Source organism: Solanum verrucosum, unplaced genomic scaffold (genome assembly GCF_900185275.1).
Source record: "Solanum verrucosum unplaced genomic scaffold, falcon-dt-bn FXZP01000176.1, whole genome shotgun sequence".
In the NCBI taxonomy this organism is placed as follows: domain Eukaryota; kingdom Viridiplantae; phylum Streptophyta; class Magnoliopsida; order Solanales; family Solanaceae; genus Solanum; species Solanum verrucosum.
Window position 1 is genome coordinate 2784400 of NW_026020412.1, and position 144179 is coordinate 2928578.

A 144179-nucleotide genomic window follows, 5' to 3' on the forward strand; every position below is an offset into this window, starting at 1 on the left:
GTGGCATTAATTGATAGATTTGTTGGAGTCGAGAGATTTATTTTGTTAATTATTGTAATTTATAATTTGTTTTTCGTCAATTTCGTCGACTATTTTTTTTATTAATTATTGTAATTTATTGTTTCTTTTTCGTCAATTTCAAACAATATATGTTTATCATATAATCCATTTTATGTGGTACCAATAGAATTTAGAGAGTCAATTAAATTTTTTATATAAGTTTTAAATAATTAAGCTGTTAATTATTGTAATGTATAGTATTACTTATATTATTTTTAAATATATTTAAATATTATATGTTAGGTTTTTTATCCTAATTTATATGGCTTTGATAGAATTAAAGTGTCAAATAATTGTTAATTATTGTAATAGATAATATGGAGTATTTAAGTCATTTATAGTATAGTAATTAATATATAATATGTAGTATTTAAGTGTTATATTATGGAATTTGAGAAGTTATTGAAATTTTTATATGATTTTAAAAATATTTTAAATTTTTTGCTATTGTGATTTGTAGTACTTTTTTTTAACATACTTTTGAAAATAATATTTATTACTCTATTTGTTCTAATTTATGTGGTAGATGCAGAATTTCAAATATTAACCCTTTTTTATATGTCTCTTTAATATATTAAGTTGTTAATTATTGTATTTTATAGTACATTTTGAACCTAATTTTTTAATAATATATGTTATTTGCCGTGTCCCAATTTATGTGGCATTAATTGATAGATTTGTTGGAGTCGAGAGATTTATTTTGTTAATTATTGTAATTTATAGTTTCTTTTTCATCAATTTCAAACAATATATGTTGTTAATTGATAGAATACTTTTAATGTAATTGTTTTTAAAAAATATGTGTGACTGTCCATGTCCCAATTTATGTGGCACATGTAAAGTTTTGACAATTAACCAAATTTTTAATGCATTTAAAAAATAAATTAAGTCGTTAAATTTTCAGTAATTTAAATTGTTGTATTATTTATTACAATTTATAATGCTTTTAAAGAAGTTTAAATATTGTACTATTTATTATGATTTATAACACTTTTTTTTAATTTATGTCATATTATGGAATTTGAGAAGTTATTGAAATTTGTATATGATTTTAAAAATATTTTAAATTGTTACCTATTGTGATTTGTAGTACTTTTTTTAACATAATTTTGAAAATAATATTTATTACTCTCTTTGTTCTAATTTATGTGGCAGATGCAGAATTTCAAATATTAACCCTTTTTTATATTTCTCTTTAATATATTAAGTTGTTAATTATTGTATTTTTTAGTACATTTTGAACCTAATTTTTAATAATATATGTTATTTGCCATATCCCAATTTATGTGGCATTAATTGATAGATTTGTTGGAGTCGAGAGATTTATTTTGTTAATTATTGTAATTTATAGTTTCTTTTTCGTCAATTTCAAACAATATATGTTGTTAATTGATAGATTTTTTGGAGTGGACTATTTTTTTTTATTAATTATTGTAATTTATTGTTTCTTTTTCGTCAATTTCAAACAATATATGTTTATTATATAATCCATTTTATGTGGTACCAATAGAATTTAAAGAGTCAATTGAATTTTTTATATAAGTTTTAAATAATTAAGCTGTTAATTATTGTAATGTATAGTATTACTTATATTATTTTTAAATATATTTAAATATTATAGGTTAGGTTTTTTATCCTAATTTATATGGCATTGATAGAATTTAAAGTGTCAAATAATTGTTAATTATTTTAATAGATAATATGGAGTATTTAAGTCATTTATAGTATAGTAATTAATATATAATATGTAGTATTTAAGTGGAAGGTGGTGGAGCCCACTTATATAGTTTGATAAATATATTGGATATTAGTTGTGATTTATAGTATAGTAATTAATAATATATAATATGTAGTATTTAAGTGGAAGGTGGTGGGACCCACTTATATATTTTATAAATATATTGGACATTAGTAGTGATCTTATTGGACCATTGGTAGTCATTCCTAGACTCTTCTATAATATAGTAAAATTCTTCATTTGTGTTTGTAGGAATTGAGAAGAAAGTTGAGGAAGATAGAATAGTAGATAAAATTATGACTTGAAGAAGAAGAAGATGTAGAGTCTTATAATAAAACTAGACATAGGACCTTGTGCCAGCACGGGGCCCAATATATATATTTTTTTATTTTAATTTATGTCATATTATGGAATTTGAGAAGTTATTGAAATTTTTATATGATTTTAAAAATATTTTAAATTTTTAGCTATTGTGATTTGTAGTACTTTTTTTTAACATAATTTTGAAGAAAATATTTATTACTCTGTTTGTTCTAATTTATGTGGCACACGCAGAATTTTAAATATTAAGCATTTTTTATATGTCTCTTTAATATATTAAGTTGTTAATTATTGTATTTTATTGTACATTTTGGACCTAATTTTTTAATAATATATGTTATTTGCCATGTCCCAATTTATGTGACATTAATTAATAGATTTGTTGGAGTCGAGAGATTTATTTTGTTAATTATTGTAATTTATAGTTTTTTTTTCCGTCAATTTCAAACAATATATGTTGTTAATTGATAGAATACTTTTAATGTAATTTTTTTATAAATATATGTGTGACTCTCCATGTCCCAATTTATGTGGCACATGTAAAGTTTTGACAATTAACCAAAATTTTAATACATTTAAAAAAATATTTTTAAGTCGTTAAATTTTAAGTAATAAGTAATTTAAATTGTTGTATTATTTATTACAATTTATAATACTTTTAAAGTAGTTAAAATATTGTACAATTTATTATGATTTATAACACTTTTTAAAAATATTTATGTCATATTATGGAATTTGAGAAGTTATTGAAATTTTTATATGATTTTAAAAATATTTTAAATTGTTAGCTATTGTGATTTGTAGTACTTTTTTTAACATAATTTTGAAAATAATATTTATTAATCTATTTGTTCTAATTTATGTGGTAGATGCAGAATTTCAAATATTAACCATTTTTTATATGTCTCTTTAATATATTAAGTTGTTAATTATTGTATTTTATAGTACATTTTGAACCTAATTTTTTAATAATATATGTTATTTGTCATGTCCCAATTTATGTGGCATTAATTGATAGATTTGTTGGAGTCGAGAGATTTATTTTGTTAATTATTGTAATTTATAATTTGTTTTTCGTCAATTTCGTCGACTATTTTTTTTATTAATTATTGTAATTTATTTTTTCTTTTTCGTCAATTTCAAACAATATATGTTTATCATATAATCCATTTTATGTGGTACCAATAGAATTTAGAGAGTCAACTAAATTTTGTATATAAGTTTTAAATAATCAAGCTGTTAATTATTGTAATGTATAGTATTACTTATAGTATTTTTAAATATATTTAAATATTATATGTTAGGTTTTTTATCCTAATTTATATGGCATTGATAGAATTTAAAGTGTCAAATAATTGTTAATTATTGTAATAGATAATATGGAGTATTTAAGTCATTTATAGTATAGTATAATTAATATATAATATGTAGTATTTAAGTGTTATATTATGGAATTTGAGAAGTTATTGAAATTTGTATATGATTTTAAAAATATTTTAAATTGTTAGCTATTGTGATTTGTAGTACTTCTTTTTTACATAATTTTTATAATAATATTTATTACTCTATTTGTTCTAATTTATGTGGCACATGCAGAATTTCAAATATTAACCATTTTTTATATGTCTCTTTAATATATTAAGTTGTTAATTATTTTATTTTATAGTACATTTTGAACCTAATTTTTTAATAATATCTGATATTTGCCATGTCCCAATTTATGTGGCATTAATTGATAGATTTGTTGGAGTCGAGAGATTTATTTTGTTAATTATTGTAATTTATAGTTTCTTTTTCGTCAATTTCAAACAATATATGTTGTTAATTGATAGAATACTTTTAGTTTATTTTTTTAAAAAAATATGTGTGACTGTCCATGTCCCAATTTATGTGGCACATGTAAAGTTTTGACAATTAACCAAAATTTTAATACATTTTAAAAAAATTTAAGTCGTTAAATTTTAAGTAATTTAAATTCTTGTATTATTTATTACAATTTATAATGCTTTTAAAGTAGTTTAAATATTGTACTATTTATTATGATTTATAACACTTTTTTTTAAAATTTATGTCATATTATGGAATTTGAGAAGTTATTGAAATTTTTATATGATTTTAAAAATATTTTAAATTGGTAGCTATTGTGATTTGTAGTACTTTTTTTTAACATAATTTTGAAAGTAATATTTATTACTCTATTTGTTCTAATTTATGTGGCACATGCAGAATTTTAAATATTAATCCTTTTTTATGTCTCTTTAATATATTAAGTTGTTAATTATTGTATTTTTTAGTACATTTTGAATCTAATTTTTTAATACTATATGTTATTTGCCATGTCCCAATTTATGTGGCATTAATTGATAGATTTGTTGGAGTCGAGAGATTTATTTTGTTAATTATTGTAATTTATAGTTTCTTTTTCGTCAATTTCAAACAATATATGTTGTTAATTGATAGATTTTTTGGAGTGGACTATTTTTTTATTAATTATTGTAATTTATTGTTTCTTTTTCGTCAATTTTAAACAATATATGTTTATTATATAATCTATTTTATGTGGTACCAATAGAATTTAGAGACTCAATTTAATTTTTTATATAAGTTTTAAATAATTAAGCTGTTAATTATTGTAATGTATAGTATTACTTATATTATTTTTAAATATATTTAAATATTATATGTTAGGTTTTTTATCCTAATTTATATGGCATTTATAGAATTTAAAGTGTCAAATAATTGTTAATTATTGTAATAGATAATATGGAGTATTTAAGTCATTTATAGTATAGTAATTAATATATAATATGTAGTATTTAAGTGTTATATTATGGAATTTGAGAAGTCATTGAAATTTTTATATGATTTTAAAAATATTTTAAATTCATAACTATATATTTCAATGTACAAGATTTTGATAAAATAAAATCTTTAAAGTTAAATTATAATGTTTTTGAAATTTAAATTATTAAAACATATATAATGATTTTATAGAAAAAAATAATATCATATAAAATTAAATGAAAAGGATAATAAATTCAACTTTTACCATGATAAGGTTGAAAAATATTATTTAAGTGGAAGGAGGTGGGGCCCACTTATATATTTTATATAGTAAGTATTGGACATTTGTAATGATTTAATTGGAACAATGGTAGTAAATCCTAGACTCTTCTAATATATATATATATATATATATATATATATAGTAATTATTATTATTGTAATTTTATCTCTTTAATTTTTTCTTCCACTACTCTATTTTTATTTATGTACTCTGTTGAAAACTTAAAATATATTTTTAATTTTTTTTAATTATACCTCCTTACTTTCTCTTTTTTTTTCTTAAAATTATATTTTAGTATCGACTTTGATTATATATGTCTATTTCCATAATAGAGCAATAATGCTATAATTGAAAGTAAGATTTAAGAGATTATTGTTTTTAGAGAAAATGGTCTAAAACCCCCCCAACCTATATCCTAAATCCCAACTTCACGGGTGTCCTATTACCCACTTGAGCTTTATATTTCACTATTTTCTACACACCTAAGTGTTGACTTGTCATAGGAGGTGTTCTCACCTCCTCTAGGCGCATCAGAAGGTGCATTTTGACGAAAATTTCCTCTTTCGCCAACGATCATCTTCCCCACCCTTAAATAAACCATTGTTTCTTCTTCCCCACCATTAACCCTTGTTCCTTTTATAAAAAGAAACTCACTATTTTCTCTCAAAAATAACTAGGGTTTAGTTGTTTATGTTCACTTCTACTTCAAATATTGAATTTAGGGTTTGTAATCTGCTCTAATTTCTTATTTAGGTCTCTAATTTGAATTTTAAATTTTCTCGAAATTCATCAAAAATGGCAAATAGTATGGATGAATCAGATCCAATGTTCAATGTTGTAGTGAGATGCAAACATGGAATTTTGCTGAATTTGCAAAATTCTTGGTCGAAATTAAATCTGGGAAGAAGATATTGGTCTTGCCCATGCTATGGTGTATGTGTTTTTCCTTGTATTCTTGCTACACTTTATATTGAGCGATGCTAATGTACTATTTTTGGATCATTTTCAGTCTAAAAAATGCAATTTTTTTCGATGGAGGGACAAAGAAGAAGTGGATCCAAGATCAAGTTTTATCCTTCCAAGATTGGTGAACAAAATCAATGAGTTGGAGCAAGAATTATGTATTAGACAGGTTCATATTGACAACTTGAGGAACTCTAATTTGTTACTGGAGAGGAGACTCAATAGAAGGTGGAAATGGTGTAGGTTCAATAGGAAGATCTTTTGTGTATTTTGATTTGTGTTGTTGCTATGTTCATCAACAACCAATCTATTCAAGGGTAGTATTTGATTTGGATTTCTCTTTGATTTGTATTGTTGTTATGTTTAGTTAGAATTGCCAATGTATGTGAAATTTTTTGTATCTATGATGTCAATTGAATCTTGTATTAAAATGCAACACTTCATCAACAACCAACAACCTAGTTATCCATTCACACTTCAACATAGACAACACAACACCTTTTGTAAAACATATAACCAACACAACATTATTTCTATAGACATACGTAAACACACCTGAATAGAAAATACAATTCTATAGACAACTCAAACCAACACAACACCATATGTAAACACACCTGAATAGCTAATACAATTTGATAGACAACAGAACATCACCATTCATTCATAAGGCCTCACATAAGGAAAAATTTACCAAAATAAAGTCATATTCATAAGGCCTCACATAAGGCAGAATTTACCAACAAACAAAATCCAAAATAGTAGGCCCTTAATGCAGCATGTCTCGACTAACTTAAAAGTGCTTAAATACATCAGCATCACTACAATTTCCATGGCATCTTAGACTGTGAAGAAGTGTCATTTTGACTTGGATTATTTGAACTACTTCCCATTGTCTTATTTCTTTGCTTCTCTCTAAGCTCATGAAGTTTGCTTGTTGAGATTGCTGCTTTACCATTCCATTTCAGCTTAGTTGTATTACTTGGTGTATAACAAATGTCACCAGTTACATCAAATGATCTTGTCATTTTTGCTTGTCCAGTAGAGTAGATCTTACTACTTGGCATTCCAGGCTATAGTAAAATTAGGATTATATCAACACCTTTTCTTTGAGGACACCCTATCTTGTTATGGCCTCTAACATGACATACATTGCATGTCATTGCAAGTCCAGTACTAGGAAGCTTCCCAGATTTCTTAGTTTCTCCAGCTTCTTTCCTTCTAGCCTTAGGTGGCTTACTAGGCATGTTTGTGATTTCTAGTGGCTCAATAGTGGGGTTTGTAGAAACTGGCCACATCTCCATGTTTGTGAGTGGTTCAATAACATTGGCATAAGTCCTCAAGTAAGTTTCCTTACTGTAGCAGTTGTCTATATAGTCATAAAGAGAAGACTTCTTAAAGTATAATGCAGCCACAACATGTGCACATAGTATGCCCCTTAACTGCCACACCCTATAACTACAAGTTCTCCTAGCAATATACATTTTGTGTTGACAAAGCCCTTCTTTCACTTCAAATCCAACAACTCCATTAAACTCAATGGTACAGTCCATAGACCTACTAATGTTCTCCTATAAAACCAAAGCCATTGGAGAGAAATTACACTTCCAAGTACTTGAGAACTCCCTTAAATTGGCTATTTTTGTCATCATATTCACTTTTATTTGTAACACCTCGAAAATCATGCCTAGAAAAAAATTGCAGAATTTACCTGAAGCAGTGAACCACGGCAGGGTTCACCAATTGTGATAGGGTCCACGGTCCATAAACTTGCCCGTGGTCCAGACTTGGACTTCACCAGGCCCAGGCGTCAGACCACGAGACCCTTCACGGGTCGTGGTCATAATGACGGGCCGTGGTGGCGTCTGTAGTGTCAGACCAGTAAACCCCCCCCCCCCCAGCTTGCCCTAGAACCCCTCAGGTATAAATGAAGACCACAAACACTTTTATGGTCTATGGTCCTTCACAAGGTCCGTGGGAGCTTCCGTGGAATTTAAACAGTAGACTCCCAACATGAAGCCTCTAGACCTCAGCCCAAGTGAGGACCACGGGGACCTTTACGGTCTATGATCCTCCACACGGGCCGTGTAGTGGCCGTAGTCCAGACCCCCTAAATTTTCAGAACCAAGTCCAAATCACGACCGACTTCACGGTCCATGGTCCCTTTCACGGTCCGTGAAGATGGTCGTGGTCAACCTGTTTACAACATTAAGTCAGGGTTATTTCGGTCTTTTCCTATTTCGTTGGACCTCTAAACTATGTTGTTTTAACCCTAAACTATGTGGTTTTGATTAGTTTTAGCCTAGAAACATAACTAGAACTTACCTAAGTCAGATCTTGCATCAAAACTCATAAATTTAGAAGCGTAAGAAGAGAAAGAGGTGACCAACCCTAGTTCAAGGACGCACAGGTTTCTTCAGTTCCAGCCCAGAAATCAAAGGATTTCTCCGTGAAATTCGTCACCAGGTATGTGGGATTTCACTAGTGAGTTCCTTTCACCCATTAGGTCCCTAGTTTTCAGTCAGTTTCTTGATTCCCTTATTATGACTAGACCTAGGGTTTCTTGAATGTTAGAATTGTTGGATTCTTAGCCGTTAGAATGATCCAAATCAGATTAGTACGTTAATATTCAGTTTATTGCATAAATTCCAGAACCCTAGCTATGTATTACTTTAGTCCTTGAATTACACATGCTAGGTCAGATATTTCAGTTATTCAGTTATACATGCCTCAGTTATTAATGTATCAACATCAGTTTAATTGTTGTATTCTCAATTTACATGTTCAGTTTGAGCTATCCAGTATCTTACAGAAATTTAGTCATAATGTGTTAATCACTCAATCCATTGGGAGTAGCATAATACCTAATTGGACTAGGGTTTAGCGTACCCAAATAGTCTTAGAACTACGAGCCACGTAGGTTGTAAGTCCCCTATGTGGGCATCATTTTAGTGATCACGCCAGCATACTTCTATACCTCTTGCATGGTATATTGGGTCCTCTCGATGGGGTGTATACATCGAACTCCACATTTAGCTCATGTGGTTTTATTATTGGTTATTAGTAGCTCCCACAGTTTAGCTAGATTCTATTGCATTGACCATTTACCAGTATATTCAGTATTTTAGTCTCAACATGCTATAAATTGATCATTGCATTTAGTTAGCTCAGTATTCAGTATCTATGTCATGTTCAGATTATGCTCTTACTTTATTGCTTGTTCAGTTATATGTTTATTTCAGCTTTACTCTATCCTACATGCTCAGTACCTTTCAAGTACTGACGCATACTCTGCGTTACATTTTCTTGTGATGTAGGTTCAGATTCTCAGCATCCAGATCACACTTAGATCGGTTCTCAGTGGTGAGTTCTCATTCTTCGAGGGCAACAGTCATGTTATCTTTTCATTATTTCAGTCTATTAGTTTCAGTTTTGCTAGACTTAGTTGGGCCATGTCCCAGCACTTCAAGTCAATTAGAGGCTATTTTCAGACATAGTTAGATTCAACTTAGTAATTGAGTTTGATATTTCTTTTGTATTAAACTCTCAGATTGGATATATTCAGTTTTAGTATATGAGTATTCCCCATCATTTCAGATTGACTTATGATTAGCTTCCGCATCAGTGATTATTATTCTTAGTATGCTCGTGTCATGCCAGTAGGGTTAGCGTGGGGTAACTTGTGATCCTAAGTCCCATGTCCGCGTCTAGGGGGTAGCCTCGAGGCGTGACAAACTTGGTATCAGAGCCCTAGGTTTAAGAGTCCCAGGATATCTGAAAAGGCACACTAAGTAGAGTCTTTTTCATGGGTGTGAAGTGAACCACATCTAATGAGAGGGAGGCTACAAAGTGTTATAGGAAAAATCTTCATTTTCTTGATACTCTTATCATACGTAGGGTATGATCTAATGCCATTCTAACTTGACGTTCTACGTTTCAGTGATCATGCCTCCTCGTAGAGCTAATGCCAGGAACGTAAACGTAGCTCCTCCAGTCCCAGATCAAGAAGTTTCGAATGTAGAATTCTGGAACGCCATTCATATGTTAGCTCAGAGTGTTGCCAACCAGAGCAATCAGCGGGCACCAGCTTCGGCAAATACTAATGTTGGGTCGACTGTAGCCAGAGTGTGAGATTTTGTTAGGATGAATCCGCCAGAGTTCTTAGGGTCGCAGATTGGTGAGGATCCCCAAAACTTCATTGATGAGGTCAAAAAGATCTTTGACGTGATGCAGGTAACTGAGAATGATCAGGTTGAGTTAGCATCTTACCAACTTAAGGATGTGGCTCATATCTGGTATACTCAGTGGAAGGAGAATATGGGTAAAGATGCAGCTCCTATCACTTGGGATTGCTTTAGTGAGACCTTCCTGGACAGGTTTTTCCCAAGAGAGCTAAGGGAGGCGAAAGCTCAAGAATTTATGAACTTAAGGCAAGGTAGGATGACAGTCCAAGAGTATGGGCTCAACTTTACCCAACTCTCCAGGTATGCTCCTCACATAGTTGCTGATTCCAGGGCTTAGATGAATAAGTTTCTATATAGAGTGTCAGACTTGGTGAAGATAGAGTGTAGAAATGCTATGTTGCTGGAAAATATGAGCATCTCTAGGCTCATGACTCATGTTCAACAGGTTTGGGTGATAAGCTTAGAGAACATGCTAAGCAGAGCAAGAAGGCTAGGACCGGAAACTATGACTACTCTCAACAGAAATCAGGTGGTGGGAATCGCTCGCAGGTCAGCAGAAATTTTCAACTCCAGCACCTTCATCAGTTAGTGTTCCATCCTCTAAGTTCAAACAAGATCAGAAAGGTAGGGCATCGGGCTTTAAGTCTCAGGGAAGTGTTTCAGGAACCAAAACCTACCCACCTTGCCCTAAGTGTGGTAAGAACCATCCGGGTGAGTGCCTTGCAGGAAAGGAATGATGTTTTGGGTATGGTTAGTCTGGTCACAGGTTGAGGGAGTAGCACCAGCAAGTCTCCCGACTCAGCAGGGTAACTCTTTTGGTACATGTGGTAGACAACACTAGAATATGCTCTATGCTCTTCAGGCTCGCCAGGATCAGGAAGATTCTCCTGATGTAGTCACTTGTACGTTACGAGTCTTTGATCTCGATGTTTATGCTTTGTTAAATCCAGGGGCTACTATTTCCTTTGTAACTCCTTATATAGTAGTTAAATTTGGTGTTAGTCCAGAAACTCTCTCAGAACCTTTCTCAGTCTCTACTCCAGTCGGTGACCCAGTTATAGCTAGACAGGTATACATAAATTGCCTTGTTACAGTCTCTCAAAAAGTCACCTCAGCAGATCTTGTAGAGTTAGAAATGGTACACTTCAATGTCATTCTAGGCATGGATTGATTACATTCTTGTTATGCCTCAGTCGATTGTAGAACTAGGATTGTTCGTTTTCAGTTTCCAGATGAACCAATCTTAGAATGGAAGGATAGTAGCTTAGCACCTATAGGTCGATTCATTTCTTACCTTAAGGCCAGAAAAATGATTTCTAAGGGTTATATCTATCATCTAGTTTAGGTTAAGGATTCGAGCTTCGAAACCCCAACTCTTGAGTCACTTCCAGTGGTTAGTGAGTTCCCAGAAGTGTTTCCAAAAGATCTTCTCGGAGTTCCCCCGATAGGGAAATCGACTTTGCATTTGATCTCATTCCAGATACCCAGCCTATCTCTATTCCTCCTTACAGAATCGACTTCACGGTCTATGGTCCCTTTCACGGTCCGTGAAGATGGTCGTGGTCAGCCTGTTTACAACATTAAGTCAGGGTTATTTCAGTCTTTTCCTATTTCGTTGGACCTCTAAACTATGTTGTTTTAACCCTAAACTATGTGGTTTTGATTAGTTTTAGCCTAGAAACATAACTAGAACTTACCTAAGTCAGATCTTGCATCAAAACTCATAAATTTAGAAGCGTAAGAAGAGAAAGAGGTGACCAACCCTAGTTCAAGGACGCAACAAGTTTCTTCAGTTCCAGCCCAGAAATCAAAGGATTTCTCTGTGAAATTCGTCACCAGGTATGTGGAATTTCACTAGTGGGTTCCTTTCACCCATTAGGTTCCTAGTTTTCAGTCAGTTTCTTGATTCCCTTATTATGACTAGACTTAGGGTTTCTTAAATGTTAGAATTGTTAGGTTCTTAGCTGCTAGAATGATCCAAATCAGATTTGTAAGTTAATATTCAGTTTATTGCATAAATTCCAGAACCCTAGCTATGCATTTCTTTAGTCCTTAAATTACACATGCTAGGTCAGATATTTCAGTTATTCAGTTATACATGCCTCAGTTATTAATATATCAATATCAGTTTGATTGTTGCATTCTCAGTTTGCATGTTCAGTTTGAGCTATCCAGTATCTTACAGAAATTTAGTCATAATGTGTTAATCACTCAATCCATTGGGAGTAGCATAATACCTAGTTGGACTAGGGTTCAGTGTACCCAAATAGCCCTAGAACTACGAGCCACGTAGGTTGTAAGTCCCTTCTGTGGACATCATTTTAGTGATAACACCAACATGCCTCTATACCTCTAGCAGCGTATATTGGATCCTCTCGATGGGGCGTATACATTGGACTCTATATTTATCTCATGTGGTTTTATTATTGGTTATTAGTAGCTCCCACAGTTCAACCAGATTCTATTGCATTGACCATTTACCAGTATATTCAGTATTTCAGTTTCAACATGCTATAAATTGGTCATTGCGTTCAGTTAGCTCAGTATTCAGTATCTAAGTCATGTTCAAATTATGCTATTACTTTATTGCTTGTTCAGTTATATGCTTGTTTCAGCCTTACTCTATCCTACATGCTTAGTACCTTTCAAGTACTGACGCATACTCTGCGCTGCATCTTCTTGTGATATAGGTTTAGATTCTCAGCATCCAGATCACGCTTATATTGGTTCCTGATCTCCATTTTAGCAGCATCAGTGGTGAGTCCTCATTCTTCGAGGGCAACAATCATGTTATCTTTTGCTAGACTTAGCTGAGGTATGTCCCAACACTTCTAGTCAGTTAGAGGCTATTTTCAGACATAGTTAGATTCAGCTTAGTATTTGAGTTTGATATTTCTTTTGTATTAAACTCTCAGATTGGATATATTCAGTTTTAGTATATGGGTATTCCCAATCATTTCAGATTTACTTATGATTAGCTTCCGCATCAGTGATTATTATTCTTAGTATGCTCATGTCATGCCAGCAGGGTTAGCTTGGGGTCACTTGAGATCCTAGGTCCCGTGTCTGCGTCTAGGGGTTAGCCTCGGGGCGTGACATTATTTCTTCAAGCATAGTAATTATGATCTTGTGTCTAGCAGCCAAGATCCATGTATTAAAACACTCAGACATGTTGTTGTCTATAGAGTCACACTTTACTTCAGCATTGAAGTAAACTTTGCACCAAAAATTAATGTTGTAGTACATTAAGTTATCCATCATTTTTTATGGACCAAACAACTTCATCTTCTCTATATTTTTCCTTAATTGAGACTCAAATGTACTCTTAGCTATCTTCCAAAATTGTTGTATTCTTTGAAGACCCCTCTAATTCTTAGCCCAATTAGCTAATATGTGCCTAGCACACATTCTATGTTCACACTTAGGTAATACATCTATAATTGCTACAGATATTCCCTACAATAGATGATAATTTGGTCACAATTACACATATAAATTGAAAATTACAAAATAAGTTCACATACCTTTTGCATATCTGTAATCAAGGCGAGACCTTCACCATCTCCAAGTCCCAGATCATCCCTTATGCACTTGAAAAACATGGTCCAAGTGTTTTTGTTCTCCTTTTCAATTATTGCCCAAGCAAGTGGCATCATCTAATTGTTACCATCCTTGGCCACAACAACTAACAATTGACCTTTACAAACATTTTTAAGGAAACAACCATCTAAGCCTAAGCACTTCCTACAATGTATCCATGCCTTCCTTAAAGCATCAAAACATATGTAAAAACTCTGAAATATTGATTTGCCTTCTACATCAGGTTCACCAACTTTTACAACACAACTGGTCCCTGGATTGGTCCTTAACAATTCATCCTTGTAGTCAAGTATTCTTCCAAATTCCACAACATGATCACCCATTATATCTTTCAACATTTTAGCTCTTGCTCTTCTCATAGTAGTCTTGCCAACATAAAGTTTAATTTTTTTCAAATCATCTCCTGCAACTTGAAGACTCTTATGTTTGGTTGCTCAGTTATTCTTTCTCTGAAGGCTTCAGATAAAAACTTTACATTGCACAAGTAATTTCTAGTTGTCTTATTGCAAGTATGCTTTGGATTGTAAGTTTTTATCATGAAATTATTTGTTGTCTTGTCAAGACATCCATACAAAAGCCATGGACAACCATCTTTGCATCCAACTTTAATTTTTTTTGGTTCATTCACCCACTTCTCCACATGAACCCTCCTTCTAACTGCATATTTAGTTATTGCTTGCCTAAATTATTTCACATCTTTAAACACCATGCCCAACTGTCACACAAATTTCTTTGTAGTAGGATCATGAATGATTTTTTTGAGTTTTTAAACTCCTTTTTCTTGACAACTTTACCCTTCTTGATCAACTAGATTCATGTTCATCATCATCATCACAACACTCATCTTCATCTAACTCAAAACTATCCTCATCAGAACTTGCAAAGTAAGGCTCATCACCTCCTAGCCTTCCTTCATGACTTACTTTACCTGTTCCAGTTTCATCAAAACCTAAATCTGGTCCAGCTTCACCTATTGTTACCTTTTCATTGTCAGTTGGTACTCTTTCCCTTCTTTTCCTCCTTTGAAAACTTCTCTTTTCAGCCCTCAACTCCCTAACCTCATCATGTACATCACTACCATACTCTTCCTCATTATCATCTCCAACTAATTCAACTTCAGACTCAACACTATCCTCAGTTGAATAATCAGAACCCTCTACTTCTTTTTTTGAGAAATCAGATCCAGCAGGACCAACATCTATATCATCATCTCCTACAACATCTGCAGTAGCACCATCTGTAGTAGCAGTATTGACAGGAGGTGTGGTAGTGAAAAGAGGTGAGGTTGAAAAAGTAGCAACGGGGTCCTCACTGTTTAAATGGTCTTCACCTACTCCAAAGTTAAAGTTTTCACTCTCACTAGGCCTTGTATTAAAAGCTGAACCATATTCTCTCATATCCATATGACTACCATTTTCTATTAACATGGGGCCCCATAATTGCCTCATCAACCAAATGCCTAACAAATACCTCCACTACATCCCCATCTTCCAAGGAACACATCATGTCTAAAATATCCTTATCATTGTCAACATCTACCAAAATGCCACTGTTAGGTGCTTTAATACTAAAGGTGCAAGTTGTACTATACCCCAATTCTCTAATATAGTCTTTCAACTCAAAATATGACCTTTTATCTACATCAACATCTAAAAATTATATAACTTTTTCACCATTATATATTGGTTCCCCACTACTTAAATCTAACACCCCACCATGGTATCACCTTAGAGTAATCAAAGTAAACCCATACATCTCTTTCCTGAAGGCAATAAAAAAACAGAATAGTAATTATAGACATACTCTAACCTGAGGGCAATCCAAAAAATAGAATAATACTTAAAAACGTAGTATCATTGTAGCAATATGAATATAATACTAAGACGAACATAAATACAATATACTAGCATTAGACTCTCTAAAAACATAATACTAAGGCGAACATAAATACAACATAGTAACTTCTTCTCTATGAACATAATACTAACAAGAACATAAATACAACACTCCATGAACATAATACTAAGACGAACAGAAATACATAATTACGAGACTTAGACGAGAAATGGAAAAACCTAATTTCATGAAAAATGTGGTATAATATGGTGTAAATGAACACCTAACACTATAATCGTAAGCCACACATAAGATTTCACACAATGTTGCTCTTAATTTCACAAATCAACAAAAACCCTAGAGGATAAAGCACAAACTCAAAATAAGGGATAAAGAACTTAGCTTTTATTAAATCAGTTGATAAACTACGAAATAAAGTTGAAAATACACAGCAAAATCGTTCGATGATCACCAGAAATGTATTGCAAATGGAGAAGGAGATGAAAATGAGAAGGATGATTTTTTTGGTCTTTTACATTTTAGGAGGGAAATAGGGAAAAAACAAGAATTGGGAGTTAAAGAGGCGGGGAACCCATCGCGTGGAATCATGTTGGTCTAATTATTTGGTTTATGTGTTGAGGTCAACACTTAGGTGTGTAGAAAATAGAGAAATATAAAGTTCAGGTGGGTAATAGGACACCCGTGAATTTGAAGTATGTAGTTGGGATTTCGGGTATAGGTTGGGGGGGGGAGGTGTTTAGACCATTTTCTCTTGTTTTTATATATGAACTAATTTGAATAGGTTTGAGAGAAAACAACAGCAAAAGAAGTTGAATATTTTGTTCCAATCACTTTAGAATGTTCTTTGAATTTTAAGGAGGTTGATAGCGATTAAAGATCGAAATACACATTGATTTGAGAGGGTAAGGAGGTGTTGAGGAGTGTTTTAATCGTCCACAAACTGATTCAAAACGACAAAGCAAACTTGTAAACATTATTGCTAGTTTTCAAAGTCAATGTCAAACTTTTGTATTAAGCTCCAAAGAATTCTTCATAATTTAAAATATCAACCTCTTTAATTGCATCTTACAATAATAACTTGACAAATATAAGTGTCATTAGCTCATGTTAACAGACAAAAAATCTAATTAGAGATTTTTGTATTGATTTAAACGAGTTGTTCATGATTAACATTTTTTTTTATAGAAGTTCACATTTAACAGTTGTCCAATTAAAAAAGAGATTACTAAAAATTAATTTTTTAACATCAATATTTAACCTTTTATTACCGTGCGAAGCATTGAATATGAGTATACTAGTGGCCTTAATATATTTAAAATCACAATAATTAATCTAAATTTTTCTAGAAAAATATAATTTTGAAACACCTTAGAGGCAAACTTTACTTTTTGTCAACTCAAATTAGCCCCTCACATTAACGGTTTGAAAATTAAAAGTATAAGAACACTTTACGTATTAGTTAGAAAATCTAATTCCATAATCAAATTTTGATTTGGATATCATTTGTAAAGTTGAATCATTGTTTTTGAATTCTAATTTATATTTTAATTTTTTAATTCTAGTCTCTTAAATCACTTGTTTGGGGTGATCGAATTCAATGAATTTAGCACATAATCAATATATCCATTTAAGAAATAATTATCTTAAGTTTGAGGTTGGTTCTCCACATTTTTAAATTTTGTAGTCGAGAGCTCCTTATTCAGAAATTCACAAAATAGATATTGTAATTTGTCTTTGCTATTAAAATGCTACAACTACTTCATTGTGATATCTCATTGTCAATATTGATTTTGTTTCTGATTTGCACCCTCTTAGAAATTTAGGTGGTTCCTCAAATTTGGATTATAAGTAACTCTAAAATTTTAGTGTTTTGTACCTCAACTTGCATTGCCTATGAAATGTATGAACTCTTGATTAGATACGAACATATCAATTGTATGGGTTCCTCCACAGATTCTGCAGAATAATTGAGCTTATTGGATTGAATGAACTTGAGCTTGCACTTGACCCATCAAAAAACTGTTTAGCTCGCTAAAGTTGTTGTTCATAGTTGTGATATGTGCCTATATACTAGTTATCCTATTAATCTATAGAATTTTTATTGCCTATTTCATTGTACCTCTATTGAATCAACTTGTCTACTCATGAGTATTAATTGACAACCTATTGAAAAGTAGCACCAACTCATCATATGTTTTCTCTAGTGCTTGTCCATCGGCAACTTAACCAAAAAATAACTTTGAATATCTAAACTTTCAATAAATATATATGCTAGAACTTTTTGGGTTGGTGATGATTGAACAATCTCGTGCCCCCATCGAAACATCTTGCACATTCCAAGTGTGGGTTGGTGCAGCACCCTATGTTCATCGTGTTCGCACACCTAGCATCATGTTCGCAGAGGACAATGATTTTGGTCTACGCAATCACGATCCTGGTGTTGTATTCGCAAATACACGATGTCTTGGTTACTGTGTTTGTAGGATAAGGTCTGTGTTTGCATAGGCTTAGGTTCCTAACCCTCCGCATTCACGAGATAAGCTCCGCAATCGTAGGAAAGGGTCTGAGTTAACCCGAGTCAGTTGACTACCACGATCGCGGGCATGGGCTTGCATTCACGGAGATCATTTAACTTACCTGTTATATTGTGATTAGCTCGAATTTCAACTCACAATATTATTTTTCAAAACTTGATATGTTGAGCTTGGGAGCTTTGTTTGAGGTGATTTTCGTTGCGATGTAACACCTCAAAAAAAGAAAAGATGGATTGTAGATAGATGGTCCAAGTCTACGAGTTCTATTTACAGATTGTAGAAGGTTCTATGGTCCGTATAAGGGAGCCATAGAAAAGGGCCTTGAGGATCTTATGGTTTGGGTTTCTGAACTTTCCTACGGACCACCAGGATGGTCCGGCGAAAGTTCTAAGGCTTGTAGGAACGGTATTGTAGAAGGTGTTTTCGACTTAGTTAAAATTATGACTTTTAGGCCTACGGAAGGTTGTACGGGTTGTGGAAGTTTTCATGATTCATAGACCTATCTCGTGGAACTTGACTTCAAACTTGGAAGGATTTTGGTTCATAGGTTCCACAGTTGGGTCTACAGTCCATGGAACTTTAGGCGGACTATAAAATAGACTCATGAAAACTATTCAAAATTTTAAGTCTAGTATCAAGTTTTATGGACAACAAGTACGGTCTGTAGAAAGTTATACGGACCGTAGGTAAGTCCGTAGGACTCCATCGGTAGTTTTAAGTTCAGGGTATTTGTCTCTTTTTCTATGTATTTAATACCTATATTATGCCGTTTTACCCTTAAACCTAAGCCTATAACTACCCTTCACCCTTAGAAATTTTCTCTACTCTTTCATTCCCTCAAATTCCAGAATTCTCTCCAAGGTTCTCTCCAAAAAATTTCTATAGATAAAGGAAGAAAAAACTAATTCTCAAGATCAAGTCTCCTTTACTCATCATTGCCTAGGGCTTCAATCGTCGAGAGATCATCAATGGGTTTCATTCATCCATTGAGTCCCCAAAATTTCTTCAATTCTCCAATTTAATTTCCCAAAATTGATTAGGTTTTCATTCAATTTCTTGTGGGTTCCATTTGTATGGATTCAATTGATTGATTATGATCTTATTTTGATGATTTGGACTCAATTACATGATTTTCAACTAATTCCATGTGAACCCATGCATGATCTATGATTTTGATTATGAGCCCTAATTTGCATGAATTTGAAGAAAAACTATGAATCTATGAATGATGTTTTCATGAACTTATGCATGATTTATGATAAATGATTGATTATTATCTAGGTTGCTTAAGATAAACATTGATTAATTGTGAAAGGATTTTCTCACATACTTAAGAAATCATGAACTGTGAAAGTTTTCTCACATCATTGTTTAAGGAGCTACTCTATGATATTTCTAGCTTGATTTAATAACTTGATTGTAATTTTCCATGGATGATGATGATTTTATGTTTATGACTATTCCATTGGGATTTCTACTTAGCACCTAGAGGACATTGAGATTGAGGCTCTCCCATTAATAGAGGTCGAGTCTCTAGTAGCAACTCATTGTCCCTAATTATGTGACCTCTTAGGATGTATTAGCTAGTGGATCCACGTAAGCTAGAAGTTCATAGTCCTTACGTTGGCAAGTTGGACATCTCTTTTTTGATGTGGGATCAATACACCGTATTCCATGTTATAGCTCACATGGTCCATGTCGGTTAAAAATAGATATCCCACAAAATGAACTAAGTTACATTTAAAATGTTTTATAAAGCTTTCTTTATGATTTCAAGATGCATTGATCATGTTTATAATTATGATTCTATTTAAAGGTTTTTACTATGCTGCTTGGTCATGCATATCATGTTTTCGATTATGTCCCCTAGTGATCATATCTCATGTTTTATTGCATTCCTCTCATAATTTCACTAATTTAGGGTGTGACGATTCCTCTCCTACCATTCGTGGCTAGTTGATCATCATAAAGATTGAAGACTTGGTGAGTCCTCATAATTCGAGGACAATGTTACTTTTATTGCTTTCCATATGTGTTAGTTTCAGACTTTGTATATGGTGTAAATGTTACATTCCGACCACTCCTTTTGATGTAATAGATGACTTGTCAAGACTTTGATGTACTTTTGCTTATATGTCAATTTTTTTCACTTCTTATGAGATTTCTTGCTTTCCTCAATTATGTTGTGTATATGTATGTCAAGTGTCTTTTCTCAATATTATATCATTGACTATATATATATACTGATTTATTATCAATTAAGCGAAATTACGAGCCTTAATGATACAAATACAATATATGATACTTATTTAATATAAGTTAAGCGAAATTAATTAGGGGTATCTAATGTAATTATTTAGTGGAGTATGAATGTAAAAGGGTATATATTTGTAATTATTTTGCTTTTATGGGGTATTTGCTTTGTTTCCCCTAAATTTTTTTTGGGAACTTTCGCATATATCCGCTCAGAAATAGCTTAATTATGCTCCATAACTATAGTTTGCTAATTACAATTCGTATCTACATGTTATAGGGAGGAGAGTGGCAAGCGAGATTGGGAGAGGGAGGAGAGAGGCGAGCGAGAGAGGGCAGAGAGTGAGAGATAAGTGAATTGTATATGTATATCAGTTAAATAATTGTATATTATACAAATGTATTTTTATATCTGGCGACGAGATTGGGAGAGGGAGGAGAGAGGCGAATGAGAGAGGGCAGTAATTTGTATAATTCACATCTTGTTTGTCTAATTTCCAGGTACGTTTGTATAATTCATGTGTTTTTGTATAATTGAGTAATATAAAGTCTGGAACTATACAAATATGATAAAACTCGAAATAACGAATTGATACAAACTTAAACATATGAACTTTAAACAGTTATACAAATCATATTATACAAATTACATTATATAAATTATACTATACAAAATTCGAAAACTACACATTTATATAAACTTTAAAAAGTTATACACAAAAAGATTGACTGCATATGGTGACAAAATTGAAAAACCAAAGGAAATCATCATCATATACAAATACGAATCAAACGAAGAATTGTTAGTTGCTAATTATACAAATGTGACGAATTATACAAATGTGACTAATTATACAAACTTGAAGTCAGCCCACGTAATTAATGGTTAATGTTAATTGCAAGTGGTAATTATAACAATGACAAATTACTTAACTACACTCATTTACTTATCTTAATATCCATTTATCCCTACTTATTTCAAAAATTTCAAAAATCCCTTATTTACCTATGTATCCCATGCACAACGCTATGTATCCCGCTATGTGGAATGTATCAAACGCTATGTATCCTGTGCACAACGCTATGTATCCCGCATGTATCTCGTGCACAACATTATGTATCCCGCTATGTGGAATGTATCAAACCTAATGTATCCCGTGCACAACGCTATGTATCCCGCAAACATTATTTTTAAGGGATTTTTGGTAAATAGAAAACTAGAAGGGATAAGATGTTATTTAGTACTTATAATATGTGATTCCTGTAATTTATACTTATAACAAACTATAACTATGATGACTAATTAAGTAATATAAATTTGTTTAACCGCGTAATTTTTTCTAATTTTTACATGTTATATGCCCGGGTGATTTCCCCACTTACAAACTTGGGCCAATTTGAGGGAAGTGTTGTTGGGCTGTAGGGAGTTCCAATTCTAAGGCCCAAAATCCTTGTAGCCGGTGTCTTGGCATCCGAACGCCATCTCTTCTTTCTCCGGCGAAAATTTCTTAGTTCTCCGTCTACTTCTCAAAATTAACGTCTGTTTTTCTTTCCTCATTTCATAGAAACCCTAATCAGTCAGTGGATTGGTATGCAGTGCGTGGGGAACTCAAAATCATTCGTTTTGCTCTACGATGTTTGAAGGCCTCGTTAGACAACTGATATTGGGTTATCTAGGCCAATATATTAAGGATATTCAAAAGGAGAAGCTGAAGATCACCTTATGGAATGGTAACTCAACTGAACCCCAATCTATCATCTTGTTTTATGCTAATATGAACTGTCTGTAATGGAGAAAGAAAATTCAAGAGATTATACAGGTGATCATGGAATTCAGTGACATACCAAATATAGCTGTAGTGCTAGTCAGGTGGTAATAGGATTGTCGACACAATTCTGGGTTTACTCTGAGGTTATTTAATGGGTTTAACACTTTGTCTATATTATAGATGTTTGTATAAAAACGCTAACAACTGAAAGTTGTATCCGGAAGAGTTTGACAAAAACCAAAACATTATAGCAGTAGGTGAATCACTTACAGGGTGGAAATTGAGTGATTGATAGTCCTATCTTTGCGATTAATGTCCTGGGTATTTTAAGAGATACTCATAACTTTGATACAGTTTTGGTAAATTAAATGGCCCTTTGAGGGTTAAAATGGAAAAATATGAAAACAGAAAGGAGGGTAATGACTTTGGTCAGAGTAAAGAGCGTGACAGATGAAATGAAGTAGTAGAATAGGACTGCCTTTTTGTTCCGATGCTGAGCAGTCATTGAAGTTTAAGAGAGAAGGGATGTGCCACTGTTGGCCAAAAAGGGAGAGAAGGCTCTTTAACCAATGTCTTACTCAGCCAATTAGAGACAAATATTATAATCCCTTTGGAAGTATATACGCTACAGCATTTGGTTTTTGGGATAGATGAAAATGCTGTTTGCGGGCCTTTTCTTTTCATCCTTGTATCTTGTATAGAAAAAGATGAATTTGTATGTTTTACACGTCTTCATAGTCAAAGGATGACCATTCGTCCAGTATATGCGTCTTATACCAATTTCTTTTTTTGCCTCTTTTATTCTTCAATTCTCATGTCTGTAGTAGATTTGAATAAGTATCAAAAAGTGAATTCTGATCTCTGTAATGCAGAAGAAGTATTATTAGAAGATGTGGAGCTTATACTCGAGGCTTTTGATTATCTCCAATTGCCATTTGCTTTGAAGCAAGGTAAAAGTTTTGAACCTAGTAATCCTGCTACTGCAAAGGTCCAAGATGTTTTTCGTCTATCGGGGTTATGGAAATCATTGATAAAGAAACGATTTAATTCATTTATTTGTTGTCCATGTTGTACACACATTCACTCAAGTATCATTTCCAATATAATCCCCCTGCATTTGCAAAAGTTGTGTCTGGCTGGAATGAGTGGATATATTTAATATCTCTCCTGGGGTCTTTGACATCGCTGTCCTTTGTCTATGCACAAAATTTTCTAATAATGTGATTCATGAGAGATTGTTCCCTGCACTTGCATTATCAAATATGTGCCAGAATTTCCGGTTCATCTTTTGCTCTTTCGAATTTGAGTAATGATTCTGATTCACAGATAAGTAAATTTGTATTTACAAATAAAATGAAGATTCCTTGCGAAACCCTGAAAGTAAAAAATCCAATATAGGAACTACAACTAAGAAAGAATAAATATAAGAAGAATTACTTAAGTAAGGTAGTCACCATATATTTTTTTCAAAAAAAAGGTAGTCGCCATAGGGGCTTTTCTTTTTTTTGGGTATGCCGCTTGAAGAGCCGTACGTCAAAGGCCCTGGTTAATCTGAAAATAGAAACTGATGTCAAACGCCAGTGCAAAACTTAGAAATCCTTTACCGTACTAATCTTTCTCAACTGTTGGGATGTATTTTGTACTAAAAATTTTATGAAAATAACAAAGTTAACTGAAGTAGGAGAAGGAATATCTTGCATTCAGAAATCCTACAATTTCTCTCCATCCAGATCTCAATCTATGTGTTGGTTTGTCACTTCCCCTTTACATTCAGCTGTACGGAATTGTTGGACATTGATAGGCATTATATGATCCCCACCATTCAAAATGAGTTTTGTATGTTTTGTGAACACTTTGCATTGAGTAAGTGACTGTCAACCTCTTGTCTCGTTACACTAAAGCACCAGCTCTCTGAATCTTACATTCAACATGACATTGCTAACCCTTTTAACCCACTTTGCATTGAAAAATGTGGGTACATCCTTCCATCTCTTTACACAAATACAGCAAATTAATGTTACTTTTACTTTCACTTGTACACCTTATCCTGTCTTCATCCTATCACCTTTATTCTTTCGACTGTTTATCCATGCCAAGTGCTTAGACTTCACTATTGTAGCCTGCTCATTTACTATAATTGTCCATTCTTAATTTAGCTCTCATTAAGGTTCTCAGTTGCCTGCCTCACCAATTTTTGGACGTTGGTTGGTATTACTTGGTTATATTTAGTCTTGAGAAGTAATGTAGAAAACATTAGGAAATACTTAATTTTTGCTGATACTGGTAATGTGCTGACATTATTTTAATTTTGTTTGTTCCGACAATGGAAGAGAAATTTGATTGAGTTAAATTTTGAAATCAGGAATTCTTGTCATCAGAATCCTATTCCACTAAATGCATGCATGTTAGTTTCCGTTGAATAAATGGGATGTCAGTAAAATTTTAAAATAGTTCGAAGTTGATTGTTTCTTTGCCTTTGGTCATCTTTGTGCACTCCCATGGAGTTTGATGCTTCTTGATGAACTTCGTAACACTTAGACCATTTTTGTCTCTTATAAAAAATCTATAGGCTGTTTTCTCAGACATTGTATATCTAAGTTTTCTCTTCTTGATGAGATCATATGTGTTTGCTTTTTTAGGTCGTGTTGGCAAGTTGAGTATTAAAATTCCATGGAAAAAGCTTGGCTGGGATCCTGTCATAATCAGTTTAGAGGATGTATTAATATGTGCATCTCAGCGAGATGACAAAGAGGTATTACACCATGATTTATTTTTAAGGTGGAGAACTGAACCAATAATTCTCATCTTCAATCAAATCACTGTATGTGACCCAGGATTCTATTTTCTCATCAATCCAATCCCAATTCACGTTTTTTCGTTTACTTATCAATGAATAGATCTCTTTACTTGTATGGCTTAGATATCTTTTATTTCTTGAAAAAATTGTTTGATTGATGGGATTTCAATTAAGGAATATTCTTTAAAAAGTTTGTTTAATTGTTTAGTCGACAATATCTTAATAATTTTCTTATAAATCTAAAACAAAAAAGGGAACTTTTTTTTGAAACGGGTAACTTTGTCTATATATGTTAGAATTCGAATCTTACAAGAGTTGTAGCAGCCCCATATTTACAAAGTACTACCTACATCTATGATTCTATGATCCTATGTCTATAATGAGTCTAAAACATCAATGATAGAGACAGGATCATTTAGAAGTAACTGATTACACCAAAAACACAGTAGCAAGATGCAATTAAGCTTAATCTGTTGCATACTGTTCTCTATGCTCTCAAAACACCTAGAATTCCTCTCCTTCCATATTGTCCACCACCAAATGCTTGCTGGGACTATCCTCCACCTGCCTCTATTCTTGGCCAACAACCCAGCTTGTTCTGTAATTTTCCCAGGCATGCTCCATGCTATTCCTCTGAGGTTCAAAAACTATCTCCATAGTTGTCCTGTGATTCTACAATGTAGGAATAGATGATTCACAGTTTCTGCCTGCTCCCCACACAAGAAGCACCTAGGGCTTAAAATTATCCCTCTTTTCATTAGGTTCTCTTGGGTAAGCACAACCTCCTTTGCCAAAAGCCACACAAAGCGTGCCACTTTATATGGTATTTTGGTTTTCCAAATGTTCTTCCATGGCCAATTGTTTGGCTATTGGTTGTGGTTCATTTTCCTGTATGCTTTGCTCACTTTGTATGTGCCTTTCTCATCTCCCTTCCACCATAGTTCATCTTCATCTGTTCCCAACCCATTGAATTGCTCAATCTTGTTGATGAAATCTGCCATTCGTGGTATTTCCCAATCATTGAATTGCCTTCTGAAGTTGAATCTCCATCCCTCTTGTTAGAATATGAATAGGTTTATACAATCCGATTAGAATAGGAATATGTTTATACAATCCTATAAGAATAGGAATAGGTTTATACAATCCTATAAGAATAGGAATAGGTTTATACAATCCTATTAGAATAGGAATAGGAATAGAAATAGAAATAGGAATACTAAATAGTATCCTACTTGGTAAAGGATTGTATTCTAGGGTCTATAAATAGGGTCTCAATGTAATAATGTAGACACAACAACAATTCAATAATATTCTTTTCCTATATTTCTCACATGGTATTAGAGCCTCTACGAACTTGGTAGAGAATTAAAGAGCTTCCGCTGCCGGCGGGTGGCACCCATATATGCTGCCCGTCTGGCCAATGATTATGTTAGCAAAAGTTGGGTCACCGTGTATCTATCTGGTGACTATTTTCTCACATCTAATTTGTGTAGCACCGTGCCATCATTCCGGTGACTACTTTCTTATATCTACTTTTTTGTGTAGCACTGTGCCATCATTCCAGTGACTACTTTTTCATATATAATTTGTGTAGCACCGTGACATCCTTCCGGTGACTACCTTTTTTTTTGCATATCTGATTTGCGTAGCACCGTGCATCTCTCCGGACTACTTTTCATATTTAATTTGTGTAGTACTGTGGATTTTTCCGAACTATTTTGTCATATCTGAGTTGCATAGCATCATGTGTCTTTTCAGTGACTTCTCAGATTTGATTTGCATAGTTCCATTCGTCTTTCCGGTGACTCCTCAAATCTGATTTGCGTAGGGTTGTGCCATCATTCCAACCCTACCCATATTATTTCTCTTTTTCAATAGGGTCGTTCCATCAATTCGAACTATCCTATATTATTTCTATTTTCTAGTTGGGTTGTGACATCATTCCGACCCTACCCATATAATTTTATTTCTTAGATTGTGACCACTTTTAGCCATCAAATCTAATACTCCGGCATATGAGCATGTTCTGGCCAGTTTTTTCGGTGACTTGTTTAATATCGACTGTCTATTGATTCCAACATGAACCATGTACTTTATACTAGATTTTGAGCACTTACAATGTTCGCTGCATTGTGAAGAAATCTATATGGAGCAACCACCTAATGTTGTTGCTCAGGGGGAGTTTAGTAGACTTGTATGTTGATTACGTAAGTCACTCTATGCTCTGAAACAGTCTTTGCAAGCTTGGTTTGGGAAGTTCCAACACTGTAATTTTATCACTCTGTATTTTATCGGCATTATGCATCAAATTCAGTATTTCATGAGAAGACCAAGCACATTGAGATTGATTGTCAATTTTGTGAAGTCGAGTGATCAACTTGCATCTCACCAAGCCCCTCATCGGTCCGCGTGTTAATTACATTTGTAACAAGCTAGGTACATGAATTGTATGCACTAGCTTGAGGGGGAGTGTTAGAATATGAATAGGTTTATACAATCCGATTAGAATAGGAATATGTTTATACAATCCTATAAGAATAGGAATAGGTTTATACAATCCTATAAGAATAGGAATAGGTTTATACAATCCTATTAGAATAGGAATAAGAATAGAAATAGAAATAGGAATACTAAATAGTATCCTACTTGGTAAAGGATTGTATTCTAGGGTCTATAAATAGGGTCTCAATGTAATAATGTAGACACAACAACAATTCAATAATATTCTTTTCCTATATTTCTCACACCTCTGTTGTCCATAATTCTGGCATCGTACTTTGTTGGTGTAGTTTGATTAGCTTGATATTATTTGATTGGTCGAATCTGAGATGGTTCAGACATGTAAAAAAGAGAGGCATGATGGCCCTAGTGTGGAGATGCGAGAGGTTGTCCATGGATGACTTTAGGATAGGTAGAGGTAGGCCAAAAAAGTATTGGGAGTGGTGATTAGACATGACATGATATAGTTGCACCTTACCTTGGACATGACCTTATAAGAGGTTGTGGAGGACACAAATTAGGTAGAAGGTTAGTAGGTAATAGAGCATTGTCTCGCTTATCCTTCTATACGAGTAGTTGTAGTATTTTTTCTGTAGTTTCTTGTCCTTCGATTTCTGTTACCATCTATTGTCTCTTGTATTTTGATTATCACACTATTTTATTGTGGTTATTGTTTTGCTTTCAAAATGCTTTGCCATACTTTTTATAGTATATTGCCATGGTTTTCACTTCTGATTATTTCTTTTTTGATTTGTTTTGATTTGCTTTTCCTTGAGTGTTGAGGATCTATTGGAAACAGCCTCTCTACCTACCATGGTAGGGGTATGGTTTGCATATACTCTACCTTACCTAGACCCCATTTGTGGGATTACATTGGGTATGTTGTTATTTGATTGGTCTAGTAAAGTGATAGTTATTCTATTTATTGTAATTGGCCAACACTAAAGTAATCAGTGGATGATTTCTTGCATGTGTTTTTTTTTTAAACATCTTGCTGAAATGACCTGACATATACATAATACATATTTATATATATAGATTTCACATAAATTTAGTCAAATTAAGCCAAATATTTGGGGTGTGTACAGAGGGATATGAAAGAGAATTCTTCTCATTAATAAGTAGAATGGGGCAAAATACCATAGGGGAGGAACAAAGCAACAGAGACAATAATAGCAACACAACCAACCAATCAGTGCCTAAAGAGTTGAGGAATCTCATTTTTAATATGAAATTCAAAGAGGGGGAGCCTAGGAGTAGAGGGAGGAGATTATCAATTGTGGAACAATGATGGTAAAAATAATCTCTTGGAATGTAAGGGGGTTAAACGACGAAGGGAAGAGGGATTTAGTCAGAAACCTGATTAATCAATGGGGGGCAGATGTCTATATCCTTTTGGAGACTAAACTAAAGGACAGTATTAGTAGTTTAATTCACAGCATTTGGAACAACAGATGGTTGAGTGAACTTCATGTAGAGGCACAAGGGTCTAGTGGAGGTATTTTAATTATGTGGGATAAAAGAATATGGGAGGGGGCTCTAGTGGAAGCAGGATCACAATGCATTTCTTGTAAATTTTCAAACCAGAATCAAGAATTTTCCTGGTTTCTGACTGCAGTTTATGCTAAGTGCAAGAAAATAGAGAGGAGAGAACTGTGGGGTGAGTTGGGTGCTATGAGAAGTCTGTGTGAAGGTCCTTGGGTAGTGGGGGGGGGGGGCTTCAATGTTAGTAGAAACCCGGCAGAAAGATCCAATTGCTCTAGGATTAATGGTGCTATGACTGAATTTTCTGAATGCATTGAGGAATTGGAACTAGTAGACCCTCCTTTATTTGGAGGGTCTTACACTTGGAGAAGAGGGGAAGGGCACCAAACAACTTCCAGAATTGATAGATTTCTCTATAGCTCACAATGGGAGGAGCAGTTCACTTTTATCAAGCAATCCACAATGCCAAAGTTGGGATCTGACCACAACCCAATTCTACTGACATGTGGGAATCTGAATTTCAAGAAGTCCTACTTCAAATTCGAAAATTGGTGGATGAGAGTGGAAGGATTCAAGGAAGAGGTAAAATTATGGTGGCAATCTTTTGTAATAACTGGAACTCCAGGTTTTGTTTTGGCAGAAAAGCTGAAACTTTTGAAAGGAAAGATGAAGGAATGGAGTAAGAATAATAGAAAAAATTGTAAAGCACAAAAGGAGGAGATTATGGAGGAGATGGCCAAATGGGAAGCTGTACAGGAACAAAGAGTGCTCATAGAGGAGGAGATCCAACAAAAAACAAATTTGGCTATCACTTATGAGCAAGTAGCTAAGAATGAAGAAATAACATGGAGGCAAAGATCAAGAATCCAGTGGCTAAAGCAAGGGGATAAAAATACTATGTTTTTTCACAGAGTAGCTACTTCTCATAAGAGGTATAATTCCATTGAGTCTCTACTGGTGGATGGATGCAATATTAATGACCCTCTGTCATTAAAGAGACCATCAAAAGCTTCTACCAAAATTTGTACACAGAACCAGAGGAGTGGAGGCCTGAGCTACAATTACAAGGGATCACAACCATTAGTGTGGAGGAGCAGATAGAACTAGAGGGTCCTTTTGAGGAGGAAGAGATCTTAGGCTGCTTAAAGCTTTGTGCTATGGAGAAAGCACCTGGACCTGATGGTTTCCCCATGTCCTTTTACTTGTCTTTTTGGGAGATCCTAAAAGAGAATATTATAAAGGCTATACAAGAATTCCATGCTAGACAGATTACTGAGAAGAGCTTTAATGCTACTTTTGTAGCACTCATCCCTAAGAAAGCCAGTGCTGTTGAACTTAAAGACTTCAGACCGATAAGTCTGATTACTGGAGTTTACAAGGTGATAGCAAAACTACTGGCAGAAAGGCTGAAAAGAGTGATTGATAAGCTTGTCAACAAAAACCAAATGGCATTCATTAAAGGAAGACAAATAATGGATGCAACACTCATTGCAAGTGAGTGTGTGGACTCCAGATTGAAAGGAAACATTCCAAGGGTAATGTGCAAGCTGGACATTGAAAAAGCATACGATCATGTAAATTGGGGTTTCCTACTAAACACCTTGAGACAAATGGGTTTTGGAGAAAGATGGGTGGCATGGATAAAATTTTGCATAAGCACTGTGAGATTCTCCATTCTTGTAAATGGAGAACCGGTGGGTTTTTTCTCTTCGGGTAGGGGAATCAGACAAGGTGATCCTCTTTCACCCTTTTTATTAATCCTGGTAATGGAGGGATTTGATAGCTTGATAAGGATTGCTACTCAAAACAAGTGGATCAGAGGTTTCCAGATTAGTCGAAACAATGGTGATATTAAAGAGATTTGCCATCTACTTTATGCAGATGACACCGTGATTTTCTGTGAGCCACAGGAGGAGCAATTTAGATTCATCAAACTAATTTTGTTGTTTTTTGAAGCTTGTACAGGTTTGAAAGTTAATTGGGGAAAGAGCAGTTTATATCCTATTAAGGATGTGACAAACATCCAAAGTCTAGCTGACATTTTGGGTTGCGGAGTGGGGAAATGGCCCACAACTTATTTGGGTATGCCTTTAGGTAATACACACAAAGATTTGAAGATATGGGACAACATAGTCGAGAAGACCGAAAAGAGACTAGCCAGATGGAAGGATCAATACATTTCTTTTGTTGGCAGACACATTCTTATCAACTCTGTTCTAGACTCTCTCCCAACATATGTTATGTCTCTTTTCACTATACCGGCAAAAGTGGTTAAGAAATTGGACAAACTTAGGAGAGATTTCCTTTGGCATGGTTGCAAAGAGAATAAAGGATACAATTTGGTCAAGTGGGCGACAATTTTGCATAGAAAAGATAAAGGTGGCTTGGGCATCAGAGATTTGAGGAAGCATAACAACAATCTTTTGATGAAATGGTTGTGGAGATACACTGAGGAGAGGCAAGCTTTGTGGAAAGATTTGATTAAATGTAAATACGGGGAGGATGGATTCTGGTGTAGTAACATAAGCACGGATGCTTATGGAGCGAGAGTTTGGAGAGCTATTAGAAACTTATGGCCCAAGTTAGAAGCAAATTTACATATCAAGGTGGGGATGGAAGGAGAACTAGATTCTGGTGGGATGTATGGATCAAACAAACCCCCCTAAAAGACCTGTTTCCTGATCTATTTATTTTGTGCGCCAATTTTGAGGCAATGATCAGTGATTGCTGGACAGTACAAGGTTGGAATCTCTATTTCAGAAGACTTCTAAATGATTGGGAAATAGAGATAGTAGCCAAATTGTTGGAGGAAGTGGGGGATTTTGCAGGCACTAATACTGACAATGATGTTGTTAGATGGTCACACAGTAAGGATGAGATCTTCACAGTTGGCAGGGCATATAAAAAGGAGTGCAACTCGCAAAGTAGCAGATACCAGAGTTCATGGAAAAATATCTGGGGGACTGCAGCACTAACAAAAGTTAAATGTTTTACTTGGCTGGTCATTAGAAAGGCATGCTTGACACATGAAGTCTTGAGGAAGAAAAGAAAGATCATACTTTCGTGGTGCTCTTTATGTGGAAAGACGGGGGAAACTAATAGTCACCTATTCTTACATTGTACTTTCACAGCACAAATATGGTCCATGTTTCTCAACTTTTTAGAAGTGAAATGGACTATGCCCGAACATACAACTGATTTACTTAGTTGTTGGATCAGGAGAGGAGGTAGCAAGAGACAGAAGACCTGGTGGAATTTGATTCCACATTGCATTTGGTTTACAGTGTGGAAGGAGAGGAATAGTAGGAATTTTGAAGATATATCCAATTCCATTCACAAGGTTAAATGTAATTGCATTGTATCTCTATATTTTTGGTGTAAAGAGATAGGATTAGAGGATTCAGATCAACTTTTTGATCAACTTTTAGAATTCTTAGGATCCTTGTAAGTATTATGCGTTTTGCTCTGATTTTTTAAAGGTCCCCAGCATATTCTCAATGCTGAAGAATACAATGTTTACCAAATCTCAATATATATGTGTGTGTGTGTGTGTATGTGCGCGCACGCGTGTGCATGTGTTTGTGTATCTATAAAATATGTAATATATATTGTATGAGTACATCAACTTTAATTCCCTCCCTTCCTTCTCTTTTTTGCTTTCTGAATGTGTTGGTGCAATTTTCTGCTCATGCTTGTGACAGTGGAGGATGGATGAAGTTGAGAGAAGAGAATTTGCTGGGAAAAAGGCCAAACTTGCTGCTGCAGAACTTGCAAAATTATCAAGACGTGTATGTGGTGAGTGCTTTAAAATCTTATATTTGAAGGACAATGAAGCTCTGATTATATTTGTTGACAATTTTATTGAAGCAAAAAGATATAAGAGTCTTTTACACTCAATTATTCTTAGATATTGATTGTACCGAAAATATATAAACATAAAAGAGAAGAGGTTTCGACTAACATGTTGAAAGTTATTCACAAGGCTGAATTTCAATAGCTACTACACATTCAAGCATGGGTAGCTTGGACCCTCATACAATATGCTCAATAAATGTGTATAAGCATACTAACCATACTGAGTTATGGCACCAAAAACTGATTTAGATAGAATCAAAGCTTAAATAAACAATAAAATGAGAACTCACAGATAGAGGGATATGTGCGTTTTGAAGGTCCAATAGCTACAATACATATCCAAGAATGGGTAGCTTGAACCCCTCATTCTAATAAACTGTCACGACCTAAAGTACACCCTAGGTGTGACATGACATATAAGACCCTGAGAGGCCCTACACAAGCCACTTGACATTCATACAGCACAATATAATAAAAATTACGAGAAATTAAGCAGTCGGTCTCATATCATAAAAGAGTTTGACATAAAAGTGGTAGTCTAATCATAGTCTTGACAAGCCACTCTAATACATCGAAAGAGTGGTTGGGACGTAACTCATACATCACGCGCCTGAAAACCAAAGACATAAGAAAGCATAGTAAAGGTGACTTGGTCCTCAGAACATGAGGACTCACCAAGTCTTCAATAATCAATCAATCAACTAGCCATGAGCGGGAGGAGAAGAAGCGTCAGTCCTTACATTATTAAACAATGTAGGCACAAGTATGCATTTAGTACATTCCATGTACTAAGTATGAGGGACATGCATAAAAACGTGAAACAATAACATCTGAACATTGTATTCACTATTCAGTTTGCTGCACCGAAATAATCACGAGCTCTGTAAGTCCACTCAGAACTAGGTCCATTTAGAAGTTTTTGTGGGTTACTATACTGTTAGATGATTGATGTCAAAACATAAAGGTACTTTCTGTTTCCTATTTTTATCGCACTACTGAATGTCTACTGTGTTTTAACTTAATGTAGCTATTTTTGGCTTACAGTTTCATGTTAAGCTTGTGTCCTGAACACTGTAACCTAGTCTGCTTTCTCTTAGTAGATATCAATACTTTGATGTTTGTATGTTTAATTTTCTATGTTCTTTTGTATACTTCTTAAAAATTCTTTTGGGTTTTGCAGATAGTCAGGCTGGAAACTCATTTACTTCATACATCACTGCAAAGGTTGTATATTTTATTTGTCGAAGGCACTGACTGAACCTGCTGGGATCTTTTTTCCTTACAAATTTCTTTGGCTTGGTTGTGCTATTTAGTTGTATATATACACAGAGATTTTCATTCTTCCTCTAATACTTTGTTCCTGATTTCCTTCTTCAGATCCTTGACAGCATTCAGTTGTCCATCAGAAATGTTCATGTTCTTTACCGTGACATGCTGACATCTTCGGTATTGTCTTACCTAATTGTCTTTGAGAATCTTTATATTTCCTTGTGTAGTCGATTTGCTTTCCATTTGAATTCTTGAGCTTGTTGGGCTATTCTCTTGGTCCTTAGCTTTCAGATTTTTGGCAATCCTTCATTGCTAGGTTTTCTCTGGGCTTCTCTCTCATCTCATTGTGCTACCTGTCCCTTTTTGGTCAACTAATATCTTGGATGAAGTAGAGAATTTTGGCCTTTATCAGGTGCCTCATTCACTTGGCCCAGGGCGGGGGGTTCTTCTAGATTGAGACTAGACAAATTCCTAGTGTCTACATCTTGGGAGGAATTGACACCCAATGTGATCCAGTTTTCTCTCCAGCGATTGCTATCCTACCATTCACCATCATGTTGGATGGAAGCAGAGGAAGACAGATGAGATCTCCTTTCAGATCTGAAAACATGTGGCTAAGTGTGTCGGATTTTGGGGATAGAGTGCCTGGTTGGTGGAGGAGTTATGCACTGGAAGGGAGGTCTTCTTATAGGCATGCCAAGAAATTGAAATTGGTTAAAAAAGACACAAGTGTGTGGAATTAAGAGGTATATGGGAGGGTAAAAGTGAAAATGAGGGAGGTTATGAATGAAATAGGGGAGTTAGAGAGGATAGAAACAGGGAGCGAGTTAGAGGGGAGCGAGAAAGAAGGGTTGAAAAGGAAGCTAGCTGAGTTGGCTTTGGCTTAAGAGGTTAGCTAGAGGCAAATGTCGAGGGTATTGTGGTTGGAGGAAGGGAATTCAAATACTAATTTTTTTCATAGGGTAGCAGTCTAAAATAAGAGAGAATTTCATAGAGTTGGTGGAGGTAAATAGGGTTGTGCATTTGGGAAAGAGGAAGCAGAAGGGGTAGTAGATTTTTACGAACATTTTGTTCAAAGACGAAGCGACTTGGAGGCCTAATTTGGGAGGTTTAGACTTCGATCACATCAGTGGGGAGGAGTGTGTGTGGTTTGAGAGGGAAATCGAGAAGGAAGTGAAAAAGGCGGTCGAGTGTTGCGTGGGTGACAAATCTAGGGGGCTTGATGGTTTCTTGTTGGCATTTTTCAACATTGTTGGATTACAGTCAAAATAAAGGTGATTTTGAATTTTTTTTGAATGCTTCATTTATTGTCATCATCCCTAAATGGGATGGAGCCTCCAACATGAAGGATTATAAACCTATTAGTCTAGTTGGAAACTTCTATAAGATCATCTCTAAGGTGCTTTCCATTAGACTTAAGAAGGTGATGAACGAGACTATATCTATTTCCCAGAATGCTTTTGTGGAGAGTGGACGAATTTCAGATGCAATCTTTATGGCGAATGAAGTGGTGGATTCAAGGAGAAAGCAAGGAGTGCTATGTGTATTTGCCAGCTAGATCGTGAAAAGGCCTATGATCATGTGAACTAGAGTTTCCTAGATGTTGTTATGCTGCTAATGGGTTCTGGGGATAAATGGAGAAAATGGATCAATTTTTGCATCTCTTCAATGAGATATTCTGCTTTGGTGAATGACAATCCTTGCGGTTTTTTTGGGAGCTCGAGGGGTTTAAGACAAGGGAATCCTATTTCTCCAATGTTGTTTGTCATAGTAATGGAAGCGTTGAGCAAGATGATGGATCTAGCCGTCACGGGATGATTCATTAAGGGTTTCAATTTTGTTGTTGGGTGTTGGAACTCTTTCGATTTCTTACTTATTGTTTGCGGATGATACTCGGGTTTTTTTTTTGATGCAACTAGGACCAAATTAAATTATTTAGGCCAAGTCCTCACTTGGTTTCAAGTGGTGTCAGGCTTTATATTAATTAATTTAAGGAAGTGCGAGATTATTCCCATAGGTGAGGTGGGTGGCATTGAATCTCGCTCAGGTTTTGAATTGCGGGGTTGGGGCCCTCCTGACTACCTATATTGGTTTACCATTAGGTGCTTCAAACAAGAATCATACAGTGTGAAATTTGGTTCTTCAGAGGATTGAGAAGATATTAGCATATTGGTCGAAAAGCTATCTATCCAAAGATGAAAAAGAAGCGCTCATTAAGAGTACTCTTTTGAGCATTCCTACTTATTACATGTCTTTGTTTCATGCTTCAGCTTCGGTCTCAGGACAGATGGAAAAGATCCAAAGAAATTTTCTTTGGGATGTGATTGATGGGAAGGGCTTGACATTAAAGAGTTAAAGGTGTTTAGCAAAGCTTTGTTAGGCAAATGGCTTTAGAGGTTTGGGGTGTACGTTAATTCTTTCTAGAGAGGGATGATAATTGATAACTACGGAGCTATGGAAGGGGAATAGGGAACTAGAGATGTGACTATGCCTTCTGGGTGCTATTTGTGGAGGAATATCTTGAAGGGATGAGATGAATTAAGAATAAACATCTCATTCAAGGTTGGAAATGGAAGGAGCGTAAGATTTTTTGGAACATAGGTTGTTTGGAGACAATTTATTGAAAGATGAGTTCTGGAACCTATACAGAATTTCTTGCCAAAGAGACGTGACAATTCAACATATTAGGGGGACACAATGTGGAAAGACTTTTTGGGACTTTAGATTTAGGAGGGATTTCCATGACGGGGAGATGATTGAGTTTCAAATATTGTTGGCTTTGCCCAATATACAAGTCACAAAGGTAGATAATCCTAATGCTTTGTGGTGGAATACGGGGAATAATGGTATGTTCTCGGTCAAGTCTTTTTTTATAAAAAATCCTTTTGGTTAGGGAGGAGGATGTTTTCCCTTGTAACATAGTTTGGATACCAAAAGGTGTTTTTTTTTTCACTTGGTTAGCTATTAGAGGGGTGATCTTGATGGTGGAAAATCTTAGAAAGCAAAAAGTAGTTTGTGTCAGCTGGTGTTATATATGCAAGGAAGCAGGCGAGGATGTGGATCATCTTCTTCATTGTGATTTTACCATGAGGTTATGGCGGGATATATTTAGGTGGTTTGGTACTTTAAGGGCAATGCCAAGAACTACGAAAGAGTTGATATTTAATTGGCAGAGCGGGAGAAAGAGGAGAAGACGCAGGGCATGAAACACGGTTTCACTCGCGTTGATGTGGGTGGTATGGAGAAAAATATGAGAGCTTGTGATGGCGTAGAGTCTTGTTTTTCTCAATTGAGTAGCCGCTGGTCCTTTATTTTCTTTTGGTGCACCTATAGAATTCCAAGTTGTATAGGAGATTGGGTGGAGTTTGCGAGAATCATTTATTATTGTAGATTCTTTACCTTTTGGCATACCCCTTGTATATGGCCAGCTTTTTGGCCATGTTTATGAATGGAAATACGTTTACCTGATCAAAAAACAAATTTGGCCATAAAAGATGTTACTAGTAATAAAAGAAATGTAAGACACATTTATGGGTTTCTTAAGGAAGAAGCCATTTATTTGCATGTTAATGTTTCTTGATCCCTTTTATGTGTTCTTAACATTGCTAAAATCCATGGCAGAAAGTTACATATCTTGTCTTTGCATGTCATTCTGCCTACTAGTTCTCTCATTTCTACGGCTCTTACCATGAACAAATGTGCTCTTCCACCAATACTTTCTATCAATGTTTTTTATGACAAATGGTGAGATTTCTGGCTACAATCGTTCTCTATATGCTATTTTAGATCTTTAAAGTAGCTCGAGAGCTCTAGGTGCAGAATATTATCTGTATTTTGATCATTTACAGTTGAACTTTACCTTTTTCTCACACAAAGAATCTATAAGACAGATGTAGTATTACTCATTCTTTTTGAATAAATTTTCTTCTGTATAAACAAAATATTACCAATGAACCTGCCTCCGTCTTCTGTAACATCTTTTTTGTGATGAGTATTTCTTTAGCCATTTCTTTGCCGGAGTAGGGGGTTTAACTGTAACTTTTTTGGTTCAGGTTACTTGTAAGAATTAAGTGAAGTGTTGTTTATTTCATTTAGTGTCTATATTATTCTAAAATGTTCTGTTATATTAGTCATCATTCCAAGCAATTGTTTCCTTCTCCGTCAGGCAGTAACCGTGTTTGGTCTGAAGCTGTCAAGTTTGACAATTATGAGGCAACTAATTAGGTACAACTCTGTCCTGTATTTTTTTAATAGGTGTTGTATCTTTTTAACGTTCTTTGATGCAGTCACTTACGTTGATGAATTTGCGATGCTTAAAAAATGTACTGTTCTTTCTGTAAGTCATATTTCTTATGCATGAGATAGTCTATTTGTTGCGGATAATCTTGTGTTCTTCCTTGGAATTGGGATCCTTTAATACTTAAAAGGTGGGCCGTGATAATAACCAGCAAGTATTAGGTTGATTTGTCTGTCAATTTGCACATATCTATATGCTGTTTGGCCAAGCTTTTGGGAGGCTAAAAATGCTTATTTTTAAAATAGTGAGGTGTTTGACCAAGCTTTTGGGAGAAAATAAGTGCTTCTGAAGTTGTTTTTCCGAAGCTAAAAAAGGTCAACTTTTCCCTAAAAGCACTTTTCAGCAAAATACACTTAGAAGCACTTTTAGAAAGCTTGGCCAAACACAAATTATTGCTTAAAAGTGATTTTTAAATTTATTGGCCAAACAAAAATTGTTTCTATTACTATTTTGGAAAGCACTTGTCAAAATAAGTTGATTTTTGAAGCTTGGTCAAAGATGCTACTAGAGTCAAGACTTCAATGAGCTAGAGTAGTTGCTTTGGTTTAAATTTTCTTCCAGATTGCGATGTTGGAGAGGTATTCAGTATGGTCCTGTATTTGACATATACAGAAAGGAGATTTATTTGTCATTGTCTATACTAGTCAATCTTATTAGAAACTTAAGGTTATTAATACTTTGAAATTGCGGGGATAACTTTTTTCTTTTCCAAAAACAATTTTTTATCTGTCTAACAAATATGTACATGTGTTTCTCATTCAATAAAAAACAGAATATGTGCTTCATTTGGGCAAGGGTTATTTCGTCTGCTAATACTTCTGCAAAGCATTTTTTTGGTTTATAAGAATCAAAACCTTCACCATTTGTGTTTGTTTAACTGTGTGACCATCTCATCCAAAAGCTTAAGTTGTTAGAGCGAGCGTAGTTTTATTAACTTAGTTATTTTCTTCAAAACACCCCCTCACGTGTGGACCTAATTCTTTTTCATGGTCCATTTTCGGCTGCCGTGAGACTTGAACCCAGAACTGTGCCTGCTTTGAATACCATATTGAAGCGTGTGACCATCTCATCTAAAAGCTTAAGATGTTAGAGCGAACACATTTTTGTTTACTTAATTAGTGTCTTCAACAATGTCATTTATCCGAGTCTTTTGATATATTGGATGCTTTGACCCTTGTCCTTTGTCCATCTTCTAGTGGGAAAGTTAGAGATGGGAGTGTCAACAAACTTGGTGAAGTTAAAGGATTGGAACTCTATTGTAATACCTTACAAAGTAGTCATGAGGTGATGAGACACAATGCAGTGGATTCTAACAGTCAGGCTAGAGAATCAGAAGCAAAGAATGACAGATGCATGTTGGTCCCGCTAGATGTAACTTTGTCTCTTTCGGTATGTGAATTTGATACTTAATCTTTCTTCTTCTGTTATTTATTTGTTTATTTCTTTTGTGTTTTGAATTAAAAACAAAAAGAGAAGTCATACTTGAGTCTTTAATAATCTCCATTATCTAAAATGGCTTACTTTATTGCTTTCTATATTATATAGGTTAAAATTAACTGGACCACTTGTGTGCTTCCCAATAATTGAAATATAAGACATCTCAAAAGTGGTTCCATACCTTTCTTTCCATGCAATACATCCTCCATAAATTACTTCCTCAAGAGCACTTTTTATCCAACATTACTTAACCATCATTCAACTAAACCTCAATTCCAAGTTAGTTCAAACGAGCTATACGAGTCATCTGTATCTATTCTGCTCTATTAAAGGTGCATTTCATTACTTAACAACTCCCTAAAATGGCAGTTTTGCATCTCGAAAAATGAAAATATGATGTAAGGATGCTTCTATTATGATGGACATCCAACTTCTCATCTTGCATTTGAATATTAAATTTGAGTGGTAGAATCCCATGAAGCTTTATTCTTAATGTGCTATCTCTAAATCGTTCAACAAAAGATGCACTGATGGAAAAACCAAATTCTTATCTCGCATCTCATTTCCATCTGAATTCAAGCTTTACTATTTTTGATATGCAGATGAAATATGTTTAGCAGAGTTACCCAGTACATGTACTGGTGTGAGGTAGTAGACAGTGGTGGAGTAATCAAGGTGCACGGAAGTTGGCCTGGACTCCACCTCTATCAAAATATGTCACTGAGGAAAACTAGTTGTCATCAGGCTAGAAGAGATAAATTGTGTTCTGAAGATTTGTCGAGTGAAATAAGAGGCCTATAGCCTTACACCACATAAAGGACAAGTACCACTCAATCCCATGTACTGCGTTTTAAGAGAAAGTGATCTTGAAAAGCTCCAAGAATATACCACACCGCAGCCAGCATTTTCCCTTTCTCTAGAAGCTTTCCATTGTGGTTACGAATATCACACCAACTCTTAATGCTTAAAACTCACCAATTAAACCTCTACTACAGGTTTTCTTTTGTACTAATAAGTAAAAACTATGAACATGACTTTATGCTCTAAATAGCTATTTAAACATTTTCATATATAGTTTTAGTTTTCTTTTCCACATGGGAAATTTACCTGACTTAAATCTGTATTAGATTTTGATGAGTTGACTAATTTTTAAATAGGCTCATGTGCACTTGTTTTGTATTACACGGTGAAATTAACATGTTTTTTTGTTTGTAAACTTCCTGCCTTTTCATTTGTTTTCTAATGAGCTGTTATCCATTCCTGTATAGGTGAACCGTTTAGGAAGGCTTGAGAAAGATGTTCCTCAATATTTCATAAGTGTAGAGTTGAATAATGTGGTTAGTACAGGATATTTCCTACTATGTCAAAGAATTTCATTCGCCGTTCATTAACATAGTTGCTGATTTCTTTTCTCATTGCATATTAGGTTGTTTCACTGGATGAGATTCAAATACAACAGATCTTGAGCATTTGTGATTATTTGCTGACATGTCAATTGAGAGAGAAGTAAGATGTTGTCACCTTTTGCCTTGAATTTTTTTAATCATATCCAATAGTTTTTCATTTGTATCAGCTTTCTTGTAGAAACCTTTTCTTTGAGGATCACAATAGTTTTACCTTGAACTATTTTGTGTTCACTCAGACATTGAGAGATTTTCTTGGACTTTTTTCCTGTTTCCCCTTCCCATCTTTTATAACGAAGGATATTTTCTTGATGAAAGAAAGATTGAGAACTAGATGTTCTCAACCTAGAAACAGTTACCAAGTTCCATCGCATTGCTGTTTGTCTCTCAACCGAATTTTTGATTCCAACAACTTAAAAGGAGTCTGAGTACTGTTTAAGCTGTGCTGGTCGATATATTTTCATGATTAGCTGAGCTGCTAAAATCTTATTTATGGTGTAACGACCAAAAAATGGATGTGATGACACTCGTCTTAATATAACGATAAGTGCGGAAGTAAAATAAGAATGATATGTTTAACAACAAATAATAATGCGGATAACAAATCAACTTAATTAAATCCCCAAAACCTAGTTGTCACGTGTACAAACCTCTAATGTATTACAATAGATTTGAAAGAAAATGCAAGTCTCAAATGATGTTATCTCTAAAGTAGAACAAGATCATAAATGTGAGTAAGAGGGTCCGCTGAGATGACAAACAACTACCTCACAAATCTCCACAGGAAGCCTCGGACAAGAAGAAAGAGTATCACGAAGATCTGGGCTTATAACCTACACAATTGTAGAAGCAAGGGGTGAGTACCAAACAACACGGTACTCAACAAGCAAACTCCTAAACACAAAGCTAAGGGTATAGAATACGGGTACTCTTACCACCCCAACCGAACCTCCACAACTATAACCTGCATAAAACTAGCCCAACCTAACAATTCACAATTTCAATAGCACATAGTTCAACAACATCACTTCAACAGTTATCGATCAGCCACACACAAGATCAAGTTCACCAATCACAAGTTCCACAGAAAAGTAATCGCAAGTTCACAGATGAAAAGATGCGCAATGCAATTTCAAGTATAGTAATGCATGTATGACCTAACGATACACACCCGATGCTCTCAATTCGAGACCCATGGGTGATATATATTTCCATGGCTTTGTTGCGGCATGCGACACGACCCTTGATAATAGAATTTGTCGCGGCGTGCGACATGTCCCTCAAATCATAATATGCGTCGCGGCGTGCGACATGTCCCTTGAATCATAATATCCGTCGCGACATGCGACACTCCCCTCAAATAATAATATCTGTCGCGGCGTGCGACACGTCTTTTGAAATGGTACATCCTCTTTAATTGTTTATTCTTCCTCAATTCATGTAACACTTGTCACAACCATGTCTCAGAACCAATGCAAATGACATGTTCACACAATTAATGAGAAGATGACCATTTCCATAACAATGCACAATTCACAACAACACAATTGTGATACAATATCAACAATGAATCAATAAACCTTTCAAACCATTCTCAACACATCACACATCAATATAAAATTAAGTTGCCTTTTATTACCCCTTTTTCCTCATTAGGATCATTCAATATGAACAAGTCAACCCATCACCAAATTCCATTACTCCCCAACACATACCACAAAGAAATACACGATTCTATACACTTAACAAGGGTTGAATCAACAATTCACTCTGGGACTCGAGCCTTCCCCTTTCGTTGGGCTTCCAAATCAATGCAATCTATTCAAATAAATAATCACAATAAGATTTTGAAACTAACAACACCCATATTAATATTTATCTAGACTAGACCCAAAACTCACCCAAATCTACAATCAAGTTCCTAATCTTGATGCCAATTAACATGTCAACTCTCGTATTTCTCAAATTTTAAGCCCAGGGTTAAGTCTCAATTCCTTCAAATAACATAACTCTAATGGAATCCATATAATACAATACATCTAATATTTAATTACTTATCTCAATATATGAAAACTTAAATCATAATATGATTACCACAAAGTAATTCTTAATTTAATACATAACCCGTGACTTCTAACAACGAACCAGTACTATTCAAGTTTACTAGGAAATATTCAGAACATTAACCAATTCCTGTAAAAATATCATTTTCCAATGATTACCTCATCATGTCTCTCATTTCCTATTCAATTTTGTCATCATTACGTAGTTATTGGTTAAAATTTAACTGCCCACTACTTTTGGCCTAAGGATTTTCACAACAGTACTAATTCAATTGACTTTGTTCCTTTTCCTTAACAACTATTATATTAATATACTAATGTAGACGCAATACAATTTTCTATACACATTGAAGGAGTAAGGGCGTTGGTATGCTTTTACCTGGAAAAAGATGTTACCGTCTTGTGTTACGCTGCCTTCACCTATTTGAGCATAGCTCATTAAATGCTAAAATCCTATTTAATTATTCTAATACTAATACCTAAGTTAAGTGAAATAGGGTAATTAAATTATGGACTTGGCCCATTAACCACTAATTAAATTAATTATTTAACAACTATGTGTCAACTAATTAACTATAGTGAAATGAATAGTTCCAAAATTCTCAAACCAACTTCACCGACTTATCAGAAATGACTCGGGGAAACTATCGGGAGGGATAAAATGGTAATTTTATATTAATGACCTTTTGGGTCATTACATATGGTGAATGAAAGAATCTCTATGCAAATAGAATTATGTGTTAAGTTGCTGTTTTACATTTTTAACAGCTTATGGGGAAAGCCTGCATTGTCTGTTGATTTTCTCATCTCCATAACAACAAATGAATTTTGCAATAACAGAAAAGTGATAAATCCCCAATACATGTAACTTATTTATGTTAGAACTGAGCTATACTGAAATATTACTCTCCAGAAAGCTCAGCAATGCTTGGATGGTATAAATTTTGTGCTCCACAAAAAAATTGAAAATGTTAAAAATGTTGTGATGCTTGGAACAGTATCCCTCTCTATTAGAATTGAACACTGCGTCTGTATTTCATGGACTGAAAAAAGGGAGTGTGATGTGCTATCATTTGAAAGTTACGCCAAAATTTATTGGGTAAAGCATGCAGCTGCATACATGTAGCCTGCTTATTTCAGGTTTTAATGACGTCTCCACATGTTTTTTATGTCAAAAAAAAAAAATGACGTCTCCACATGTTTTTTCCCTCTATTTTTTCAGTTCGTACAGAGACAAGTATCTTGATTAAGCTTTACTTCCTTTGATTTATGTGCAAGATATAGAATGTGATGCTCATTAGAAGTACTACTTAGCTTAACACACTCCTAAATGTTCCTTATATTGCATGGCTTCGTATTGGGATATCAACACATGATTCTCCACTAATCACATTTAATCATCAATAAAATCCGAAACTACTTGTATACAGTAGTTTTCCTCCCTATATCAATGAATATGTTAATTTATCGATTAAAGGTTTTGAATATCTGCTCCGAACATTTCTGTGTTTCGTTCTATATTTAGTTTAAGACATGCTTTTCCTGTTTTTATCCTATTCTTTTTTTTTTTTTTTTTTGTTGCTTAAACATCCTATTCTTTCTTACTTCTTGGGTAAACATCCATCAGATGCATCAGAAAAGATTATCCTTTCTAAATTGTTGATGTTCTTGTAAGTGGTTCTGTTGTCTGTCCATTGTAGGTATGGACGGTTTCGTCCTTGGTGGAGTCCTTTAGGTAAAAAGATTAAAGGCTGGCAAACAGCATGGTGGCAGTATGCACAAAAATCTGTTTTACTGGATGTTCAACAGAGGCTGAGGAGAACTTCTTGGAAATACCTTGGAGAGAGACTGTAAGTTGATCTTCTCAAGAAACTTTTCTCCGATCAACATAGCAAAACATTTGGAGGACTTCCTTTTTTGTTTTGTTTATTAGATTATTTAGATGTAAATCCAATACAGTTAATTATTTGACATTTCATTTCAGCTTCATGTTCTTTTGCACTTTGTGAATGTTGAAACTCAAATCCTCCAGCTACTCATTATTAAAAAGGAAACTTATTCACTAGCTGACGGAAGTTTAATGATTTTTGATACCCTGGCCTGTCTTTTTTTTCTTGGCATTCATGTGCCACTTGTGTTGGATGGAATTAGGTTATGTCATTACTGTGATGAAAAAGTCCAGTGATGCACTCTTTTTTTTTTTTTTTTTTTTTTTTTTTTCAAATCAAGGGTTTCATTGATAATAACAAGGCCAACTTGGCTGTCTACAAGAGATATACCAAAACGAGAGAACTACAAAATATGGTTCTCTCCAAAAGTCACCCAATCCTCTATATAAACAGAAACTACATGGGTGTACCAAAAGAAAATAAGGGATTGGAGACTACTCCTCAATTAAGCAAATCTCATCTCTAGCCCTTCAAAAGGTCTCCTATTTCTCTCTTTCCAAATGACCCACATACATTAGAGCTAGAGGGGTAGCATTTCACGCCTAGTGCCTTCTTCTCCTAGCTCTACTTCCAACTGAACATCAACTCCTTCACTGATCTTGTCATTACCCAAGTGACATCAAACCATGTGAATGTATCCTCCCATAACCTCGTGGCTAATTTGCAATGTAATAAAATATAATCCACATCCCCACGAGTCTCCTTACATAGGAAACACCAGCTTATGTGGACAACTTTTTCACTTCTGAAGGTTCTCAAAATCACCCTCTAGTAGCTAACCACATGAAGAAGCACATCTTCCTCGGCAGTTGGCACCTTTGGTATCCATACCGCACCATACGGAAAAACATCCTCCACCCTCACCAAAAGCTTCCCATAGAAGGACTTGATAGAAAACACTTTGTTATTCCCCAAAGCATTGGATCCAACTGGCTCACATTGCTTTTGGAGTAAATCTAGCAATCTCTAAATCTGTCACCTGCCAGTCCTGAAAATTCCTCCTGAACCTCAAATCCCAAAAAGTTCCACCCCCTTGTGTCCCCCTAACTCGTGGAACAGATAATTCCCTTTTGCATGAAACCCTATATAGTACTGAGAATTCATCCATAAGCACCAAACTTCCACAACACTTTTTCCCCCCAAAACCTAACTCAGTTCCCCTCCCAACCCTAAAAGTAATTTATCATCGAAAACATCCCACCCCTTCATTATATTCATCCACACACCACATTCAAAAGGCATAGTAATCCCTTTTGTTCTCCACCCCCCTTCCATTTCACCAAAGCTTCTCCCTCCATCCCAAATCTCCACAACCATTTACCTAGATGAGCTTTGTTGAAAGTCTTCAAGTCTTTAACATCAAGTCCTCCCCACTGTTTAGGAGATGTCACAAATTCCCACTGAACGAACTGAAACTTCTTTGCTCCGTCCGCCACATTCCAAGGAAAATCTCTTTGCAACCTCTCCATCATACCTATAACTTGGGAAGGTCTGTTGAACAGGGACATGTAATATGTAGGGATACTCGATTGCATGCTCTTAATAAGCATTTCTTTGCCTCCTCTCGATACATATCTTTTCTTCCACCCTGCCAACCTCTTCTCTTACTCTATAAATGACCGGATTCCAAATGGCGAGATCCTGGTTCGATGCGCCCAAAGGTAATCATATGTAGGTAGTAGGGAGAGCCCCTACCCTGCATTGCAAGACTTGGGAAAGCATGTCAATGTTATCAACTGCCCCAACATGTATGATCTCACATTTGCTGAGGTTAATTTTAAGCCCTGAAACCTTCTGGGACCAAGTTAACATAAGATAGTCTAGTTGGATCCCATCAGCATCACAAAACACCAAAGTATCATCTGCAAATAAGAGATGGGTGACCGACATGGTGCCACTGCCACTAACCGCAACCCTTGATATGATCGCCCAAAACATCTCTGTCCATCATCCTACTTAGAGCTTCCATCACCAACATGAAAAGCATAGGTGATAAAGGGATCTCGCTGCTTCAAAATCCTCATGCTACCAAAAAAACCATATGGATTGCTATTCACCAAAACTGAGTATTTGATAGAAGAGATACAAAATCTGACCCACTTCCTCTATTTCTCCCCAGAGCTCATCTTCAGAAATCTGAAATCCAATAACTTCCAATTTACATGGTCATAGCCTTCTCATGATCTAAGCTTGCACAAAATAGCCAGCACATCTGGTTTCTTTCTCGAATCTACTACTTCATTAGCCACCAAAATGTATCTAGGATTTGTCTTCCTTTGACAAAAGCATTTTGCGATGAAGAAATGGTCTCGTCCAAAACTCTCTTTAAGTAGAAAGCCCCTTAGAAATAGTCTACTAGATGCTTCCCACTATACTAATAGGTTTGTAGTCCCCGATGCTTGAAGCCCCTTCCTTCTTAGGAATGATGACAATGAGTGAGGCATTTAAGTTCCTTTCGTATTCACCCCTTCTGAAACTCATCAATAGTACTCAAAACATCAAGTTTGGCTGTGTTCCAACAATTTTGAATGAAGGCCAGAGTGAAACCATCTAGACTTGGGGCCTTGTAACTCTCTACTGCCACCCACACCTCTTCCTCCTCAATAGCCCTCCCTAACCACTCACTATTTTCTCCTCCAATCTGAATCATCATCAGAAGAATTAGGCCAAAAAACATTCTGGGAAAGTACACCCACCCACCCCCAATTTAGGCCTCCAATTTGCTTCCTCTTTGAACAATAGCTTAGCTCCCTCTACCTCCTCTTCCCCTTCATAAGTCTCCCCCCAGCCTCCACAATCTCTATTAGATTCCTCCTGTTACTTGTTGCTGCTACCCTGTGAAAGAATTTGGTGTTAGAATCCCTTTCTTCCGGCCACAAGGCCCCCCAGCCTCCACAATCTCTATTAGACTCCTCCTGTTATTTGTTGCTGCTACCCTGGGAAAGAATTTGGTGTTAGAATCCCCTTATTCCAGCCACAAAGCCCTCGATTTTTGTCTCCAACTAGTCTCTTGAGCCAAAGCCTAAGAAGCTAGCTCCCCTTTTGAAACTTCTTTCTTCTCCTTTTCCCTACCATCTAACTCCCTTTCCACCTCTATTTTTTCTAATAATTCCCCTACCTTATTCATAATCTCCCTAATTTTCACCTCTACCCTTCTAAACACTTCCTTATTCGACACCCTTATATTATTTTTTGAGCATTTTTAATTTTTTAGCAAGTCTGAAAGGAGGTCTTCGCTCCATGTCATAGTTGATCCACCACTCGGCTACATTATCTCCAAAAGCTGTCACTCGCAGCCACATATTCTGGAATTTGAAAGGAGATCTCATCCTTCTGCTTCTACCACTGTTCAATCACATGATTGATGAATAATCTGAGATCAACTGTGGGAGAGGATATTGGATCACATTCGGCTCCTCTCAAGAAGTAGAAACAAGAAATCTATCCAGCCAAGATTTGGAAATTGATTCCTCTGACCTTGACCATGTGAAATTAGCAGCTGTCAAAGGCAAATCAATTAGAAGATGGTTATCGATAAATTCTGAAAACTCCTCCATAGCCCTGGATATCACCCCTGCAATCCAACCTCTCCTCTGTGTTAGAACAGTGTAGCATTCTCAGAATTTTCTTGGTATTTAGCAGTAGCTACTCTACCTAGTGGTTAATTGTTTAGGCAGTGCCCTAAACTACGATATTCAGCTTCGTTCCATTTTTCCTTTTTGATTGTGGTTCTTTGGTTGGGAAGTAGAGATACAATCATAACATATCTTTACCCATATATTGTACTTGAGCTTGTTCTTGTAATATGTTATACACTTTTTTACTTGTGCATGTATTAATTATTGCTTTCTATGGACAATAGAAAATGCTTTAGAATTTTTCGATACCTGTTAGATGCTTAGTTTTTGCTGTCTTGCTATCTGATCCTTTAGGTGCATAGACTGCTAGGGGTGGCAGTTTCAGCCCATATAAGTGAAATGGATCCATTTTTCCTATATTAAATTAAATGTATCACTCATATTTTCTTAAATGGGTAAATATGGACTTCAACCTATTTAAGCTCATACAAATATGGACAAAATGGGTAAACATGAGAATCCATATATACCCAAATATCACTTACTTATCATAACAAATCCCTAATGCACTATTTGTTTTTGAAAATAAAAAATAAAAAATTGTGGGGGGGATGGGGGTCGCAAATTGAAAAGTTTTTTTTGGTGTGGGTGGGAGTTGTCCGGGTGTGGGGTTAGGGTTGGCAAAATCAACAAAAACTAATAATTTATTTTAAGAAAAGTTTTTAATTTTTTTTTTTTTTGGGGGGGGGGGGTACAAAAATAAGATCTAGCTACATTTTCTATAATTCTGGAGTTCCTCTCTCTCTCATGATGACCCATCAAATTGTTGCTGAGTTTGCCTTCCTAATTCTTGAATGCATTCCCCTCACTCCCCTCGTGTGCCAACTGTGTAAAAGTTTGTGTGCATCCCTTGCGTTGTCCATCTTAGTTCCAAATGTTAAAAAAGTTGTGCAGAATTTGAGGTGGTTTGTGTCCTCTGGTTGCTCTTCTTGTAAAGAGCATCTGCTGCAAATTAGGTTGTGTTAGACATGCATTTTCGACTACTAACCAACTGAATATCTGGACTTTGTAAGGAGAAGAACTTCGCCAAACTTTTTCCAAAAGCCAAACTGATGTTGTATTCTGTGAATGTGTAGCATTACTTGACTGAAAAGATACCATCTTTCCTGTCTTTCCAACAAAAAATGTCTTTCTTGTCTGCATTTGTAGAATGGATTCCTATTTATTGGAGTAAGATGTCCTTTCTAATTCCCAGTCATTTCAATTCCTTCTGAAAATAATATTCCATCTAGAGCTAGTGTTCCGGTTGGCTGGAAGGGAAAAAAGGATGGGGAAAGCTAACTTGAGAGGTGTTGCTTCCAATTGCACACGCAAGTGTAGGTGGTCGCGCAAGTAATATAGTGGCTCTTAACAGAACCGAATTATTGAACCCAAAGGACTTGTCAATTAACTATTTACTAAATTATACTAATTCTAATTATTTATTTAAGGGGAGGATTTCAAAAGATGAATATATTAACTAAACTAAAAATAAAGATAAAAGAACTTAAATTAACTAAGAAAAGATAGATGTTTACACAATCAATGAATGAATCGATCTAGGATTATGATTTAACTAACAATCATGTTTTAGCATCAATTTCATGAACTTATTTGATTATATAGTTATTAATTCATGGGGTTGATAATATAGTCATGATCTCCCGACCTCTAACCGTCTACCACAATTGATAGCCTAACTATATCGTTGAGTGGGGATAAACTGAACCAACTATGGAGCATTACGTTGTCTTCCCGTATTTGAGCCAAGCAAGGCACCTAGGTATATCCCTATTCTAGACACAAATCAATTCAAGAGATGCAAGAAAAGATCATGCTCCTTATATTCCACGTTCTATCCTGTTATTCCTCTCCCGAGTTCAAAAGAAGACAGTAAATTTATTCTACTGGTGATCAAGCATCAAAATAGTAATCACAAGAATATAAGAACAACTACTATGATAAACAAATCATGCCGAATTAAAATCACCAAACAATCATATTGTAAGTAAATATAATTCAAGAACGAGAAGTTTAACTCCACATAGACATAAAACAATTACAATGAATCATTCAAAGAAAAGATGTAAAATAAAATAAAAGAGAAGAAAAGATGAAACCCTAAATCAAAAGTTAATTTCTACATTGTATCCTCCTCCCTTAATAATTATTCTTATGGACTATTTATAGATGTTGGAAACCCTAAATAAAATAATTGAGTCCAAAACAAATAGGAATCCAAAACCAAAAGGAATAAGAATTCCTGTACGCGTGAAACACTGTAGCCGCTCTTCAATTTGTATTCTTCTCTTCCCTTGCTGGCATTAATTTCTTTTGCAGTTCGCAATTTTGCAGCATGCAATTCTTATATATTTTATATTATTATATTCCATTTAATCCATTAAGCTGCCTGCTTGATTTCCTTTTTCAACCTTCCATCTTTAATTCGTTTTAGCTCCAAACTTCTTCATATTTCCACCAATTTAATCCTACAAATAAAATATACTATTAAGCACAATCCATAAAATCCAAGCTCAAAAAGGACAAATATAAATACTAAATATGAGGAAAATAATGATTTAAAATATGTAATTTGGCCTCACATCAAGAGGACTGGTGTGGCGTAGTGGTATGAAGTGGGTTGAGAACCATGATGTCTCAAGTTCAAATCCCAGTAGAGAAAAATCATTAGGTGATTTCTTCCCATCAGTCCTAGTCTTGGTGGACAGAGTTACCTGGTACCTGTTGCTGGTGGGAGATGACATGTATCTTGTGGAATTAGTTGAGGTGCGTTCAAGCTAGTTCGGACACCATGTTATTTAAAAAAAAACTTGAGAGGAGTATGTCCCAACCAAGCATCATGCCAAAAGTTAAGCTTTCTACCATCCCCCAACTTGAAGTATGTTTTGCCTCTAAAATCATTGCAGAGTGTCTTGATACTTTTCCAAACAGATTGACCATAAATATATGTGACTTATATATGATGCATGAATAAAGGAAACAAGTTACCTCTAAACGTGAAGATTATACATTTAACAAGAAATCTTTTCTTAAAAGAAGTTTGTTAGTTCAAATTTCATTAGAATGAAAATTCTTATTGTTGAGTCCTGTATCTTCTTTCACCCAGTATCCTTAATGTTCGATGATTAATATGACACATTTAGGGTGTTTTTAGGTGTTCTTCGCAAGAAGATATAGTTATGTTGGAAATGGTAGAAAGGTAATAATTTTACAAGATGCTATTCAATGTAAAATTTGTGGATGGGAGATAACTTTTAGGAGGGATGGCCATGATTTGGAGATTGAAAGTATTGTTCAGCTCCTTAGCAATCTGGAAAGATTAAACATTTAATTGGTGAGCTAGACTCTTAGAAGGAGCAAACCGTATAAAATCTTACCTACATTTGACAACCCTAGCACTCTTTGACCTTCTATGATTATTAGAAATGCCTAAGGTGGCATGTTTTACCATGATTGCAATCTAGAAATATGTCTTTGCATAACACAATATACAAAATGAATATTTTGAATTTTCTCTTAATTCTATCCCCAAAGCCCCATCTCATCCCCCGAAGGATCAATAATGGTATCTTACTGCTTTTTCCCTGTGTGATACCTCGAATGGCAACCTAATGGTTGAAAGGCGAGTGACTATACTACTACATCAGTACTCACCCATGTTTACAATGGAGGGTGTAGCATTTCTGATGGATGCTTCATGTATGAAGATACTAATCGTTTCACATTATCTTATAGTCATTCAATGGTGGGTTTTGTTCCCAGACCTGTCTGGTGTTTGGACTGAACAACATGTAGAAATATTAACATAGACGTTTGGAGATTTTGGAGTGCGTTTTATTGTGCACTCTATCATTTTTGTGTAATATAAGGTGGATGCTTGTCTCTGGAGTCTTGTGTGATAAGAAAGTACCAATTTAACTCAATGGCAAGTTTTATAGAGTGGTGGTTAGACCAACATTGTTATATAGGGCGGAGTGTTGGCTAGTCAAAAGCTCTCATGTTCATCAGATGCATGTTGCGGAGATAAGGATGCTAAGGTGGATGTGTGGTCATATTAGGTGCGGTGAGATTAGAAATGAGGATATTTGGAATAAGGTGGGAGTGGCCTCCATGGTGGACCCGATGAGAGAAGCGCGATTGAGATGGTTTGGACATGTGAAGAGGAGATGCATGGATGCACCACTAAGGAGGTGTGAGAGGCTGGTTATAGAAGGTACGAGGAGGGGTAGAGGTAGACCAAATAAATATTGGGGAGAGGTGATAAATCATGATATGATGCAACTTCAGATTAGTGAGGACATGACCTTAGATATGAGGATGTGGAGGACACGTATTAGGGTAGAAGGTTAGTAGGTAGTGTAGTGTTGTCTTGCTTAGGGTGGTTGGTTTTTGCCAGTGTACTAGTTGTATTATTGTAGTTCTTGTTTTTGATACCCATCATTATTTATTATTGCTTTCAATACTCTATCCTAGCATGTTGTTTATTTTGTTTCGATTAGTGCACTATTTTGTTGTTGTTGTTGCTCCCTTATGGTACACTTTGAACTATTTCCTTATGCCTTGCTATATTTTCTTCTTTGTATCTTTAATTGCTGCATCCGAGCAGTGGGTCTTTCAAAATTAGCCTCTCTACCTCTACGAGATAGTGGTAAGGTCTGCGTACATTATATCCTCTCCATACCCCACTTTTGGGATTTCACTGGGTATGTTGTTGTTAATTTCTCTCCATAGAATGTACATATATTCTTTTGGTGTGGTTTAACTCATGAAAGAAGAAAAAACGACAACAATTTTTTTCCGAGTTTGAGAGTTGGTGTAGCAAAGGGAAGAGAAAGTTACTGTTCATACTGCAGTGAATCTAGTCGTTATCTACTTTCTTTTACTTTGGAAATTTGGAGTCTTATTATTGCTGTTATTTGATTAGTTGCTTAGTACTCAAGGGTTTATTTCCTAGTTGTTTTGACTTCTCTTGTTTTGTTTTAATAAGCTTCTTGATCGAGAGAGTTGGGTATCTTACCTTGTTTAGGGCTATAGCTTTAAATTCTTATCATATGGATACAATTGCGGAGCATGCAACCATTTTTAGTGAAGATATTTTTCATTTGGGCTTTTATCTTTTCTTTTTTTAATATAGAAGCATTAGGGTTTGCTTAAAAGGATTTTCTATAGTTTTCCTTTAATAAGCTAGTTTGAAGTGATTCAGAGTAAAACTTCTTCCTGCCACACTTTTACTTCATCTGTATAGAGTTTTTTGGTACATCTATATAGAGTTCCTTTTAGGGATGAAATTGTGTTTCAACTATAAAATAAGTGGACTGTGAACGCACTCAACCCCAAAAGTTGAAGTGTAAGGATTGTTCAAGACTATATATGGAGACAACAACTCATCCCCTCAACCAATGTGGACAGTCACACCAACTATTCATAAATGATGAGACATTTCGCTTGCCCTTTTTAATTTTATGTTGAGATTCGATAAAAGTTAATTGTGAAAGTAATTGTACTTAAATTTGTCATGCTAGAAATTGCCGCCGGAAATATGTGAACTTGTACAAGATAAAACTGAAATGCCTTCAACAAGATCAGGTTAGTGACTTCAAACCCAGTTGCCTATCAGTTTTTTAAAGTTATATATACCTGTGTTACGCAAATTCTTTAAAAGTTATGTTTCTCCCATAAAGGGGAAAATAATAACGAGAGAGATTAAGAAATCTGGAGGATTCTATGAGTGAAAAGAGTTGAAGAACAAGGGCATATACTCCCATGGGAAACTGCCTAACGAAATATATCTCTGATTGCTTGCAGTTTTTGTATCCCACGTTCTTTGTTTTGCATTTGCAGTGATACACTGACAATTCTTCATCAAGATGAAAACTGACATAGTTTTCCCTGCAAATAAATATAGACTAACCTCTGTTCAACTTTAGTTTCAAAATTATATAGAATAACCATTTATTTTTCCAAAAATCTATTTTTCTCCCATTGCCTACCTTTGAATGCAGCTTGTTGCAAGAACTGTGGCAACAAGTTTCTAATATTTCTCCAGACACTAACACTCTGTGGAGTAGAACCCAGATTTGACACCATATATTCATCCACCCAAATTTTTATAATTTCCTTTCTCCATAAAACCTCAACTTTCACATTTAATCTCCACAACCATTTCATGAGAAGACTCCTATTTTTATTCTTTTTTGAAACTGGTAACTGTGTCTACATTTTATAATGAGCAAAATAGTACATGGCTCGTACTGATTTACAGAAGTACTCCAAAACTCTACTGTCCTATATCTGTATTGAAATTAAAACATCAACAATAGAAACAAAATCATTTGAGTATAACTGATTACACAAAAAAAAACACAGGACAAGAGATAATTCAACTTGAGCTTCTGCATACTATTTCTACATTCTCAAAACATCTAGAGTTCATCTCCTTCTAGATTGTCCACTAGATGTTGACTGGGAAAATTCTCCGTCTACTTCTGTTCTTAGCCTGACCTGCTTCCTCCCAACTCTTAAGAGTGTCTTACACTTTTCTACACATAGTCCATGATATGCCTTTGAGGTTTAAGAATATTCTCCCAAGTTGTCCTGTATTCGTGCAGTGTAGGAATATATGGTTAATTGTCTCTGCCTTTTCACCATAAAAGGAACATCTGGAACATAATGGGATCCCTCTCCTCATCAATTTATCCTGTGTAAGGTTGCTTCCTTATCCAGAAGCCACACTAAGCAAGCTACTTTGTGTGGTATTTTGGTTTTCCAAATATGTTCCAAGGACAGTTGTTTAACTGTTGATTGGAGTGGTTCATCATTCTGTAATCTGCATAAACCTTGAAAGAGCCACTGTTATTACCCAGCCACCAAAATACGTCTTCTCCTGTCTGAAGCCCCCTGAACTGTTCAGTTGTGCTAAAAAATTCAGCCACATTTTGAGTTTCCCAGTCATTAAACTGTCTTCCGAAAGTAAAGCCCCAACCTTGAGGTGTCCAAAGTTCTGCTATAGTTCTTTGTTGGTGTAAAACTAGATTGTATATATCTGGAAAAAGCATTTCTAGACTGCCAACCTCATGCCATTCATCCTTTCAAAAGTGAGTGTTTCCCCATTAAGCACTTTCATCTTGGTATTGGTCTTGAATTCACTCCACAGCTCTCTAATGGATCTTCATAAGCTTATCCCATCAGGTGTAGTAACCTCCTGAGTCATCCATTCTGAGTGCCTTGCTCTGTATCTTCAGATTCTTAATTTCCAGTCCCCCATATTTCTTTCCAATTAGTGCTTTCCACTTAACCAAGCAAAATGCTTTCTTTCTTTGTTCCGTTGTCTCTAAAAGTTCCTCCTGATGCTATCCAACCTATTAATGACCTCTGTTGGAATTGGGAACACGGACATCATGAATGTCGGGAGGGCATCAAGAACTGAATTAAGGAGAGTCAGTCTACCTCCCAGAGACAGATATTGAGTCTTCCACCTGTCTAATTTCAGTTTACGTTCTTTGCCCTTAAAACAAGGCAAGGGGGTGTGATTATTTAGACCTGCTTTTAAACCTCTTGAGTAAATCTATTACAACAGTTGTGCAGACAGCCAGTTTCTAGTTTGAATACCTAATCTAGTATCAATTTTTGCACAAACTTTTAGGGGAAGGTACTATTATGAAAGGGCTGAATTTTCTTTTTGTCCTGGGCTGCACATTTGTGCAGATAGCCAGTTTCTAGCTTGAATACCTAATCTTGTTTCAATTTTGGCACGAACTTTTAGGGAAAGGTACTAATCTGAAAGTGCTGAAAATACTTTTCTGTTCTGGGCTGCACAGTTCCCTTGAGCTTGCATTTTGATCACTGTTTATCTTTACTTTGAATCTCAGGTGATTGATGTGGATGTTCTTCAGATGCTCGAGGAAATAGAGAAAAAATCTGAAGTGGGTGACATCCTAAATTACAGGTCTACTGCTGAACGTGAGTTACAGGTATGTTTAACTTGGAAAGAGCTAGTCATTATTGCCAAAATTGTGTTGCATTCCTACTCGTTCTGCATTTAGAAGAATTAACTAGCTGATATGATAATAATAGTTGGTGGTGTAAATGTTATCACTGGAGATGTTGAATATATGCATGGTATCAACCGAAAATAACCAAGTCACATTTTGTTTGATAGGGCGAAATAATCAACCAAGTAACTTTGATGCTCTACTTAGTTTTGTTTGTTTTTTTTTTTTTTTTTTTTGGGGGGGCGGGGGGGGGGGGAGAGGGAGGCAACTGAAACTTTTAGAGTCAAGTTTACGCTCTTTCCTCCTCTTTCAATAAGCTTTTCATAGACGTAGTCGTACTCAATTTCCCTTGAGAAGGAATCCACTTCTAAGATGGAGAGAATACCGGGATGCATATGCTCTTTATATGGTTAAAGAAAGATGTAATGAAGTGGTGGGGATGGGCAGAGAATATGTCATTTCATCATTTTACTTCGTGTTTCATTTCTTTTAATTACCGAGGTGTTCGGTCTAGCTTGCACGCACCGCGATTATTGCAGGAGTACCTGCTATCTCCCACCAACATACGTACCGGGTAACTTTGTCTACCTAGACTTGGACATATAGGAAGAAATCACCTACTTCCTCCGTTTTAATTTGTTTGTCTTAGTTTGACTAGGCACAAAGTTGAAGAAGATAAAGAAGACTTTTGAATCTTGTGGTTTTAAACTAAAGATATGTATAATGTACCATACCTAACTATCCTTTAATCTTGTGGTTTTAAATATGCCATGTGAGATGTTGGAAACAAAGAGTTGCCAAGTTAGTATAGAGGCATCATTTTGAAAGAGACTAAAAAAGAAAATAAGACACACAGATTAGTGTGCCTTATCATTCCTTCTTTTTAGTTTACAATGTTCGGAGAATTACTATCTATAAGTAGTGAACATTTTTTGGGGAGTGGGTCTCAACAGTTTGTTTTTTCATGCTTGTTGTATTGCTATTCTTCATTTTTGTTGAATAATCACTCCCTTATATCCACACGCGAACACATAAATATATAAATAATTGATTTCGCTGGGTCTACAGGATATTTTGTTGAATTCATCTTTGAGTAATGTAAACAACATTGTCAATACTGTTAAACCTATGGAGGATGAGCATATGTCCAGCAAGCCTCGTGGATGGTTAAATTGGCTATCACGTGGCATGCTTGGTGCTGGAGGAACTGATGATTCTAGCCAATTTTCTGGTGTTATTTCTGATGATGTGGTCAAGGTGAGCCTTATCACCTCTTTTCCCTTTACTTCCCTATCTCTGCATTGCCTATAATAAGCAAAAAAAAGGGTAAATAAGCAAATATTATATTGTTTGTTGTTCATAATGGACTGTTTAGTTCTGAAGTCACGTGGAATCAATATAATTGACATATTCTCAGTATGAACGGAAGTAGGCACAGAAACTTACATACTACTTTTTTGATGAAAAGAAACTTGCATGCTTTTTGTGGGGCTTACCTTGCGCCCTGTACTTTCTCCACCTGCTAACATACCATTTTCTGAATAAACTTTTGTACTCGTTGGAGTGGGATAATGACTTCAAATTTCACACAGTTACTATAACCAAAGATCTAGTGTGGTCAATGTCCACTATTACTATATTGTGGACAGTGGTAAAAAGGTAGTTCTTACCTCAAATTTGGGGACACGTGGCCTTGATTAAAACAAATGGTAGATCTAGTGGGCAGTGCTGGGATTGTTACCACATTAATGGTGTACTTAATTGCATTTTGGCCGAGAAGCTAAATGTGTTAAAGAAAACCTGAAAGAAGGGAACAATAAGATTCCTGGAATCTTCTAAAAAGAAGTAGAAAAGAATGACGTCCTGTAAAGATTACTAATACTTAATAGACTGGCAGGAAGTATGGTATTAACAGAAGAATTCTCTCAAAGAAAAGAGGTAGAGATAGCATTTACTTCATAAAAAAAGAATAGAGGTAGAGACTAGCTACACAAGGTGGCAAAATGTGAAGAAATCATAGGAGGCAGAAATCAAGGTTTTTATTCGTTAAAATAAGGTAACAAAAGCACTAGTATCTGTATGAAGATGACCAGTATGCACGGACAATATGAAGGACACTGAAAGACCCTAGATGCCAAAGAGCAACAACAACATACCAGTGTAAACCCACAAAATAGTGTCTAGGAAGGGTAGAGTGTACGTAGACCTTGCCCCTACCTTGTAGGTAGAGAGGTTGTTTCCGATAGACCCTCGGCTCAATGGTAGATAGTATCCCACAAAATAGTGGCTAGAGAGGGTAGAGTGTACGTAGACCTTACCTCTACCTTGGAGGTAGAGAGGCTTTTTCCGATAGTCCCTTGGCTCAACGGCAGATAACATCCCACCGTTAAACAACTGAGATGTGAAGTGAATGCCTAGCAAGGTGGTGGTGGTTCTGCCACTCGAGCGTCTGAACCTGCATTGTTAATTACAGCACCCCCCACAAATGGGACATGAGTACCGTGGAATAACACTTGTATGATAAGGCAGACAGAATAACATAAGATAGGCAATAAAGCTCATGAATATAGGGGCATAAAACATGACATAGTGGTAGCGTAGGAAAGCTAAGGAACATCTTGTAGTTCATTATGCATATTATCTGTCTTAGTCCTTTTTGATGTAGTTTATTAAGGGTTGGTATTTGCATTAACGTGATTGCTATGAATTTCAACTTTTGACCAAAAATACTTGCTGACACTTTTTTTTAACAGGATATATATGAAGCTACTAAGTTCCAGCCTGTTCTATCACTGGATGATGATGCTCCTGCAGACAATCAAATCTATTTCTCTTCATTGAAGTTCAACATCAAACAAGTTTCTGCTAGTATACGGAGCATGTAGGGTGTGATGTCTTACTTGTAAAAGACAAACTTATCTGACACTAAATCTACATTTTTCCTTTTCTGGTCATTATGGTTCAAAATTTAAGTGGTTGAGTTTTGGAAATCATTCTTGTGATTTTAAATCTATACTCAACTGTTTCAATAGCCTTTCTCCTTGTTCTTTTAAAAGATTTAGCTCTCCTCAAAAGCATAACCTACCAACCTGGGGACCTACTTTGAATTAGAAATGGACAAGCAATGGAGACTCTTGCTTTATTTGCCACCTCTTTCTATGGGATCGGGATCATAGTATACACTTCATACAAAGTTGCTTTCCTTGAAGTGTCAGTGATGTCTCTGGAGTTACTGAATACAATAAAAAGACTAATCAGTTCAAAGACGATATGTGTGTTTGTCTTTTCTTGATCCTTGGCCTGATACCTATTTTATGTTGATTATTGTTTTATGAAGTACATGGAATTGAGTTGAAATGGATTAACATGGGGAATGGCGATTCACATAGTCGACCCTCACTTGTTCCAGATTTATAGTTGTATTGATTTATGTTATGGTGCACTTACAAGTTGCACTTCTGTTTTATTTTCTAGGAAGCTGGGTTATGACATTGCCAGTTTGGTACTTGAAGGGATTTCTGTTGGGTGTGAGACTTGGGAGGAGGCTGCTGTTATCATTGCTGAAATAAACTCGGTCAAGATGCTTAATCCATTCAGCAAACAAGTCGTTTTACGAACAAGGGTTAGTCTATGTTAAAGAAGTTAGTAATTTTGAGTGACATGTCCATATTCATGTTACTTCCAATTGCACATGCAAGTGTACGTGATTGCGCAAGGAATATAGTGGCTCTAAAAGAGCTGGATTATCAAATCCAAAGGAATTGTCGATTAACTATTCTAATGAATTATACTAGTCTAATTATTTATTCAAGCGTGCCAAAAGAGTTTAATTTATAATTGAATATTAAGAATGCAAGAATAAAATAATAAAATTACTTCCAATAAGTGGGATAATTCTAGGGCTGCAGTGTGCTTGAGGTTTCATGTATCACATCTCATGCTTGAATTAACTACGGTTATCAACCAACATGGGTTGTGGTGCACTGGTGGGAGTGCTTCACCCTTAACCAGAGGTCTCAGGTTCAGGTTCAGTCCCCGGGTATGAAGAAAATCCTGTTGGGAGCGCCACCCCTAAATGGGCCCTGCAGTGCGCAATTCGAATTTAGTCGGAGCTCCAATGTGGGCTCCGAACACCGGGTGGGAAACCAAAAAAAAACTACGGTTATCAAATAATGATTTACGTAGTTGATTTTATGATCATGATCTCTCGACCTCTAATTGCGTACTCCAATGACTGTCTAACTACATCGTTGAGCGGGGATAGACAGTACTCAATTGACAAGCATTTATATTTTACCCCGTTTAGTAACCAAGCTCGGTGTTCGTTCAAGTGTCAATCCTAAACACAAATTTGAACAAGTGATATGTAAGAGAGATCGAGCTCTTTGTAATCTTTTGTCTATCTACCTTTCCGTCTCTCGAGTTCAAGAATAGACTATATTTATCTCTATAGTTATCAAACATGAAATGCTAAAACAAGAATACAAAAGTAATTTAAGCGACGACCAACATTAATTCAAAACAATCAATGTTCAACAATTACCCGTAGCTACAACTCCAGAACAAGGGTCTTGAACTACGAATGTCTAATAAAAGAAGAAAAAGAAAAAAAAACCCTACAAAGTATTGACAACTTTATACTTGATGCTCCATAATATTTATTCCTATGGACTATTTATAGATGTAGAAATCCCTAAATAAAAGAATTGAGTCCAAAACAAATTGAGAACCCAAAACCAACAGGAATTGGGTTTAGGCTGAAACAGTCCAACCGCCTCAACAATTAGCGCCTTTCATCAATTGGCAAGTGCCTTCAGAAGTTGCCACGTGTCAATGAGTAACGACCATCAATTTGCTTTCTTTAATTTCAGCCGACTTTGCATATCATATCATATATATATATATATATATATATATATATATATAAAAGAGAACCTTAAGCCCGCTTACGTGGCGCCACCACAAACTAGAATTTTCTTTTAATTTATTTATTTACAAAACTAGCCTTCCCCTTTCATGAAAAATTGTGACTTTTATGAAAAGTTGCGACTATAATGAAGAGTTGCGACTTTTATGAAAAGTTGTGACTTTTATGAAAGTTGTGACTTTTATAAAAGTTGCGGCTTTAATGAAGAGTTGCGACTTTTATGAAAAGTTGTGACTTTTATGAAAGGTTTTAACCTTTCTGAAGGGTTGCAACTTTTCCAAATAGTTGTAACCTTTCCAATAAGGCACAATAAACATTTTTTCACACTACCCTTTGTTGTTTATAAATAGAGGGATTTCCTCTCATTTTAATTTTAAAACAACAAAAATTCTGAACCTCTTCTTCTTCACAATTAAATATTTGTGTACTTTGCTCCTGTTGAGTGGCTCACTGACACCATTGCTTATGTTACAGATTCTGGTATGTATTTTTATAGTAATTTATTTATGCTTATGTTATTAAGGATAAATTATAAGATGTAATAATTTTCATTTTCCTTTACGTTTATTAATATTTGTTACTATATAATCTTGTGTGTAAGATAATATAGTGTTTTGGTTTTAATGACTGATAGGTTTTAAGTATCATTTTATAAATTTCATGATATTAAATTTTCGCGCGAAGCGCGGGTAATTTTACTGGTATATATATATATATATATTAATATAATATTCAATTTAATCAATTAAGCTGTCTGCTTGATTTCCTTCTATAATCTTCCATCTTTAATTATTTTAGCTCCAAACTTTTCATCTTTAAACCAGTTTTCTTCTACATAAAATACACTATTTAGCACAATTCATAAAACTCGTTCTCAAAAAGGACAAATACAAATTATAAATGTGAGGCAATAATTATTAAAAATATATATTTTTGGCCTCGCATCAAGAAGATTACTGTCTTGATAACAATTTGAAATCTTTCCTTCTGATATTTCCACTGTACTCATTTTGTGGCTCATGAATTTAATGGAAAAGGGTAAAAAATGCCCTTGAAGTATGGCAAATTAAACAAAAATGCTCTCAATTAATAGTTTGTTATAATGTCTCTGCCGTCAATAGTTGTGCATCTTTGACCCCTATGAACTAGGTGGCTAGTTAATTGCCTCTATGTTTGCTTGTATTTATGCATACGCATCACTTCTTGCAACTAATTAAGATTATATTTGTTTATAAACTGGTATAGCTTAAAATGCTTTGGTTACCTTAGGTAAATTCTGATCGAGGAAAGCCCAAAATTCATCAACCTTCTCTAAGTTTCCAACTTGACATGTCGCGTCTAAAACAGGATTCTACTTTATCTGTAAAGGTATTGTCATCTTCTTTGCTTTTACAATATTTAAGTCAGTTGCAAATTTTTTACTATCACCACAATGTTATGCAGCTGTTATAAGTTATTTAATTATTGAACAGGAGGTTTTTCAGAGATTGACATCCTATAACTTTGTATAAACAGGCCTCTGTCCAGCCACTTCAAATTACTTGTGATCTAGAATGTTTCAAGAATATTATGAGTCTTTCTTCCCTTTTGGAACACTCTTGTTCTCTGCAAGACAGGGTAAGTATTCAAGCTATTGTGATTGTTTTACTTAGAACTCCATAAAATTTAATACTTCTAAGATCTCTGGATAGTCGTCTTATTTTCACTTTGGCCTCCAGGTTAATCCACTGATCACCAAAATTCCATTTCATTGTATAACATACAAGTTACTACTTAAAACATGACATTTTGCTTAGTGGTGTTCAATGTCAATGTGTTACATTCATTTGGTAATTGATTTCTGATTGCCTTTATATCATTTTGCATGAATGTTTCTTATCATAATGAACATCATACAATGGGTGCTCTAACAGTGACAGAGAACATCAATTTACTTTGCGATTGGGAGCTAATGCAACAAGTATAAAAGTGCAGAAAAGATGCATAAATTAATTTTGTGAATGGATACAACTATTAATAGAAGTCAAGGACAGTGTGTATATAATATTTGTAGAAGCAGAAAATATATAGATTCTAGACTTAATTTTCTCTACTATAACTCCTAACACTGGGCACATCTTCTATAAGTTAAGGCGTAAACTAATCAGATCTCAGCTTTAAAACAAAAATGTAATTTAGCTAGAACACTTGGGAGAAGTTTGATGATTTCTAACTCAAATTCTGACTTATTTATATAACTGTTAGAGTCCCACATCGGTGGGTTAAGGGCCTTTTGGTCTCATTATACGGTCCTGGGCAATGCTCCCCTAGTTTTTGGGATTGAGTTAGCTCCCAAGTTTCATTCTTTAACAATAACTAACTTATAAGTTACATACGAGCATATCCTCAAACGTAAGTTAAGAAAGAAATTTTCTTACTTTGAATCAGAGCAAATAGTTGGCAAAATAGTACTGATGGAGCACTTGGAACAACTTATCGGAAGTTCACTAGAATGTTGCTAAAATGTTATACCAATTTTTGTGGTAGCATCTCCTTTTTATGGTCATTTTTGCAACTTCTTTTTGGGAGATCTTTTTAACTATACTATTTTTCTTAAATCTCCCAAACAAAAGACGCAAAAATTGACCAGAATAAGGCGATGCCTTCACAGAAGTTACAGGTCAGGGCCCAAATACTATTGGAACATTCACCTAATCTGAAGTGTTGGTTGCCAAAACAATCTTTTGCAATAGACATTGGCTTCAGATGATCACTAGAAATAGGCATCGTGACTTAGAAATTGTCAAAAGAAATGAGACGTACACTGCTGGGATTGTCAGTGACAATGAGAGTGTCATCGGAATGGTTACTTAGAAAAGAAGCAATGCCAGAACAGTCACCAGAAAAGAGAAAAGTGAAATCATAAAAAAGGAAAATTTTAGAAAACCTTATTACTGATTGATGTTTTACGTCTCTACCAAAATCGTAGATGCTCTGATATCATGTTAGGAAAATAAAAGAGAGGAGAGACATTGATGATTTGATGAATGTGTAACCAAATTATAGATGTCAAACACAATGTGGGCCAATATTCAACTTTAAAATTGAACTGTCTTCTACTAAAACTCTTTTAACTTTCTAATACCTAAACTAGTCGTTACATTGTTTAATAAGACAAGGCTTTACATGCTAGATGGTGTTGTGACTTGATAGTGTTCCGTGTTACAGATTCTGTCATCCATCAACAGAATTCAAAATACGACTGCACGACTTCAGACTAAAATTGAGTAAGTATATCAAGCAAGCTCATCTATTTAGTAGATATTCTTGTCTCCTAGTCAAAGACATGGATTTTACTTTTATATGCGATATGATTATACTGATACAAGACAATTTGATATCCACTTGCTGCTCTTCCTATGTTTTATGTTTCTCCGCAGGCATGTCTTATCAAATCGCAAGACTGTTACATGGAATGTCCATATATTGGGTATTGCCCTCCTTGTTCCTGGTGGAGGTGCAGATTCTGACATGCCGAAAATGGTAATTCTTCCATGCCATTGTTGGTGCATTATCCCCATTCCTCCATTATTTGTCTACTCAATGTCCTTCAGATCTTCTATTGCTCTAGGGCTTTCTTCCTACCTTGTTATTCTTTCTAGGTCCAAAACAGCTCATATTTTCTATTCAAGTTTGGTAGATTTGATTTGCAATTCCCAATCACATGTATATTTGTGTTCTGTTCCCTAAATGAAGTTGTAGTTTAGAGGATTTCACATCTACAAATTTGGGACCATTTAAAGGAGATTTTGATTTGGTCCGAATTGAATATTTAGTGCATACGTCATGTATAGTTAAACTAAATTCAATTTTTTGAGTGTATCGTAATGAATTGTTAGTGTATAGCTCATGTATAGTTAAGCTATATTTAGCTTTTTAATTGTATCATAATGTATAGTCAGTGTATACTTTCTATCTTTTTTGATTATTTTTTATGAAAATAAAAACATGGCTATATTTATTGTTGACTAATTACTTTATTGTATACATTTGAAACTAGCCCAATAAGATATTGAGTTGCCCTCCAGTAATTTTATTGTGATCCATTATTTGCATGGTGTGATTGACCAATTTATGATTGAGAACTGGAAGGCTTCATTATTTCGATGTAATTAGTGCATTTTCAGTTGCCTAAAATTTCTAGTTTGGGCAGGTACTTGAAGCAGGGGAATTAACCTTTGGGTCTAAAGGTGACAGAGATACTTTATTAGCATCGCCTCTTTGCACTAGTAATGTTGTCTTGGGTTGTCAGCTTCAAGATCTGTATGATCACTTTGAGATTAACATTAGTGATCTTGAGGTTAGTCATTTGCACTTTGATATTCAACTTCCTCGTATGGTGTAAGTTAAGTGATTCTGTTCTGCAGGTAAAACTTTTAACTTCAAATCCCTCTAGAACTATCCCCCTTCTGGAGAAACTTTGTACCAATATCAACTTGACATTGTGCATTATTGCTGATGAATCAGAGTTGAAAAATTGTGAGGTAAGTGAATCATTTTGATGACTATTTTTCTATATGTTGTGACAGCAATTTAATTTTTGGTTTCCAATAGTCTTTTACTTTTCTCCAGAAATCATAGGCTCTTAATTCTTAAGCCTTTATTTGTTGTCGTGTAATTGAAATTGATGGATATTGCTGGTGGTGCAAGGATCTAATTTAGTCGACAAACTATTTCGTGCCTCTATGTTCTTGACTGGTAAAAAGGAAAAAGTTTGACTGCTAAATGTACATATTAATTGTTTCACCTTTAGGTTCATTGTTTTTCTTGCCTTCAAGATACTAAAGATGCTTCTTTTCCTTCTCCTGCATTGGATGGGCGTAGTTCAATGTGGGACAGAAGAAGAGCTAATGATCCACACTGTTCAGTTTAAAATTTGAAGGCATGTAGACTCCAACTTAATTGAGTATATTTGCTTTTAATTTAAAGAACGCATATTATCAAGGTTTCTCAACATTTCTAGACTTTTATTTTACTATCGGAAAATAGTAAAAAATGTCCTTAAACTATGTGAAATTGAACAAAAATGCCCTCCGTTAATAGTTTGGTCCAAAAATGCCCATATTGTTACTTTTTGGTAAAAAATTACTAATAAACATATTGTGTCTTTCTTGTCAAACAGATAATTTTTTAAAATAATGTATTACTTTTAAAGAACTTTTTTCTTTTAAAATCCTATTTACTAATAATCTTTTTTCTTCTTAATCTCCTTTTATCAATAAAAAAAATAGAATTACACCATATACATTTTAAACTAATAATATAGGTCATATATATATATATATATATATACACACATAAAAGTTCCTTATAACTTCATCTTAATTTTCATTTATTTAATGAATAAAAAAAATTTCCTAATAAAATAGATTTTCTTTTTCATATTCTTTTCGAAGTAGGATAAACATTTGCTAGTATATTCCTTGATTTTAAATATAAAAAAAAAAAAAGGGTCAACAATAACTCCATCGACGATATTTAAAGATATTTTGTGATTTGAAGCAATGTAACAATTTTTTGTGTTTTGTGGCATTATGATTGTTGTATCTCAACTTTAAAATTGTATATTATATTAACAAATTTTTATCCTTCTTCAATTAGTTTTTTTTTTAAAAGAAATAAACATGTTTCCTATTTATTAGAATTTATTTTAGTCGTTATTTAAATGAAAATTAATGATGGATTACTATGATCTTATATATATGATAATTAATGATGAGTTACAATATTTTTATTAGGAAAAAAATGTGTTTCAAAAGAAACGAAATAATGAGTGTTTTTGACCAAAAAATAACTATATGGGCATTTTTGGACCAAAGCATTGACAACTGAGGCATTCTTTGACCAAAGTATTAACGGAGGACAGTTTTGTTCTATTTCACATAGTTTAAAGACATTTTTTATCCTTTTCCATTTAACTATTAAAGGTATACCATTGATAGTTTCTCAATAATGGATATTGTATTTGTCCAGTTTGCCGCCATGTTTATGAATATAAATACATTTACCTGATAATTTGTTTTAAGAGGTGTCTGTTTTACTTGTTTTGCTTACTTTAGGACGGTTTATCCTTCTTTTATTTAAATCTTAAGAACTCTAGCTTATTACCAGATGCTTTCTTTTATTTTTGTGTTTTGACCCGTGATTAATTTTATTGATAACAATCCTTCTGCATTTGGTGTACTTCATTATATATACTCTCTCTATCCCAATTTATGTGACTTACTTTCCTTTTTGGTCAGTCAAAAAAAGAATGACACATTTCTATATTAAGTAACAATTTAACTATAAAATGTCTATTTTACCCTTAACGAAATGATTTACAGCCACACAAATTTCTATCATTCATTTTGGACCACAAGTTTTAAAAGTCTTCCTTTCTTTTTTAAATTTCGTGCCGAGTCAAACTACCTCACATAAAATGGGACAGAGGGAGTATTAAAGATGATGAGATGTAGTGTCATTTGTTTACAAAGTGGATTATTAGATTTTATATACAAGATACCCCAGATAGGTAGTTTGGATTTTCCTCCCAAATTGTGACAATTTGACCCATAAAAGATTTCTTATGCTAGATATTTCCTTCATCATTAATACGTTACCAGTTTCAAGAAGAAATATTTCCTTCATCATTAATCATTTTTCTGCTTAAAATCTTTATTTTCAAACTATCTCATACCTACATATGTCCACCGACTCCCATGTCGTTTTTTTTTGGTTTGAATAGTAAATAATTTTATTTATGTGGGGAATGGAGCTGCGGTTGGGTTTGGATCCGTTTGATGGGCATCCCACTTACTGCTAGCATGAAGTGGTCAAGGAGATAGGAGATTTCTGTCGAGGGTAGATTGAGACTGAAAAGGACATTTCTTCGAAAAAATCATTTTAGATGGCCCACAATCAAAGTGAAAGGAGATGGTGATAACGTACCCAAGGAGGTAGAAGTGGAATGTGATGGAGTTTATAGAATCCCAATCTAGTGTGAAATTCAGGCACATGTGCTCATCGATGAAGTTGCTGGGAATGTGGTCTTGTCGGTTAATGCCCCAAATACCAAAAATGATACACGTGAGCTAGGTTTAGACTCTTCTTTATTATGTACCTGCTCAATTTTCTAATGAAGCCGAATAAATATTGCTTAGAGATTCGAGGGTGCATAATATTCAAAAGCCATGTCATAACAAGAGAATTATCGGAATCCCATAGTTAGGGTCAGCCATGGCAGGTGCTTTCTTTTCACCAGTTATATACCCAATTAGTTTTTTAGATTTAATAAAAATTATGCAAGATCTTGACCAAACACTACTGGCATCATCTAATTTTACAACATTGATTTTGAGACCGCAGTATTATCAACCGTCTTTGCATCCTCCATTGAAGAAATGATGGTCCAAAACAATTTTCAAATTCGAACAATAGTACTTCTCAATCTGGACTTCCAACGATAAGGAGAGACAACAAGCTTTCAGATCTGCACTTCAGTAAGGAAGAACTGTAGATCTCTCTGGAAAAGGAAGCTGGCACACTATATCACTTCTAGTACTTGAAAAGTGATGAAACCGGGATGGGTAGGCTCAGATTTAGCTGGTGAAACCAAGGAAGAAAGAATATCTCCTAGACAATATCAGAAAGTGGTCCACTCGCTAGCGCGTGAGAATGATGAGTAGCTGAAGTTAGAGCTTTCAATAGCGCATGCCGAGGTCTTAGACGGAGCTGCTGACTGGGTTTTTGTCGCCGGTGGTAGAGGAAACCTGTGTTGTCGGTGTTTTATGTAAAAAACTGCTCGAGAGATAACTGAGGGACAACTTGTTTAGGTCACGAAAAAAAATGCTCAAGGGAGGTTACTCAATCTCGTGCTACAAATAGTGTTGCAGAGGGAGAAAACTTATCTCAAATAGGCAACAATGGCTCTGTTCCAATGAAGATTACAAGAAAAGAAAATCTTTTTGTATTTCTTGATGATCTTTACATCCCATGAGAATGAGTGCTTAAACATTGAGTCCTAAGACTAAATAAGGAAAGACAATCAATTACAATATCCTATAATTAATTTACTCGTATAATTAAGCTACAAAATCTCTAATCAATAAAACATAGAGCCATCTAAATAGAACTCTTTGGAAGAAATTGAAGACTCATCAGTACCAACCCTTCTACAATGTCACATAGCCATAAACAACATGAGGATCCATTATAACAACAAAAAATTGATACGATTCATTAGTTTGTGGTTGTATTACTGCTTACAAAATATGGCTTGTGCGAGGCTTGTTCAGAGTGGAATGTATTAGCTAGAGACTATAGGGGAGGTGCTTCTGGGATGGAAATTTAGAAGCACGAAAAGGAGGGCATGGGAAGTAGCTCTTCTAGCATTCATATGGACAATATGAAAATTAGAAATAGGCAAGCATGTAAATGGGTGGAAATTCTTGATTACAGATTAGTGGATTATTTTCTTTTCTGAATTTGGTAAAACACTCTCTATGTTCCTGTTAGTGTTCATAAATGGATGCTTTTTCTAGAGAATCATGTCTTCTGTAAGATGCTTGATGTTGAAGTACTATCATCTTTGAATCTACGTTCAAGATCATGTGGTGCTTTGATGATTCTCAAACTATGTACAAGAGACGGTTTATATGAAGAAAGAAGACTGAAGAATGAAGTTTCAAGAACCATGTCCTTAGTGAGATAGATCTCTAAAAAGAAGTGAAGAAATTAACAAAACCGTCAGAGGAAGTCATTAGAGAATATGTTCCTATGGGGTAGCATGAGAGACTATCAAGAATGAAGTTGTTTCACATCTGCACTAGGAAGTAGGAATCATTGGAGAATTGTAGTACGATAGAATTCAATTCGACAAGGAACTGAAATGATGAGAGGAGTGAAAGTTAGCATTAAAGTCCTGAAATGGGTAGTTGCAGTATTTATTGAAGCTTCAAAGGTACACGGAAGGACAGTAAAGAGGTGGAACCTGAAGGACCACTTTGCAGAGTTTTATTGCACTCTTAAATACAATGAAAGTGGAAGATACATCAGCTTCATAGCATTACAAGGTCAAAACAAGTCTGTCATAATAACTCCGGAGTCCACACCCAATGGAGGCTGGGGGAATATAGCTCACAAGATTGCTGGGTTCATTTATGAGCCAATCAAAACACAGGGGACAGCAGCGAAGGACAGAAAACAGCTTCACAAGTCTTACAAAGAAGCCCGCTTCCAAAATAGATGGATGACGGAGGCAACAGAGACGGCCGAAATACAGAGTACAACGAACAAAGTAAGAATCACAGGTGGTGAATCGCAGCCAGTTAATGATCTCTTGAATAGGTGCATCGTAGGAAAATTTCAATGCCAAGCAGACGAAACCCCCAGTTTGAACGATGTAAGAAGATGGGCTTGTAATTCGTGGAAGTTGGCGATACAAGTCAAAGTGTATGCCATGAATGATGGGTATTTTATGTTTGAGTTGCCGTCCAAAGTGGCAGCAGAGCATGTATTAACAGGTCAATGGATCTAGAGGAAGATGAAGTTGGGGCTCGAATGACGATAGGCTGCTGGCCGGCGGAGATAAGGAGAGATTGGGTATGGATTAGGTTGCTGGGTTTACCTATGAATTTGTGGTCACAAAAAGTCTTCAAGGAGATCGGTGACATCTGTGGAGGCTTTATTGAGACGGAGGAGGAGACTTCTCTCAAGAATCACCTTCATTGGGCCAGAATCAAAGTGCGAGGTGATGGGGAGAGGATTCCCAGAGAAGTAGAAGTAACCTGCGATGGCTTCACTTACACCATTCCGGTGTGGTGTGAAGCTCCAGTCACAGTAAGATTATCAGAGGAGAGGAGAGAGGAGAAAGGCAAATACCCAGGATCAGCTTTTGCAGAAGAAAAAGGAGGCACAACCTGCGAAAAAGGTAGATGGGCACGTGGGGACTTCAAGTGAGGGGTCCCGCATGCAAGTGGGCCTGAGATTTAAAGGAGGGGAAAATAATGTGTATAGCAGGAAAAAGCTAGGTCAAAAGGAATTTTTGGGCCCAAAGACTTTGGGCCAAAAATTTTTGGACCCAATTGTTGTGGAAAATTCTAGAGCCCAAACATCAATTACCTATCCTGTAGATATAATAAATATTGAGATATCAGCAAACAAAGCAAAGGAAAACAAATTTCAACGCCAGATCACGCAATGGAATAGAGACCGAGGGGAGCTGGAAGTCGCGAGACAGAGTGTGGAGATGGCAGTCACGGATAGAGAAGAATTGGGGGAGAAGAGTATAACGGTAATGTTTCAACCACTGGAGGAGGAGAATTTAGACGGAGGTACAGAGGAAGCTATTCCATTGGGCATCCAATTTCCAGAAGAAGACATGAGCATTTTGGACTGGATACAACAAAATATAACCAAACTAAGCTCAGAATTCGGGGTTAATTTCAAAGGGTGTGAGGAAAAGGTGAAGGAGTTGTTGATGAAGATCGATAGCAATAAACAAGGAAACAGGGGGGAACAGAGTAAACAAACAACAGGCAAGAGGAAAGGATTATTAGAACTAAAAAGGTTGCAACTGGATTCTAAGTTCTATAGCAATGGTAGTAGAAGTAAAGGGGGGGGGGGGGTTTGGCCATTATGGATCAATGAATTTAAACATTGTGTCATGGAATGTGAGGGGGCTGAATTGTGGGAGGAAAAGGAGTATTATCAGGAACATGATAAGAACTTGCAAAGCAGATGTGGTATGTTTTCAAGAGACAAAAATGGAGGGGGAGATTGCTAATAAAGTTAAGGAAATCTGGGGTAGTAGGTGGGCAAATTACGTGCAACTCGAAGCTAGTGGGACGAGGGGAGGCATAGTAATTATGTGGGATAAAAGAAGATGGGATGGGGAGGTGAGTAGTGTGGGTGCATTTTCAGTTTCTGTTTGTTTCTCTGGGAAGAATCTGGATTTTAAATGGCATCTAACAGGTGTCTACGCCCCGAATGATAGAGCAGAAAGGGAAGAAACTTGGTGGGAGCTAGGGGTAGCAAGAGGTCTATTCACGGGCCCTTGGGTCCTATGTGGGGATTTCAACACTGTGAGGTATCCTTCTGAGAAGTACAACTGTAACAGAATCAACAGGGCAATGACAGAGCTATCAGAGTTCATTGAAGACATGGAATTAATGGACTTAGATTTAGCAGGGGGAGAGTTCACTTGGAGAAGAGGGGACAGACACTTCACAGCAGCAAGGCTAGACAGGTTTCTGATCTCTGAAGAATGGGACTCAAACCTGAAACAATCTGTCTTACAGAGAATGGTCTCAGATCACTCCCCATTAATGCTACAATGTGGAGAATGGGGGACAACCAAATCATATTTCAAGTTCGAAAATTGTGGTTGACTACTAATGGATTTAATGATAGAGTTAAGACCTGGTGGGAGTCTTTTCGCTTCCATGGAAAACCAGACTTTGTACTGGTAGCGAAGCTAAGGGCCTTGAAAGCTAAGTTGAAAAGTGGAGCAAGACCTGGCAAGGCAATCTGAGTCAACAGAAGCAATTGGTACTAAACCAATTAGCAGAATTTGAAATGATACAGGACCAGAGAATTTTGGAGGAAGAGGAGATAGTTTCCAAATTGGCTCTTACTGTTGAGTTTGAGGAGGTGGCTAAAAAAGAGGAAACAACATGGAGACAGAGATCTAGGGCAGTATGGCTTAAACAGGGGGATAGGAATACAAGCTTCTTCCACAAAACAGCAAATGCACATAGAAGAGTCAACACTATTGATAAGATTAAAGTCAGAGATGAGCTATTGACTGAGCCTGCTGAGATACAAAAGGAGATCACAGAATACTATGAGAAGTTATATGCTGAAACTGAGGACTGGAGACCAGACTTAGAATAGATAGGGTGCCCTACAATTGATGAGGATGACAATAACCAACTGATGGCCCCTTTTGAAGCACAGGAAATCCTAGAAGGCATCAAAGCATGTGCCGGGGACAAGGCCCCTGGCCCAGATGGTCCATGGCTTTCTTTAGCCAGTGTTGGGAAGTCATCAAAAAAGAAGTGGTGGCAGCAGTTCAAAACTTCCACGAGGAAGGGGTATTTGAGAAGAGAATGCTACTTTTGTGACCTTGATACCCAAGAAGACGGGGGCTGTGGAACTAAATGACTTCAGACCAATAAGTCTAGTAGGAGGAGTGTACAAGATAATTGCAAAACTTTTGGCCGAAAGACTGAAAAAAGTGATACATAAGCTAGTGGATAGACAACAAATGGCTTTCATCAAGAATAGGCAGATCATGGATGCAGTATTGATAGCCAATGAAAGTGTAGATTCCAGAGAGAGAGACAAGAAACCAGGGATCCTATGTAAACTGGATATCCAGAAGGCATATGATCATTTGAATTGGAACTTTTTGATGAATCTGTTACAAAGGATGGGATTTGGAACAAAATGGCTAAAATGGATTAGACAGTGCATAAGCTCAGTGAAATTCTCTATTCTGATCAATAGAAGCCCATGTGGCTTCTTCTCGTCATACAGAGGTCTGAGACAAGGGGACCCCTTATCCCCTTTTCTCTTTATCTTGGCCATGGAAGGACTAAACAACCTATTTCAGACAGCAAAAGTAAAGGGATGGATCAGAGGTTTCCAAGTGGGAAATAATACAAGAAATAATCTAGAGATTACTCATCTACAATATGCAGATGACACTCTAGTTTTTTGTGATGCAGTAGAGGAGCAGATGCTGATTTTGAGGGTCATCTTCAATATTTTTGAGGCTGTTTCAGGTCTGCACATAAACTAGAGCAAGAGTTTCATCTATCCAGTCAACACGGTGATAAATATTGAAGACCTAGCCAATACACTAGGAGGGAAAGTGGATGAATTACCAACAACCTACTTGGGAATGCTTTTGGGGTCTAAGAGCAAGTCAAAAGAAATATGGAGTGGAGTAATTGAGAAATGTGAAAGGAAGCTTGCAAACTGGAAGTGCCAATATTTATCGTCAGGTGGCAGACTAACTCTAGTTAACAGTGTCCTGGATGCCCTTCCCTTGTACATGATGTCATTATTCCCTATACCAGCCAAGGTAACCAAGAGGTTGGATGCGATTATGAGGAACTTCTTATGGCAGGGAAGCGAAGATAAAAGAAAGTACCATTTGGTCAAATGGAAGGAACTGCTGGTAAGTAAGAGAGGGGGTGGACTCAATATCAGAGAGCTGAAAACCCAAAACAAGAGTTTGATGATGAAATGGTTGTGGAAATTTGTCTCACCAGAAGTATCTCTATGGAAGGAAGTAATAATAGAAAAATATGGCATGGAGGATAAATGGATGACAGAGGTGGTCACCAACCCTTACAATTGTAGTGTATGGAGGTCTATCAGGAACCTATGGCAGCTGGTCAAAGAGAGAACAAGCTACAAGGTGGGCAATGGAGAAAAAGTAGCTTTTTGGAATGACATTTGGTGTGGACAGAAAGCACTCAAACATGCCTTCCCTGTACTACATAGTCTGAGCCAAGGACAAGAAGCAACAGTGGCAGAGTTATGGACAGGACAAGGGTGGAACCTGGGTCTAAGAAGGGGACTAAATGATTGGGAGATGACAACCATAGCAAGATTTCATGATACAATGCAAATGGCTACCAATCTGACAGGAGAGGAAGATAGACTGGTATGGAAGGGGGAGAGAGGGGGAGAGTTCACTGTAAAATCAGCATACAGAGAACTCAGGTCTACGGAGGAGCAGCATGCAGGATGGCCCTGGAGGATGATCTGGAAAATAGAAATTCCCTACAAGGTGAATTATTTCACATAGCTCTTGGCAAAGCAGGCAGTCTTGACACATGAGAACTTAAACAAGAGGAAACTCAATCTATGCTCTAGTTGCTATCTATGTGAAGAACAGGTGGAGACAGTCAACCATCTCTTTTTACACTGCAAATGGACTGATCAATTGTGACAGATGTTTATCCAAAAGAGGAAGATTAAGTGGACAAAGCCTGAGAGTATTATAGAAGTCCTACAATGTTGGAACAAGGATGGAAACGCAGGAAAAAATGAGAAAAGATGGAGGATTGTCCCAACTTGCATTTGGTGGACAATTTGGAAGGAAAGGAATCAAAGATGATTTGAAGGAAAACAGAACAATATCCAGAAGATAAAGACTAATTGCCTAGGGCTTTATTATTTTTGGTGTAAGCAAGTAGTGATAGGAGATACTGAAAATGTGTTTAATATTATTGACTGGTTGTAACTAGAAGATCCTAGGAATGATGTAAGTAAAACTTTTTGGAGGGGGACTACACTTTGATGTAGTATACCTGTGGATATATAGAAGTAATGTTACCTTTCTAAAAAAAAAAGGAACTGAAATTCTATACATGGAAAGCTATCATACATTATGCACATGGAATTAGCTTGAAAATAGGAGAAAGAAACTAACGCATGAAATGTTTCAAACCAAGTCAAACTAGTACTGGATTTTGTGAGAGTCTCGACCTTATTTATGTTTTGGATTAGAAAACTACAAGGCGACTATATAAACAACTTTGGAGTGAGACGTCAAAGTTAAAAAGTTCTACACAAAGAGTTTCGAAGAAGAAGTTGTTGCTACAACGAAAGAACCTGTTGCTATCAAGATTTATCCATATAGTTCCTGAGCTGTAATAGTAGTTTCTTTGTGTTGGTTCCAAGACAATATCTTGATTACATTCTTAGTTGATTGTATTAGGTGTTTTTTGTGTCCATAAGTGACTTTGTTGACAGGATAGAGTCATTGAAGAAGAAGAGTAGAGAGGGTAGAGGTTGGGAACGATTCCTTAGGTTTTACAAGAGCAGTTTTAAGCCTTAAATTTGGCTCGAGTTTAGTGAAAAAGTTTGAGTAAATCCTAAGGAGGTGGGTTGCGGTTTTTGCCTCCCTTGAGCAAGGAGTTTTCCACGCTAAATACTTGTGTTGATGTACTATTTGCATTTTACCTTCTGGCATAAATGCTCAAGGAGTGTGGTACTTTGAGTACTTAGGTCGCAGCCAAACTAACACTTGACCTTTTATATAGACTTTGTGTGTGCCGATTCCCCATCTGATCGATGCGATTTTACTTTAAAAGAAGAGGAAGGTTGCATGATATTTTGATAGGTTATTGAAAATTGTAGGAAAATTATCTCTTAGATAAATCCAAGGCCTTGAATATTTTATGCAACTTTATGTGTAATATGCATGTACATATATTGGTGGGTTGTTTACAATAGGATCTATGAAACTGAAGCTTATATGCGATGACCGAAAGATAACAAAAAGAAAAGGCTTACCCCGTGCATGAAGTGTTCTCTGGCTGCTGAGTCATAGGGAGAGAGTGGCCTATAATGAACACTGTTTTCCTTTAAATTGCCACAAAGAGACTGTATCCATGCCTTAAAGCTTGTGACATACAGGTTAAAAGAGTTAATCTATCATTGCATCAACACCTACCCTGATTCCTAATAAGGATAAAGTTAGAAACTAAATTTTGTGAGATACATGGTTTTTTGATGATTGTTGGGTGTATGTTGATGTAATTAGTGCTTCAGATCTGTTGAAACTGGCAAGTGTTTTTGGTTTCGTTCACTGGATTAAATTATGCACGTGGTACATTCATAAAGGTATAATAGTTGGTGTGAAGCATGAAAAAGATATTCAAGTTGGGACTTTCACACTAACAAACTAAACCTCTGCTGACTTGAGTTGTCATATGGAGCAATTTCTGTTTGAATGTTACAATGCTACTATGCTTGCTATAGTTTCTAATTATCAGAGTATGAGATATCTGATCAGGTGTTTATAATTTAGGTTGCTTTCTTTCTTTATTTCAGGTTGACATAGAGGTTTCATCTGTTCTTGCTCACTTTTCACCATCTCTTTATGGAGCAATTATGGACCTTATTGCGGATTTTGATATACTGGGTTTATCATCAGACTCCTTGCGCCCAACTACAGTTGATGGTAGTGTGATATCTGCTGTGTTTTGGTTCTCCATTGCTGCAAATGTGAAATCTATTGGTTTCTTGATCGACTTTGAAAGTGATGTAGAAAATGCGTGCAGTCTCATGATATTGCTTCAGATATTAAATATTCGGTATGTTGTTAGCATCTTGTTTTACTTTTCTATCAGCCAGATAAAGATACACCATTAATAATAGAGACAATACGCAAAAGATAAGATGATAGACAGATGCCGAAGTGAAACTGTGTTGCAGCTTTATACTCCTTGGCAAATCATAAATATCCAGTCTCTCTCTTAATCCTTCTGCTTTGCACCGTAATAATGCTACAAGAACTGCTATATAGCCTAATCATCATACCAACGTGATTTTAAAAATCATTTCTGTTTGGTGACTCATGAATGGTCTCTTGACATGCCATCTCTAGCTTAGCTGTTTAATTTCAAAAGGGAAAAAGGTCAAATATACCCTTGAACTTTTAAAAATGGTATGTATATACCCACCGTCATACTTTAAGGTAGTATGTATCCCTACTGTCATACTTTTGGAACATATATACCCTTTAATCAAATGGACAGACGCATGACACTATCTCAATAACTTACGCGATTCTTTGTTTTTTTAAAAATCCAAAATTTACAAACCCACCCAATTATATCCCGACCAAATTTTTTTTAAAAAACACCCATTTTGCATTGCCATAAACTTTTGCAATCTTACCAACAAAGTATTTGATCAGAAAACTCACAAAATCAACAACTTGACAACTTCATAATATTAAAGTATAACCCAAAATATTAATAAGACAAATGAGAAATCAATTCGTTTGTCCCAGAAACTTAAAATTGCATATATTATCTACAACTATCTTCATAACTACAGTAATTATATAAAGCAACAAAACTTAAATCGTTAAATTAATATGAAAACTATGTATATATTCCACTCTGTTTAGGTTCTTTAGGACTAAGTAATTACCCAAGAAATAGGAGTTCATCAACAGGAACACAGATGAGATTCAGAGAGAAATAGGAGCCAATTGGAGAGAAACTCAGAGACAATTCAGCGTTCATCTGGAATTGTAATTTTGGAATGAAAAAAAAGCTGGTGGGTGCAGTGAAGGTGGGGAATCCAGAGTTTTTGAATGGAGTATGGAAGGGGTAGAGATGCACGCTGAGAAGCTTGAATCAGAGATCGGAGATTTCTCGAAGCTTTTGTTACTCGCACTTTGGTTATGGTTTCCTTAATTTTGGTCTTAAGTGAGTCAGGACATAATTGTGTGGGTTTTGTTTATTCTTTTAAAAAAATAATTAAAAAATTGGGTAAGTCATTGAGATAGTGCCACATGTATGTCTGTTTGATTAAAGGATATGTATGGTCCAAAAGTATGACGGTAGGGATACATACAACCTTAAAGTATGATGGATGATATATACTTGCCATTTTTGAAAGTTTGGGGGTATATTTGACCTTTTACCCTTTCCAAAATAACTTGAGTTGCATAAGGTCACAGTCATATTGGGGTCGTTTTCTGCACTGTTTTCAATTGCACAGTTTTTGTTTATTCACCTTAAGTCATTCTTGCTGCAATGCCAATTTCAACAAGTCAGTCATGACATCCACAATTTGTAATCAAACCTTTAGCATTGATCAGAACAATTCTTGAAATTCTATGGATATTTTTCTCGGAATCAGCTTGATTCTTGAAGAGCTTCCTTTAACCAGCAGTGTCCAGGCTAGCTTGTGCGGACCTAGACTGTTCTACCTGGTATATGTGTCCTCCCACTAGTAGAGGTATTGTGTGATTCTTCCCACCAAGACTTTATCAGATGAAGAACTGACCTTATATTTTTGTCTCATCATGTGCCCCTGATTTTCTTGGAACCTTTTTTGACAGCTACACTACATACTTCGGTGCTGAACTTGCTTAAGTTATATTTTATTGATAGTAAGCAGCAAGCGAACATGACGGCTTATCTGGTGAGAAAGGAAAAAGAGGAAAATGAGATTAGTCTAGAGGTGCATTTAAAGTTGTGCTTGATATAGTCGTTTTTCCATATAACCTTTAAAATTCAAGTATTCACGGTAAAGAAAATGGTAGAAAACATCAGATTCTGATATCTATTCTTGAGTCAGATGTATTTCCTTGTGAGTCAGGAGAGTGATTCTTTTCAAATATTATCTGTTAAGCATTATAGGATTCATTTATGAAGTTTGAATGAAGTTGCAGGTTTGATGGGAATGAGTCCTTGGAGGGAAGAGCTTCAGTGAAGGAAATAAACATCCATAATTATGGTGGTAAAACTGAAGGAAAAAGCCTCATCTTTTGCTCATCACAGAGCTTGTCTGGATCTATGTATCAGGATTGTAATGATGTTAGCATTGGTCCTCAAAGTGGGAATTCTGATGAGAGAAGTAGTACCAACGATCTGTGCCTTCTGTTCCATTACAAAACCTGTGGGAATTCAGGATTCATTGGCCATGAATGTAAATTAAGTTTAAGTGGTCTTGATATTCACTGCCACCGTTTTATAATTGGAGTTTTGGTAGGATTTGTTGATAAATTATCTAATATCAGACCTTCTCTTCGAGTTGTGGACAACCCTGTAGTGAATGGTGAGAATTGTGTTCCTACTTCTGCTTCTTCGCTTCAAAATTCTGGTTCTTCCAACTTCTTTGAAACCTCCTTCTCTGAATTGGCAACTGTTTCATTGGATCAGTTCCCTTTCATTACCCTAAAAGATACTGATTCTTTTCGTAATCTTGGAGGTTTCTCAAATGATAATACTCCCGAGTGGAGGAAGGTTCTTAATTTAAGAGACTGGAAGGACAGCAATCCTAAGGACGACATAGAAGATAGATCTAACAGTCAACTTCCAATTTCCGTTAATTCTTCTTTTCAAGTTTATGGTGCTAAAAGGGCGTATTTCATTGACTTGGAGCTCAGCAACAGTCGAGTTCATTTTCATGAATCCTCTTACATAATTGGAACTCTTCTGTTTCCAAATGTCAAGTCTGCATTGTGTATTTGCGCCGACTATCTGGATGTACTTTGCTGTGCAGAGGGGTTGGTTCTTTCTTCTCTACAATGGACTCAAATGATGCAGGATTTCCTTTGGGGTCCCTTGGAATCCACTTTCCCTCCAACTTTAAAGTTGCGTGTCTGGAAAGAAAGTGTAAAGTCACCGTTGAAAATGAGTTTAAGTATCAAGCATGTGTCTTGTGTTTTACCGCCTGAGTTCCTTGCAGTTATCATTGGTTATTTTACCTTACCTGATTTGAGCTCTAGTACAGATGGATTGCCTATTACTGAAAGCTCCGACTCTAATACTTCAAAAGATAATGTAAGCACTTCATTTATGTTTGAGATACTGGACTCCAACTTATTTATACCGACAGGGAGCAGCGTATCTCAATTTCTGAAGCTTGATATACAACGGCTATACTCTAGTTTCACGGAAAATGGTGAAGCAAAGTTTGTGCTGAAGGATATTCCTATGGAGTGCTTGGTTACAGAAGATGAAATTGCTCACAGAAATGATTGTTTAAACTTTTTTGGATATGACTTATCACTATCTTTGATGCTATTGGAAGAAGCAGATAATTTGTCAGGTTCTTTTTATGGCCCCACTTGGACAAATATCAACTTGATTGCGCCATTTAGTGCCGATGTATGGGTGAGATTACCATCCCAATGTGAATGTTGTGATGTTGTATCCTGTTATCCAAGTTGTATTATGACAATCGTCAAGGATTGTCAACTCAATGCTGAAGGTAAGAAACAGATTTCTGTCATATGTTTTCTCGAGTATTGAAGCAAAACTTTTGGCACCTCAGTATTTGATGTGTCTTTGTCCACAGGTGCATCACTCGTGAATGGATGTGAAGCAATGATGGATGTCATAGATCAGTTTTCCTTGGTTGCTAAACAAGCTGAAGCATTCAAATCTGATACCTTACAGTTTTTTCTACACAGGGAGGGAAAAGAAGGACAAACCGCTTCTCCACGTCAAGGCTCTCTTGAAAATTTCATGACAATCCGAGCGTCTGTGAGGTCAATGTCCATAAAATTGCGACAACATAAAGGAGAATCAGTTGCTTCTGACCTTATTGGGGAAGCTAACATGCAGTTTCTTTGTTCTGCCTCTATAAAAAATGATGAGCTCTTAAGGCTGAAGAGCTCCTTCTCTTATCTACAGATATTCTCGTCTCTTAACTCTGTTTTGCTTGCTGAATGCTGTTCTAAATCTGGCTCTCCAGTTATTGTGATTACCTTTTCATTGTCTGATCAGGGTGAAAGTATGCTTTCTGTTTCTCTGCCTTCGCTAGATGTTTGGATACATATGTCTGATTGGGTTGCATTCATCAATGTACTCGAGTCTTCTTCAACCAAACAATCCAATACCTTAATGACAAACTCATTATCAAACAATATGGCATATGTCACTGTTGACCAACTCAGGGATGGTGAAAATGATGGTCCGCAAAATTCCCATCCATGTCCTAATATTTTATCTACTGAAGAAAATGTGAGGCATGATACTGGAGTTCATTCTGTTGTGTTGGAAACTATCTGTCTTCGAATTCATATTCCTGCTTGGGTTAGAAAAGATACTTTTAATATATCGGAGGTGAAGCAGGGTGACAACCACATGAATGATTTACGAAACACGATTTATGGACATCGACATGGATTTTTCACTGTTGGCTTTCAAGCTAGGAATAGTAAACTGTTTTACTTGGGGACCGTTATGAGACTGAAACTTGATCTAGATAAAACCTGGGGTACAGTGGAGCTTGTGAAGGATGATAACACACGCTCGTGGCCCCTGTTTGAACTATTTCAAGTGAACCTTGATGCTGCAGTTTGCACTAGTTGCATTGAGCATATCCATGGGAAGGTGGATCTTCAGTGTCATTGCCTGGATGTATGGCTGTCAGATCACATTCTTTATTTCTGGCAGTTTGTGGATTTTGAAGTTCCAGCAGCTGGGCCTTCTCAATTTAGTTTCAGTCAAGTGAACTTTGATATCCAACTTAGAAAGTTCTCTCTTCTTTTGGCTGATGGAAAGGTGATTTCCACTCCATAACACTGTCCCTATTTACATCATTTCTGCAGTTTGCCTTTGCTAGATTGGACTCCAAGATTGATTGTGATAACTTGATCTGCCTCAATTCTCTTAAATTTCATTATTATCCTTAGAAGTTTTAATGATTTATGCTTTTAACAGACAACACTAGAAAGTAGTAGACCACCATCATATGTCCTTTAATGCGTCCTTTTGTTTCCCCTTTATTTGGGAACAATAGATTGACAGTTCAGGACAGGGGTTATTTCTCAGTGGTAACTGATATCTGTTTTGCTAGAATTCATATTTTCTTAGCTGCTGCACAGTACTTCTCTTGCAGGATCTCATATACTCTATATGAATTTCGTCGTTGACATTGAGTGAAGTTATGAACATGCATGCTTCTCGAATGCAGTTTCACCTTTGCTCTGTCATGTCAGTTAATAGTTAGGAGGAGCACTTTGAAATATATCTTGTTCCAGAGAAGTCTATTTCCGGGAAGGTGACAAAGATATCGGAAATCTGTTACTAAATAGAATGTGCTCTGTAGTTTTCCGCAGTGTTATAATCTCTTCTAGATCAATATCATTATTGTTAAAATGTCCCACATTAGTTAAGTGAATGAGATGTTGTCTTCTTATAAGAATCTTGGGCAGTAATCGCGTCAAACTTCTGAAATTGAGTTCGGCCCAAATTTTCATTTTCTTTACATGCTAATTGAACCCCAACATTCCTATTTTGGTTAACCCAATGCTTCACCGCCAATCTTATATTGTCCCTCCTTTTAAATGTCCTGCTCCTGCCTGCTGACGAAGTATTAAAATATCCACATTGGTTGAGGGAAGGGTTATCGTATCCCTTTATGCTTCTGGACATCTTCACCTTAATAGCTAGAATTTTAGTTGAGTTTTGCCTGATATCCATTTTCTTTACAAGTATGCTCATATTTTCTTGAAAATAGTGCCATTCTTTTATCCTCACTGTCAAACTCCTTTGCACTGAACTGGGAAGAGTTTCTTTTCATGCTTCTTGTTTCTTTCCAGTATTTCCTTTGTTTATCTTTTGAGTGCAATGAGGTATTGTTCTTTGATCATCTCTACTGCTAATTGTATCACATAATTGCCTGTTTTCTTCTGCTACATACGTTTTGCTAATATGTATATATTTTTCTCTAGTGGAGTTCAAGCGGACCTTTGCTGGAGTTACTTATTACAAACTTGCTTCTTCACTCAAATGTAGCTGGAAATGAAATGGAGGGTTTGGTGAAGTGTGAAGTCGAAGTGAACTATAATAACATTGACATGGTAGAGATGACAAAATCATGATATATCTTCTTTTGATTCTGATTCACTAATTTCTGTTCTCTATTTGGACAATAGGTCTCATGGGAGCCTTTCCTAGAGCCCTGGGAAATCCAGCTAAGCATAAAAAGGCATGATGACAGTTCCCTTCTGAGTAGTGATGTTACTAGCAATCTTCATATCAAGTCGACAACTCAACTTAACTTGAATCTTACTGAGTCCCTTATTGAGGTACTTTGGTTTTCTTGTTCTACAGGCAAACCCTATGTTGCATTCGTTGATAAAAAATACCAATTGAGAAGTTCTAATATGTTCACCATGGAATTTGGTAAAGCTGTTTGTATCTGTCCTCATTCATTATTCTTTATCAGGCTATCAATGTGCTGACTGTCATTGTGGAATCAATGATAAGAGATAAGCTGTTTTACTTTGGCATTGATAAATGACACACTTGTGAGGGTATGGGCTGTACTCCCTTTATATGGTTTTGGGTGATCTCATCTCATTAACTAGGGTTTAGGGGCGAGTTAGGTCTAAGGTCTATATCCTGACATTGTATCCTAGCATGCCTCATCCCTATTTTTGGTTTACCTAATGTTGAACCCCCATGTTATGTTGGTCAGGCTCCAAATGTCAATCCTGGGTGTTCAAAAGGGTGCTGAGAGTCCTTCATTGGTGAAGGACGACGCCCTGAAATCTCTTTATATGCTCTTGCGTTTAAGTCTAAGGTCCAATTTTTCTTGACAGAAGCTCCTTAGAACTTACCTTATTCTCCCCTTCCCAAATTATTTATTTATTATTTTGTAATTTTCCCTTAAGGTTTAATTGTCTATTTCCAGATATTTAATATTGCATTATCAAACACAAAAGTATGTATCAGTTGATAACTTGATATCTAATAACAAATGATCAGTATAATCCACTCATATAAGCTCAACCGTGGCCCATAATACGCTAGATTAATTTGCTGCATCTTCGAAAATGATATGACTAAGCATAAATTAGCCAGGTCATCCTTTGGGAAGTGATTATATCACTCAATATCAGTTCACTAGGCCCCAATCCAGAATTGTTCGGGTCAACTACATTAATCATCTCTATCCATAGTCAGATATTCATCATAGGTTGGTTACTTTTTATGTTGGATGTTAACCTGGCACAACTTGGCCCTCCTTTATTAAATATTGGGACTAATGTGTTTTACAAAAGCTCAAATAGATGAGTTCCTTGGTTGAAATGAGTGGGAAGGCTTTCTGTCATGCCCCGAGGCTACCCCCTTGACATAAACACGGGACCTAGGATCACGAGTGACCCCAAACTAACCCTGAAGGCTTTCTGTCACGCCCCGAGGCTACCCCCTTGACGTAAGCACGGGACCTAGGATCACGACAAGCTAACCCTGAAGCTAGCATATCATAAGCATACTAAACACAACTGAATAAAGAGATACTATGCGGAAGCTAAAACATGAGATAACTAAAAGATGGGCAATACGTCTGATGTATACGCCCCATCAAGAGGACCCAATATACCTTGCCAGGGGTATAAAGGCATGACTGATGTGATCATTAAATCTGATGCCCACTGAGGGGACTTATACTCCTACGGGGGCACGTAGTTTTGGGACTATGAGGACACGCTGAACCCTAGTCCAACTCGGTGCTAAGCCTACTCCCAACTGAAAATGTATCTGACACAACATACATAACTGAAATATTGGATAGCTCAATATTCTGACATGCAAATCTGAGAATGCAACATTTAAGTACTGACAATGTAACATTCAAAAATTGGAGCAAGTATAATTCATGAACTAAATTTTTTTATACAACTAGGGTTTTGAGTTTCGTGCAAGGAACTAAGCAAACTTTTCAAGAAAACAAGCTATTTCGATTTAGGATACTACAACAACTAAATCACAACAATTATCCAAGGTTTTAGAAACCTTAGGTCTAAACAAAATATGGAGAATCAAGAATCTGACTGAATTCTAGGGACCTGGTGGACGCAAGGAATCTACTAGTGAAATCCCACATACTTGGTGACGAAATCTATGGAGAAATCCTTCGATTTCGGGGCTGGAACTTGAAGCAAACCTTCTGATTGTTCTTGGGAAACTGTCGCTTCTTTATTCTCCTTTTTGCTTTAAGTTTGGGTGATTTTTGGTGAATAAAGGTTCTGGGTATGTTTGACTAAGTTATTAGGCTTAAACTGAGTAAACGACGTAGCTTAGGAATCAAACGACGTAGTTTAAATGCCCAACGCATAGGGGAAAGGACCAAAACGACCCTGACTTAAATCTGACGAGCCACCTACTACAGGACTGACGGGCCGTTGATTGACCTACCAACCATCGGTAGGAGTCGTCGATCAAGCTCTGCCCGATAGGTTTCACTAAAACGAGCATAACTTCTTACTTAGAAAAAGGATTCAATTATCTTTCATTTGATAGGTCGTGGGCCACCTAATTCATTATGTGCTAAAAGATATGACCGTTTGAAGTTGACCCAACAATAATTTTCCTCTAATTGGCTGTTGACCCTCACTTACGGTCCGTAGGTCCAACCATGGACCGTACTGGTCGACCGTGGGTGGGATCAGAGACCATAAAACTTTGGACCTCAACGACAGAACCATCCTATGGTCCGTGAGTCAATCAACGGACCGTGGTTCACGACCGTATGTGTCATCTTTAGATTTTGAAATTCCCCCAAGTCTGGGACTGAACCACGGGGCCCCACCTACAGTTCGTGGTTCTACCTACGGTCCGTGGTTGGTTTCCGTTGGTTCTGACACCAAATTCTGGAAAGCTGCATTTTCTATTTTCTTGATTCCAAGATGTTACACTTTCCTTTTTAAGGAGAACAATGATCCCTAATTTAGGTAGAGGGGCAGCTCATTACCCACCGAGTTTCAAACCGTGCGCCTCTGGCCTGGGGATTTCTCTGATATGTGTATGTATGTGTACACACACAGACATATATGATTTCATTATTTTAAATACACAACTATTGTAAAGTTTTTTGCGTTAAAGAAATACTCATCCTTAGATTCCTTTCATCTGATTGTGTTATCAGATTTCTTGCAATGTGCTCACAAAATATTGAATGAATTAGGACATATTGTACAATGTAAAACTTTCCACCAAACTTACTGATACATTTCTCTTTCTTTTTTCTTGCCGTTTGGTGAAGGTTGTTTCTAGGACAATCGAGATGATTAAAAATGCAGGGGATCTGGCGCAGATGGCTGCTCATTCTGAAATCCCATCATTCTTAAATTCTCAGAGAAGTGAAAATCTGGATACCGGGAGTTCTCCTCCTTACATACTGCAAAATTTGACTTCGTTGCCTTTAGAGTTTCATGTCTATCAACAGCAGCAGAGTGGTTATGGCTTAGAAGTATCCTCCATGAAAAGTAGAAAGTATTTACAACCAGGATCTTCTATTCCAGTTTATGTTAGTGAAAGTCTTGAAGATCAAATTTTACGCTATAGTCCGGCCCAATCCTGGGAACAACTTGGTGTCAAAAAATCGGTGGAGCCATCACATCATTATATCATTGTTCAACTTGAGGGAACGTCACTTCCTTCTGTTCCTATTTCAATGGATCTTGTTGGACTTAGGTACTTTGAAGTCGATTTTTCCAAATCATCGAGGAAGCCTGATGTTGATACAACTAAGAATGTTCCAAACAGTAGTATAAACGATGGAAAGAACAACAAAATAGAAGAAAAAAGTGGTTTTATCATTCCTGTAGTGATTGATGTGTCCATACAGAGATACACGAAGATGGTGCGATTGTACTCAACTGTAAGTGCTAATGCAGGTTATATTTTGTGCAGCTTTTATTTACTGTACTGCTTTACATATTTCTTTTTTATTGCAGGTAATAGTATCAAATGCAACTTCTGTGCCTCTTGAAGTACGGTTTGACATTCCATTTGGTGTTTCTCCAAAGGTATATTGGTAAAATGATTAGTAGAAATCTCCGTATCTCTATCGGCAAAAAGGGATATTAGTATCTATTTAGTTTTGACTGGATTTGTGTTCCTACACCTTCATGTAACTTGTCTTTTCCCTTCTTTGTCATTTCAGGTTCTGGACCCCATTTATCCTGGTCAACAATTTCCTCTTCCATTACATTTGGCTGAAGCAGGCCGAGTGAGATGGCGTCCTCTTGGTAATTCTTACTTGTGGAGTGAAACCCACAGTATTCCAAATATTCTTTCTAATGAAAATAAAATCAGCTTTTTGCGCTCCTTTGTCTGCTATCCATCTCATCCGAGCAGTGACCCTTTCCGCTGCTGCATATCTGTGCATGATTGGTGCTTACCTTCTGCTGTGTCACCAGAAAAAGGCTTTTCTTTGTCCAACAATGTTCTAACACAGACCAATAAACCTCATAATAATGTAACTTACATGGTTAAGCCCGAGAAGAGGAATGTGCATCAGTTGACTTTAAGCAGTCCATTAGTATTGAAGAACTATCTACCAGAGACGGTATCTGTGACGATAGAAAATGCTGGTGTTTGTCGTACGGCAGCTGTGTCAGAGGTATGCACTATGTTATAGTAACTATCTTTTTCATGAATTGATTTATTTTACTTTGTGTTCACCAGCACAATTTTCCCTGTTTCCAGGTTGAAACTTCTTTCTTCCATGTTGATTCATCACATGACCTCATAATAACTTTCGAGATGCATGGATATAAACCTTCAGTTGTGAAATTTCCACGTGCTGAAACATTTGGTGAAATAGCCAAGTTCAGCGGAACAAGGTTCTCTTTGTCAGAGACTATTACTTTTGACCCTCAATCATCAGATGGTACCGATTGAATTTTGCTTTCCTGTTCTTCTACCGGTGCCAGCATTATTAGTTCTCTCTTATTATTTTTAATTCTTTAATCTCCACTTTATTAGGTCCTCTTTGTGTTGCAATTGAGAAGGTGATGGATGCATTTTGTGGAGCTCGTGAAATATGCATTTCGGTTCCATTTTTGCTCTTCAATTGCACTGGTTTCCCACTGGTTGTCTCTGAATCCATTAATTGGACAAAAGGCCATTTTAGTGTTATTACATCTTGCTATGATGTGGACGAGCAGGACTTGGTTCTCCACAAGAAAGATGGTCTGGGCATTTTTTCTTCTAATCAATATATGGATACACCTGCAAATAGCAATAGTCTGCCAGCAGCTCCCTTGAACAATTACCTCGTTACAAAGTCACATGACAGTAAATTCTCTCAGGCGGAATCGATTTATTTTGATAATTCAACAAATTTTCACCGGGGTTCACAGAAGCATGATATATATGCTTCAAAAGCATCGCTTCACAGGAGTAAGTCTTACACAAGCAGTCAATCCAGCTTAAAGTCCTGTGGGTTAACAGAAGGTGATGCTTGGAAGGTCAATTGCCGGATGTATTCACCCAACCCAAGTTCGTCTTCTAGTGAAATTATGGTCAGACTGTGTAGATATCTACCAAATTCACTGATGAATGACATTCCTAATGATTCTTGGTCTAGTGCTTTTTCCCTTGTGCCGCCTACTGGTTCTAGCAGTGTAACAGTCCCACAACCATCCAGGAAATCTGGTTATGTAATTTCTGTTGGTGCTGTTGCAGCACCATTTTTTGGCAGGACAAAAATCATTACCTTCCAGCCGAGGTACTCTACTATGTCAATATTTTGTTAGTTACTACCATCTTCAAGGTATTTATACAGAATCTTCCTGCAAGGAATATATCTATAATAAAGCACCCATAATTCTTCAGATACGTAATCAGTAATGCATGCAATAAGGACCTGTATTACAAGCAAAAAGGAACAGATGATGTTTTCACATTGGAATCTGGAAGGCATTCTCATATTCAGTGGACAGATACATCGAGGTATATTGTGAGTGTTGATATTTTCATTGCTCATTGATATCTCAAGTTACTTCTAAGACTGTGTTTGGTATGGAAGAAAACATTTTCCAGAATTTGTTTTCCAATTTTCCCATGTTCTGTTGAAAAAGAATTTTTGGAAAACATTTTCTTTAGGAAAACAAGTTGCTTAATCATTGCCAAGGTGTCTGCTGCATGACACAGTAACAAACTATTTTGTAGCCACCTCATCCATGCCATCCACTTTTCAATTTGCTATTATCATTGCCAAGGTTCCTGTGAAACACTTGATTCTCTTTATGAATTTGCTCGGATCTATAAAGGGTAATTGATGAGGGTGTGATGATCGTGTGAACAGATATTGTTAAATGTGAGGGACCATATGTTGTGGGAAGTCATTGGTAAGATGTCGTTTCTGACACTATTCTTATGAAACAAGTGATTAGTTAAGTCTGGGAGGCAATACATTTTAATTTTGGACGAACAAAAAGCAGAATTGTGATTCACGTAAATTTTGTTCCTTTTTTTTTTTCTTCTTATTCTTGTTATTTATTATATGTATCAATGTTTCCCAGGGAGTTGCTAGTCTCTATTCAATTTGCTGAACCTGGATGGCAATGGTCTGGTTGCTTCTTGCCAGAACATCTAGGTGATACTCAGGTTAAAATGCGAAATTTTCTCTCTGGTGCTGTGAACATGATATGTGTGGAAGTTCAGACTGCTGATGTCTCAATTAGAGATGATAAAATCGTTGGCAGCCCTCATGGTCAGTCGGGAACAAACCTGATTCTTGTGTCAGAAGATGATACTGGCTTTATGCCATACCGTATTGACAATTTCTCCCAAGAGGTATTTTCCTTCAATGCAATACAATAGTTTGTAACTTTGTATTTGTTAAGTGCCCGGCATTGGTGGTGGGATGGGTTATTTGTCTCCATATATGGTTTTGTGTAATCCTCACTTCATGACCTAACTTCTCGGATTGAGTTAGGCCCAAGATCCATTTCTTATCATGGTACCAGAGCAGGCAAATGTACTCAGTTTAAGTCTTTCCACAACTAGATTGTCAAAAAGAATTTTTTTATGTTCTTGACCCATGGAAAAGAATCTGGTGTGTATGTGAAAATTCATTTTGACAATTTTTGGGTTGTGACATGTGAAACTTAGATATGTGTGTGGTTTGATACCATGATACAAGATGGATCTTGGGTCTAACTCAACTCAAAAGTTAGCTCATGCCCAAAACCATTTGAGAAAAGACGAATAAGCCATCCCTCAACAAATGTGGAACAACATTATTAGCCACAACAAGACATGAAAAATATTTTCTAATTTTTTTGTTTCATAAGAAACTTACTTTAAAGTCACCTTCAATAGTTTCACCACCGCCACCCTAATTATCTGTCTAAGACGCGTTATCAAAAGCGTAAAAAAGTTCTAAGGTATTTGGGGTTTTAAATGCAAATAAAGTGTGGACTGTAAACGCAAATGGAGATAAAATACAAATATATATATATTGTGAGAAATATAGGAAAATAATATTATTGAATTGTTGTTGTATCTACATTATTACATTGAGACCCTATTTATAGACACTAGAATACAATCCTTTACCAAGTAGGATACAATTTTACTATTCCTATTCTAATAGAATTGTATAAACCTATTCCTATTCTAATAGGATTGTATAAACCTATTCGTATTCTAACATATATATATATATATATATATATATATATATATATATATATATATATATATATATATATCAATTGTTTAGTGTGGCCTCTTTGGGAAACACTCATTGGCAGGGAAAAGTATGTCTTAGAGCCTTGATGACAACACCGAAGTGCACATTAAGCTAGGTGAAATGCTCAACGTGTTTTGAGTCTTGCTTCAGTGCCTAAGCGTGCCGTTGATAACACTGGTCTAAGTTTGATTGGAATAAGATAAGATGTCATTGCTGAGTGGTGTAGGATACTAGTTGCAAATTTATATTGTGAACAAATGCAAGGTTGGAGACATGACACCACGAGATGAAAATAAATGTCAAACTAGAGACAATTGTAGGATACTGTGACATATTTCTGCAGCAAATTCTTTATATAGATGTAAGCTACCAAAAGGAAAACATTTAACATATATTCTTATTTAAGAACAATGAACTAAAGTTATTCAACTAAAAAGAACATAAAGTATCTAAAAGTCTAGTGAATGTCATTGGGTTTGCTCATTTTAAAAGGGTGCATGGGTGATTTCCATCTCTAATTTGCACACTACTGTCCTTGCTTTCCTTAAGTAGCAACTTTTAACATCTAAATAAATTATTGTTTTAGTTGGGTTTTCAACATGGTACGCACATGTGGGAAATTTGCTTTATTTAAGGGAAGTACGGTAAGATATCATCAATTCATTTTGTGTGTATCTGACCAGTTAACCTCGTCTAAAAGCTTCAGCTACCTAGAGGAGATCCATATCTTATCCAATATATTTTGTCGGAGACCTTTAAGTTCTCTATATTATAAGGAAGGTCGAAGATTTCGTCAAGTAAATTGATATCTTTTCAAGTTTTTTCCCCTGGCAGTTTGTTTTAGGTTAAGTATTAAATTACATAGTCATTCCTAATCCACAGGTTAAGATATCTACTGAAAAAGGAAATTTTGGTTTAATCACTTAGCAAACTCATCAAAATTATGGAATTGATTAGTGAATTGTTCTTTTTTATCAAGTAATGTTTGCATAGATAATAACAAGGCCAACTTGGCCGTATATAAGAGATATACCAAAAAAGGAGAAACTTACAAAATATGGTTTTCTCCAAAGGACACCCAATCCTCTATACAAACAGGAATTATATGGGCCGAAGAAAATAAAGGATCGGGGACTAAATGATTTTCCATCACTAAGTCCACTAAGTTCCTCAACTCCCTTGTTTTAGGTGTCAAAAGGATTAGGCCTTTCAGATGTGGTAAAAGTTTACCACCTCTAGGAAGTAAATTTAAACTCAACTGAGAAGAGTGTTAACCTTAAATTATCCTAAAATTCCACCAATTTTTTTAGACATCTTGTGCTCTAGTAGTTTCTCTCCATTCTGGTAATATCAAATCAGAAAAAATGGGATATGGAGTGCTGGTGCCCTTTTAATCTTATAGTTTTATTAATGGTGAAAAGCTTGATATATATTTCTGTCCTATGTTACAAGCTCGTTCATTCCAATTTTTTACCAGCATATTAAAAGTTAGTTTTCAGCTTAGTTGATCTTTAACTAATTCACCTTTTTCTTCTTTGTTTATTCAAGCGGCTACGTGTTTATCAACAAAGGTGTGAAACTTTTGAAACTATGGTTCATTCCTACACTTCTTGCCCTTATGCGTGGGATGAACCCTGCTATCCACATCGTCTCACTATTGAGGTATGTTTTGCTATATTTAAAAGCTAAATGGTTTTTAAGCAGGTCTCTGTCCGTAAAGTTTTCTCTGGATCTTTTAGGTTCCGGGGGAACGTGTTATAGGATCATATGCTCTAGATGACGTAAAAGACTATGCACCCATTTACCTACCTGCCACTCCTGAGGTAATTCACTTTCTATAATTCAGTTTGTAAAGTTTAAGCAGAGTTTGTACTCACCATATTACTTTTTCATACTTGACCCGAATCCTATTCTTGCTGTTGTCATAGCCTGTTAATACCAACACCTGTTGGTTTGTTGTGTAAATTAGAAAATATCAGAAGTCTGTACTTGAATTATTAATTCTACAATAGTGTTGCCTTAAATATCAATTCTGTTGTCTGAACTAGTTAGACCAGTATACCACCAATAACCTAATTCTATATAAAAAATATTTTCTTGTAACAAAAGACCAACAATATTTTGCTACAAATATTATCATGAATTCCTTAAAGCCGTTTAAATGAAGCTACAACCAGTTTATTGATCAGTTGGAAAGGAAACATACAAGATAAAGGAGAACTTCAAAAGGGATTATATTTTATGCTCAATTTCGAAAGTGGAAAGAGGACTTTCACTTCCTTAGCCAAAGAAAAAGGATGCCCGCTAATAACCTTTTTCCATTTTTGATTTTTTTTTCTAATTAAAAAAAAAAGTCAGAACTCTGCTGATCCTATGTTGTTTCATAACTTTGCTCCTGGTTTGTGCATGTATTTGGTGGTGTATATTGATGATATAGTCATAACAGGTAATGATGAAGAAGAAATTACCAATTTGAAACATAACCTCTTTTAGCACTTTCATACCAAGGACCTTAATCAATTAAGTTGCTTCACATAGGAAGTATGCTCTTAATATTCTTGAGACAGGAATGTCAAATGTAGACCTATTGATACTCTGATGGATCCAAATATTAAATTCTACCAGGTTATAGGAAGCCTAAGTGATCCTGGAAGATATAGGAGGTTGATGGCAAGTTAAATTACCTCAAGGTGAAACAACCTGACATTGCTTCCTGATATATGTTAGAAGTCAGTTATTGGACTCTCCTTGTGACAGTCGTTGGCATGCAGTTATGTGTATCAGTCGACACATAAAATCTGCTCCAATGAAATGACTGTTACCCCAAGACTGAGAGTAATTTGTTGGATATACAGATGCAAATTGGGCAGGGTTGCCCTTTGACAAACGATCCAACTCTGGATAATACATTGTAGTTGAGGGAAATTTATTGCTTTAGAAAAGTTAGAAACAAATTGTAGTTGCTAGATTGAGTTCAGAAGCAGAATATCAGGCACGAGCTATATGTGAACTCATATAGTTCAAGCAACTACATACAGAATTGAAATTTAGAGAGATTGGTTAAATGGAACTTTGTGTGACAATACTTCATAATGGATCAAATCCATTGTTTCATGAGAGGCCCTAACACTGAGAAATTGATTTGTCATTTTCATCATAGAAAAGATACAGTCTCAGAAGACATGTCACAAAGTTCAAGCAGTCAAAGGATCAACACCCAGATATATTCACCAAACCCGTTGCCACATATAGAACACGTTGTATATGTAGCAAGTTTGGTACATTTGGTTTGTATGCACCAGCTTGAGAGACTATATTAGAATCTTGTGAATATACTCCCTCCGTTTTAAAAAGAATGACCTCTTTTCCTTTTTAGTTTGTTTCAAAGAGAATGACCCCTTTCCTTTTTTGGAAACATTTTAATTTCAACTTTCCACATGGCATGTTTAAGGCCACAAGATTAAAGGGCATTTTGGTCATTTGACATAACTTTAATTCAGGACGACAAGATTGAAAAGTCTTCTTTATTTCCTTAGACTCCATGCCAAGTCAAACTAGGTCATTCTTTTTTAAACGGAGGGAGTTGCATGTAGCTTGTTTGTTCTTTTTGATTGTGTATTGTAGTTATGTACTAATTTTCTCTCCTTCCCTAAAACATGTACAATTAGTTATTTGAAACCTCAATAGCCGAGGGATCAATCAAGCTTTGTTTTCTCTCAATTTCTCTTTCACAACATCCATGCAGATGAAGCGAGAAATAGGGCAAGTTGGAGCATAAAGATCCAAATAGGCGATGGTGATACAATTTACTTAGAATTATGTTTAGCCATGTTAATATATTTATCTTAGAGTTAGGCGATGAAGGGGAGTCTTGGCGTAACTGGTAAAGTTGTTGCCATGTAACCAGGAGGTAACCATTCGTCCTGTGGAAACAGTCTCTAGAAGAAATGCAGGGTAAGGTTGTAGACCCTTGTGGTCTGGCCCTTCCTCCATACCCCGCGTATAGTGGGAGCTTAGTCCACCGTGCTTCCTTCTTAGTATATTTAGTTTACGCCCAATGTCTTCTACGAATCTTTTAGGACTGTCAATGATTTATATTCCAATAGTAAATAAAGAGGACTTTGTGTACCTTTTATTTATCTTTATATTTTATTTAATATTGAATTAAGATGACCTTAAAATATGGACAATGAGAATTTATATTGCCTATCTCAACTTATTTGGAATCAAGACATATTTGTTGTTGTTGTATATATATATATATATATATATATATATATATATATATATAATTGAAAGCAGAAACTGCACGTGTCTGTTTGTCTTGTTTTGTCCAATTGTAAGAGATCCTTGATATCTGTTCTTAGTGAATGGTTTTCCACTTTTTGTATGGCTTCATATATAAGGTAGTTTTCTCAACTGGTCGGCATTTGTCACATTATTTTTCAATACATGCTGAAAAAGTACCTTGTGATTTAAATCACTGACACCTGAAATGTTGTAAGATACTTGCTCAAAATAGCAGACAGGTTATTGCCTTGTGAATTGGAGAACTTGGATAAATAAAGTCGAAAGTCTGGCTTGTGTGTAAAAGAGAATTGCAGAATACTACAATCTTGTACTGATCCAAAAAAAAGTACAAAGTCGATAGTTGATGATCTCTGCATTGTGTTTCTTTTATGTTGCTTTCATCTACTAGTGCTTTCCTAAGGTTTAACACCCTTACCATTCTCTTGTTTTGTTTTGTAACAAGTTCCCTTATCATTCTCTTTATATTGATCACAATTCTCTATATTATATTTTATATGAGACCATAATTAATATTTTTCCAGCCATTTATATGCTAATCTAGTTACCTTTCTTACACATGACGTCTGCTTACTTTTTTCAGAAGCCTCAAAGAACTCTGATCGTGTCTGTCCACTCTGAAGGGGCAGTCAAGGTGCATTGATGATGCTTTAAATTTCAAGACCATCATTCTTTTCATGTCTCTTTTATAGTGAGTTTTATTTTACAAATACAGATTCTGAGCATCATTGATTCAAGTTACCATGTATTGAGTGGTTTGAAGGGTCCTCACATCTATGAGTCTAAAGATAAAAAAAACCAGATAGTGAAGCACGAAAATTCTGCTGACTGCAAGGAGAGAATATTGGTGGACATTCCTTATGTTGGCATCTCTCTAATAAGCTCTATGCCAGAGGTACCTTCTATAGTTGTAAGTGAAGATTATTAAATTGTAAGCTTCAATGCAAAATGCTTTAGAGTTGTCATACCAATTCTTTTTTCAGGAACTATTTTTCGCTTGTGCAAGAGACATCACAGTTGATTTCACGCAGAGTGTAGATCAACAGAGATTCTCCTTGCAAATCACATCCTTGCAAATTGATAACCAGTTAACATGTACACCTTACCCTGTCATCTTGTCGTTTGATGTTAGTAACGGTATTACTAGTGGAATTAGGGCAGAAAGTATTTTGGAGAGCTCACGAGAACCAGTTCTTTCATTGGTGGTGACGAAGTGGAAGAATCGGTATCTGTCACTTGTTTCCTTCGAGCAGATAAATCTAAGGTCTGTAACTGATTCAAAACAAATGTACTGGTCTCGAACTCTATCAACATTTATTATGTTGTATCACTGCCTGACTAGTCTATTTTCTTGCAGAGTGGCAGATTGTCATCTTGAACTTGATCAGGATGTAATCTTGAGTTTGTTTGATTTTATTAAAACGTTATCTTCAAGGTTGCAGAGCAGAGTGTTACAGTACTCTAATGCAACAGACCATCCTCTTTTTGATGGTGTTTCTATTATGAACACTTCTAACACCATAGATTGGGCACCCAAGAAATCAAATGTGAATGAATACTACTCAGTTAATATTCCTGTGTTTCAAGAAAGCAGCAATAGGACCTCTTTGCTACCTTCGATAGTCCCTATTGGAGCCCCCTGGCAACAGATTCACCTTCTAGCCAAAAAGCAGAAGAAGATTTATGTTGAGTTGTTTGATGTGGCACCGATCAAGTTGACTTTAAGGTAATTCATATCATGTTTTCATGTGACTTTACTGTATGCTTATAACATTGAACTACTTCTTGTAGTTTCTCCAGCAGTCCCTGGTTGCTTCGAAATGGAGTGCTTACATCTGGAGAATCTCTTATACATGTAAGGCTATATGAAGGATGGTGGAAATTTGATGATTTTCTAAATTCTTAATCTATGCTTAGTTGTAACAATCAGCTTGAGAAACCATCTTATAACAATACTGTATATTGCTAAATTTCACTTAGCAAAATTCATTATATATGTGCTTCTCAAGACATATGACATTGACTTTCACAGAGGGGTCTTATGGCACTTGCTGATATTGAGGGAGCACAAATTCACCTTAAACAAGTAATCCTTTCACATCAGCTAGCTAGCTGGGAATCCGTTCAAGAGATACTTGTCGAGCATTACACACGACAATTTCTTCATGAGATGTACAAGGTAAATTTTGGCACTCCTTTAACTGTCTTCCCTGTAGTTAACTACTTAACCTCTGCTCCTCCTTCAGCAGATGGTGAGAGAAATATAGGAAAAGAATATTATTGAATTGTTGTTGTTTCTACATTATTACATTGAGACCCTATTTATAGACCCTAGAATACAATCCTTTACCAAGTAGGATACTATTTAGTATTCCTATTTCTATTTCTATTCCTATTCCTATTCTAATAGGATTGTATAAACCTATTCCTATTCTTATAGGATTGTATAAACCTATTTCTATTCTAATAGGATTGTATAAACCTATTTCTATTCTAATAGGATTGTATAAACCTATTCATATTCTAACACTCCCCCTCAAGCTAGTGCATACAATTCATGTACCTAGCTTGTTACAAATGTAATTAACACGAGGACCGATGAGGGGCTTGGTGAGACATCTGTGAGTTGATCACTCGACTTCACAAAATTGACAATACATTTCAATGTGCTTGATCTTCTCATGAAATACTGAATTTGATGCATAATGCCGATAAAACACGAGTGATAAAATTATAGCGTTGGAACTTCCCAAACCAAGCTTGCAAAGACTGTTTCAGACCATAGAGTGACTTACGTAATCAACATACAAGGCTACTAAACTCCCCCTGAACAACAACATTAGGTGGTTGCTCCATATAGACTTCTTCACAATGCAACGAACATTGTAAGTGCTCAAAATCTAGTATAAAGTACATGGTTCATGTTGGAATCAATAGACAGTCGATATTAAACAAGTCACCGAAAAAACTGGCCAGAACATGCTCATATGCCGGAGTATTAGATTTGATGGCTAAAAGTAGTCACAATCTAAGAAATAAAATTATATGGGTAGGGTCAGAATGATGTTATAACCCAACTAGAAAATAGAAATAATATAGGATAGTTCGAATTGATGGAACGACCCTATTGAAAAAGAGAAATAATATGGGTAGGGTTGGAATGATGGCACAACCCTACGCAAATCAGATTTGAGGAGTCACCGGAAAGACGAATGGAACTATGCAAATCAAATCTAAGAAGTCACTGAAAAGACACATGATGCTATGCAACTCAGATATGAGAAAATAGTTCAGAAAAATCCACGGTACTACACAAATTAAATATGAAAAGTAGTCCGGAGAGATGCACGGTGCTACGCAAATTAGATATGCAAAAAAAAGGTAGTCACCGGAAGGATGTCACGGTGCTACACAAATTATATATGAAAAAGTAGTCACTGGAATGATGGCACAGTGCTGCACAAAAAAGTAGACACCAGAATGATGACACGGTGCTACAAAAATTAAATATGCAAAAGTAGTCACCGGAATGATGGCACGGTGCTACACAAATTAGATATAAGAAAGTAGTCACCGAAATGATGGCATGGTGCTACACAAATTAGATGTGAGAAAATAGTCACCAGATAGATACACGGTGACCCAACTTTTGCTAACATAATCATTGGCCAGACGGGCAGCATATATTGGTGCCACCCGCCGGCAGCGGAAGCTCTTTAATTCTCTACCAAGTTCGTAGAGGCTTTGATACCATGTGAGAAATATATGAGAAGAATATTATTGAATTGTTGTTGTTTCTACATTATTACATTGAGACCCTATTTATAGACCCTAGAATACAATCCTTTACCAAGTAGGATACTATTTAGTATTCCTATTTCTATTTCTATTTCTATTCCTATTCCTATTCTAATAGGATTGTATAAACCTATTCCTATTCTTATAGGATTGTATAAACCTATTTCTATTCTAATAGGATTGTATAAACCTATTCATATTCTAACAGATGGATAGATGGAGAATTTCTCTCCAAATTCTCACACTCGTGTATAACTCAATTGACTGAACTCCTGTCAGAGTGTGCGCACCACTCTGTTGCAGTTTTACTACTTATTCTTGAGCCCCTTTGAAAGAAAATTTCAGTACTTAAGAGTCGTCAGGCTTAGTCAGTAACATGATCTCATCTCTGCTAGGGATTTCAGTGGACTAGTTTCAGTAGAAGAGTTGGAGAATTTGAACACTCAGATATTCTAATCTAAAAGAAAACATTGTTCTTGATACTTCTCCGGGCAAAACCTGACTGCATCTTGAATATTAGGTCTAGGCTAGAGCATCCCAGTTCTAACTCCTGATACAAATGTCAAGCAGAATTTCAAATCCCGGTATAAAGCTTGAGAAGTTGAGTCTGCAAAGGTCTAGGCTTTGCTTGCACTACATATCTGATCTTGCAATGTGAGCTTAATTGAAATAGAACAAGCTTCAAGAAGTCTCATTATATTCAATTTGTACTTTAATGTGAAAGGTGTGTGAAAAGAGGTAATTCCAATAACAGACTAAGTTTCTCAGTGGATATTTTAGAATTGTTACCCATTCTCAACTGGTTTTAGGCGGAAGAGTTTTCTCCACTGTCTGTCTTTGCTGGCATGGCAGAGATTCCCTGTTTTGCTTTTAGGACTCCCTTAGCTGTGCAGAATGTAGAGTAAAGAGAAGGGGAGAAGAGCTTATCCGATCTATCAGAGTAAATGTAAAATATTTTTAATTGGTTGGACCAAAATATACTCTGAACTTTGTGGGAAGACTAATAGATTGAGAATCCAACTTTAAATTATCTGTCAAGGGACCACCTCGATTGCATGTTGTGTTTTGATTGCCGTGTTTCATATTTTTGTACGGGAACTTCTATGGTGTTATACTAAAGAAGATTGTACTAGTTACCTCATTGTTGGTGCCCAATTTTTTTTCTTCATCTGTTGTAACACCTAATGATGGCATCTGGCTTTTAATCAAGTATCTGGCTTTCTTTTAGGCATTACAGATCCTTCACATCATAGTATCTCTCATTATCAACTATCCCAAATGCCTTGGCTATAACTCTTAAAGCTCTATGTAATGTCTCTAAGAGAAAGAAAAGCATAAGCTTGAAGAGAAGAGAGAAGAACCCTGGGATGCTGCAGGAATTAGAGGTGGGAAAACCTAGATATCTTACTATGACTAGACCTGACAATTGACATTACTAATGTTTCTGAACTTCAATCCATTTCTCCGAATACCTAAAACTGGAAGTAGTTTTCCAGCTTAAAATAGTACTTGCTTTTAACTGTGGAATTAACAAATTTCTGTAATGATGTCATACTTGTGATGATTCATAAGAAACCTTCCCGATTAAGTGTTTTTTGTCACTCAGTGCTATTCAGATGAACTAAATTTGTTGGTTTCCGTGTAAGTATCCATTTGCCTATGTTGGTAAATGATTGAAATAGCCAAGCTTTGATTTATTATCTTCAATCTGATAGTTCATTTATTAACTGGACAATTTGTTCCTTGCAATGGTCTTAGTAGTTATGGACAATGAAAAATGGTCGTTTGCTGCAGGTATTTGGTTCAGCAGGAGTTATCGGAAATCCTATGGGATTTGCAAGGAGCATGGGTCTTGGCCTCAAAGATTTCTTGTCAGCTCCTGTACAAAGTGTTTTCCAGGTACCTTATGCATTATCTGCTCTTTTACCCTTCCAACTAGATGTAAACCCAGCTCTTTCTGCAGACTCGTGCAGGTTTTATTAAAGGCATGGCACAAGGGACCTCTAGTCTTTTGAGTAACACCGTCTATGCCTTAAGTGATGCTGCCACCCAATTCAGCAAAGCTGCACACAAGGTACTTTTGCATCAAGCAACATTTTCAAATTCTGTATGTTATCTGACCCTCATATTAATTTACTTCATCTTGTAGGGTATCGTGGCATTTACTTTTGATGATCAGGCTGTCGGAAATATGGAAAGACACCAGAAGGGAATATCATCCCATAGCAAAGGGCTGATAAATGAATTTTTTGAGGTATATTATTTTCAGTTCTTAGTCGCATGGGGATAGAGGCCTATTCACTTCCTCTTTTATTCCTTCGACTCTTCATGCCTTTAGAATACTATAGATCGTTGGAGTCTCACTGTATCTTATGTGTATCAAGACGTCACCACTAAAGAAGGATTAGCGTGTATTGACAGTTAATGTCTTGCAATATTGATTCATCTCTTTTTTTTGCAATTCATACCTAAGAAAGGGTTGAAAGAAGACTTGTTTGGTGCCAAAAGAGGTATATGTCAAAAGAGGCAAATGAAGTGTTCATCAAGAGAACCCTGTTGAGTGTTCATCAAGTTGGTGGTTTATGTCCAAAAACCCGGGATAGGGAGTGGGTTACCTTCTTATAACATTGTCTGGTTGTTGTGTTGTTTTTTAGTAAATGTGAGAAGTATAGGAGAAAAATACTACTGAATTGTGTATCTACATTATTACACAGAGACTCTATTTATAGACAATATAATACAATTCTTTACCAAGTAGGATACTATATATTATTCCTATTCCTATTCTAAGTAGGATTGTGTATACCTATTCCTTTTCTAACACCCCCCCCCCCTCAAACTGGTGCATACAAATCATATGTACCTAACTTGTTGCAAATGTAATTAGTACGAGGACCATTGAGGGACTTGGTGACGATATTGCAAGTTAACCACATGACTTCACAAATTTTGTAACAATATCTCTTTCTCTGACAAAGTGACTATCAATCTCAACGTGCTTAGTCCTGTCATGAAACACTAGATTTCTTGTGATATGAAGGGCCGTTTGATTATCACACACAAGTTCCATATGACCGATTTTTCCAAACTTTAGTTCTCTCAGCAACTGCTTGATCCAAACTAGCTCACAAGTTGCTACAACCATTGCTTGATATTCTATTTCTGCACTAGATTGAGAGAGCAACCATTCTATTTCTTACTCTTCCACGACACCAAATTACCTCGTACTAAAACACAATATTAGGATGTAGAATGTCTATTAGAGGGTGATCCTACCTACTCAACGTATGTATGTTCGATGATATGGTCATAGCCTTGATCCTCGAAAAGTAGTCCTTTATCGGGAGCTGACTTTATATATTGCACAATACGAGTAACTGCATCCCAATGGCTATTACAAGGGGAAGTGGAAAATCCTCTTTCAGTTGTGGTCTAGTTGCGCTCTGTCGGTTAAAACCTTCTATTTCACAACAAGAGATCGTATTGATGCTATCTTGTTAGGAGGTCGTAAACTTAGGCTTAGAGCCTGATGCTCGTCCAAGAGAAAGATTACATCCCGTCTTTAAAGCAATTATCTGTGACTCCTTAGGTTAGGAGAGCTCCTTTCTGATTTTTGTTCTATCGTTAAGAGGAGGATCATATGCCTAGTCCCAAGTTAAACAACATAACACCCACAAGAAAAGAGATATCAGGTCTAATTGCTGTGAGATAATTCAAGTTTCCAACCTATAGTCTATACCTTTCCGGATTACTAAGTGGCTCCCTTTGTCCTTGAAGGAATTTAACTTTTGGATCCATAGGAGTGTCAATGGGTTAACATCCCAACATTCTTGTCTCTTTAGAATGTCTAACGCATACTTGCGCTGAGAAATAACAATACCTTATCTAGATTGAGCAACCTCAATATCTAGAAACTACTCCAGTCTACCGAGGTCCTTAGTCTGGAAATGTTGAAAGAGATGTTGCTTCAAATTAGTGATACCGTCTTGATCATTAACCAAATAAATACATAGATTTGGTGTTGAATGCTCACAAAACATAGAGTGATCAGCTCCATTACGAGTCATGCGAAACTCTTGAATTACTGTGCTGAATTTTTCAAGCTGGGCTCGAGGAAACTATTTCAGACCATAAAGTGACCTATACAATCGACATACAAGGCTAAGACTCCCTTTGAGCAACAACTAGGCGGTTGCTCTGCATGGACTTCTCCCTCAAGATTACTAGATAGGCATTCTTATTATTCTTACTGTCCAACTGATGAAGAAGCCAATGACGAACGATAGCCATAGATAGAAAAAGATGGATAAATGCTATTTTATCCACGAGAGTGTACGTGTCACTATAATCTAGCCCAAATATTGGAGTATACCATTTGGCAACAAGGTGAGCATTGAACTGATCAACCTGACCATCTAGACCAATTTTGATTGCATAAACCCAGTGGCAAGCAACCGTATATTTACCTATAGGAAGAGAGACAAGCTCCCAAGTATCACTCGTATGTAAAGCAGACATCTCATCAATCATAGCCTGCCTCCATCCAAAATGAGAGTGTTTCACCTATAGTCTTAGAAATGGAAATAGAGGACAAAGATGATCCAAAGGCATAATGTGGTGAATGATGATGATAACTCAGGAAAGTATAATGTGGGTTAGCATTTCAAGTGGATCGTATACCTTTTTAAAGTGCAGTCGGTTGGCTACAAGGAGGCAAGTCTGTAGTAGGAGCAGGGTCCAACGCATGAATTGAATCATCTGAGACTAGTGTTGGATGCGGACGACGATGATAAGTCAGGAATGGTGGCACTACAACTGGAGATGTAAAAGTAACCGTAGATTCCTCAAAAGTCAGTACATGTACGACCTGAAGTATGAGTAAGACATCAGGATGATCAAAAGATGTATAGTAATGTTGAGATTCAAAGAATGTGACATTGGCGGACTTCAATGGGTTATCGGCTGAAAAAGATTCTATCATATGGAAACACACTTGAGATGGAAGCCTTTCTGTTAAGAAGCTATATATTAAGGAGGTGAAGGAGCATCCAGGTGGTAAGCTTAACCCCTGGAAGTAGATTTGGAGGAACAAGGTGCCAACCAAGATAAAGAGTTTCCCTTGGTTGGTTGCCAAAAGAACATGCTCCACACATGAGAAATTGAAAAGGAGGGGTTTCTATATTGCCTCTTGGTGCTCTCTCTGTAATGAGACTGAGGAAACCAACAACCATTTGTTCCTCTATTGCAGAGTGACAACACAATTGTGGAACCTTTTTTTGGGACTAACACATGCATAACGGATTATGCCTGAGCATACAGCAGATCTACTTTGCTGATCCAGCAGAAGGGGGAGAAAATCTAAGACAAATTGGTGGAATATAATACCATCATGCATTTGGTGGTCTATTTGGAAAGAAAGAAATAGCAGATGCTATTATAACAAGGCTAATTCAATAGAGAAAGTCAAATGGAACTGCTTGACTACTTTTTATTTTTGGTGTAGAGAGGAAGGGATAGAAGAAGATGCACAAATTTTGGATTTTATAGGCACTTTGTAATTTATTAGCCTTTTTAGTTTTTTTCTCTTGTTGGAAACCAATTTTTCGAGGTCTCCATCATGTCCTTAATGTTGAGGAATACAACATTATCTTTCTTAAAAAAAAAAAAGTATCGATGAAGACCAGGTAAATAACAACGATACCCTTTTTGAACTCAAGAGTAATCAAGAAACACACATTTGAGAGCATGGGGGATAATTCATCTTTCTTTGGGGCTAAGTTATGAGCATGTTCTCCCAAAGACACGAGGGGGATAGAGTAGAGATGTGACTGAGGAAATAGTATGGAATGTGGAACCTGATTCTAAATAGAAAGATCAGGGTATTCTATTAATTAAATAATAAGACGCAAGAACTACATCACCCCAAAAACGCAATGAAACATGGGATTCAATGAGAAGTGTGAGTAGTCTCAATGAGATGTTTATTCTTCCTTTACACCATTCTTTTGAGGGGTGTATGGACAAGATGTCTGGCGAGTAATTCCTTGGTGAGTCATAAACTCCTAAAATTGGGAGGACAAGTATTATAAGGTATTATCACTACGAAAACTGTGAATAGAAACTAAATGGACATGCCAAAATTCAAGTTAGTGGGGAAATTGATGATGATGGCACATTGTATTGGTACAAGGTGGATGAAGTGGAGCTCATCTCCAGAGTTCTGTGTGATAAGAAGATGTCACCAAAACTTAATGGTAAGTTCTACAGGATAGTGGTTAGACCAATAATGTTGTATGGGGCAGAGTATATGCCCGTCAACAATTCTAATGTTCAAAAGATGAATGTTGCAAAAATGAGAATGCTTGAGATAGATGCATGGGCTTGACACAACTTCAGCTTACCAAGGACATGACGTTAGATAGGAAGTTATGGAGGATACATATTAGGGTCTAGGGAAAGTAGATAGTTGAGTGTTGTCTCACTTACCCTTTCATACTAGTAGTCATAGTAGTTTCTTGGTCTTCCATTTCTATTACTATTTGTTGTGTCTTCTACTTCTACTATAGTATTATTTTGTTGTAGTTATTGTTCTTTTGTTAGATGGCTTTGTCATGCTATCTTTAATATTTTGTCGTCGCTTCTTCACTTTGGTATTTCTTTCCATAGTTGCTTTTCAATGCTTTTCCTTGAGCCGAGGTCTTTCATAAACAACCTATACTTCCGAGACCTCACTTGTAGGATTACACTGGGTATTTTGTTATTTTTGGTGCACTCGTGAGATTTCTATTTGTATGGATGAATGTCTGACCATGGTAGAGAACGATCTACTTTTGTAGGTTCTCTTTTTTGGCTTACTACTTTTATATGGGAGTTTCCCCCTTTAATTAATAAAATTATTCCTTCATTAAAAAAAATATTAAAAAGATTGGTCCCTCTTTTTGATTTGTAGGGTCTTACTGGTCTATTGCAATCACCTATTAAAGGGGCAGAGAGACATGGCCTTCCAGGAGTTCTCTCAGGTATCAAGTTTATCCATGCTATTCTTCTGGTCACTATTGCAGGAAAATTGAAGCTCCTGGGAAGTGAAAGGACTTCTCTTAGATAATATATTTTTTCTTGCAGGTATAGCTCTTGGAGTGACTGGACTGGTGGCAAGACCAGCAGCCAGTATCCTTGATATCACCGGCAAAACTGCACAAAGCATCAGAAATCGAAGCAAACTGCATAATCTGGGATCTCATCGCTTTAGGGTCCGATTGCCAAGGCATTTAAACAGAGAACTTCCTTTACGGCCATATTCTTGGGAAGAAGCAATTGGAGTATCTGTACTTAGAGAGGCTGAAGACCATGTTAAGCTCAAAGACGAAACATTAGTAGTGTGTAAAGCTCTTAGACATGATGGGAAGTTTGTTATCCTCACTGAGAGACTTATATTAATCGTGTCTTGCCCCAGTATAGTAAAATACAGAATGCCCGAGTTTCAAGGAGTACCTGCTAACCCAGAATGGTTGGTGGAAACAGAAATCGGGATGGATAGTGTAATTCATGCCGATAACGACGACGATGAGGTACATATTGTGGGAAGTAGCTCAGACGCATTGTTAAGGCAGAACCATATCTCACATAAAAGAAGCTGGGGACCAAAGGGAAAGAGATGGAACAACAATCCTCGCACATCGCTTCCGCTACTCCAGACTAATTTGGTTTTCACATCAAAAGATGAAGCAGAAGACTTCCTGCAGGTACTTCTATCTACAATTGACAAAGCAAAAGAAAAAGGTCGGAGCTCTGTGCATCTTCTTCATCAAAGTAGTCTCAGACAACTATAGAAAGATGTAAAGGATCCAAGTAATTTTCCATCTGTACATTGTACATTATGTACATAATCTACTTTACCCCTCTTATGTTAATTTATGTCCATAACTGTTCAATTAGTGTAGGACTTCCAATTCTTTAAAGGCACAGTCCTTCTCTCGCAGACTCTTCGCAAATCAACAATAGTTTGAATCAAAATTAAATGAAATTGTGTTGGTTTTTTTGTTTTTTTTTTCAGTGGATATACAGAAAATGATGGTCACTACGAAATTTTACCAAGTTAAATGTTGTATATTGGTTGAGCTGCGATGCATGGTGATATGATTCTTAGGAAATCTTCCAATTTTAATTATATTCTGGGAAATTCACTTCTTAATTCATAAGGTAAAAGTTTTAACCCTAAAACCCTGATTGATTTCTATTTAGACGGAGATTAAATTCAACCAAACACAAGGCGGACATTGATTTATTGAAGGGCCATTTGCATGAATCCCCTTGTTTTGGGGTAGTTTTTAATTTTTGGTCGCTAATCTTTGTTCTGTAGTACTTTAAATAATAAAAATAGGACAAAAATTTACCCCTCGTATTAAAAAGAATCACTAGGTACAAGTTATGCCTTATAAGACATAAATTCAGCATCAGAACTTATGCCTTAAAAAGTTGATACACATTTTATGTTATGCAAGAAGAAGAGAAAAAGGCTCATAGGCCGTATGTTATACAAGTAAAGGGGCCAATATGTCATATGTTATAATTGTCGAGCGGTAGGATAAGACGATAGGTTCAAAGCAATTAGATAAGAAGTGGTTAAAGTTTCCTCGTCTCTACAATACATATATTACCCTAAAATGGGACCTACTGCTATGAACACATGTTATGTCATGTCTATCCACATGACATTGTGGTGTGACGGTCCATTCTGATCGGGTCAAGGATTGGATTTCATGTCATGTACATGGTGAATTATATTATGTCAGTATTTAGGTGATTCCTATTGAAAGATGTAGTTTATTTTCAAGTCTAAATGCTTGTTTGAATCAATGAATTTGAAGAATATATATTTCATGTTGTGATTCTTTGTTCATGTTTCATTGTGTATTATGTGTAACAATTGAGGAAGATTTGGATCGGATCTTGAAATAGAAGCTTAATTAGGTAATTTGTCCGCACGAATCATAAATAATAATTGCATTGAACTTGCAAATAATCCTTTACTAATATCCATACATTAAAAATAATGGAAAAAATAGGTCCTTAAAAAATATTAGCAATGTTCCAACATGAATTAGATTATTTGTCATTATCACATAACTCAAGAACCTCTAGTGAATGAATTATTCAGGAAATAATAAAACATTGGTTCTTTAATAAGCATTAAAAGGAAAATAAAAAAGAAAATAAGAATATATATACAAAGGCATTTCGTAAGAAAAAGAACACATTTAAGTTGCATAGATTATACAATTGTGATATATGTCTGAGGAAAAAAATCAAAAATTTGTTAACAAATTCAAAAAGAAATTACGCTTGAACATGAAAGCAATTATAACTTTTGGACTTGCATAATGAATTTCTTCAATTGATAAGTGAGAAACTTCATATCTATGTTAAAATAGATAATATGTAAGCTATATATAGTACTTTTAAGTTATAGAATTTTATATAGAATATCAAAACATAAATTCTTAGAACTGGGTACAATAATTAATTTCTACACATTGAATATACCTACTATATGTGTATATGTTCAATATAACTGGAGATAATAAATTTGCAGAAACATAAACAATAGAGTTTAAAACATGCACTCAAAAACAACAATTAACATCATAAACATAAATTAATGACTGTAAAAAAAATTACCAGGATATGTAAAAATAGAATGAAATAAAAAGAAAAAAATTGAATCCAGTGATTGTACAATGTTCCCTTAAGAAAGTTATTCTCCTCTAATACCTGAGGTTTAAAGAATTAGATCCTCTTAGGATGGAACCATTTTATTCACCAACGTATTGATACAAAAATAATGGTGTCAGTAACTCACTCAACAGGAGCAAAGTACACGAATATTTAAATGTGGAGAAGAAGAAGTTCAAAATTTTCATTGTTTTAAAATGAGAGGAAATCTCTCTATTTATAGACAACAAAAGGTAGTGTCACTACTAAAAAACTGTCAAAAAGAGACGGACAAAAAAGCGACGGACGGCATCTCTTAGTCCGTCATTTTTTTCGCAGATTTTTACGCCAAATATATATATATAATCAATAATTAATTATTTTATATAGGTAGCGACGCAATCCGTCGTTTTTATTAAAAATAATTATTTATAAATTAAAAACTAACAACGCCGTCCGTCACTTTTAATTAATTTTAATTGATTAATTGTTTTTTTAAATGAGCAACGAACGACATCTCTAAGTCTGTCGCTCTTTGGTCAAAATGACTAGTTAAACATTTAAGAAAAGCGACGGACAGCGTCTTTTAGTCCGTCGCATTTTGGTCAAATATTTTTTAAAAAGCGACGGACAAAGAGACGCTGTCCGTCGCTTTTTTAAAATATGTTGAACCAAAAAGCGGGTTTTCCCCCCATTTTCCCATCTCTCTTTCTCTCTCTTCTCTCTTCTCTCCCTTTTCTCTAAAATCAAACTGTTGCACCGCCGCCACGCCACCCCACACCGTCGTCGCCCTTCTCTCCTTGAGCATTAGTCCAGTCGCTGCCTTGCCCCGTCGGCGCCGCCACCCGTCGTCCCCACTGCCTCTTTTCCTTATCTTGTTAAGGTTAGGGTTTAATTTTAGTTTATTTCACTTCTAGTAATATTTGATTTGTTATAAATTAGTATATTGTTTTAGTTTGATGAATTGTGTTATTCAATTGTTAATCTGTATATTTGATAATTGTTAGTTAGGGAGAAAATTGAAGATTTTTTATTTTAGGATTTTCTTCTAAATTGGGTTTTTTTTAATAGGATTGTGAATTGAGTATTAGAAGTTAGAACTAACAAATAATTAGAAGTTAGAAGTTATAAAGTCAGAAATTAGATTAGTTGCATTTTCCTACTTTGAAATTCTTGAATTTAGTATGTTTGACAGTTTAAGTTAGAAAAAACATTGAATTGTATATGAAAGTTAGATTACTTTGAAGTTAGAAAAATATTGGATAGTATATGAAAGTTGAAATTAGATTAGTTAAATTTTCCAACTTAGAAGTTCTTGAATTTAGTAAGTTTGAAAGTTGAAGTTAGAAAAATTGGGGATTTTAAAATATGATTGTAAATTAAGGATTAGAAGTTAGAACTAACAAATAATTAGAAACTAGAAGTTAGAGATTAGTTGAATTTTTCAATTTGCCATTGTATTTGTGGTTATATGTATTATATTGTTGTTGAAAATTGGATTACTTGAACTATATTCTTGAACTTAGAAATTCTTGAACTTGGAAATTCTTGAACTTAGAAATTCTAGAAATTAGATATGAACTTGAATTTTTGTAGTATTTTAGAACTTTTATTAGGTTTGGAACTTTAGAAATCTTGAATTATTATAGGATTTTAGAACTTTAGGTTGTGAACTTTAGAAATCTTGAATTTTCGAAGGGTTTTAGAAGTTTAGGTTGTGAACTTTAGAAATCTTGAATTATTGTAGGATTTTAGAACTTTAATTAGGTTGTGAACTTTAGAAATCTTGATAAAATATAGTCTTTATGAACTATTTGTAATTTTGAAATGAATTTTTTGTAATTTTAAAATGAATTTTGAAAGAATTTATAAGTCTTTAAATTGTGATTTAGATATTTTTGAATGTTAATTTAAGTTTGTTGTTTTATATTTTGTGTAGCTTCTTTATAATGTTTTGTGTTTGATTGGGGCTGAATTGAATTGAATTGCTTTTAGCAACAGAAACTGGCAGTTTCTGTTGTCACAAAAATTGCAGAAAAATCGACGGACAGGATAGTTTTGTCCGTCGCTTTACTGGATTTTATTTTTCAAAAAACCCAGAAAAGCGACGGACAAGGTCCTTTAGTTCGTCGCTTTTCTAGATTTTTCAATTTTTTATTTCCAAAAAAGTGACGGACTTCGTCTCTTTTTTAAAATAAAAAAAAGCGACGGACGATGTCGCATTCTTAAAAAAAAAGCGTCGAGCCAAACAACGACGAGATTGACTGCGTCGCTTTTGGCCAAAAAAGCGACGCAGTTCGTTGCTTTTTTCCTTCTCTTTTTGACAATTTTTTAGTAGTGTATGAACAAATGTTTATTGTGCCTTATCGGAAAGGTCACAACTCTGGAAAGTCACAGCCCTTCGAAAAGGTCACAACCTTTCATAAACGTCACAATCTTTCATAAAAGTCGCAACTCTTCATAAAAGTCACAATTTTTCATAAAAGTCATAACTTTTCATAAAAGTCACAACTTTTTTATGAAAGGGGTAGGCTATTTTTAGAAATAAATAAATTAAAAAGGACACCTGATCTGTGGTGGCTCCACGTAGGCGGGACTAAGGTTCTTTATATATATATATATATATGATGATTAATTAGATATTTCTATTTGATTTGTACTTTACGTGTTTACTGTTCTAAGTTTGTCAATTATCATTTGAGTCTTTTTATTTACTTTTTAGTCTCTAATGCTAGTCACATTTATAGTTGTCACAAGTTGAGTATGTTAGATTATTTTTTGAGTCTCTTTAGTATTTGTATATACATTTACTAAGTTATCTTGATTTTAACTTTTATTCTACTTTTTCTTTCTTTGTCTTCTTATTTGCATCTTTTCATTGTGGTTCAAAAGTAAGAATGTTACAATCAATGTCAGAGTTAGCTCAAAATAATTGGAGGCTTAAAACAAAGTTTCAATCAGATGCCTAAAATATAAACGAACTTCATATGTATTTATTTATTTTTCTAACTTTTTAGATGCAAATTATTACTCAATATCTTTTTTATAATTGATTTCTTTGAATACCTTTTTTGAAATTATTAGTTTTAGATAAGATTTCAACAATTCAATGTTGAAAAATACATTTTTAATAAGGCAATCATTATATGAATTATGAACATAATTCTATTAATTAAAAGTTGATAAACTTTAAATAAACATAAGTTAGAACCATAAAATCTGATTCGAGAATTTGATAAATTGGTATACCCTACTTTAATATGTTTGTTGTAATGCTTGAAAACTTAAGAAGAAACAAAAAATAATATTTTACTTTGTTCAATACTATTTAACTATTGATGGGATAAGGCATAAGTACCCCCTAGACTATGACTGAAATCTCAGAGATGCACCTTAACTAAACTAAGGTCCTATTACCCCTGAACTATTTTTTTTTTGTAATTTTGTACACCTTTTGTCTTACGTGGCATACTCCATGACTCCACGCAATTGAGGCGCATGGGAAATACTTGGATGCCATGTAAGCAAAAAAGATGTACAAAAAAAAATGGGTTAGGGGGGTAATAGGACCTTAGTTTAGTTAAAGTGTGTTTCTGAGATTTCGGTCATAGTTTAGGGGGGTACTTGTACCTTTTCCCAGTATTGATTGATATTTTTGATAGAGTTACAAAATTTTGAAGAAAGAGAGTGCAAAAGGAGTGAAGAAAGATAAATAATGTGAGTGTTAGCGAAAAAAATGTAAGAAGATAAAACAATGTTTTCTTGATTTCTTCTATTTAAATGGGGTTAAGGAGAATAAATTAGTATACCCTTTTTTAAAAAATTACTTTTATCATAATTTATTGAGAAAATAGCCAAATGACCCCCAACCTAGTATCGAATTCTCAACTACACACTTATACTTCACAGGGGACCTATTACCCCATTGAACTATTTTTCAATGAAATAAATAACACCCTGAAATGGGAAAATGCAAAAGTACCCCCCCCCCCCCAACCTATGCCCGAAATCCCAGAGACACACTTATACTATACTAAGGTCCTATTACCCCCCGAACTTATTTTATAAATAATTTTCTATCCCTTTTCTGCCTACGGGCACTATCAATCAGATAGCTTGAAAAAAATTGTCAACACGCATTGGACCCAAAAGATAGTGCCACGTAGGCCGAAAATTGTTTATAAAATAAGTTCGGGGGAGGGGGGGAGGGGGGTAATAGGACCTTAGTATATTATAAGTGTGACTCTGAGATTTCGGGCATAGGTTGAAGGGGGGGGGGGGAGTACTTATGCATTTTCCCAAAAAAAAAAGGGAAAATGCATAAGTACCCCCCTAGTCTATGCCCAAAATCCCTAAGACACACCTAACCTTTACTAAGGTCATATTACCCCCGAACTTATTTTATATATAATTTTCTACCCCTTTTCGACCTACGTGGCACTATCTTGTGGGCCCAACGCGTGTTGACAATTTTTTCAAGGATAATACCACGTAGGCCGAAAAGGGATAGAAAATTATATATAAAATAAGTTCGGGGGGGGGGTAATAGGACCTTAGTAAAGGTTAAGTGTATCTCAAGGATTTTGGGCATAGGCTGGGAGGGGGGGGGGTACTTATGCATTTTCCCAAAAATAATCAATATATATACTTGACAGTTGGTTGTGCGTGTCCACCACCGCAAGTTCTGAATGTGGGTGTTCAATTTTAGGGTGTTATTTATTTCATTGAAAAATAGTTCAAGGGGGTAATAAGTCCCCTATGAAGTATAAGTGTGTAGTTGGGAATTCGATACTAGGTTGGGGGGTCATTTGACTATTTTCTCTTCTTTAAAGTTCACAACCTAAAGTTCTAAAATCCTACAAAAATTTGAGTTCTTTAAAGTTCACAACTTAAAGTTCTAAAATTCTAGAATAATTCAAGATTTCTAACATTTCACAACCTAAAGTTCTAAAATCCTACAATAATTCAAGATTCCTAACGGTTACAACCTTATGAAGTTCTAAAATCCTACAAAAATTCAAGTTCTCTAAAGTTCACACCTTTAAGTTCTAAAATCCTACAATAATTCAAGATTTCTAAAGTTCACAACCTGAAGTTCTAAAATTCTACAATAATTCAAGATTTCTAAAGTTCACAACCTAAAGTTTAAAATCCTACAATAATTCAAGATTTCTAAAGTTCACAACCTAAAGTTTAAAATCCTACAATAATTCAAAAATTTTAAAGTTCACAACTTAAAGTTCTAAAATCCCAAAATAATTCAAGATTTCTAAAGTTCACAACCTAAAGTTCTAAAATCCTACAATAATTCAAGATTTCTAAAGTTCAGAACCTAATAAAAGTTCTAAAATCCTACAAAAATTCAAGTTTATATCTAATTTCTAGAATTTCTAAGTTCAAGAATATAATTCAAGTAACCCAATTTTCAAGGGATAAGGGTCTGAAAAATACTCCAACTTTGGTCGAATTTGCTGTTGCGATACTATACTTTCATGAAGACTTATTACTTCCCTAGACTATTTAATACCGTATTTTAAACATATATATTTGCCCACGTGGACATAAAAAATAATGCAAAATTATAAATAGTAATGTGTCCACGTGGGCACATATATACCTTTAAAATATACTATTAAATAGTTCAGGGGGTAAAAAATACGGTATTAAATAGTCTAGGGAGGTAATAGGTCCTCATGAAAGTTTAGTATCGCAACAACAAATCCGATCAAAGTTGGAGTATTTTTCAGACCCTTATCCCAATTTTCAACATCAATATAATACATATAACCACAAATACAATGGCAAATTGAAAAATTCAACTAATCTCTAACTTCTAGCTTCTAATTATTTGTTAGTTCTAACTTCTAATACTTAATTTACAATCATATTTTAAAATCCCCAATTTTTCTAACTTCAACTTTCAAACTTACTAAATTCAAAAACTTCTAAGTTGGAAAATTTAACTAATCTAATTTCAACTTTCATATACTATCCAATATTTTTCTAACTTCAACGTAATCTAACTTTCATATACAATTCAATGTTTTTCTAACTTCAACCGTCAAACATACTAAATTCAAGAATTTCAAAGTAGGAAAATGCAACTAATCTAACTTCTAACTTTATTCTATTTTATTTTTTCTTTTTCTTTTTCTTTTAAAACTTGTAAACGATACATATACACAAATTGATCCATCAAATTTTAGATTGCTACAATACTTGCCTCAAAATCATTCAATTGTTTTCTTGGCTTTATTAATTTCTGAAAATTTGAAGAAAAAAATTTATTGTTCTCCATCGTGTTCATCGGATTTGTGCGAATTTGTGAGTGTGATCAAGTTTGGTGTATGGAATCTACACATTACTTGTTAATTTATTTCTAATTTGGTGTGAAGATTTGGGCCAAAAACTAGAAAACTCCATTGACATAGAAAGTTGTCAAAATCAAAAAAGAAATGTGGGTTTCTGGGTTTGAATTTAAATCTGAATTTTCATTTGCAATTATTAATTTGTAGAGACTAAATTGAATCTTTTATGAGAATCCCATTGTTGAGTTCCTGAGTTTGAAAACATCTAAATCAATTGATTTGAACTAAAAAAATTGACGAATGAAGGACGGAATACAAATCCATGGACAACCATTGTTAAAGAGCTTCGAAGCTCAAGTATGAATTTTTGAATTTGTAGGCGAATTCATCTTTTTCAATGATTATTTCCTCGTCATTGCCGGCTCGTCCGATAAGTTTCTCTAACAAATATAAAATTTATCATTCATCAAAGATGGGGTCGGGACTGCTGATTCTTCTTCTCCAAAGTGAAAGGGAAAGTAATATCCACCATTAAAACAGTGCCATTTTGCTTATAAAAATAAATAAATAAAATATAAACTATTTAATTATTAAATTTTTTTATAAAAATATTCTTTTTACTTGTTTTTTTGCTTTTCACTCTCTCAATGAGACACTCTCTGTGCCAACTCAACATTTAATGAGTCATTTATTTCATTTTTAAATAGTTCAAGTGCATGATAAAACATCCGTAAAATTAAAGTGTGTAGTTAGAATTTTGAGTATAGATTGAGGGGGTTTTAGACAATTTTCTCTAATTTATTCTTTGTAAAAATTTGGGTGCCCCTCCCCCAATTTTGGGAGTCAGGGCATATGCCTAAATCTTTTTAAGCAAGAGTCGGCTCCGATTCCACTTTAATTACTAAAATCATCTTCAATACTCTCAACTGCAAGAAAAAACAATTGATGCCTTCAGTTGACTAAACCTATTTCTGCCAACCTCCCAGTTTCGAGCAGCCATCGTGAAGTTACCAAAATCACTATTTATATGATTCACTTAATCCATACAAGTAGAGGTGTCAAAATTGAACTCAAGTGTAGGTAACCCAACTATAATTTTAAGGGTTGGGCTTAAGATGATTCAAAATTGGGGATAATTTGAAGGAGGAGTCGGATGAGGGGTCAAATTTCAGCTTCTAGTGTGGAAAATTCTGCTAGTAACGAAGTTAATGACGGTCCAATTTTAGTTTGGGAATTGTATAGAGGTTGAGCAGAACAATGAGACAAAGCATGTTCAGAAAAAGTATTGTGAAGGTAAAAAAAGAGTAAAAGAGGTGAACGATGTGCGAAAATTGAAAAGAAGATGCGTTTATATTGCATCTACCGCTAAGAATATAGTTAATAGCGATGACGAATTTGAGGATTTACCTCCTCAATTTCAGTCGAACAAATTGAAAAATAAAGTTGTGCCGGAGAAGAAGAAGTCAGTGCTGGAGAAGAAGTCAGGGAAGGATGCAAAGCCACGGAAACGATTGGCGAACAATGTCATTCTACCGGAGAGTGGAGATCCGGTATGTGATAGTATTTTCAATCTATTTCTATGTGTTCTCTTAGTTAGTTGTTGTTTAGGACTTGTATACTAATTACTAACCTGCTTTGATATGTAGTTTTTGTAATTCATCATTAATTCAACTTTAATATGTAGTAATACATTTTTAATTCAAGTTTAATACATTTTGCAGTTAATTGATTTATGATTAGTGATAGTTAGTTCGACTAATTAAAATTGAACTTGAATTTCTATTTATATGCAGGATCGTAAATTCTAGAAACATTCGGATGTTGTGTATATTGCGAGTAGGTAGTCATCTTACATTAATTATAGTGTCATCGACCAAATTAAAATCTCTTTATCCGAAAAATAGCTTGAGCTGTTTAGGAATACATGTTTTTGTGACTTTCTTTACCTTCCAAAAGTGAACATACAACTCCAACTTATTCATTGCCTTATGAATAAGGAGTTAAAACACACTCCAGATAATGTGTTTGCTATTGAAATACATGACAAAAAATTGTTTTTTAGTCTAAGAGAATTTGGATTAGTTATTGACTTAAATTGTGTTAGTGATGACACTCCTGTCAATGTTCCAGATTTTAAGTTAGTTTGTTGAGAATTTATTTTCCAGAACAAATCACTGTTCAAAAGAGTCTTCTACGTGAGTTGTTTCTAGCTAAAGAATTCATAGATGATGACTCCGTTGTTTCATTGGTTGTTCTCTTCTTTGTTAATGAATTTTTATTTTCCTATGAGAACAATGAACACCAAATTAGTAATAGATATTTTTACATTGTGGAAAGTGGACAATTCAATTCATATCCGTGGGGATTAAATGTCTACAAGGAGTTGCTTGATTCTGTGTGGCACACGCTTAAATCAACCCATAAATACTATAGATTGGGTGGCTTGTCTCTTGCTCTTCAAATTTGGATATTTGATTGTTGTTCAAAAGTCGATGAAGATATAGCTATTCGGGTTTCTGATTCTATTCCAAGAATCTTGAATTGGAAGACAACTGTTGATAGCCCATGACAAAAATATATTGAGAAATATCTCTTCATGCCTACAAAAAAATAAGGTGTTTGTACAAAGTAAATACATTTTATGACATTTTTTAGTTCAACTCAAGTTAATATATCTATCTTTATTTTCTTTATTTGATTTTTCAGTTTGAGAACATAGTGGCCGGTGAAGATGAAGTTTATAAATTCAGGCTTCTTGAACCTCGTGATTACAATGCTGAAATTTTAAAATTGAAGCCCAAAGAATCAAGTCATGGTCTAGACATGTTGACTAAGGAAGTTATAGAATTGAGAAAAGAACTTATAAAGGTATATAAAAACTTGACTTTAGGCTTGATTATTTTCAAAATTGTTATTTAATATGTGTTATGTTTGATTATCTATTAGGCGAATGAAAACCACAAAGCACTTGAAAAGAAGAAAGATTTAGGATTTAATCAAATCAAAGAATTTGTGGTGAATTCTAACAAACAACTATTTGAGGATATTTCTTTGTTGTTTGCTAAGAGTGATGGTAGCAGCTCTGTTATCCGAAAAGCCAGAAACCATATAACAGGAAGGCATTTCGGATAACAGAGTTGCTACCATCACTCTTACCAAATAACAAAGAAATATCCTCAAATAGTTGTTTGTTAGAATTCACCACAAATTCTTTGATTTGATTCAATCCTAAATCTATCTTCTATTCAAGTGCTTAGTGGTTTTCATTTGCCTAGTAGTTAATCAAACAATACACAAATATTAAAATAACAATTTTGAAAAAAAACAAGCCTAAAGTCAAGTTTTTATATACCTTTATAAGTTCTTTTTTCAATTCTATAACTTCATTAGTCAACATGTCTATACCATGACTTGATCCTTTGGGCTCCAATTTTAAAATTTCAGCATTGTAATCATGAGGTTCAAGATGCCTGAATTTATAAACTTCATCTTCACCAGCCACTATGTTCTCAAACTGAAAAATCAAATAAAGAAAATAAAAATAGATATATTAACTTGAGTTGAACTAAACAATGTATTAACTTTGTACAAATACCTTATTTTTTTTGTAGGCATGAAGAAATATTTCTCAATATATTTTTGCCATGGACTATCAACATTTGTCTTCCAATTCAAGATTCTTGGAATTGAATCAGAAACCCGAATAGCTATATCTTCATCGACTTTTGAACAACAATCAAATATCCAAATTTGAAGAGCAAGAGACAAGCCACCCAATCTATAGTATTTATGGGTTGATTTAAGCGTGTGCCACACAGAATCAAGCAACTCCTTGTAGACATCTAATCCCCACAGATATGAATTGAATTGTCCACTTTCCACAATGTAAAAATATTTATTACTAATTTGGTGTTCATTGTTCTCATATGAAAATAAAAATTCATTAATAAAGAAGAGAACAACCATATGAAACAACGGAATCATCATCTATGAATTTTTAAGCTAGAAACAACTCACGTAGATGACTCTTTTGAACAGTGATTTGTTCTGGAAAATAACTTCTCAACAAACTAACTTAGAATCTGGAACATAGACAAGAGTGCCATCACTAACACAATTTAAGCCAGTAACTAATCCAAATTCTTTAAGACTAAAAATCAACTTTTTGTATTCAATAGCAAACACATTATCTGGAGTGTGTTTTAACTCCTTATTCATAAGGCAATGAATAAGTTGGAGTTGTATGTTCACTTTTGGAAGGTAAAGAAAGTCACAAAAACATGTATTCCTAAACAGCTCAAGCTGTTTTTCGGATAAAGAGATTTTAATTTGGTCGATGACACTATGATTAATGTAGAATGACTACCTACTCGCAATATACACAACATTCGGATGTTTCCAGAATTTATGATCCTGCAGAGAAATTGAACTTCAACTTTAATTAGTCAAACTAACTTTCAGTAATCTTAATAAATTAATTAACTGCAAAGTGTATTAAACTTGAATTAAAAATGTATTACTACATACTAAAGTTGAATTACAAATATTACATATCAAACCAAGTCAGTAATAAGTATACAAGTCCTAAACAACAACTAACTAAGAAAACACATAGATATAGATTGTTCTTGATACTTCTCCGGGCAAAACCAGACTGCGCCTTGAATATCAGGTCTAGGCTAGAGCATCCCAGTTCTGATTTCTGAATCAAGTGTCAAGCAGAATTTCAAATCCCGGTATAAATCTTGAGGAGTTGAGTCTGCAAAAGGGTCTAGGCTTTGCTTGCACTACATATCTGATCTTGAAATGTGAGCTTCATTGAAATAGAACAAGCTTCAAGAAGTCTCATTATATTCAATTTGTACTTTAATGTGAAAGGTGTGTGAAAAGAGGTAATTCCAATAACAGACTAAGTTTCTCGGTGGATATTTTAGAATTGTTACCCATTCTCAACTGGTTTTAGGTGGAACAGTTTTCTCCACTGTCTGTCTTTGCTGGCATGGCAGAGATTCCCTGTTTTGCTTTTAGGACTCCCTTAGATGTGCAGAATGTAGAGTAAAGAGAAGGGGAGAAGAGCTTATCCGATCTATCAGATGTAAATGTAAAATATTTTTAATTGGTTGGACCAAAATATACTCTGAACTTTGTGGGAAGACTAATAGATTGAGAATCCAACTTTAAATTATCTGTCAAGGGACCACCTCGATTGCATGTTGTGTTTTGATTGCCGTGTTTCATATTTTTGTACGGGAACTTCTATGGTGTTATACTAAAGAAGATTGTACTAGTTACCTCATTGTTGATGCCCAATTTTTTTTCTTCATCTGCTGTAACACCTAATGATGGCATCTGGCTTTTAATCAAGTATCTGGCTTTCTTTTAGGCATTACAGATCCTTCACATCATAGTATCTCTCATTATCAACTATCCCAAATGCCTTGGCTATAACTCTTAAAGCTCTATGTAATGTCTCTAAGAGAAAGAAAAGCATAAGCTTGAAGAGAAGAGAGAAGAAACCTGGGATGCTGCAGGAATTAGAGGTGGGAAAACCTAGATATCTTACTATGACTAGACCTGACAATTGACATTACTAATGCTTCTGAACTTCAATCCATTTGTCCGAATACCTAAAACTGGAAGTAGTTTTCCAGCTTAAAATAGTACTTGCTTTTAACTGTGGAATTAACAAATTTCTGTAATGATGTCATACTTGTGATGATTCATAAGAAACCTTCCCGATTAAGTGTTTTTTGTCACTCAGTGCTATTCAGATGAACTAAATTTGTTGGTTTCCGTGTAAGTATCCATTTGCCTATGTTGGTAAATGATTGAAATAGCCAAGCTTTGATTTATTATCTTCAATCTGATAGTTCATTTATTAACTGGACAATTTGTTCCTTGCAATGGTCTTAGTAGTTATGGACAATGAAAAATGGTCGTTTGCTGCAGGTATTTGGTTCAGCAGGAGTTATTGGAAATCCTATGGGATTTGCAAGGAGCATGGGTCTTGGCCTCAAAGATTTCTTGTCAACTCCTGTACAAAGTGTTTTCCAGGTACCTTATGCATTATCTGCTCTTTTACCCTTCCAACTAGATGTAAACCCAGCTCTTTCTGCAGACTCGTGCAGGTTTTATTAAAGGCATGGCACAAGGGACCTCTAGTCCTTTGAGTAACACCGTCTATGCCTTAAGTGATGCTGCCACCCAATTCAGCAAAGCTGCACACAAGGTACTTTTGCATCAAGCAACATTTTCAAATTCTGTATGTTATCTGACCCTCATATTAATTTACTTCATCTTGTAGGGTATCGTGGCATTTACTTTTGATGATCAGGCTGTCGGAAATATGGAAAGACACCAGAAGGGAATATCATCCCATAGCAAAGGGCTGATAAATGAATTTTTGAGGTATATTATTTTCAGTTCTTAGTCGCATGGGCATAGAGGCCTATTCATTTCCTCTTTTATTCCTTCGACTCTTCATGCCTTTAGAATACTATAGCTCCTTGGAGTCTCACTGTATCTCATGTCTATCAAGACGTCACCGCTAAAGAAGGATTAGCGTGTATTGACAGTTAATGTCTTGCAATTTTGATTCATCTCTTTTTTTTGCAATTCATACCTAAGAAAGGGTTGAAAGAAGACTTGTTTGGTGCCAAAAGAGGTATATGTCAAAAGAGGCAAATGAAGTGTTCATGTTGGTGTTTTTTAAAATGGGGCAACACAAAAAGATTGAAAATGTCTCTCAATGGATTGAAATGACTTTCAATAATTTTATTAAGCATTGAGGGGCTTCAAATAGCCAACATAAAACACATAATCTACATAATTTAAAATTTAAACAACCTAAAATATCTCAACAACATAAACAAACTAACTAAAATTCAAAATTCAAATTTATTCAAACTAAATAACTTATTTTGCTAAAAGTTACTGCAGTAACTAAAAGCAAACTTCAACACTCCTCCATTGCTTTAGTTACTGCAATTGAAAAAAATGCTCCTTCTCAATTTTTTCTTTGGTAGTTGATGCTGGATTTTTTTCATTGTTTTTGAACTTGCAAAATTTCTTCTTTTTTCTTTCTCTTCTTTTGATTTTATTCTTCAAAAACACATGTGATGGCATTGTCTTGTGTAGAAGCTTTTTTGAAAGTGTTTTAATTTGAACTTTGTATGATTTGTAGAGAGAGGTTGTAAGGGTTTTTCTTCCATCCCAACCTCACATATCACATAGGTTTCAAAATATGATTTTATTCTCACAGACCAAATTTGATAGTTTTCGGCTGTGAAAATTTGTGGGGCATTCAAAGAGAGCCTGCTGCTTGCCATTATTTTTGGTTAAAAATTGATTAAGAAAAGTCTTTGTGTTGAAAAAAACACGGCTTGAAAAGGTAACCTTGATAGGTTAAAATGGGTAGCCCTGATGGGTTAAAAAGGTAGCCCTTACTGGTTAAAAATGCATGGTAGTTCTTTGGAAGATTTCACAGATCCCTTAAGATCAATGAAGCTCTTGATACCACTGTTGGTGTTTTTTAAAAATGGGACAACACAAAAAGATTGAAAATGTCTCTCAATGGATTGAAATGACTTTCAATAATTTTATTAAGTATTGAGGGGATTTAAATAGCCAACATAAAACACATAATCTGCATAATTTAAAATTTAAACAACCTAAAATATCTCAACAACATAAACAAATTAACTAAAATTCAAAATTCAAATTTATTCAAACTAAATAACTTATTTTGCTAAAAGTTACTGCAGTAACTAAAAGCAAACCTCAACAGTCCATCAAGAGAACCCCGTTGAGTGTTCATCAACTTGGTGCTTTATGTCCAAAAACCCGGGATATGGAGTGGGTCACCTTCTTATAACATTGTCTGGTTGTTGTTTTGTTTTTTAGTAAATGTGAGAAATATAGGAGAAAAATATTACTGAATTGTATATCTACATTATTACACAGAGACTATTTATAGATACTATAATATAATTCTTTACCAAGTAGGATACTATATATTATTCCTATTCCTATTTTAAGTAGGATTGTGTATACCTATTCCTTTTCTAACACTCCCCTTCAAATTGGTGCATACAAATCATATGTACCTAGCTTGTTGCAAATGTAATTAGTACGAGGACCCGTGAGGAACTTCGTGAAGATATTGCAAGTTAACCACTTGACTTCACAAATTTTGTAACAATCTCTCCTGAGAGTATCGTTTCTCTGACAAAGTGACTATCAATCTCAACGTGCTTAGTCCTGTCATGAAACACTGGATTTCATGTGATATGAAGGGCCGCTTGATTATCACACACATGTTCCATATGACCGATTTTTCCAAATTTTAGTTCTCTCAGCAACTACTTGATCCAAATTAGCTCACAAGTTGCTACAACCATTGCTTGATATTCTATTTTTGCACTAGATCGAGCAACCATTTTGTTTCTTACTCTTCCACGACACCAAATTACCTCCTACTAAAACACAATATTAGGATGTAGAACGTCTATTAGAGGGTGATCCTGCCCAATCAACGTATGTATGTCCGATGATATGGTCATGGCCTTGATCCTCAAAAAGTAGTCCTTTATCGGGAGCTGACTTAATATATTACACAATACGAGTAACTGCATCCTAATGACTATCACAAGGGGAAGTGGAAAATCCTCTTTCAGTTGTGTTCTAATTGCGCTCTATCGGTGAAAACCTCCTACTTCACAGCAAGAGATCATATTGGTGCTATCTTATTAGGAGGTCGTAAACTAAGGGCTTAGAGCGTTATGCTCGTCCAAGAGAAAGATTCCATCTCGTCTTTAAAGCAATAGTCTGCGACTCTGCCACTTGCTTAGGTTAGGAGAGCTCCTTTCTGATTTTTGTTCTATCATTAAGAGAAGGATCATAAGCCTAGTCCCAAGTTAAACAACATAACACCCACAAGAAAAGAGGTGTCAGGTCTAATTACTGTGAGATAATTCAAGTTTCCAACTTGTAGTCTATACCTTTCAAGATTACTAAGTGGCTCTCTTTGTCCTAGAAGGAATTTAACTTTTGGATCCATAGGAGTGTCAATGGGTTAACATCCCAACATTCTTGTCTCCTTAGAATGTCTAACACATACTTGCGTTGAGAAATAAAAATATCGTATCTAGACTGAGCAACCTCAATACCTAGAAACTACTTCAGTCTATCGAGGTCCTTAGTCTGGAAATGTTGAAAGAGATGTTGCTTCAAATTAGTGATACCATCTTGATCATTACTGGTGATAATGATATAATAAATGTAAATAACCAAATAAATACATAGATTTGGTGTTGAATGCTCACAAAACACAGAGTGATCGGCTCCATTACGAGTCATGCGAAACTCTTGAATTACTGTGCTGAATTTTTCAAACCGGTCTCGAGGAGACTATTTCAGACCATAGAGTGACCTATACAATCGACATACAAGGCTATTAGACTCCCTTTGAGTAACAAAACTAGGTGGTTGCTCCGTATAGACTTCTCCCTCAAGATTACTAGATAGGCATTTTTAGCATTCTTATTGTCCAACTGATGAAGAAGCCAATGACGAACGATAGCCATAGATAGAAAAATATGGATAGTCGCTATTTTATCCATGGGAGTGTAAGTCTCACTATAATCTCGCCCAAATATTTGTGCATACCCTTTGGCAACAAAGTGAGCATTTAGCCAATCAACCTGACCATCTAGATCAATTTTGATTGCATAAACCCAGTGGCAAGCAACCGTAGATTTACCTATAGGAAGAGAGACAAGCTCCCAAGTGTCACGCCCCGAGCCTACACCCTGGGCGGGACTGGCACTCGAGAACCATTGCTGGCCCCAAACAAACCCTTTGCCTGACTTACTTACTCAACGGAAGACTATATGCAATATGAAAGGAATTCAAATGCAAAACAACTTATTAGTCTCAAACTGAACTCATAATGTTTTGAAAATAAACATTTAACTTAGCCAAAATGGCAACTCAAATCTGAACATAAGTCAATAACAAAATGATGACGAATGAACTAACATCTGACTGACTATTTATGAAGTTTCTAAAACAACTGAGATGGATGTCGGGACAGGCCCACGATATCCTAATGAACTATCTAATACTGAAAGTAAACAAAAGGGATCCTCTGGAATGCAAAGAGGCTCACCAACAGACTCTGAACTGCTCACTGGATCAACGATGCGCTGGATGCCGATCCTAGTTACCTGCTCTGCATCATAATAAGATGCAGGCTAACTGGCATCAGTACATTGAATGTACGAGTATGCGAGTTGGAATGCTAAACACAACCTAGGTTTGAAAAGAATCTGAAAGGAACTGAGGAACTTACCTGGCTCAACTCATTTCAATATAAAGCAGTTTAAAACAAGTGCAATATAAAGAAAAGTTGCTTAAAACATGATGTCAACTCTGTGTGTATGCAAAGATTCAAATAACTCTGAGATGTATGTAAAAATATTAATAAACTAATGTATATAAAAATACAAAGTATTGCTGTGGGAGTTTCTCTAATCGACAACAATCACATAAGAGCTATTGTGATGATACAACGATCTCCCTCACGCTGCCAGCGCATCCTATACCCTGCCAAGGGTATAGGACCTAACTAACTAAGTGGATCCATTAGTCTATGAGAAAATGATTCATCTAAAAAGTATGACCCTTTTCTACCCATGATGGCTACATGGTTTATGGAGACACGATTTATCTAAACTCAAGCTTGTCCCCATATCGGTGCTCAATACTACTCCCAAAATATGATACTAGCTCTTTATGTTTAAAACATACTTCTTTCTGTGATTTGAGATTAGTGCTCAAAAACTTAGCTCAAAGGCTATCTTGGAAATCAAAGTTTCCCCTCTTTCTTCATTTAGAAAGCGATTACTCTTTTCTGAAAACTAGCCGAAGGCTCTTTGGAAATCTCAATTTCCGTTCTTATTTAAATGTGAAAACATTTTAAATCTCTTTGGGAATACTTAGTCCCCATATACTTTTTGAAGAAAAGAACTTCAACTTTACTCTTTACTGAACTCAAAACTTAAGTCTTAAAACAAAGTTAAAACGTTTGCAAAAGACTTTTGGAAAACTTTGAAGGACTTCCCTTGACTTGACTCTTGACTTCTCTTGACTTTGATCTTAACTGCTCTTGACTTGACTCCTAACTGGTCCTTGAATTGAATTATGGATTCAAGGATTTGTGATTTGTGATTGGAAAGATCTCATGATGTTTAGGAATGATTTTAGATAACGAAATATGAGAAAAGATCGAAAATCAATATCTGAGGGTGGGTCCGCAACGCGAAGAAGCTTTTAAAATTTAGTTTTGAAAGCGACTTTTGAGGCAGAGGACTCTGTGACGGCTCCGCGATGTGAAACGAAAATTCCCACTTCTGGGAACCAGCTCCGCGACGCGCCTCCACCTCCCAATTTCGTTCGCCAAAATTTCTTCTTCGTTTTTCAGCTCTAAACCCCCTAAACTCCATGGGTTCTTTTACCCAACACTTAGAATCGATTAAATATTCAAAGTACATCAAATTCTACTCAAAATCGAACCTAAAATCACAGATTAGGATAAAACAACTCCTCAACGAATTCAACAAAACAAGAATCTAATGAAACTTCAACAAACCCATTCAAGAACTCAATTTCTAAGCTTTCAAGAACTTAAATTCGCTAAGATAAATCATGATTGGCGCATGGACGAATTAACCCAACGCTATGTGATCTCACATACCTTATAGGGATCACCCCCGACGAAATCCACAAGCCAAACTCGACGATCTTGACGAATCTTGAACGTTCTTCTCCTTTCTCCTATTTTCTCTTCCCTCAAAACCCTAACTCTTTTTCCAAAAGCGTAAACTGACTAAGTTCAGTTTAGACCCCTAAGTAATTACCAAAAAGGAATTAAAATTAAAGGGTAAGGAAAAGACCAAACTACCCTTCAAAAATCTGGAAGTATACCTAACTCATCTTGAGCTAGGAGTCATGACCGTTTGAAGTTGACCAAAAACTCACTTTTCCTAACCTAAACAAATTTCCAGATTTTCAATTCTTTCCAAAAATGACTATTTCCAATTCTTAGCTTCTTCCTAGCTATTTCAAATTGCGAGATGTTACACCAAGTACCACTCGTATGTAAAGCAGACATCTCATCAATCATAGCCTGCCTCCATCCAAAATGAGAGTGTTTCACCTATAGTCTTAGAAATGGAAATAGAGGACAAAGAATGTTGCATTGACAGACTTCAATGGGTTATCGGCGGAAAGGATTCTATCATATGGAAATACACTAGAGATGGAAGCCTTTTTGTTAACAAGCTATATATTAAGGAGGTGAAAGAGCATCCAGGTGGTAAGCTTGGCCCCTGGAAGTAGATTTGGAGGAACAAGGTGCCAACCAAGATAAAGTGTTTCTCTTGGTTGGTTGCCAAAAGAGCATGCTCCACACATGAGAAATTGAAAAGTAGAGGTTTCTATATTGCCTCTTGGTGCTCTCTCTGTAATGAGACTGAGGAAACCAACAACCACTTATTCCTCCATTGCAGAGTGACAATACAATTGTGGAACCTTTTTTTGGGATTAACACATACATAATGGATTATGCCTACTTAGGTGCTGGATCAACAGAGAAGGGAGAAAATTTAAGAAAAAGTGTTGGAGTATAATACCATCATGCATTTGGTGGTCTATTTGGAAAGAAAGAAATAGCAGATGCTATTATAACAAGGCTGATTCAATAGAGAAAGTCAAAGGGAACTGCTTGACAACTTTTTATTTTTGGTGTAAAGAGGAAGGAATAGAAGAAGATGCACAAATTTTGGATTTTATAGGCAATTTGTAATCTAGTAGCCTTTTTGTTTTTTTTTTCTCTTGTTGGAAACCAATTTTTGGAGGTCTCCATCATATCCTTAATGCTGAGGAATACAACATTATCTTTCTAAAAGAAAAGAAAGTATCGATGAAGACCAGGTAAATAACAACGATACCTTTTTTGAACTCAAGAGTAATCAAGAAAGACACATTTGAGAGCATGAGGGATAATTCATCTTTCTTTGTGGCTAAGTTATGAGCATGTTCTCCCAAAGACACGAGGGGGGATAGAGTTGAGATGTGACGCAGGAAATAGTATGGAGTGTGGAACCTGATTCTGCATAGAAGATCAGGGTATTCTATTAATTGAATAATAAGATGCAAGAACTACATTGCCCCAAAAACGCAACGAAACATGGGATTCAATGAGAAGTGTGAGTAGTCTCAATGAGATGCTTATTCTTCCTTTACACCATTTTGTTGCGGGGTGTACGGACAAGATGTCTGGCGAGTAATTCCTTGGTGAGTCATAAACTCCTAAAATTGGGAGGACAAGTATTATAAGGTATTATCACTACGAAAACTATGAATAGAAACTAAATGGAGAAGCCAAAATTCAAGTTAGTAGGGAAAATTATGATGATGGCACATTGTATTGGTACAAGGTGGATGAAATGGAGCTCATCTCCAGAGTTCTGTGTGATAAGAAAGTATCACCAAAACTTAATGGTAAGTTCTACAGAGTAGTGGTTAGACCAATAATGTTGTATGGGGCAGAGTATTGGTCAGTCAACAATTCTCATGTTCAAAAGATGAAAGTTGCAAAAATGAGAATGTTGAGATAGATGCACGGGCTTGATGCAACTTCAGCTTACCAAGGACATGACCTTAGATAAGAGGTTATGGAGGATACATATTAGGGTCTAGGGCAGGTAGATAGTTGAGTGTTGTCTCACTTACCCTTTCATACTAGTAGTCATAGTAGTTTCTTGATCTTCCATTTCTGTTACTATCTGTTGTTTCTTCTACTTGGACTAATAGTAATATTTTGTTGTAGTTATTGTTCTTTTGTTAGAAGGCTTTGTCATGCTATCTTTAATATTTTGTCATCACTTCTTCACTTTGGTATTTCTTTCCTGAGTTGCTTTTCAATGCTTTTCCTTGAGCCGAGGTCTTTTAGAAACAACCTATCCTTCCGAGACCCCACATGTGGGGTTACACTGGGTATTTTGTTATTTTTGGTGCACTCGTGAGATTTCTATTTGTATGGATGAATGTCTGACCATGGTAGAGAACGATCAACTTTTGTAGGTTCTCTTTTTTGGTTTACTACTTTTATATGGGAGTTTCCCCCTTTTATTAATAAAATATTCCTTCATTAAAAAAAAATATTAAAAAAATTGGTACCTATTTTTGATTTGTAGGGTCTGGCTGGCCTATTGCAATCACCTATTAAAGGGGCAGAGAGACATGGCCTTCCAGGAGTTCTCTCAGGTATCAAGTTTATCCATGCTATTCTTCTGGTCACTATTGCAGGAAAATTGAAGCTCCTGGGAAGTGAAAGGACTTCTCTTAGATAATATATTTTTTCTTGCAGGTATAGCTCTTGGAGTGACTGGACTGGTGGCAAGACCAGCAGCCAGTATCCTTGATATCACCGGCAAAACTGCACAAAGCATCAGAAATTGAAGCAAACTGCATAATCTGGGATCTCATCGCTTTAGGGTCCGATTGCCAAGGCATTTAAACAGAGAACTTCCTTTACGGCCATATTCTTGGGAAGAAGCAATTGGAGTATCTGTACTTAGAGAGGCTGAAGACCCTATTAAGCTCAAAGATGAAACATTAGTACTGTGTAAAGCTCTTAGAGATGATGGGAAGTTTGTTATCCTCACTGAGAGACTTATATTAATCGTGTCTTGCCCCAGTATAGTAAAATACAAAATGCCCGAGTTTCAAGGAGTGCCTGCTAACCCAGAATGGTTGGTAGAAACAGAAATCGGGATGGATAGTGTAATTCATGCTGATAACGACGACGATGAGGTACATATTGTGGGAAGTAGCTCAGACGCGTCGTTAAGGCAGAACCATATCTCACATCAAAGAAGCTGGGGACCTAAGGGAAAGAGATGGAACAACAAAATTTGGTTTTCACATCAAAAGATGAAGCAGAGGACTTCTGTGCATCTTCTTCATCAAAGTATTCTCAGACAACTATAGATAGATGTAAAGGATCCAAGTAATTTTCCATCTGTACATTGTACATTATGTACATAATCTACTTTACCCCTCTTATGTTAATTTATGTCCATAATTGTTCAATTAGTGTAGGACTTCCAATTCTTTAAAGGCACAGTTCTCTCGCAGACTCTTCGCAAATCAACAATAGTTTGAATCAAAATTAAATGAAATTGTGTTGTTTTTTTTGTCAGTGGATATACAGAAAATGATGGTCACTACGAAATTTTACCAAGTTAAATGTTGTATATTGGTTGAGCTGCGATGCATGGTGATATGATTCTTAGGAAATCTTCCAATTTTAATTATATTTTGGGAAATTCACTTCTTAATTCATAAGGTAAAAGTTTTAACCCTTGATTTCTATTTAGACGGAGGTTAAATTCACGTCTGAATCATTGAAGGGCCATTTGCAAGAATACCCCTGTTTTGGGGTGATTTTTAATTTTTGGTCGTTAATCTTTGTACTTTAGCACTTTAAATAATAAAATTGGACAAAAATTTACCCCTTGTGTTAAAAAGAATCACTAGGTACAGCCGTACAGGTTATGCCTTATAAGACATAAATTCAGCTTTAGAATCTTATGTCTTAAAAAGTTAATACACATTTTATGTCAAGCAAGAAGAGAAAAAGGCCCCTAGGCTATGTGTTATACAAGTAGAGGGGACAATATGTCATATGTTATAAACTTATAATTGTCAAGAGGTAGGATAAGACAATAGGGATCAAACTCTCGTTACATTTAGATAAGATGTGGTTAAAGTTACCTCCACTCTATAATACGTATATTACCCTAAAATGGGACCTACTGCTATGAACACATGTTATGTCACGTCTATCTACATGATATTGCAATGTGAAGATACAGACGAAGCAACTAAAGTCGAATCAGAATATTCTGCTGAAGCAGAAACGATAGGATCGTTAGAAGAAAAATGCTATATGCCTATCCGTATTATGTAGAATAGCCAGACCCTTGACCGTGGATCCCTTTCTTTGTCCCCCTTTGATTTTTGTCGATCTCTCTCGAACTGCACACAACTTTTCCCTATCCTCATATAAGTATGACGGTCCATTCTGATTGGGTCAAGGATTGGATTTCATGTCATATACATGGTAAATTATATTATGTCAATATTTAGGTGATTCCTTTTGAAAGATGTTAGTTTCTTTTCAAGTCTAAATGTTTGTTTGAATCAATAAATTTGAAGAATATATCTTCCATGTTGTGATCTATTATTCATGTTTCATTGTATATTATGTGTAACAATTGAGGAAGTTTTGGATCAGATTAAGAAATAGAAGCTTAATTAATTAGATATTTCTATTTCATTTACACTTTACGTGTTTACTATTCTAAGTTTGTCAATTATCATTTGAGTGTTTTTATTTACTTTTTAGTCTCTAATGCTAGTCACATTTATAGTTGTCACAAGTTGAGTCTGCTAGATTATTTTTTGGGTCTCGTTAAATAGTATTTGTATTTACATTTACTAGGTTATCTTGAATGAATATCTTGATTTTAACTTTTATTCTACTTTTTCTTTCTTTGTTTTCTTATTTTCATCTTTTCATGGTGGTTCCAACATTGCATTTCATTGTATCGCATATATTTATCATGGTGAACTTGTGAGTGATTTTATGTGGATCTTGTGATTGATGACTTTATCCAGTGTACTGTTGTTTCGAAATTATCGGAGTGTTGTACTTGAGCTATGAACTATTTAAATTGTAAGCTATTAGGTTGGGCTGGTTTTATGCAGATTGTTGTTGTGGAGGTTCGGTTGGAGTGAAAGGGGTACCCATTTTCTATATTCTTAGCATGGTGTTTAGTAGTTTACTTATTGAGTACCGTGCGGTTTGGAACTCATCCCTCTGCTCCGGGGCGCCAAATCCATGGGCTATAACATACGAAAAATCGAAGATTTTGGGTAATTCCTAAAAAAGGGTCTGTAAATGCAGAAATAAGCATTAAAAATATGATGTGAGTATATGTGGTGGTTCCCCAAATCATTATAGAGGTCATCATAAAGTTTTTCGTGAAAAATATTTTGGGTGCTCCGGGCGCCAGATCAATGGGCTACAACACACGAAAAATCAAGGATTTTGGGAAATTCCTAAAAAAGGGTTTGTAAATGCGGAAATAGACGTTAAAAAATAATGTGAGTATATGCGGTGGTTCCCCAGCTCATTACAGAGTTCCTCATAAAATTTTTTGAGAATACAATTTTGGGTGCTCTGTGGCGCCAGATCCATAGGCTATATAACACACGAAAAATTGAGGATCTAGGTTATTTCCTAAAAATGGGCCTGTAAATGCGGAAATAGGCGCTAAAAATGGTGTGAGTATACGTGGTGGTTCCCCAACTCATTACAGAGGTCCTCTTTAATTTTTTTGAGAAAATTTTTTTGGTTGCTCTGGGCGCCAGAACCATGGGCTATAACACACGAAAAATCGAGGGTTTCAGGTTATTCCTAAAAAAGGCTTGTAAATGCAGAAATAGATGTTAAACAATGGTGTGAGTATACGTGGTGGTTCCCCAACTCATTACGGAGGTCCTCATAAGTTTTTTTTGAGTGCTCTAGGGAACCAGATCCGTGGGATATAACACACGAAAAATTGAGAATTTGGATAATTCCAAAAAAAGGCCTGTAAATGCGAAAATAGGCATTAAAAAAATAGTGTAAGTATATATGGTGGTTCCCCAACTCATTCAGAGGTCCTCATAATTTTTTTTGAGAAAAAGATTTTGGTTGCTCCGGGGCGCCAGATACATGGGCTGTACCAGACGAAAAATCGATGGTTTTTGGTAATTCCTAAAAAGGGGATTGTAAATGCAGAAATTTGAGTTAAACGTATGAGTACATGTGGTGGTTCCCCAACTCATTACAGAGGTCCTCATAAAGTTTTTTGAGAAAAAAATTTGGGTGCTCAGGGTGCCAGATCCATGGGCTATAACACACGAAAAATTGAGGATTTTGGGTAATTTCAAAAAAGGGCCTGTAAATGCTGAAGTAGACGTTAAAAAATGTTGCGAGTATGCGTGGTGATTCCCTAAATCTTTAAGAGGGTCCTCATAAAGTTTTTTGGAAAAAAGATTTAGGATTCTCCAGGGCGCCAGATCCATGAGCTATAACACACGAAAAAATGAGAATTTTGGGTAATTCCTCAAAAAAGGTACCTGTATATGCCGAAATAGGCATTAAAAATGGTGTGAATAATGTTGTGGTTCCCTAACTCATTACGGAGGTCCACATAATGCTTTTTGAAAAAAAATTGGGCTCTTCGGGCACCAGATCCATGAGCTATAACACACGAAAAATCGAGCATTTTGGGTAATTCCTAAAAAAAGACTTGTAAATGAAGAAATAGGGGTTAAAAAAATGATGTGAGTATACGTGGTGGTTCTCTAAGTTATTACGGAAGTCCTCATAAAGTTTTTTGACAAAAAAATTCAGGGTGCTCCGGGGCGTAAGATCCATGGCTATAAGACATGAAAAATTGATGATTTTGGGTAATACCTAAAAAAGGCCAGTAAATGCTGAAATAGTCGTTAAAAATGATGTGAGTATACATGGTGGTTCTCCAACTCATTACGGAGGTCCTCATAAAAACTTTTGAGAAAACAATTTTGGTTGTTATGGGTACCAGATCAATAGGTTATTACACACGAAAAAAAATGAGGATTTTGGGTAATTTCTATTAAAGGACTTGTAAATGATGAAATAGGCGTTAAAAATGGTGTGAGTATACGTGGTGGTTCCCGAACTCATTACTGAGGTCCTCATAAATATTTTTGGGAAATTTTTTTTAGGTGGTCCGAGGCACTAGATCAATGGACTATAACACACGAAAAATTAAGGATTTTGGGTAATTCCAAAAATAAGTTTTTCCAGTAAAATGAACACTGAAGGATTCAAAGTGATGTGAATTCATGCTTTTGAATAGCTATGAAAACTACAAAGACTCAAGAAAGCAACTAGAATGACCAAGAACAAGATTCCCAGGTGGTAGGACTGATTGTCGATGAACAGTCAACCAAACCCAAGATTTTCAGAAAAAATTTAGAAGGAACCACAAATGACTCTAAGAAACAAGACAGCCAAGAGAAGGCTCTAATACCATGTCAATTTTCTGCTGAATGTCTCTCAAAGTGAGAGTCTTTCCATTATATAGAGAAAATAAAGATTACACATCCCTAAAGATCAGCTATTCTATCTCTACAAATCTGCTATTCAATCCCTCTAAATTTGTCTTGCTATCCCTCCAAATCAGCTATTCTATCACAATATACATTCCTTTGATTCTACAACAAATGTTTATGATCATGTTAATTTATATCACTATATAATTACATTAATATATGCAATCATTTAGTTGTCCATCATGCTAACAGGGTCCTCACCAGCAGAGGTATTAGGTATAAATTACAAAAAAAAATACTAAAGCCCACTCTTGCATCCTTTGAAAATGAGATGAAAAAGAGTTCCATGGGGAAAATGGAAGAGTTGATATCTCTCCAGCAACAGCTTTGAGTCTCTTCTCGATCTTTCTGAAGTGAATTAGTAGTTGATCATTTATATCAGCCACCATGGAATATATGTGTTTCTTTTTCTTCTTGCGTGTCTTTGGACTGCTGAAACTTTTTGGCCTTTAAGCATTGAATCTGATAATTAGATAAGGTAATGTTACCATTATTCACAAATTCTAATGGCATAAGGTCTATCAGCTTAAAAGATATCTTTTATTAGTCCTTTGGGGATGAATAAGTACGGTGCCTTTAGCCTAAACATGGCTATTTGTAAAAACCTTTCACGCTAAACACGTTAGTAATTTCTTTGTCAGAAACACAGTTAGATGATAGGAGGCTATATACAGTTGACATTTGTTATTTTCCCCACAAGTTTAGTAGCACAAATATGTTGTATGATATAGAAACTTATAAAGCCAGAGTCAGATATGAAACCACAAGAAACTTAACTGACAACACCACGGAACATGTAGCATTAAATTCAAGGCATGTCATAACCTTTCCATGAGTAATGAGGTCAGTAAAAGTACCCTGACTGAAGCAATTCTGTTATGCATATAGCTCAAGTAGATTTTCCTTAATTATGTCTATTCAGAAGCTTAGCAGGTTGACAAGTAGTGCCACCGCACCAATCCAGCAAACAACTCCATACTGAATCTCAACCTTGGCCAATTAATCTATCACTGATATGGTTTCTTGACACTCAGCTAGCTTCTCTGCTGCAGCTGTTAAGTCTGAAATTTTTTATGTCAATGTTCAGTTGCATAGCATCACTATCACTGAAATCTATTGTCTTTTATTGAGTTAATGTGAAATTAGATCAAAAGTCCAGACAACCAACAAGAAACACAATCTTTTTCTGACTAAATTTAGTTCTGTAAACTACTGCATCAAATACACAACTACAATGGATTGGATTAATCACTTATTACAAAGCAAGAAAGCTACCTGGTTGGTCTTGGCATCAAGATCAGCAGCAGTCTCCATCCTGATTCAAACAGGAAATTCAATTAAATACAGTTTAAGTGCCACTAAACTAAATCAACAAGCAATGCTGGTCAACAGAGCAGCGGGTAACGAGCAGTCTAGTCCTACACCCTTTATATAGACAGCAAATAACAACATACCTAGTGTAATGTCACAGATGGGGTCTAGGGAGGGTAGAGTGTATGCAGACCTTACCTACCCCATAAGAGGTAAAGAGGTTGTTCCCGAAAGATTTATATAGACAGCAAACCCCAGGTAAATGAAGAACCTTAATCAGGGTGAAAACTCACAAGAGACCCTGACATTGGATCAGCTATAAATTATTGAAATCACATAGAAACATATTTTTTTCCTTTTCCTTCCGTGTTACCCCCTATGTTTCATTTTGTGGGTGGGTCCGGAGTATGAGAGTTGCACAACTTTATTTTCTTCGCAAATTCAGACATAGAATCTTCAAGTCTAAAATAAGATTTTAAGAAACTATATAAAAAGTACAATAAGTACCAAAAGTTAATAATTCAAAATATAAGACAATCATGGTCAAAGAAAAAACTGACTCTTTTCATCCAAAGATTAGGGGGTTGGAGCAAAATTCACTGATACACAAAAACTTCAAGTATTTGAGATATCAGTAGCTACCTCCACACTAAAGTAAAATCCATTCGATAGGAAGAAGAACAATGTGATAACTTTAAAAACTAATTTTGACAGTCAAATTTTTATAATTCCAAGCCAATGTGGATAAAAAACCACTAACCTTTGTAGTTACTCTTCGAGATCCTTGCAACTAGCTAGGGTATCCTGATGATTCTTCTTTTCCTCTTGAAGCTCATTATCAAGCTTCCTATCTTGGCCTGAAGATGGTTGACTTCAGTTTGCAACTCCTCAGTCTGAGTTTCAAGGAGTTGTATGACTCTGCCATGCATTTGAGCTGAATTTCAGCCAAACTGTTTGCCTTTTGAGCAGATACCAATTGTGACTTAACCTCTACTAGGAGTTTGTCACTCCCCAAGCCTACACCCTGGGCGGGACTGGCACTCGAAGACCATTGCTAGCCCAAGCGAACCCTTGGCCTGGCATACTTAGCTCAGCGGAAGACTTAACTCAAATAACCAGTCTCAAATAACAACTTAAAGAATAATAAACTGGCCAAAATGGCACTTAAGTCATTAAACAGCATCTGAAGGATAAAGAAAGACATCTGCTCTACTAACTTACTAACTATCTGTTTGTCTATGAAGCCTCTAAAATACTGAGAGGGATGTTGGGACAAACCCCACAACATCCTAATAAATGAAAGACTGAAAGCAAATAAAAGAGTCCTCTGGAATGCAAGGAGGCTCACCACTGACTCTGAGCTGCTCAACTGGATCAACGAGGTGCCAGATGTTGATCCTGGTTACCTGCGTCTGCATCATAATAAGATGCAGGCCAACTGGAATCAGTACATTGAATATACGAGTATGCGAGTTGGAATGTTAAGCAATACATAGGCTAGAAGAAATCTGAAAGAAACTGAATAACTTACCTGACTCAACTCAACTCAACCTGACTAACTCATTTCAATATAAAGCAATTTAAAACAAGTGCAATATAAAGAAAAGTTGTTTAAAAACATGTTATAAACTCTATGGGTATGCAAAGATACAATAAATTTGAGATGTATGTAGAAATACAAATGAACTGATGTATATAAAAATACAATAACTGTTGTGGGAGTTTCTCTAACCGACAACCATCACATAAGAGCTATAGTGATGATACATCGATCAACCTCACGCTGCCAGAGCCTCTTATATCCGGCCAAAAGTATAGAACCTGAACTGCCTAATTGATCCACTAATCTAATTTGAAAAGGATTCATCTAAAAAGTATGAACCTCTTCTACCCATGATGGCTACATGGTTCTATGGGGGCTGTGGGTTCTTTGAACACTCCCCCAATTCGGTGCTCATTACTACTCCCAAAAATGTACTGGCTCTTATGTTTTTAAAACATATTTCCTCTGTGATTTGAGATTAGTGCTCAAAAGAACGCTCAAAGGCTATCTTGGAAATCAAAGTTTCCCTTCTTGCTTCATTTAGAAAGCGATTACTCTTTTCTGAAAACTAGCCCGAAGGCTCTTTGGAAATCTCAATTTCCAATCTTGCTTAAATGTGAAAACATTTCTTTTAAACTTCTTGGGAATACATTGTCCCCATATAACTCTTTGAAGAAAAGAACTTCAAACCATAGCTTTACTCTTGATTAACTTCAAAACTTAAGTCTTAAAACGACGTTAAAATATTGTTAAAGACCCTTGAAAACTTTAAGAAACTTTGCTTTGCTTTGACTTGCTTCATTAACTTCTAAACTTGACTCTTAACTTCTTTGACTTTGAACTTAACTCCTTGAATTGAATTATGGATTCAAGGTTCATGATCTCATGTTTATGGATGATTTCATGATGTTTAGATGTACTTTAGGTACATCACTTAGGAACAAGTACGAGAAGGTGGGGAACAAAATGGGGAGAACTGGCGTCCCTGGCGCTCTGAGAGGCGCGAGGCGCCAGCCCTCAAACGTCAGAGAGACTGTTGGGGGGCGCTAGCTGGCGCGTCGCCCAAGGGGTGGACTTCAGAGTCCTTTTTGGGGCGCGCTGGCTGGCGCGGCACCCCACCCCCTTCCCAGGTTTTTTTGACGATTTTCTTCTCTGTTTTTCATCTCTAAACCCTCTTAACTTCCATAGTTCTTTCCCCAAACACTTAGGATCATTTATACCCTCAATACCCAATAGATTTAACTCGAAAAACAACCCGGAAACACGAATCAAATCAATACTAGGCATTCAACAATCAACCAACAAAAATTCAACAATGTTCTTCAAGAACTTCACTTTCTTAACATTCAAACAACCCCAATCTTTGCTGAATTGAACAAGTCGGTGTGTGGGTGAACTAACCCAACACGAAAAGATCTCACATACCTTAATAGGGATCACCCCCGACGAATTCCACTCCAAACGCTTGACGTTCTTGGCGAAATCTTGGCTTTTCTCCCTTTCTTTCTTCTTTTCTCTTTTCTCCAAGCCCTAAGCGTGAGTTTAATTTTTATAATCTGACTAAAATAAGTTTTTACCCCAATAAATCCCTAAAAAAGAATTAGGAAATAAATTAGAGAAAAGACTATTTTGCCCTTCCCTAAATTCGGATTAGACAATTTTGTATTCCAACAGCCCAACTTCCAAAGGACATAACTAACTCATACGATGTCGAAATCGCGCAAACTTGGAGGCGTTGGAAAGATATCCAAGGGCTTTCCAACCATATCAAGATATGCTCCTAACTCATCCTGAGCTAGGAGTTATGGCCGTTTGAAAATGGCCAAAACTCACTTTCTTAACTTAGACAATTTCTAGATTTCCTTATTCTTTCCAAAAAAATCAATATTTTCATATTTTAAAATCTTTATAGTCGTTTCTAGGTGCGAGATGTTACAGAGTTGCTCGGCTTCAGCCAACTGGGATTTTGTGCCCTCCAGGTTCTCAGAGTATCTAGCAAGATCAAGAGCCATATTTTCTTTCTCTAATTTCAATTGTTCAACCTCCTCCACCGAGCACTTCAAAGAAGTTGATGTTGACTCTGAAGTAGGAACAAGACTTCCTTTATGAGGAATGTCTAGATCAGAAGTCGAATCAGAAAAATGAGCACAACCGTTTGCATAAACCTCTCCTGAGTGCTAAAGACCTTTATTTTCTGGTAAAGCAACCTTGTCTATGCAATCAAAAGTACTTATTTCTGTTTCAGAATTCTTGTAACCATATTGAAGTGTAGTTGGCTCGCATTACTCAGTAGATGAGATAGATCAAGGACAAAATTCACCATAATCAACCTGTTGCTTATTACCTCAACATGAGTGGCCGAAAAATCATCTAATTTTTCATTGATTCCACTTCCATCAGGAGCTGTTCCCTGGATAGCATTTGCTTCTTTACCCAGAAATAGTACAAAGTCATGAATTTGAGACATAACATCTGCTAATTCTTTGCTAATACCATGGATGTCACTCATTGCAGGATAAGCTTACTACAGAAGACAGGAATTTCCTTCTCTAAATTTGCCTCGCCATCATCAAGAGAGGGCTGAGATTCAGTACCAGTCTTCAAGGAAAGAGTTATCTCAACAATGCTCTTAGTTGATTGCGGTACGACAGCATTGCGCATTTCCTGCACAATCTCTCTGAGATCCTCTTGAATTCTTTGAATATCAGCTTCCTTTGACAAAGACTCCAAAACAGTTGAAATTCTTGATTGGAGCTTCATGGAAATGGATGTATCTGAAAGAGGTTGATGACTTTGTGATGATACTTCCTCGTTTCGAGATGCATTATCTCCTGATACACTTGTCTCATTATGTTCTTTCAGCTGAGAATCTGGGCTTGTGGTGACATGCATGGAGGTGTCAACTTCTGTAGTTTCGGGTCTTGCATTATTTGGAATATCTGGACTTAAAACTGCTCCATTTGCGTCACTGGACTGATAAGCTAGTTTCTCCATCTCCAAAAAGTCATCCATGAGATCCAGATGGCTTGCACTCTCAGATTTATGTGGACTGTCAGAGTTCTTTTCCTTCTTGACATTGGAGAGGTCAGACCTTAATGCTGTCGTCCAAGAGCTAGCACAACTAACATTATCGTCATTTCCATCTTCAGACATGGAAGCCAATCTTGGAAGATGATTTGCTTCATGGCTAAAGGAACCCTCAGAAGGCTGTCGTCGAATAGTGGACTTTTGTGGGCTTTTCAGTTCAAAATTTGATTGCAGCTGTGCTTCCAAACTCTGAAGCCTGTTGGACGTCTTCACTATTCCGATGTACCAAAGCTTCTTTCAACATCTTTGTTTCCTCTTCCATTGCCAAAAGGTGTTCCGTTAAATTGCTCATTCTCTTTATGGAACTTCTGCACACTATCAAATGAAAAATCTGGCAAACTGGAAAATTGTGGACTATAGAAGGCCTTCCTTGGGATTTCTTTACACGACTGTCCCCCTAATCTCTACCCAAACTCTCAATCTCAAGCTTTATTTGGGCCAAGGTTGCAGGCCCAGGTAACTTCTTCCGGACAAGACACTCTGCTTTCAATTTTGCAGTTTTCTTCACTACCTCCAAGTGTTGTTTATTTGCAACTTCGGCAGACCGTACACTCATATTTTTCTCCTCATTACAAATTTCTAGTTCCTTTGAGTTAATATGGAGTTCACATTTCAGAGAATTTATTTCCCTTCCACATGACTCAATATTGCTCTTCAACATCTCTATTTCTGCTTCAGCAACATGCTAGAATGCTCCTGCAAAGAGCTTGAGAGTGCAGAATTTTCTGCTGCAGACCTGAGGAATTGTTGGGTTCAAACTCATGCTTCATTTTGTCAAACTGTTTGGCTTTATTCGGAATCACATCATGCAGCTTCTGTTCATGCTCTTCTTTCAAATAACGTATATGCCGCATGCGAGCAGTGCACCATCCAAATGTGATGCGGGTCTTCAGCAGTAATCTTTAAAAGAGTGACGGATTCCAGGTGATTTTTCTTGTAACAGAACACTTATTACAAGAAAAACGTAAGTCAACAAGGAACATCACCTCAGACAGCTTAAACTATAGCGTGCTATTTCACCAGGTGGTTCTCCTTATTAGTCATTTCTAACTGCCCAGCAGACAACTTTTCATTCAAATCCTTAAGTTCATCCTCTAAGCTCACTTGTTACTTAAGAGACTTAACTTGATCCTCCAGTCCAGTCAAAATGTGAATAAGATTCAACAGAATTTTCACATACTTTTTTTTTTATAACCGAGAAATACGTCGGTGACCTGCCCTTTGGACCAATCGGTTTCTTGATTTGCTGTTTACTCTAAAATACACTGGAAACCAAAACATAAATCACCAAGACGAGACAAATTGAATGAAAACTTCTCACATAATTGTCAAAACAATTCGTGATTCATTTACCAAACTGAAAACTATGTCTTCTTCTTCTAGCACCAATAAGATTGTAATGTAGAGACTAGAGAAGCAAACAAAATTTAAGAACTAAACTAGAACTTATAATTTGTCAGGTTAATTTTAAGACCACCATCCATCAAATCTCAACCTAAATTTATAAGCCTCAAAATTTAGATTAAATGCAGTAGTTCTTTGCAAGCATTGACCAAATTAAGCAGCAATTTTTTAGACAAAGTCCTTGTAGATTAAAGGTCAATATGGAAGCCTTGTTGTAGATGCAAACGGAAATCTAGAGGTCAAGGAGCAAGCATAAGATAAAAAAAGAAATTGACTTGTACACACTTGTTCAACCCGAGGCCACCCCCACCCCTACCCCCACCCCCGGCCTTGAGGCGTCCTGCCCCGAGGCCACCCACCCCCCACCCCCAACCTCGAGGCGTCCTTCCCCGATGCCACCCACGGCCTCAATGCGTCCTTCCCCGAGGCCACCCCCGGCCTCGAGGCGTCCTTCCCAAAGGCCACCCACCCCACCACCCCCGGCCTAGAGGCGTCTTGCCCAGAGGCCACCCACCACCCCTGGCCTCGAGGCATTCTTCCCCGAGGCCACCCACCCCACCACCCCCTACCTTGAGGCATTCTTCCCCGAGGCCACCAACCCTACCACCCCCGACCTCGAGGCGTCCTGCCCCGAGGCCGCCAACCCAACCCTGGCCTCGAAGTGTCTTGCCCCGAGGCCGCCCCCACCCCCGATCCCCGGCCTCGAGGCATCCTGCCCCTAGCCACCCTCGGCCTCGAGGCGTCCTGCCCCGAGGCCACCCACCCCCCGCCCCCAGCCTTGAGGCGTCCTTCCTCGATGCCACCCCCGGCCTTGAGGCGTCCTTCCTCGATGCCACCCCCGGCCTTGAGGCGTCCTTCCTCGATGCCACCCCCGGCCTTGAGGCGTCCTTCCTCGATGCCACCCCCGGCCTTGAGGCGTCCTTCCTCGATGCCACCCCTGGCCTTGAGGCGTCCTTCCCCGAGGCCACCCCCGGCCTCCACACCTGGCCTCGAGGCGTCCTGCCCCGAGGCCGCCCACCCCCGGCCTCAAGGCGTCCTGCCCCGAGGCCGCCGCTCCCCAACCCTAGGCGTCCCCCGAGGCCACCCCCCACCCCGGGCCTCGAGGCGTTTTCCCCCGAGGCCACCCCCCACCCCGGGCCTCGAGGCTTCCTGCCCCAAGTTGCCCCCTAACCCTACGCCTCAAGGCATCCCGCCCCAAGTTTCACCCCCACCCTACGCCTCAAGGCATCCAGCCCCGAGGCTGCCCCCACCCCAGCCTCGAGGCAGGACACCCCGAGACCCCACCCCACTCCGGCCTCAAGGCGTCCTTCCCTGAGACCTCCACCCCACCCCCTTCCTCAAGGCGTCCTTCCATGAGGCTGCCACCCCCGGCCTCGCCCCGAGGCCACCCCCCCCCCACTCCGGCCTCAAGGCGTCCTTCCCCGAGGCCTCCACCCCACCCCCTTCCTCGAGGCGTCCTGCCATGA

General features: G+C 35.9%; 1 protein-coding gene and 3 pseudogenes across 1 annotated transcript; 2 read left to right on the forward strand and 2 right to left on the reverse strand.

The window, feature by feature from the left end:
- The first annotated feature begins 22088 nt into the window (after nucleotides 1–22088).
- Nucleotides 22089–108109, forward strand: LOC125840712 (uncharacterized). The gene is made up of 47 exons (XM_049519678.1): nucleotides 22089–22308; nucleotides 23219–23296; nucleotides 24986–25098; nucleotides 32829–32922; nucleotides 34163–34206; nucleotides 34360–34428; nucleotides 38417–38475; nucleotides 39745–39937; nucleotides 41254–41322; nucleotides 41412–41491; nucleotides 45152–45301; nucleotides 54561–54624; nucleotides 56907–57008; nucleotides 58098–58286; nucleotides 59783–59910; nucleotides 60504–60651; nucleotides 63226–63324; nucleotides 63472–63573; nucleotides 65164–65222; nucleotides 65376–65478; nucleotides 66149–66295; nucleotides 66363–66479; nucleotides 77830–78092; nucleotides 80183–81732; nucleotides 81820–83030; nucleotides 84203–84331; nucleotides 84407–84559; nucleotides 87523–88140; nucleotides 88217–88288; nucleotides 88426–88884; nucleotides 88971–89154; nucleotides 89250–89994; nucleotides 90102–90218; nucleotides 90791–91064; nucleotides 93514–93627; nucleotides 93705–93788; nucleotides 96857–96907; nucleotides 96989–97168; nucleotides 97257–97537; nucleotides 97631–97999; nucleotides 98065–98128; nucleotides 98306–98452; nucleotides 101866–101970; nucleotides 102035–102145; nucleotides 102221–102325; nucleotides 107021–107090; nucleotides 107194–108109. Exons 1-47 carry the CDS (start codon nucleotides 22212–22214, stop codon nucleotides 107898–107900), a joined length of 10467 nt encoding a protein of 3488 aa, XP_049375635.1. The 5' UTR covers nucleotides 22089–22211; the 3' UTR covers nucleotides 107901–108109.
- A 9238-nt stretch (nucleotides 108110–117347) lies between these two features.
- LOC125840680 (uncharacterized) lies at nucleotides 117348–119009 on the forward strand (annotated as a pseudogene).
- A 114-nt stretch (nucleotides 119010–119123) lies between these two features.
- Nucleotides 119124–121439, reverse strand: LOC125840681 (uncharacterized; annotated as a pseudogene).
- A 14928-nt stretch (nucleotides 121440–136367) lies between these two features.
- The window catches only part of LOC125840683 (filament-like plant protein 4), an 11586-nt pseudogene continuing 3774 nt past the window's right edge, over nucleotides 136368–144179 (reverse strand).

Excerpts from the sequence above, each read along its gene's own strand:
- LOC125840712 (XM_049519678.1), top strand. The coding sequence starts at position 22,212 with ATGTTTGAAGGCCTCGTTAGACAACTGATATTGGGTTATCTAGGCCAA. Across the intron at positions 23,297-24,985 it reads GCCATTTGCTTTGAAGCAAG|GTCGTGTTGGCAAGTTGAGT; the intron begins GTAAAAGTTTTG and ends TTGCTTTTTTAG. Across the intron at positions 63,574-65,163 it reads CTTGTTCTCTGCAAGACAGG|ATTCTGTCATCCATCAACAG; the intron begins GTAAGTATTCAA and ends TCCGTGTTACAG.